Source organism: Andrena cerasifolii, chromosome 3, assembly GCF_050908995.1.
Source record: "Andrena cerasifolii isolate SP2316 chromosome 3, iyAndCera1_principal, whole genome shotgun sequence".
Taxonomy (NCBI): domain Eukaryota; kingdom Metazoa; phylum Arthropoda; class Insecta; order Hymenoptera; family Andrenidae; genus Andrena; species Andrena cerasifolii.
The window spans coordinates 13,133-149,274 of record NC_135120.1 but is presented as its reverse complement, the minus strand read 5'-3'; the positions used below and the strand labels follow the sequence as shown (position 1 = coordinate 149,274).

The 136,142-nt window shown below is 40.4% G+C and overlaps 1 protein-coding gene and 10 long non-coding RNA genes across 16 annotated transcripts; 5 read left to right on the top strand and 6 right to left on the bottom strand.

Annotated features, from left to right (window-relative positions):
- The first annotated feature begins 16,079 nt into the window (after positions 1-16,079).
- On the top strand, positions 16,080-17,443 carry LOC143366785 (uncharacterized). Of its 2 annotated transcripts, XR_013084814.1 has the most exons (4): positions 16,080-16,717; positions 16,777-17,052; positions 17,173-17,332; positions 17,413-17,443. It is a non-coding gene; the product is annotated as an uncharacterized LOC143366785 (long non-coding RNA). The 2 variants fall into 2 exon arrangements; XR_013084813.1 differs by having other exon boundaries at positions 16,080-17,052.
- Positions 17,444-22,019: 4,576 nt separating this feature from the next.
- LOC143366803 (uncharacterized) lies at positions 22,020-25,535 on the bottom strand. The gene is made up of 3 exons (XR_013084823.1): positions 25,499-25,535; positions 22,219-22,413; positions 22,020-22,116 (listed from the first exon to the last, which is right to left on the bottom strand). It is a non-coding gene; the product is annotated as an uncharacterized LOC143366803 (long non-coding RNA).
- Positions 25,536-55,412: 29,877 nt separating this feature from the next.
- Positions 55,413-55,898, bottom strand: LOC143366857 (uncharacterized). The gene is made up of 2 exons (XR_013084836.1): positions 55,609-55,898; positions 55,413-55,506 (listed from the first exon to the last, which is right to left on the bottom strand). It is a non-coding gene; the product is annotated as an uncharacterized LOC143366857 (long non-coding RNA).
- A 17,709-nt stretch (positions 55,899-73,607) lies between these two features.
- On the bottom strand, positions 73,608-74,383 carry LOC143367239 (uncharacterized). The gene is made up of 3 exons (XR_013085003.1): positions 74,190-74,383; positions 73,974-74,022; positions 73,608-73,901 (listed from the first exon to the last, which is right to left on the bottom strand). It is a non-coding gene; the product is annotated as an uncharacterized LOC143367239 (long non-coding RNA).
- Positions 74,384-77,379: 2,996 nt separating this feature from the next.
- LOC143367085 (uncharacterized) lies at positions 77,380-79,121 on the bottom strand. Of its 3 annotated transcripts, none has more exons than XR_013084943.1 (4): positions 79,056-79,121; positions 78,615-78,748; positions 78,053-78,115; positions 77,380-77,967 (listed from the first exon to the last, which is right to left on the bottom strand). It is a non-coding gene; the product is annotated as an uncharacterized LOC143367085 (long non-coding RNA). The 3 variants fall into 3 exon arrangements; XR_013084942.1 differs by having other exon boundaries at positions 78,981-79,085; XR_013084941.1 differs by lacking the exon at positions 79,056-79,121 and having other exon boundaries at positions 78,615-78,923.
- Positions 79,122-79,335: 214 nt separating this feature from the next.
- On the top strand, positions 79,336-81,107 carry LOC143367087 (uncharacterized). Of its 2 annotated transcripts, XR_013084947.1 has the most exons (5): positions 79,336-79,513; positions 79,677-79,856; positions 80,055-80,195; positions 80,448-80,567; positions 80,686-81,107. It is a non-coding gene; the product is annotated as an uncharacterized LOC143367087 (long non-coding RNA). The 2 variants fall into 2 exon arrangements; XR_013084946.1 differs by lacking the exon at positions 79,336-79,513 and having other exon boundaries at positions 79,535-79,856.
- A 652-nt stretch (positions 81,108-81,759) lies between these two features.
- LOC143367238 (uncharacterized) lies at positions 81,760-83,311 on the bottom strand. Its single transcript, XM_076808864.1, has 2 exons — positions 83,295-83,311; positions 81,760-83,233 (listed from the first exon to the last, which is right to left on the bottom strand). The coding sequence occupies exons 1-2, from the start codon at positions 83,309-83,311 to the stop codon at positions 81,760-81,762; spliced, it is 1,491 nt and encodes a 496-aa protein (XP_076664979.1).
- A 5,324-nt stretch (positions 83,312-88,635) lies between these two features.
- Positions 88,636-90,401, top strand: LOC143367086 (uncharacterized). Of its 2 annotated transcripts, XR_013084945.1 has the most exons (5): positions 88,636-88,756; positions 88,920-89,099; positions 89,298-89,438; positions 89,691-89,810; positions 89,929-90,401. It is a non-coding gene; the product is annotated as an uncharacterized LOC143367086 (long non-coding RNA). The 2 variants fall into 2 exon arrangements; XR_013084944.1 differs by lacking the exon at positions 88,636-88,756 and having other exon boundaries at positions 88,778-89,099.
- A 7,858-nt stretch (positions 90,402-98,259) lies between these two features.
- Positions 98,260-98,985, bottom strand: LOC143366903 (uncharacterized). The gene is made up of 2 exons (XR_013084850.1): positions 98,861-98,985; positions 98,260-98,490 (listed from the first exon to the last, which is right to left on the bottom strand). It is a non-coding gene; the product is annotated as an uncharacterized LOC143366903 (long non-coding RNA).
- Positions 98,986-103,352: 4,367 nt separating this feature from the next.
- LOC143366866 (uncharacterized) lies at positions 103,353-104,432 on the top strand. Its single transcript, XR_013084838.1, has 2 exons — positions 103,353-103,587; positions 103,847-104,432. It is a non-coding gene; the product is annotated as an uncharacterized LOC143366866 (long non-coding RNA).
- Positions 104,433-117,473: 13,041 nt separating this feature from the next.
- On the top strand, positions 117,474-122,437 carry LOC143367082 (uncharacterized). Its single transcript, XR_013084939.1, has 3 exons — positions 117,474-117,543; positions 122,026-122,074; positions 122,147-122,437. It is a non-coding gene; the product is annotated as an uncharacterized LOC143367082 (long non-coding RNA).
- Positions 122,438-136,142: the final 13,705 nt, after the last annotated feature.

The following is a 136,142-nucleotide window of genomic DNA, read 5'->3' as shown; positions in this document are numbered from 1 at the left end:
ATTGTTATCGTTGCGCGATCGTATTAAAATCAATTCGTGACGCGCATTAATAACCATGCGTTTGTAGTCCTCGCAAAATTCCAACAAATATTTGAGCGGGATGCAAAAATTGAAATGATTTTTCACTATTAGCTCATCGTGCCGTTTCAAGCCCCATCCCGCATTCTCCATATTTTTGTCATCATCAGATGTCATCGATACATAATTTTTTAGTGTACTAGTTACTGCAACGTTTCTGTTGCGATCAATCTCCACACCATTCAGTTCGTATCGAATCTCATCAAATATGAATGCCATGCAATTATTTCCCAACATCACCGTTGATGCATCATTCGGCTTATTTATCGTCAATTTCCCCTCCAGATAGAGGAAACTTTCACATGGTAATGTGTATAAATCCTGTTGCTATATAGGTATTCTTATCTCATCGCTGTGTCCAAACGTTGTGTTGACATATGGGTTGTATGTATGAGTCTCAAGCTTGACGATGCAATCACCAAACGTCGGCTCCGCGCCAATGCTTAAAATGTCGGTCATTTTTCAACTTAATTGTGCACAATGAATCCCAGCGATTTAAAAAATGCAATGTTCGCAGCACTGAGCCTCTTCTTTTTAGCGTAATCAAAGCTGTTGTTGTTGTTGTTGTAAACAATTTCACTTGGAAGAAACGTGTTTCTGAAGTCGTTCAACACAAGCATCTCTTTCGTTCGCACCATATGTATTATCATCGACGTCGTCGTCGTACGTGCAGTCTGATGGTAATCTCTTCACTTCGAAAATCGAGCAACCGTCCGTTTTGATCCACAACGCGCCAATGGCGTCTAATTCGTATGAACCTTGGGGAATCGTAATGTACTCATGGCTGGTGTCGACGCTGTTGTTAGTCCATAGTTTGTGGTGAAGTAGAATTTATCGTTGTTCGAGTCGATGTTGGGATTGTATGGTAAGTTTCAAAGGTTGTTAGGCCAAGCTCGTAATCATCGTCGCTCAAATCTATGGGCGGAAAGTAGCTTACCGCGAGGGTGCTACTCTTGCCGGTTAGAGTGAATGTTAACGACATATTCCAAGCTGTACAACTGGACTCGTACTGAATCAAAGTGGAGAGTAGTCAATCCTTAAATTTGCGGCCAATCGTTTGTAGAAAGCGTAGACATAGTTGGCCACAATTGCTCTGATTGTACTCCTGATAAGGCGCGCGATTGTATTCGATTTTCACGACATCTTTATTCAGGTATTGTGTCAAATCCTTAGGTGGCCGAAGATTGCCAAAGCTGTCGAAATATACAGCTCGACGCCCCCTCTTCGCATACGCCATCCAATTGGGCCCTTTACACGGACGTTCTTGCGCGCCACTTTTGCGTGTCAGACGCCAGCGCGGCACGCATTTGGCGTGGCGCGCCGGAACGTCGGAAGGAGCGCGCTCCTTCTCGCGGGCCAGAAGATCGTACCCGTCGCTACTTAGAGACAGCGAGTTCGGGCTCCAATTTATACGTCGACTCCACATGCTTTTTCCAGGAACCAGCGCAGTCTTGTATTGTGTACTACCTGTTCCAAGTATATTATTGATCTGCGAAACGATCGGCAAGACACGATCGCGAAAAATATACGAATTCCTCGATATACCTGGCTTATAGAGGATATCATAAATGCCGTTACTGTGGGGCACACTGTAACATCTGTTTTTACGAAGCTACATTTGGTTTACCTGAAGGTGCTATAAATTATGGAAATGGTTTATTACTCAGTTATAACGACTGTATTGCGATCTGCATTCTTCTTGCAGACAAAAAGTTTCCACCTCATCGGACATTCTTGCTCGCATCTTGTGCGTGGCTAGAAGTGTGGCGCTTCGGAATTCCACGTTCTTGCGTGTGCGTAGAACCGTTGTCAGGCGTGTCGCGTCCAAAAGTGTGGCGCGCAAGAATTTTCGCCGCACGTAACCCTCGACTCAAGTGGCAACGCTACCGATGAGCCGTGCCTCGGTGGGTTTCAAGGACTTCGACCCTCGAGCCCAGGGGGGCCGTACAATGTTGCCCCCTAAGAAGTAACGAATCAAAAATTCTACATTTTTCATCGGATCTTGGCGAAAGTGGTGTGAATCGTTTCCTTATGTTTTCCCGATGAAAATGGTCCAAAAATGACACAAATCGGATCGTAGTTAAGGAATTTTCATAATAAATTGATTTCCAAAACTTCGTTAAAAATAGCTCGGTTTACATGAAATTTGGTATAATTTTCATTTGAAAAACATAAGAAATGCATCAGTATTACTTACATATCGATATAATAAAGAATAAAGATTACAGATTTTCTAAAACAGGTATGAATCCTCAATCGCAGTCGATTTGTGTTTTTTTCCTTCTCTTTTCGACTGCGATCGTCAGAGTCTGGTAGGTATGGAGGGGGTCGTGGCAGCAAGGCGTAGGGGCCCCCGGTGGCTCGCTGTTAGTCAACCCTGGTTTACAACTACCTAAGTAGTTAATTGCTTGTTTTAGAAGGTTTCGTCGGGAAGCATTTGTCTGCCAGATGTCGAAAAGGGAAAATCGACATCGTGCCGTTTTTCAACGATTTCGAATTTCTTTGGTCTGAGTTAATCCGTATATTGCTCGATCGACGGGTCCCCCATAAACCTGCGGGACAATACGGTTATAAACCGCGACACTGGGCGAGACTCTGACTGATCAATCTGGCTAGTTTTGGTAAGCAGATATCTACTTTTACACCTCTACTTTATCGAGAGGGGGAGGATGGTCTCTCCTACACCGTCGAACTTGCAGAGGGAAGGTCCCTCCTCTCCAAGGAAAATTTGACCAATCAGCAATGTTCTTTGCTCGTTCTAGTCATCGTTCGGACCACCGAATCCGAGCAGCCCTCATAAAACAAAGTTTTCACAATTATTTTGATTACCCTACGGATCACAGAGCCTACATTGATCTAATCATGCTTTCTGATAAGTTACACTCTCGTCGGTCTCCAGGATGAGCCAGGAATCCATTGATGTCACTTCAATATCGATACGATAAGAGAGTGCGTTTAAGAAATCTACTCCTTTTATAATTTATATTGCTTGTATAAAAGTAGTCTGATTTCCATGATATTTGTGATAATTTCAATAGTGAGAACGCCAGAAATCCATTAGTGTTATTTTCATATCGATACGATGACGAATAATGAATCTCTTAATACGCTGTAATGAATATTTCACCCTAGACTGTGGGTCGCCGACCTCGATTCGCTGCGGTCGGCCGGAGATTCATACCTGTTTCAGAAAAACTGTATTCTTTATTCTTTATTTTATCGATATAGAATTGATACCGATGCATTTCTTATGTTTTTCAAATGAAAATTATACCCATGTAAATCGAACTATTTTTAACGCAGCTAGCGAGTACTTTGGGTATCGAACTGCTTAAACTCATGAGAATAGACTCGTATCACCCCCATCACTAATCAAAACTCCTCGCGGAGACAGGCCATGGGAAGAAAAGTGGTAATCTGCTGTCCGCGAGTGGTTCCACCTGCATCGTCCTCCCTTAAAACTGAAGACGGTTCCCTTATATCTCGTGTACAAACCCGCGTTAGAATATCATAACAAAAGCGCGCTCGACATACGCGGTGCGAGGGAAGGTAACCCGTAGGAAGGAGATTATATTAGGATTAGGAATGTCACCTCCCTATGGTCCACCTTTTCTTGCACCCAATACGTCCCGGGTAATTTTGTTTTGATATGCGAGCGCGTGTATATATATATATATATATACTCGAGCGATAAGGGATCCGCGTGTAATTTGAAAAGAGGATGGCGCAGCCGAGACCACGCAGAAACTACCCCTTCGGGTCCCGGGTGCCTCCGCGAAGTATTTTGACGCTCATCGCGAGTAATCGCGTGTGACTTTTTAGTATCTACAACAGCGCGGGGGCGGAGCTGTATATGTAGGTCAATTGTTTATAAAAATATATTAGCAGTGGATTGCTGATGAACCCGGCGGATTGATTGCAAGGTGTGCAGTGTAACCACACGTATTTCCACATACTTATAATGAAACTCTATTTAGTTTATTAATGGCTGAAAAAAATTCTATTTACCCTCCTCCCACGACTACATATTTATCTCCTTTAACCATGACTGTTGAGACTTGGGATATTTAAGTTTATTCCCTGCGCCTGGCGAACACCTGGATCGGCAATTCCAACTGCCATAATCCTGGGTCTCTCCGCCATGCCTTCACTGATGGGGCTTGTAATTTTTATTGCTGGCCTAGACCTTACGAATTCCAGGGGAATGGTCCCCAGCACCTTCTGTCATACATTGACCAATTAGATTTTGGCATAACCACCTCCGCCGGAAACTTCAGCTACGGAGGGAGGAACCAATGTTTACGTTTTAAGGGAAAACACGGAGCAGAGGCAGAATCAAACGAAAAGTCAAAGTGTTCGGACATTAGATAGTGACTTGTGAGTGTACCGTGCCATTTCAAAAATACAAATCATCACACATAGGAAAATGGCAGATTCCTGGAGCAAAAAATTGACAGGCGAATTCATTGATTTATATAGGGAAATGCCTTGCCTGTGGAAATTGAAAACGAAACCGTACTTTAATAGGAATTTAAAAACTCACTCGTACAAAAGGCTCGTCGACTTGGTGAAACCACACTTCCCGGAAGCCGATAAGGATTTCATTCAGAACAGAATACAAAGTCTTCGTGGAGGTTTCCGGAAAGAAATGCATAAGGTGGCGGCGTCCAAACGTTCCGGCAAGGGGACGGAAGATATATATGTGCCTACCTTATGGTACTACGAAAAAATGTTATTTACGTTAGACCAGGAGAATCCAAGCACAAGTGTCTCGAATATTGACGAAGATCCAGGACCATCTTTCCTGGAGGAATCTTCCGAGGTCGACGCAAACAACATATCAACACCTAATTTAGAAGATGCAGAGACGTCGATAATTGAAAAGGACCCCGCTGTAAATGAAACCCAGCCTGATGATCGAGTAAGTTTATTTTATTATTATTACTACAATAATACAGGCCAAAAGTACTAACTACGTAGAAAAATCATTTGAATGTAGGACTGAAAGAAAAGAAGAAACAAAATTTCTAATGAATAATATTTTATTGACAATTTTGCAATGGGCACAAGAAAAGGAATGTAAACATTTATGAAATTATAGTTTATTTTCTATTATACCGATTTCACACTCTTAGATTGACTATGTGTTTGAATTGTGCAGAGTTGTGCAGAATTAAAATTGATTACTCCATAAATTATAATTACAAAGTAATTCAATTACATCATATTGAAACAGTAATAATAACGCATGCGCAGATTGATTTAATGTGCAAGGTGTTAAAAAAGGAATGTTCATTGGTTTGGTGGGTGAATGTACAGCTGTGGACTGGTAGAGATTTGTAAACAAATTTTGCTACGTATGTGTTTATTACATTGGAAATTAATGTTTCAACGATTCGATTATGTAGAGTTGCACGTAGAGCAGCGGTGCCCCGATGGGCTGTCCAAGACGACGATCATTCATCGCGTTTGCCAAAGCTCGCGTGGAAGGAGTTGCTCGAAACGAATGACGTTGCGCATTATATAAACGACATGATTTTTTTTTAAATCTACAAGGCATAATTTGCTAAGTGGTGTGTTTCGTCTTTAAAAAAAAATGCAATTAGTCGGAATAGCAAAAAAAAAAAATAGTAAAAGTTGTTTTTTAAAGTTTTTTTCAGTTACAATAAATTATTTCCCGAAATCAACGATTTTCGACTTTATTCTGTGATCTTTAAGCGTTTATAGCTCCGAGCAACGTTAATCGATTTTAATGAAATTTTCAGCATGTATACAACTGACTTCAATCTACAAACGGGTATTTTGAATTTTCATTACAGACTCAAAAAAAAGTTCAAAAAACAACCTTTACTATTTTTTTTTTTTTGCTATTCCGACTAATTGCATTTTTTTTTAAAACGATGAAACACACCACTTATCAAACTAAGCCTTCTACATTCTCAAAAAACTCATGCCGTTTGGACTAATTCTAAAAAAGTTATGCGATTTTAATAGTTGTAAACTTTCTTTCGTCCGCCAGTGTATATGGCGTGTCTGTAGAGAAAAACTGTGCTGTTTTGTCAAGAATATGCTCCCACTTGCTTGCGGAACAGTATCGGACGTCACACGCGATCTTTAATAGACGTGGATGTGAAGGATAATTATACTTCCGGATAAATTTGTGTTGTAACGAATGTCTTGTAATTTATTGAAATTCAGACTCCTGGTCTTCCAGTCTGTTCGAGTTCTCGTTCGTATCTACCGTTGCGTATCGATTTCACTCAAAACTACGCCGCTAGTCCAAATCCGATTGGTTCGTTTTTCTTAACGTACGCGTGAAATGTCGGTAGTAGGAGAGAGCCTTCGCACGCAGGCTAACAAGCTTCATAAGAAATCGCGCAAGAACAGCCGGTAGCCGCAACACTCTTGTCCTCTGAACTAATCTTCTCGGAATACACAGCACTACCTGGTGCTCGAAGCAAATCGATTCGCTTGCGCCGCAACATGCCGCCGCCTTGAACGGTTGCGTTCAAAAAGAGAAAAGACAATAAGGAAAACGAAGTTGGCGAAAGCTCCTAAAGAACCGCCTTTCGAAACTTATGACTAATCATTCTATATATTAAGCTTATGACATATTAAATTATAGTGAACGTATGTACAATGATAATGTTTGGCTATTAGAAGGTGCTTGAATGTTGGAATATTACCTTAACAGGGCTAGAGTCCTAACGCCTTGATTTAACATTATCGGCTTGGTCTAAACTAACTTATAATTCATTAAACAAGCATAACGGCACTTGGCCCTAATATGAACTAAGTGTAGGAGTAATAACAATAGTACATAGCGTAAAACGTCTTATAAGTATTAAACACCAATTACACAACGCCTGGTTGCTCCGAGCTTTGGTCTATCGGTAGTGGGCAGATATTTTTTACACTTCTTTTGTAAGTGCCATGGATCGTTTTAACAGTAACTACTCTAATTATATTGTCGTTACCAGGATACACCTCTAGGATACGGCCGAGGCACCAACGCATAGGTGGCAGGTTCTCTTCCTTGAGTAACACCAAGGTGCCTACTTTTAAATACGCCTTGGGGTTGTTCCGCCATTTGCTTCGAAGATTTAGCTCGTTAAGATATTCCTTACACCATCTAGACCAAAAATGTTGTTTAACCCTTTGGATGTGTTGCCAAACGGACAATCGATTAACGGCAACGCTGGTCAAATCAGACTCAGGTAGGCTTGTGAATGTCTCACCAATGAGGTAATGAGCCGGAGTGAGGGCTGTAAGATCGTTCGGGTCGGTGGACAAGGGAGTTAGTGGTCTGGAGTTTAGTATGGCTTCAATTTCAATGACGTAAGTGTTGAGCTCCTCGTAAGTAAACAATGTATCGCCTACTGTACGGTTCAAGTGGTGTTTAAAACTCTTTACCGCTGCTTCCCACAACCCTCCAAAATGCGGCGATCTTGGAGGGGAGAAATGCCAGGAAATACCCTTCGCAGATAACTCTCCGGTCACCAGTTCGTTGTGCCTAGTCGATGAGACTAAGGATTGCAGGTCCTCCAGAACATTTTTAGCGCCTACGAAATTAGTAGCGTTATCTGAGTAGATCGTGTGTGCGTACCCTCGCCGAGCAAAAAATCTTTTCAAACTAGCCAAAAATGCCTCGGTAGAAAGGTCGCTAACGATTTCTAAGTGTATCGCCTTTGTGGCAAAACAGACAAAGACGGCGACATAAACCTTCAGCTTCCTTGTATTCCGATATTTCTTTTCTTTGATGAAAAAGGGGCCGCAGTAGTCTACACCGACTACTTGAAACGGCCTTATTGAGGTTATGCGATCTTTAGGCAAATTGCCCATAAGATAATCCGGTGCATCTCTGGGATTTGTTCTAAAGCATCGGATACACCTACGTACAACTGCCCTGGTCATATTTTTGCCATCTATAGGCCAATACCTTTGTCTTACTGCGTAAAAGGTTCCGAGTACACCCGCATGCATATGCCTATTGTGCTCGTATTGAATTATGAGACGCGTGACATGCTCTGATCGCGGAAGAAGAATAGGGTATTTTTGGGAATACGGAATATTTGAATTCTTTAATCGACCGCCCACGCGAATAATTTTATCCCGATCTATAAAGGGCGTCAGGCTAAAGATTCTGCTTTCCTTGCGCACGAATCCCTGTTCCCCCAAATCCTGGACTTCTTGAGTGAAATGTTTGTTTTGTATACATCGGATTATGATTTTGTTGGCTCTCTGGATTTCAGTGGTTGCCAGTGGGCCAGTATTCCTTTCTAGCTGCAACGCATTTTTGTAAAATCGAATGCAATATGCTACTACCCGTTCAAGATAACTTATCGAGGAATACCTTTCGAAGAACGTAAATATATCGTTACATCCTACCAAAGTCATTACCGCTCGTCGTTCTGGAATATCAATGTTAACTATAGGTATCATTGGCCAGGCTGCAGGTGCCTGAGTCAGCCAGACAGGACCTTCGATCCATAACCGGTTCTGCAGAAAATCTTCCGGTAATTGTCCGCGAGATATACAATCCGCAGGATTATTAGCGGAAGTTACATGATTCCAATCCCAACAGTTCGTACGTTTTTGGATTTTCGACACTCGATTCGCCACAAACGTTTTCAAGGTATGTGGTGGTGCACGAATCCAGTGCAACACTATGGTCGAGTCGGACCAAAAGTGGACTGAATTGATCGAAAGCTTCATTGCGTTAGAAACTGCCTGATACAAGTTGCTAAGTAGATCAGCGGCGCATAATTCTAACCTGGGCAATGATATGGTCTTGAGTGGCGCTACTCTTGATTTGGCTGCAACTAGACGTATCACAACCTTATTCTGATCATCCACGGATCTCATATAGATGCAAGCCCCATACGCTACTTCACTCGCATCGCAGAAACCGTGAATTTGTATATCCACTGGCTTCCTTATCAAAAGGTTACGGAACAACGAAAAATTATTTAATAGTGGAAGTTGCTCCTGATAGGTTTTCCATGCGGAGGCTAGGTTCGACGGAATGACCTCGTCCCAACCAATACTCGATTTCCATAACTGTTGCATTATTAGCTTTGCCTTAATTATAACCGGGCCCAGTAATCCTAAGGGATCGAAAAGTTTTGCTATTCTAGACAGGATGTTTCTTTTCGTTGCGCGCACCTCCGAATTATCTACCTTTACTTCATAACAAATGATATCCCCGCGCGAACGCCAAGCGATTCCCAGGGTTTTTTTAATGCTATCCGAATCTAAGTATAAATATTCTTCGGATCTATGTTCCATTAAATGTTCAATCAACGTTGGTTCATTCGAAGCCCACTGCCTCAAATTAAAACCTCCTGCCCGAAGGGCATCTATTAATTGGTTTCGAAGCATTAAGGCGTCCTCTAATGTGGACGTTCCGGTTAATAAGTCGTCCATATAAAAATCGGTTTTAATGGCCTCAGCAGCTACCGGAAAGGCATTAGCCTCATCACTGGCCAATTGGTGTAAACATCGAACTGCTAAAAAGGGAGCCGCTGCTGTGCCATAAGTCACCGTATCTAATCGATAGCTTCTTATTGCCTCTGATGGGTCCCTGCGCCATAATATTTTATGATATATTGCATCCTTCGGATCTACTGTTATCTGGCGGAACATTTTTTCCACATCAGCAGTTAAAACGTAAGTATGAGATCTAAATCGCGTTATTAGAGAAAAAATGTCTTCTTGAATAGTCGGACCTACCATAAGACAATCGTTTAGGCTAATTCCGCTATTGGTTTTGGCCGATCCGTCAAAAACTACTCGGAGCCTAGATGTTAGACTGCCTGTTTTTATTACGGCATGGTGGGGTAGATAGCACCCTTCGTGAACCTGATCCGAATCGGTTATGTCGGTCATATGCCCTAATTTTTCATATTCTTCTAGAAATGACGAGTACTGAGAATATAAATCGGAATTATTTTGGAGTTTGCGTTCCAATGAGTAAAGTCTAGTTAGAGCCGTCCCATAGGAACTGCCCAATCGTTTCGCCTTATCGTTAAAGGGTAACCTAACCACGTAGCGACCCGTACTAGTTCGACGCGTGGTGTCTTGAAATAATTTCTCACACTCTTCTTCTTCCCTTGAGAACACCCTTTTACCAGGACACTCTTCTAGTTCCCAAAATTTTGTTAAAATAGAATCTAGCTGAGTTGTGGCGAGAAAACACTTCGTTCCTCCATTCGAGTTTAGGTTTATTCCTACCCTTCCTGAAACGATCCAACCTAAAAGGGTTTCTTGTAATATCGTAGTTTCGTTCGATAATCTAATTTGTCCTGCACCTAGCAGTTTGTAGTATAGATACTCTCCAAATAATGCATCGATATTTGCTGATTTATTGAATTCTGGATCGGCTAGAGCTACATTCGAAGGGATGTTTAGTAAATTGCTATTAACCGTTTGTGCAGGTAATCGACTAGTGATGGTAGGCAACATGAGGAATTCCGCCTCGCATGAAAAACTAGTGACTCTAGAAATAATACGCGACTGCGCGTAATAATGACTGCAGTTTCTAATCTGACCTACACCTAATATTGGCAGATTAATTTCAATCCTTTGTAATTGTAACTTGTTAGCCATCCCTTCTGTAATAAAATTACGTTGGGAGCCGGGATCCAAAAGCACCCTGCACTCGTGGGGTCTGCCCAGCCTGTCTAGAATTTTCACGCGTGCGGTAGACAATAAAATTTCCGAATTTCCCACTGAGATACAGGATAACGAAGGAGCTGAATTCTTAGGTGGCTCCGTATTTGGAATTACCTTAACTGCTGATACAGTATCGGGAAAATGTAATAACGTATGGTGTTTACCCTTGCATTGTCTACAAGTGCCGGCACGGCACTGAGCCGTTTTGTGGTTATCTCGCAAACAATTAATACAACGGTTAAGAGCCTTGACCGATTTAAGTCGTTCACGCGGGCATAAGCTTAATAATTGATTGCATTGATTCAGATAATGGTTTTGGTGGCACAAGGCACAAGATACGGTCGTACTCGTACTAACAAAGGCACTGGATCTATGGCTTGACTTGGTACGTTTATCTGCTTGCCCTTTAGGCTGTGGGTCGCGAGATTGACTTACTAACTGAACCGGTTCGTCATCTCGTGAGTATTTGTTCATAAATGCTAACAAATCGGCAAATTTTGGCTGATCGCCATCCTCAATTGTGCGTTCCCAGGCAGTTCGAGTCACCTTGTCTAACTTTGCCGATACTATATAAATAAGCATCTCTTCCCAATCAACGGGTTGCTGAAGTGACCTCAGCGATTTTACATGCATTTCCGCTCCCTCTGCTAGGGCTTGCAATGAGGATGGGGAATCCTTAATTATCTGCGGTAGCTCAAACAAAGCGCGTATATGGCTTTGGATTATCTTTCTCGGTTTGTTAAAACGCTTCTGAACCAATTCCCAGGCGACTAAATAGTTCTCATCGGTAGCTGCCAATACGTCAGTCACCGCCGCTGCACTACCCGTTAGATAAGATTTCAATAAATGGAATTTATGGACAGTTTTTATCGTAGTGCTTTCATGAACTAGTGACCGGAATGTATCAAAAAAGCTCTGCCACTGGGCGTAATTGCCGTCAAATGGCTGAATCTGAATTTTCGGTATTATGGACTGCGAAGAAGTTGTAGATAGAGTAGTATCTTGGATAGTAGTCTCCGCGGTAATAACTGCAGGATGTTTTAAATTATAAAGTGCTCTATCAATAAAATCTCCACATTCAAAACATAATGTTTCGAATTCTATACGTTCCTGTTCTTGTTGACCGCTATCATCTGCTTGTTCTATTTCTTCCTGAACCGCGGTATATTTCTCGATATATTCTTCGAGAATACGCTGTCGTCTTTCTAAGGCTGGTATATCTAAATCGTCCGTTTGCCTGACATAACTATTTAAACGCGACACTTGACCTTTAACGGTGGCACGCCTCTTGACGAGGGCTTTGAGATCGGTAGCCATACTAAAATATGAAATTGAAGCACGGCAAGAAAGACGGACAGCGGTAAGGAAGGATGGTCAGACACAGCTACCTGGTCGATGATTTGGATGACTGATGCGGATCTCGAACTGCGATCCTCGTAGTCGAACGTAGCAGGTTGTCCAGATGCTGCGATGCGAAGATCTAGCTGCAGGAGGCTGACACGTGACTCCTCTGCTACTGCCTTGGAAACATCCAAGGGATCCGTCTGCGACTCCTTGGTGGGTTGATGTTGTTATCAGCTCCTCCCAAGCGTCCAATTAACGATTCTGGATACTGCAGCTCCGTAGGTTGGTTGATTTAGGCACAGCTCAAAAGGCCACTCCGGAAGGATTGTTTGAATTGGACCACGGCATCAGCCGCCGGAATCCGGCTCGAAGGACCAAAATGTTTTGTCAAGAATATGCTCCCACTTGCTTGCGGAACAGTATCGGACGTCACACGCGATCTTTAATAGACGTGGATGTGAAGGATAATTATACTTCCGGATAAATTTGTGTTGTAACGAATGTCTTGTAATTTATTGAAATTCAGACTCCTGGTCTTCCAGTCTGTTCGAGTTCTCGTTCGTATCTACCGTTGCGTATCGATTTCACTCAAAACTACGCCGCTAGTCCAAATCCGATTGGTTCGTTTTTCTTAACGTACGCGTGAAATGTCGGTAGTAGGAGAGAGCCTTCGCACGCAGGCTAACAAGCTTCATAAGAAATCGCGCAAGAACAGCCGGTAGCCGCAACACTCTTGTCCTCTGAACTAATCTTCTCGGAATACACAGCACTACCTGGTGCTCGAAGCAAATCGATTCGCTTGCGCCGCAACATGTGCCATCCCTCGGTTCTATCATATCTATTATAACATATATATTTTACTTATTCGTTTTCTTATATAAATAGTTGATTCTAAGTTAAATTGGTGGTGGGTTATTGTAATTAATAAGTGTATTATAATAAATAGAACAGACACTATGGTACACGACGCAGAGAAACTTTTCCAACGCCTCTAATAAAGCATTATTGTTATTCTATGTATACGTATTATTAATTTGTAATCCTTACCTTTAAGAACTCTATCCGTAGGACCTGATACAGTGCTTTGCAAGTGTCGGGAATTATCTTGGATAATGAAGGAGCTGACATCCCCGTACTAAATTTTAAGTCTTCGTAAGAACGTCCAGTTGCCAAAAATCGTAAAGTGGCGATAAGACGTTGTTCTGCAGTGATGCTCTGCCTCATGACTGTGTCCTGTTTCGTTATTCTGTTTGCAACTAATTTCAAGAGTTCATCAAACGCTTGAGAATCCATCCTCAAATAATTTTTGTAATCATCTCGGTGATCCTCTCTCAGTTCACGAACAAGGGCTTGATCGTTAGAATTTGCGCGGTATTGTTTTACCCAAAGGCGCTTCCTTCTTCTGTCTCTTCTCCGCTCTGCTTCTGTTAGATATACAGCAGCAGCAGCAGCAGCAGCAATAGCCAAGTTCCGACGGCGATTATCGTTTATCGCCAACATCACACAGTTTTTGTAACAACTGTCACACTTGGCTGCCAACACGCCGAACAGAAATTTGATTACTGCCGGAACCTCCACACACCACGCAGAACTGTGGGTAGTAATGTTCTTTTTTCACGCACGTCATTGATTCTTCAGGTGGCTCGGTGTAACGAACACACGTAAGCCAACCCAATTTATTAATTAACAGTTAAAAGCAACAATTAAAAGCAACAATTAAAAGTAGCAATTAACAAGAACAATTAACAAGAACAATTAACAGTACCAATTAATGGTAAGAATTAACGGTAAAAATTAATAGTAACAAGTAATAGTAACACTTAACAGTAACAATTAATAGTAACAAATAACAGTAAAAAATTAAATAATGCGTGCGCGATATGTGAAGTCTGAAAGCCGGTTCGAGAACAAGTGACCGTTTCGTAAATTTTTCGTCGGTTAAAACGGAACGACTAGACAGAGTTAGAGATAGCGAACAAGAAAGATAGTGACAGGCCAAAAACGGGGATGAAAGGGGCAAAATAGAGAAAAACGTAGACAGGGTGAAGAGAAAGGTGGGATAAGAAAAGTGTCCTTCGGTTCGCAAACGCCTGGCCGCCAAATGTTTCTGACGATGAGCAGGCCTGTGCGAACCCTTGAAACTAGGTATGTATGTAGATGGAAGAAGAAACGGCAGAAAGTAATAAAGAGGTACATACAGGGTATCAGCGGGAACAGTAAACAGTTGGATATTTCCTAACATATTCGAGATAGAAAAACAATGTTTATATGGGATTGCATGTTTCGATAGGGCAAATTTAATAGGCCAGTCCTGTTTTTTAAATGTGCGGAAATTAACCACCCGCATAATAGTTGTCAGTCAAATCAGTTTTGACCCTTTCTTAAATCGCGTTCACTTCTTACTAGAGATGCGTAGAAAGTGTATTGAAATTCACGGAACGTAGTATCCGCGTTCCCGTGTACTGAAATTCACGGGTACACGTGTATCGAAATATACGTTCCATGTGTATTAAGATATCCATATTTAAATTTTTAACTAAATATCCGACTGTTTAGATTTTACGCTAATATTTTGCGATAGGTAGGTACAGACATAATTTACTAGGTTGCAGATGAAAATCAATAACATCATGCTTATGGTTAATAAAGTTTATTCTATTTGTAACACTATAACTCCGGATATAACCACTATTTTTGTATACATTTTTTTTTCATATTCCCTAAAGATGGACAAATGAAGCCACAAAGCTGGAAGTAAATATATTTAATTCTTTGGTTTTAAAAAATTCGCGTTCACTTGCTACCGCTTGTAGCGGCTCGCAGAGTCTTGGCTGCCAGGCGCGACGCAAGCTTCAGGGTTTCCGCACTGTCGTAAAGTACACGCGCCACGCCGAATCCTTGGTTTCAAGTGCCGCTTTCCTTTTCTAACTACCTTTTCTGTCTCTTATGTAAACTTTTCTGGAGTCGAGGTTTGCGCGCCACACTTTTGGACGCGACACGCCTGACAACGGTTCTACGCGCACGCAACAACGTGGAATTCCGAAGCGCCACACTTCTAGCCACGCACAAGATGCGAGCAAGAACGTCCGATGAGGTGGAAACTTTTCGTCTGCAAGAAGAATGCAGATCGCAATACAGTCGTTATAACTGAGTAATAAACCATTTCCATAATTTATAGCACCTTCAGGTAAACCAAATGTAGCTTCGTAAAAACAGATGTTTCAGTGTGCCCCACAGTAACGGCATTTATGATATCCTCTATAGGCCAGGTATATCGAGGAATTCGTATATTTTTCGCGATCGTGTCTTGCCGATCGTTTCGCAGATCAATAATATACTTGGAACAGGTAGTACACAATACAAGACTGCGCTGGTTCCTGGAAAAAGCATGTGGAGTCGACGTATAAATTGGAGCCCGAACTCGCTGTCTCTAAGTAGCGACGGGTACGATGTTCTGGCCCGCGAGAATGAGCGCGCTCCTTCCGACGTTCCGGCGCGCCACGCCAAATGCGTGCCGTGCTGGCGTCTGACGCGCAAAAGTGGCACGCAAGAACATCCGTGTAAAGGGCCCAAATGAGTCCCCGGTCCCTCGACATTGTCCAAATTCACGATACCGCTCTCTTTTCGACGTACTCCTCCAGCAGGTAGTGCATTGCGCATAAAAACACCTCTAAAGAATGGAATACGCATACGTTTTGCCAACTCCTCCAATTGTGCGTCAGTAGTTACACCCACAGGCATTTTTATTGTCTTTTTGGCGTTTTTTATTTCGTTTCGATATTCCCTGTTCGCGCTTGTATGGTGCGAGATAAATCGAGCAAGATTTTCTCGAAACCGCGTGCTCTCCCCCTTCCATCGATCGCCGATGAGATAGGATCGATGCTCCACATGAACAAGGGGCGGGGGGATAGAACATTGCGTCACCACGCCTGAGTTAACTCGGGCTCGGGAGATGGCGCAATAAGTACTATTTCTCGAACATTTCCCGCCCGCCATTCATCGTTCGATGAATGAATGTACTATAGGCGTAACGTGGATTGGCTGAGACGCTATGGCGTGATCGCTCGCGGCTCGCGGCGCCGCCGCCCGGCCCATGTGGAGATCCCTCATCGATTTAGATCCGGTTGTGAGTTAGTGCTGTGTATTTGAAGCGGAATTCGTCGATTCGGCAGCCTGAACATGAGGTAAGTAGATTAATTTAACGATTGGTCTGACAAATTCCGATCGCGCGGTCTTTATGTGGTCAACACGTGTCAATCCATCCGGCCCGGGGATCAATCGCGTGATTCGTGCGAGTGGCCACTTGTTGGGTGGTAAAAGCTCGTTTTTTAATATACAAAGATCCCCAACTCGTGGTTGGGGGTGAGGTCGCGTCCATTTATTGCGGGCTTGGAGTGATTGTAAATACTCGCGCGACCAGCTACGCCAAAACTGCAGCCTCATTTGCTGCAGTAGATGCCATCGAGACAAGCGTGACCTGGGGACGTCTTCCACTGGTGGATCGGGAACGGCGAGAAGTGCGTCACCGATCAAGAAATGCCCTGGTGTGAGGGCCGTGACATCTCCCGGCTCGTCGCTCAGCGGTTGCAGCGGTCGTGAATTCAAGCACGCCTCAACTTGAGTAAGTAGAGTCGTCATTTCCTCAAAAGTGAGGTGTTGATCACCTACGACCCTTTGCAGATGATGCTTGGTGGACTTGACGGCCGCTTCCCAAATTCCCCCGAAGTGCGGGACAGCAGCTGGGTTAAACCGCCAGGTGATGCCGTCATTGAGTAGATGGGCCTGCATAACCTCACTTTTGCTGCGGAGGTGTTCCAGGCTCTGGAGCTTCCGTACTGCACCCACAAAATTGGTGCCTCGATCACTGTGGATGGTAGAACAGAGACCCCGCCTCGAGGTAAAGCGCCGCAATGCCGCGAGGAAGGCTTCTGTGCTATAATCAGATACAACGTCTAAGTGAACAGCACGAGTCGTTAAACAGAGGAATACCGCAACATAACCCTTATGTGTCCGCTGGCCCCTGCCTCGAGAAGCCAACAGGGTAAACAGCCAAGCATAATCCAGGCCCACTTGCAGGAAGGGCCGCGCTGGGGTGACTCGATACGCTGGTAGATTTCCCATCAGCTGCTGGCCGGGCGCAGCCCGCCAACGTAGACAGGTGACGCAGCGGTGAATGTGAGCCTTGACTCTCTGTCGACCGCCCAGGATCCAATACCTTTGGCGTAAGGCAACCAAGGTGAGTTGTGTCCCTCCATGTAGAGGTCGCCGATGAGCTTCATCGATCAGCAATTCCGTGAAATGGCCCTTTTTTGGTAGGATGATGGGATGCTTCTCCCAGGATGGCAGGTGTGACGGGTAACCACTGGGGTAGCGTGATCCTCCGCTACCCGGACACGGAACTCGTCCTCGCGCACGTTCCAATGGACGCCCAAAGCCGTGTGGAGTGTGCCTTCCTCCCAGTTGACGGCTGATGGGACCTCTTCGCCTGGGAGCTCCTTCAATAAGGTGGGTGCGTTAGATACCCACTTCCTTAAGTTAAAGCTGCACGCCCTGCAGAGCAGGCGCAGCTCCTCTTGAATCTCGCGTGCCTCCTCTTCTCCGTCGGCTCCAGTAAGCATGTCGTCCATGTAGACATCCTTTTCCAGGATCGTAGCAGCCCGTGGAAACCTGGAGCGTTCATCCTGAGCCAGTTGTCGCAGCGTGCGAATGGCCAGGTAGGGGGCACAAGTCAGGCCGTAAGTAACAGTATTCAGCTCGTAATAGCTGATTGCTTCGTCTTCTCGTCGTCGCCAAAGCAGCCTTTGAAAACGGCGGTCATTAGGGTGCACGATAATTTGGCGAAACAAACTTTGGTGATTTCAACTTAGCAACCAACAAGTCGTGGTCGATAGTATCAAACGCTTTAGAAAAATCAAGGGACGTAATTAAAGCTACCCTCCACGAATCAATAGCCCGCAGAATAGTATTCGTAATATAGAGGAGGGCAGTAGTCGTACTATAACCACGTCTGAATCCGGACTGTAAAGGTGGAATTGCATGAATTGATTTTAAATACCACAGTATCTGCTGGTAACATAATTTCTCGAAGAGTTTAGAAAGAAAAGGGGGCTGCGATATAGGGCGAAGAGAGTTAAGCGTAGTCGGATCAGCAGGTTTGGGAATAGGAGTGATAATGGTATGTCTCCAGCAAGAAGGAAAGGAACCAGTGGTTATAGAAAAATTAAAGATATGAAGTAACGGATCGAGGTAAGAGGGAGTACAAGATAACAGTAGCTGTCCAGACAAATCGAAGGGGTTAGAGGAAGTAAACTTAATATTCTTAAGGATAGAATATATATCTCCAAGATTGAAAGGAACGAAGGAAAAACTGGCAGAAAATTCAACGGGTTTATCAAGATAGTTGTTTATTACGTAGTAGGAATAGAATCAACAAAGTGATCGTTAATAGCATTAGGATCCGAAAAGGTACTAGGGAGATTATTATTTCGCCGCGGGCGATAATTGCCAGCACGAGAGAGAACATTCCAAAATTTCCTTAGCGAACTATATGAGGACGAAAGATGGTTAAAAAGCGCACGCTTCTCGGCTCTAAGGGCATTAGCACAAATATTACGGAATTCTTTATACCTTCTCCAGCGGGAAGGATTCGCAGATATCACTCTTAACATAAACCGCGACATCGCCACCACGTTGTTTAAGCGAAGATTTGCGATCTGACCTAAAAAATGAATAGTTAGGAATAGTAAGCGCAGATGACGGAATAGCATCCGAAAGCCAGGTTTCGGAAAGAGCCAAAACATCAAAACAATGGCTATCAAGTAAACCAATAATATCAGACAAATGCGCAACAAGTGACCGAATATTAAGATGAGCTATCAAGCTACCTAACGCTTCAGTTTTGCTATGATTCCACGTTGTTAGTCCTGTAGGATATACTTCTTAGTTGACTTATATATTCTTGCACCATGTGCAAGAATAGCAGTCCTACTCAGGGGGGCCAAGCTTCCCTTTTACGAAAGTTGAAGCAGAGTTTGTAGCGCCTCCTACCAATGAGGTGCGTACTAAACTGTGAATGTGTGAATTGGTGTGAATCGGGACGTATGTGTATGTGTATACGTGTAATGCACCGTTTACTTTAAAACCTGTCCACGGATCGTCGCGCCAGCAACACGTATGCAGCAGATAGAAGGATAAACATTAAAATTGAATATTTCTTCTTTTTTTAGGAAAAGAAAATATATTCAATTTCTTTGTATATCCTTCTATCTGCTGCATACGCGTCACTGACGCGACAATCCATGGTCAGACGGCCTTAGAAAGGGTAAACCAGGGAAAGTGAGGACACTTCCTCGTGTCTGCGCCAAACATTTCTAAATGACGACGGTCGTCATGGTAACATTTCACCAACGTCGAAAGGTTGTGTGTCGTGCTCACTGATACACGTAGGTATGTGTGTGTGATGTACCTAGCGCCTCCTACCAATGCGGTGCTAACTAAACGGGAAAACTTCAGCCAAACAAAGACGGCTTGGTCCCCCTGGCCCTACTCTGCTTATTATCTATAATACGCCACACGGGTAAAATAACTTAAGGGGGTAGACACGGGTAATGCAGTGCGCTGTATATCGACATAATCTGGCCCGAAACATGGGTTTAGTTGAATACGCTTTTTGTCCTTATATGAGCGAATTTTGGGCCGAGCGAGGTCTTATTCGAAAGAGGAAGGTTCAGTGCAGCGCGCTCTCGTCATGGCTCGACGAGATTGTGTTGATATCTAATAATCTGAGTGTTCAAAGTAGTGCAAAAGTCGACAAAATACACCCGCATGAATCCAAGTATTTTTAGGTCACTAAAAGAGTTTTGTGACTCAAACGATGACCAGAGCGCGCTGCACCGAACCTTCCTCTTTCGAATGAGGCCTCACCCAGCTCAAAATCTGCTCATATAAGGACGAAAAGCGTATTATCGTGTCTGCACTCCCAAATACGAATTCCGCCATATTGGCGATAATACAGAGAAAGTCACGTTACAAATTTAGTTCAGCTAGTGGATACGAGATGGCGCCTACTTGGGAGGACTGCTAACGTCGAATCATAGCAAAACTGAAGCGATAGCTGGATATACGAGCCACAATAAAAGCATGATGGAGTCAATGTATGCATTTTCGGACGATTGTAGGTTAGGTTATATTCATTTTAGGCATACATTGACGTAGGAACTGCTGGGAATTGTATACATTTATTAAATTAATGCTTTTACCGTTACATATACATCACTTGAAATCGCTGTCGTATTTATGTCATAGTAATTCAGGCAGTTAGAACAACAACGGACTAACCTACTTCAAACAAAAATTTTTCCTATTGTACATCGATGGCTTAATGCACACATATTGTATGTCCCCTTTTAGCGTTTTTCACAGGATCAATCATTCAATGATACTTTATAATTAAATAAATACTTTTTGCATTATTGTATTATCTTATGTGTGCACTAGGCCATCGATATGATTAGTAGAGCCTATTGGAATACGTTATTGCTATTAACTCACTTTCGAAAAAAATGTGGGTGAGTCCGTTGTTGCTCTCACTGCCTCAATTATATGGCAAAATACCAGAGATGGACATTACTTTAGTGCGCAGACAATTTTCCCGGCGGAAAACAATTATTTATTGCGATTAGTTAACTGAAAACTGGTGCCAATACATGCACTGGATTGTTCTGTTTCCTAAAAAAGCCAGTGGAAATATCATTTTCTAAATGTGACGTATACGTTACACTGGGCATGTACGGAGTATAATGTGGCTCAATATTTAAAATACAAAATTTGATGAATGTATACTATAATGTATAAGGGATGTTATAAGTATAAATGAATAAAACACGACTAAATCTTTTCTAAACATTTCTAAACGATATACTCGTGTTTTATTCATTTATACTTATAACATCTCTTACAAATGAAAAAAAGAATACATATTTTTGTTAAAGAATTTTTATTTGAAGCGCTATGATTGAATTAATTTAATCGTGGTTAATTCAATTATCGGCCACGAATAATTTTCTCGTATTTATTCGTACTTTCTCGACTAAATATATGATTCGCAACTAAAGTACGAATAAATACGATAAAATTAATCATGGCCGACATGAATGAAAATTCGAATAAAAAAATGACGACTTTGTGACCGTCTCCGGTTGGCGAGACGGTTACCGGTGGGACGGAGAAGGTAAGGCCAGGTTCGATCAGAGGCGTGGTTCTAATAAATAAGAATTGTTTATTTTTAGCTATACAATTCCGAGTCGCGGGTTCTCGATTCGGCTCGATCGCGTCGACGTTAGTTCACGCGGCGGCGCTTGCGACGAGCTGGGGGACGGAGGATGTGGAGGTAGTGAATGTTCTGCCCTGACGGTCTATAAGGCGAGTCGTGCGGGAGTCGTACAAGAAAATTCCGATGTGCAATAGGGCTCTGGCCTATTGGGCGCGGAGACACCTTATTGGCAAGGTAGGGCGCAAGATTCCTACCGGCCTATTTCGGAAAGGAGGCTGGTAATCGGCACCGTGTGACTATGGTCGACACGTGCACACCTCACGGATACAAAAAGAGCGTCTTGGATGTACGGTCCGGCGGTGTTTACACACTACTATGTACTGTACAAGAGCTGTCCACATTGCTCGCCGTGGCCTTTATATTGACAGACCGTACATCTTCGCTCGCGAGACGATTCACGGTTTCGCGGCCGCCTAGCGGTCGCGGTCGGAACTCGGCTTAACCGATCTGCACCGCATGCTCGAACGGCGCGTGACGTGGCTTCGTCACAACTTCATTTATTAATTATAAAAATTATAATTTATTATATTTCCTCCTTCTCTGCCTCCTCTACCTCTTCTTCCTCCTCTACCTCCTCTTCTTCCACTCCCTCCTTTTCCTCGACTTCCTCCTCTCCCTCCTCGCCCTCCTCTTCCATCTTTTCCTCCTCCACAAATTTATTTTCTTAAATTTTTTTTAAGTTGGCTGTACTGTAATATGAACAATAAACATAAATCTTATGTTAATTACTGCAATAATGACTAGACGTTTTCACACTTTCATGAAAATGTAAGAAATGGTTATCTACATACCTTCTGTCTGTATTCCACCGCTCTCTCCATCCATACAGTTGCCGAGGATGGCGTCGGCGAACTCCGTCTCGAGGACGGAGTCCGTTCCTTTCGCGGACTCCGTTGTCGGAACTGAGGCTCCCTGCTGGGTGGACTCCGTCCTCGAGACGGAGTCCCTTCCTCTTCTGCATTCTGAATACTTGCTTTGTCAGACATCTAAAAACGAGTCGAAGAAACATTGAAATTATTGAACGTAAGAAAATGCAATAGAAGAATCAGAGTTGGGCAAAAAGTAAACTAATTACAAATTACAAATTACGATTAAAATGTAATTGTGTAATTGGTTACACAATCGTGTAATATTGTGTAATTGATTACACAATTACATTTTAATCGTAATTTGTAATTTATAATTATATTACATTTTGCCCAATTCTGAGAAGAGTACACGATTATCAAGTTGGTACATTTGTGTACAATATAGGCTTCCTTTAGCCAAGATTTAGCGCAGGTGGAGAATCTTCAGATTTCTAAATACTGGAATTTCCAAGTTCGAAAGCTTTGAAATTCAAACATTTCCAATACTTGTAATTGTGAGGATATCAAGTTTCAAAATATCTGTATTTTCAAATGTGCAACATTTGTGGTTTTAAAATTTCCAATTTTTTCACTTCTAATATTTAGAAACTGTTTTCATCATTTGTCTTCATTTTCAACTAAAGGAAGACATTTCGCGGGTAAATTATAACATAACTTTCTTAGTCTACGTCAGAGATGGGCATTATCTACATAAAAAATTATTTAAATAACGTGTCGAATAAAAGATACTTTATCTTTATGCGTTATTCGAATCTTCGAATAACACGGTTTACGTATATTCGTTATTCGCAGCTTTGAATAACACGATTTATCTTCATTCGAAACATCACGGATAAATAAATTTATTCGAAGTGAATTTATTCGACGGGTGAAAGATAATTTTTTTATTCGAATTGAATTTAGTCGAAAGATAATTTCTGTCTTTGAGGATCTTTTATTCGAACTGTCGAATAAGATTTTCATCTTTGTCTGTAGTTTGTTCGACTTTTATTGGAAGACTTCGAATAACTGTTGACGCGCGATCTCGCCTCGAGCTGAGGTCCTCAGCCTGAGGACTTGAGCTATTCGGCGGCGGCTTTTGATTTTGATTCGAGCCTCGGCTGGAGAGCCATACAATCTTGCTTGCGGTAGATTATATTTATATTAATAGGATGTATGTAACACTTTCACATTTTCTATCGTATCGGCATGAACGTTTCAGTAACATAGGTACTGTTGAGATTTTTTAGATGGAACTGAATTTAAACACGATATAAATCGGATTATGTTTAGCATTATTACATTAGAAATGTTGCATTCATATTTAATTATTTATAGTTCTAGAAATAATCCAATTTATACCGTGTTTGAACTCTTTTCAATCGAATGGATCTCGCAAGTTTATTAACAATCCATAAATTCTAAAAGTCGGAAAAGTCTTCGTCGGAAAAATTTCGAATACTATAAAAAAGTTAGGGTTTTGGAAGTTTGATGGACATTAATTTATTTATTGGTTAACTTTAGATAGATTGTGAAAATGCAAATAAACGGGAACACAAAATCACAATATCTTTTGTAAAACAAAATTTGATTATTATTCTTGTAATTATTATCATAACAAATTCTATTCAGTTTAATATACCCATATTACCCATGCTAACTGTATGCGGATTTTCGTAAATGTAAAATCGTACTATCGGTCTATTTATATTTTCGTGGAAACAAATGTAAAACACATCGTCATCTTTACATAATTTGTTTAATTTTAACTAATAAATCAGTTAATATCTGAAATATACTCCAAACCCTTGCTTCGTTTTGCGTTTTTGCTTTAAATGTTTTAAATTTTGCAAATGTACGAAGACTTTCGTAATTGACTGTATACTGTACGTATACCGTCACATTCAATTCAATTTGATGTGGCCAATTTTATAGTGTCCGTATTTCTGAAAACTTGTCCGTAAATAAGACCAGTAGGACTATATCCACATTTTTTTTTCAAATTTTTCAGTAACGCCGTGCTACTATGAAATTGTAGTTGTTCAGAACAATTGCAAAATCAATGGTCAAAAATTTGTCTTCTTTAACTGAAATAATTTGTATTATGTAAGAGACGCGGCATCGCCGCGTGGTGATCACCGACGGGTCCGTACGACACGGCATTGTTGGACGTGCGGCGTTGCGTTTTCGACGAAATCGCGTGACAAAAGTACGCGGATCACGCGGTCGCGACCCAGCGTCGAAGATCGGACGATGGGCGAGATCGCGCGTCAAAAGTTATTCGAAGTCTTTGAATAAAAGTTGAACAAACTACGGACAAAGATGAAAACCTTATTCGACAGTTCGAATAAAAGATCCTCGAAGACAGAAATTATCTTTCGAATAAAAAAATTATCTTTCACCCGTCGAATAAAATCACTTCGAATTTATTTATCCGTGATGTTTCGAATGAAGATAAATCGTGTTATTGAAAGCTGCGAATAACGAATAAACATAAAGTATCTTTTATTCGAGTATATCTAGATATTATCTTTGCCCATCTCTGGTCTACATGAGAATGAATACACGAATCTCTGAGCGTGAAGCTGCATATCGACATTGCGAGGCTGCCGCGCGAGGCATGCTTCGCGGAGTGAAGAGTCTGGAGACTACCTCCAGCATGATCACTTTGCGTGGGAGGCGCGTGCGACAGTCTCGCGCTACCTCCAGCATGATATTTGCGTCGCCCGAGCCATGCGATTTTTGATCATGGGGCTGCGAGGCACCTTTGAGCACGTCGAAAAATCGACTGCTGATGCCTCGTAAAATAAACATGGTCGAGGTAGTCTCTAGACTGTCCACTCCGTGGGGTGTGTCATACGAGGCAGCCTCGCAATGGCGATACGCAGCTTGAGAAACACGCGGACACTCAAACAATCACAGTTCACACGATAGATTTTACACAAAGAATTACAACAATACTATGACGGTAATGAAACTTCACCCGGACTTTGTCTAAATACAGTCTTGGGTTGGAAGTAAAATGTAGAAGTGTGTCAGTTAGTATGAAAATGGCGTCAGTCGAAAAAGAAAGAAATTGAACTTCACGTTTATTATGTATCATGTTGATATAATACGTAAAAAATAAGTAAAATGTAAATGAAAACTTTGAATTTAGACCACTTTCATAATAACAGGCACGTATAGTGAAAAGGGCAGGCGTAGGAAGCGTGAAGGTACTTACGATCTTTACTGGTCGACAGTTACGCGTGCTTCTGACGATCGAGGCTTTGTTGGCCTCGAGGGCCAGCGTTGCCAGAAAACAATTGCTGGCGCTATTCACGCACACATTACCACCACTCCTGTAGGTGATCCTACTACACAACTTGCGATTCTTTCCTGAAACCGCTGGGCTGGACCCAAACTGTCCTTCTCACTCGTTCAATATTTTGTATTTCACTTGCACCAAGGACCGAGCGACACATCTCGGCCCGCGTAAAAGTTCAAATGCGCAAAGGTGATACGTCAAAAGTATATGCACCGGATAATCCAAAATTCTTTCTTGGGTACATTTCTGCAATACAAAAGTATTCCCGGAAGTACATACTCTATGTAAATGCATCAGCATACACCAATCCTAATGGGAAAGAGAGGAATAGAACGCATATACCCGTCCTTTTCACACTATCTTTTGTTCTCCTTTTCAGCATCTGTAACTAATGCAGCGACAATGCTAGCTGATCAGTTTTCTGCCGCTTGCACTACGGTGAAGACGCAGAAAGCAATCGGGGTTTCATTTACTGCGCAGATATTGATACATATGGAATATTCATAATTTGTGAATTGTTCCAGTCCTGCGTGGTTCGTTATCGTAGTGTTGATAAGTGTGATCATTCCGTAGCCATGGAATCAAAGAAGGAAGCCGCAGATGCAAGAAATAAACGCTATTTGGAGGATGGTACAAAAAGGAAGCAGCCCAAGTTATTTGCAAAGCGTTTGTCGAAAAATAGAAAGTATCGAGAAAGGTAAGTTACGTGTTATGGTACAGATTAGTATGAAGTTACAGTTTGTGATGTAGTAGTAGCAGCACGGTATTTTGCTGTATATAATACAGTATTATTCATATTCTTCAATTACGTATACTATCTTTGGCACTTTACGTACACATATTCTATGCTACGCGCACCGCAACACATGCCATTATTTCACCCCGCTTGCACCACTCGTTCCCATTCGTACGTTCATCATTGTATAATTAATTAATAATTCGATTTATACCGTGTTTGGATTCATTTTTATGTGAAAACTGTGAGCAGTACGTTCCTGAAACTTTCGAGCCGATGAGACGGAATGTAGAAATTTTAAATTTCGTTATATATGTTATACAAACTATATGCGTTTTGTTATTATAAAACGTTCAAACTACATATACGCGTTTCGTTAGATATGCTTCCTTTATAATGCAGTTGTGATTATTTCAATCGTTGTACGTAGTTTTCAATGGATAAAAAATGTAATTCCGATTTTATTTCTGTGATGTAGAAGATAATGTTTAAAATTAGCAACAGTCATCGATGCTTACCAATTCGATGTTGAGCATATGTAGTTACTTGTTGAATACGAAATATGTACACATTGCTTCTTCTTTTGTGGGTTTTTGACCGCAATATGTTCGTCCATATGTGTACCTTTAGCGAAATTGTCTCATTGAAAAGCCCAGTCTTCAGGTGAAGTTAGACGGCGAGTCGGCTCGGCTCGCCCGGCCCGGGCGAGTCGGCTTCAGTATAAGCTATATATCAAAAGTGCTCAATTGTATCGCGAATTGTTAGTATTTTGAATAATGGATTGCAGAGGTACAAATCAAGTTCAAACATGAGTATTTTAATTTCCAACGAACAGAATTAAAATATAATCATAAAAATGATGGAATTTTTCAATAACTTTCGTTGGAAAAGCTCTAGATATCCAGGAACCTCGTCGAACCTGAAAAGTTGTGTGCTATTTGTTCTATTTGCCTTATAGAGTACATATTCAAAAGTAATAGCGGCAAATATTTGCAACTCTCCACAATTTTTAAACATACAGTATTTCCTCGTTAGCGGCTCGTTGGTCGCGACCGGCGTTGAGTCGGTATCGTGAACAGAACCCTAATTCCGAGTGTTCGTTTCTCTCTTCTTTCTGGCCGTAGGGGGGAGCGAGGTGGAACACTGCGTGCGCGGCGAGCGTGCGCGATGGTCGCAAGCGCGTATCGTGGGCACCAAAACAGCTTCGCAAAATCTTGACGCAGACCCGGCTCAAGTCTTTCTTGCGCCCTAGGCGAACTTGTCAAATTGCGCCCTTTATTATAATACATTTATTTGAGTTTATTGATGACCTTACTTTGAATTTTTATTCGTAGTTTAAAACAGTTACAGTGCATTTTGTAATATTTTATTTTAAACAATACCAGCAATGAAAATACCATTATGCACCTCTTGTCGACTTTCCGCCCTAGGCAGTGGCCTAATTTTGCTTATAGGGACAAGCCAAGCTTACAGGCAGAGATCAGTATGTACAAAGCCAAAGAAAGTACATATATAACGCGTCTTAGACTAAATAAATCATTTATACTTTTGAAAAATAAAATTCTAATATTTTCGATTTTATGTACATATTTGTAATAACTAGGTCAAATTTCCTAAACGAAAGGAAGGCCAATTTCGACGTCCTTCGTACAATTATGTATGTGCTGCGGCTGCGTATGAATTGTTGCTTGGTTGCTGATATATACAATTGTGCGAACGTCGTCGAGATTGGCTTTCCTTTCATTTAGGAAATTTGGCATAGTTGTTACAAATATGTACATAAAATAGAAAATATTAGAATTTCATTTTTCAAAAGTATAAATGATTTATTTAGTCTAAGACGCCGTTATATATGTACTTTCTTTGGCTATGTACATAATGATCTCTGCCTGTAAGCTTAGCTTGTCCCTATAAGCAAAATATAGGCCACTGCCTAGGGCGTAATGTCGACAAGAGGTGCATAATGGTATTATCATCGCTGGTATTGTTGATACAAATATACGAAATATACTTTAAATTAAAATATTACAAATTGCACTGCAACTGTTTTAAACTGCGAATAAAAATTCAGAGTAAGGTCATCAATAAACTCAAATAAATGTATTATAATAAAGGGCGCAATTTGACCAGTTCGCCTAGGGCGCAAGGAAGACTTGAGCCGGGTCTGCGTCAAGATTTTGCGAAGCTGTTTCGTGCCCACGATACGCGCTTGCGACCATCCCGCACGCCCGTCGCACACACAAAGGACAGATTGTCAGGCATCCGAAAGACGGAGCGAGACAAAACATCAACGCGTCGTCTGTCTCGTACCATCCTCGTTCGCTTTCAGTGCCTCTCGCTCGCTCTCGTTCCATCTCGCTCTCGCTTTCGCCGGACAAGAGTGAGACAAAAGTGGTGCGGATAGCGAAAAGTCGGTATCGTGTACACAAAATCGAGGCGCTAACGAGGAAATACTGTAATTGAAATAATTCTATCGCCAAAAAAGATGATGTTAGAAGCTAAAATGTGTAATTCATTCTAAATAACGTGGTTATAAATAATTTTTCTCTACAAAACACAGTTCATATTCGCTTTCTGCATTCTGAGAAACCCCTAGTTTTTTAATTAATATTTTAGCAGATTGCCTGTTTAGCGCTCATCTTTTATTTGACGATTTATTCCAATAAATTCTTATTCGAAAAAACTTTCATTCGTTTTTCTCGAATAACTTCATTTTATACGTAACTTTTATCCACGCGAAATCGGGCACATTTTGGAGTAATATTTCCGATATGGCTCAAATTTGAATATGTTGTAGTCTTTAGGGATGTATACACATATGTCGAAGGATTTTTGAAATTTTTGAGAAATGTAGATTTTACAGCTGTTTGAAGGTAAGTGCTTCCTTTTTTCAATAAATTATAACTATAGTAGTAGTAAACGGGTGGAGATCAGATTTATGGTGATTTGTAAAGAAGACATTGAAGTTTTAAGAAAAAATTATTTCTGTTTTAAAAAAATAAAATTTAGACCGTTTTTGTGCAATTATTATAAACGAATGCAGTTTTTTAACATCGGGCGCGATTTGAAAAATCTTAAAAAAATCAGACTATAGATATATTCTTCCCCTTCATGGTCTAATTGTCAAAAATATGGACATTTTAAAATTGGCCTTGTAAAAATTATCGAAACTTTACGCTGCGTCAAATCACACCGGCTCGACTGGCTGAGCCGTGCGGTACTCGCAGCGGCCAAGCGGGTATATCTGCTATTCTTATACAGTGTTCTCGAATATGGTAAGTGTTTGAAAAAAATTGACGAAGGAAAACTTTTACTGTTTTTTATACACAACATAATACGGTAACTCAAATTTTGGTGGTCGTAATATTTTCCTTGATACAAAGGTGACCCTCAGTTTTTTAAATAGAATGCTATATATTTGATTATTCAATATGAAAGCGACTGTCAAGACAAATTCAACCATATGATATACTATGACCTTCAAGGCTACACATGGTTTGGAATGAAATAAATATATCGAACTAGCTTTTTATCTAGTAGATTGAATTTCTTCTTTCATTCCTAACCATGTGTAGTCTTGAAGGTCATAGTATATCATATGGTTGAATTTGTCTTGACAGTCGCTTTCATACTGGATAATCAAATATATAGCATTCCATTTAAAAAACTGAGGGTCACCTTCGTTTCAAGGAAAATATTGCGAACACCCAAAATTGAGTTACAGTATTATGTGGTGTATAAAAAACAGTAAAACTTTTGCTTCTTCAATTTTTTTCAAATACTTACCATATTCGTGGACACTGTATAAGAATAGCAGATATAGCCGCTTGGCCGGTGTGATTTGACGCAGCGTAAACTTTCGGCAATTTTTACAGGGCCAATTTTAAAATGTTGAAAATCGGTGAGAGACAACACCGATACAAACGAGGTTCACAATTAAAAGTATTTTATTTTTGGTTCTTTTTTATAAATTGTTTACCAACATATTTGTGAGGATTTTCTGATTAAAATGACACCAAACACGATATGGTTTGGATAATTATATAAATATAAACGATTCGTATTCATGATAAGTAAAAGTTGTCCGATTTATGTTGTTTTTGGTATCATTTTAATTAGGAGATTCTGACAAACATGTTGGTAGAAGTTTCATGAAAATGAAACCAAAAATACAAATCTTAAATTTTGATTGCGTTAGTATTAACTCACATGTACACGGGTATCGTTCCGAGGCTTTCGCTTACATCGAGATTTTACTGTATATCTTCTTTTACTATGCTTTGATTTTCTTTTCTGCAGTATGTTTTTCTTATTTCTATGTATGTACCACGTGTTAGTGATTATTAACTCTTTACATGCAGACAACGATTGAAGAACACAGCGTGCCTCATGGTGATTCAGGATACCGTGGCGGAAGCAGGTATCTCGTACGGAACACATCCAAGCACATCTGCTGCGGATGAAAATTTTGAAGATTCTCCAATTATCGAAGGAATTGTAGAAGAAGTACATTTCGATACGGACGAGATATTATAGAATAAATAAATTTCAATCCGGACGAAGAGGAAATTGTAGAAGATGTGCATTTCGAGTTGAACGAAGAAAGAATTGTGCAAGAAATAGATTTCGACAGAGACAGCGATGAGATACAATCCGTAAGAGACATCAACGAAGAAACGACTCAAGATGTTGGAAGCGATGCCGATTACTGGGTGGTAGAAAATGCAAAACCAGAACAGCCGGAAAATCCAATTTCAGAAGGAATAGACTTCGTTGATTTTCCGTATGTTTTCGAACAAATAAAAAATCTTGGAAAACATTTCACTATTGGCTGTGGCATCGAACATTTTGAAATAATTAGATGTCAACGGAATGGACTAGAAAATGTGTATTATGTAGAGTGCAAAATGTGCAAATACACAGAGCACATATCCTGTCTTCGGAAGAGTGATGCCACTATGGATATCAACCGCGCCGCTGTTTCCGCAACAATGATGACGGGCGGCGGATATAATCAACTGGAGGACATACTGACTGCCGTGAACGTATCCTGTATGACGAAAAGGACCTACGAGAAATGTCAGAATGACCTAATCGATGCCCTCGAAGTGGCCGCACAACGCGAAATGGAAGATGCAGGAAAAGAGGAGAAAGAATTAGCTATATCAAGAGGCGACGTACATGCAGAATCCAATCTACCGTTTATCCCAGTTGTCGCGGATGGCAGCTGGATGAAAAGGTCCTACCGCGGAGGAGATTACAATTCTCTCTCTGGCGTAGGAACCATCGTGGGATACCACACGAAGAAAGTGTTGTACATCAGCGTGAAGAATAAATTCTGCATGACTTGCCAAATAACAGGTACGAAGAAGGAAGAACCGCGCGAGCATCGTTGCTTCAAGAACTGGAGCCGCAATCAGAGTTCAACTGGCATGGAGAGTGTTGCTATTGTCGAAGGCTTCAATTGCAGCATAGATATGCACGGCCTAATATACACTACATTAGTTGCCGATGGCGATAGCAGTGTGTACAAAAAGATATTGGCCAGTGAAAATCGTCAAAGTAAAGTGTCCTGAATCGGCCAAGGATTTAACACGTGCTGAAGCAATAAAGCAACTTGGTAATATACGGCGTATTTTCAAGGGTAATGAAATGAATCAAAATCATCATTACTATTATCAAGTGCAAGGACAATTGCACATAACGAAAAGGCAACGGCCTATTTTTGTTTATGGACGCCGAAAGGAATGAAGGTTACAACAGTAACGAGAGATGATCGATTCTGGGCAACAGAGATGGAAGACAAACTGAGCAAGTTCTATGAGGACTGCATGTTGCCAGAAATTATAGATAGCAGATACAATTGACAACAGCCGATTAGAGAACCTCCGTACACACAAAAAGGAGGAGCAGCTACGAGTACACAAGAAAGTACATAAAACGATGGATGAAAACATCGCCATAGCACCGGCGAGTGCATCCAGCGCATATGAAGAGCTGTCGAATAAGTAATGTTCCAAAATGTAAGGAAGAAAGTATGTAGAAGATACATATGGAGAGTGAATAGGACCGTCTATGACGGGGGTGGTGGTGGGCCTTTTCACACTCTTCTAATAATAAATACCTATAGCTATTCTTTCATATCAAGTGGAAATGACATGTATAAAAGCATAAGTATGACATATACTTTTGTTATGCAGATAATTGGATTAATTGGAAATCATCATGAATGTTTCTCTCATATATGAATTGGTTTTAGATATTTCCACCAACCAATATCAACATTGAAAATCATGCTGTATGAAGCGAGGAAAGGAAGGCTGTCTTCTCCGCAAGCATAAAGATAAGTAAATAACATACATACATTTACATTTTTACTGTATTCAGATTACAACTCGTTCTAACTTTATATCACAGGTTCTATGACAACTAACTGGAATCGAAAGGGGTCAGTGCCATTCCACGAAAATATTTATGAGAAATAGGACACAATAATAAGGGTTTCTTCAGTAAGTGTGAGTATCAGTTTTTACATTCAAGTGGTATAAACACAAAAATTATTTTTATTAAATTTATTTCTTTTTGCAGATCAACACATACACTGGGCTGAGGAATATCGTTGCAACTACCACAAATGCAGGGTGGAAGAGGTACCCCTTCCATGACGCCGATCGGGCTAGAGAAAAGGTGCAGCAGCAGATTTTCTGTCAGCTGGTGGAGCAGAGTTTCTGTCCTTGAAGTGACAGAAAATATAACCTATATGCTTTACCCGATTTCCTAAAGATACTGTTGTGGCGTAATGATAATGTTTCGAAAGGATGATGAAAAGTTCACAAAAGTAGCGTAATAGAACGAAATAGCCGCTAAACATTTATTGTCATATAGCATATACATAGGTTATATTTCCTGTCACTTCGAGGAGGGACCACATAATAATCACGCGTTGGATTCAACGTCAAACACAATTTTATATATGTTTGTTCATAACTGCTTTCTGCATAGGATGTGTATTTCATGTTCTGTTTCAGTATTTTGCTAATTAAAAAATGTCTATTCTAACAAACTTCATTTTCTGGGGACATGCCCTCGTGTATTTTTCCTTTTCACTTGTAATTCCTTACTGCCATCGTAGAATATTCTAGCATAAGCACATTTCAAGTAAATGTAGAATGAATTTTCTACGTTTGCGGTACCAGCAGACTTTCTGTTTAAATTTTTACAAGTTCAACGCAACAGCTGACAATTTCTTTCCACATTCAAAATAAAATATGGAAATAGCAAACAGCTCCCTCTCGCGTGCACAGGTAGCCGCGTGTCTATGGGTATTACCATTTCTGTGCACAAAAAACCTGCTGTAAGACCGACCTGCCGAATCGGCCAGGTCACGTGACGTGTCTACCCCCTTAACACCAGTTGAGCAACAATAACTATATTCAAGGTTTGTACTATGTGTCCGCACATGGCGTATGTGGTGACACAAAATGGCAATGGACTTGCCCGACATAGAGCCAAAAGACCAATGGCCGCCGCTTGCCTCTCTTCCGGGAGAGAGCTCGAGCTCCTCCGTCGCTCTTCGTGCGTCGTCGGCGGACCACGGACAACCCAAGTGGGAGAGGGAACACACTCCCTACAGTCCTACCGAGTAGGCGCCATCTCGCATCCACTACCTAAACTAAATTTGTCAAGTGACTTGCTCTGTATTTTCGTCAAAATGGCGGAACTCGTATTTGTGAATGCAGTCACGGGAATACGTTTTTCGTCCTTATATGAACAGATGTTGGGCTGGGTGAGGTCTCATTCGAAAGATGATGGTTCAATGCAGCCCGTTCTGGTCATCGTTTGAGTCACAAAACTCTTTTAGTGACTTACAAATACTTGAAATCTACGAGTGTATTTTGTCGATTTTTTCTCTACTTTGGACACTCATATTATTAGATATCAACACAATCTCGTTCAACCATGACCAGAGCGGGCTGCATTGAACGTTCCTCCCTTCACCCAGCCCAAAATCTGCCCATATAAGGACGAAAAACATATTCCCCCAAACCCATGTTTCGGGCCAGATTATGTCGGTATACAGGGCGCTGCATTATCCGTGTCTACCCCCTTAAACGGTTGTATTCAGCTACGATCCTCTGTTTGCTTCTTGTCTGTTTACGGAAAAGAAAAAAAGCAGCTGCGTTCGGGTCGCTTGTCGCATCGCGATTTTCGTAAGTACACAATTTATATCGCGAAATGATTCGTTACGTACGAATAGAAAAGAAATAAATTAAGCATTAAAGGCGTTCTCAAACAGAAAATGATCTCTTTCGGCAGCATAAAAGATTGCAATGGAAAAGTGTATAATTTAGAGAAAGAAAATTATTGTGACATTGTATTACATTAGAAGAAATTAAACGATTTAATTAGAATGCGTTTTTTTTATTAAAACATAATTACAAATAACTTTGGTTTTTTTATATTAATATTTCAAGGCTTTTGTTTGGCTTGTTTGGAAAACGAATTACAGAATTTGGAACTTAGTTGTATGGGGTGCCACGACCCTGATTATGGTCACCATGGCCACCATGGCCGCCACGGCCACGGTACTGGCCCATGGCCAAGCCTACCAATGTTTTGGCCTGGTGCCGTAGGCTATTGACCCGTGCCCAATGTTCCTGTTGTGCCCTGACCCTCCGGCCACTCCTTTTGTGTCGGAGGGTTTCAAATCCTCCTGTAATTAGTAAAAAATAAATTTATTTGTAAAATGTTTTTAAAATAAAAGACCTTTCGAACATTTAAATATATGCCAGGGGTGGCGAACCTATGACACGCGTGCCAGTAAATATTTTTGGCCATTTTATTCGTCAAATGAATGAATGTTCAAATCTGGTTAATTCTTATGAAAATATGTCGTAATTTTTTAACTTGTTTCAATTTTCTATTAATTTTACCCATATGAAAAATTGCCCGGCACGTCAGTAATTCGATTATTTATAAATTTTTGGCACGCGCAGAAAAAAAGGTTCGCCTCCCTTGATATAGGTTAAAGTGAAGAATTTTTATATTGTTAAAAGATATCTAATTAAAGTATTAATTAAAGTATTAATTAAAGTATTAATAAAGAATTAATACCGTTTGCTGTGGCCGGCCTCTCCACATCTAACTGTGGTGGATGTAAGCTATCGACACACGCGCGAAAATTTAACCTTACCTCTTGGGGTTGTAAGGCCCAAGAGACTCCGTGGTACGCGGTGCTGAAGGCTTTATCATTCGCCAAACTAATATTGAATGATTGTTTATTCCGTAACGACAAGAGAACTTGCTGATCCGTATGATGACCAAGCAAGTTTACGAATGTTTATCGATGGTCTTAATCACGAATGCTTGATTAAACCAATCGAACTAGTCCGTATGATGACTAGAATATAAGTAGTTAGACTCTAAGTCTGGTCACGACTGCCTTTGACTAAATCACTGGAATCGACCGTCGGATTATCAGTGTTTTTAGAGGGCTGAATGTATTCGTTCAAGCGATGATTGAACTGTGTCGTCTCTCGTCCTTCAATGTCGAAGGTAGATAAGACCTCAGAATTTGGGGAGGTGCTACATTACTGATTGGCTAATTTTTCCTCTAAGAGGAGGAACCTTCCTTTCGTGATGTCGGCGATGGAGGAGGAAGCCTCTCCTTCTTGGTGACGTAGCAGAGGAAAAACCAGACATTTGGCTAGCAAGCCTGGCTACGTTGCTTGGTCGGAGCGTTAGACAGGGTCACGGTTTATGGCCGTATTGTTCCGCGAGTCAACGGTGAACGACGGTATATACCGGTCCGAGGTTACCGTATACCCCCGCTGACAGAGCAATTTAACGGATTATCTTAGGCGAGAGTAGTCGAAATTGTCAGAAAAAAGCGGCACGATGTCGATTGCCTCTTAGTCATCTGGCAGGCAAATGGTTCCCAACGAACGTTTTCGAGAACAAATATTTGCCCACCGTAAACGACGTTGAGTTTTCGCCTCGCCCTTAGCCTGCTTTTATCCCGTAAGACGGAACAGTGGACAAGTGGGCAGAGGTGGTGGCGTCGCCGTAATTTTGACTGATGACACGGTAGCTGATTGGCTGCCGCCATGATGACATTGTCATTTGTATCCGGAAAAATAAATTTGAATAAATGTGATGACTATTTTGCGGAACACGCACGTATGGAACTTGGGATTCTTCCTCTCTTTATGTTATGCACAATCCAACCAATTATAATAAAGCGAACACAGATTTAATGGTCGTAATAAATGGAAGCCGTTAGACTTAAGCGTTTACAAAGAGTATCTAAATAAGCGTAATACGCGTTTAAAGCGTGATAAGCGTTAGTTAGCGTTTTAAGCACAAAGAAGCACAAAGCTGTCGTTATCGAACGCCGAACTTCGACCGTTCGCGAACTAAAAGGTACCGAGCGAGAAGGCTAACAAGTTATATTAGACACACACACCAAAATAAAGCAATTCGCAGCACGACGTTCGCGAGAGAGAACCTAACGACGACAAGCGATTCAGCGAACCAGAGCGGCCCCCCTTCCATCGATCGCCGATCAAAGGAAGAAGGAGGTTCGATGCCTCACAGGAGCCTGGGCGCCACGCTGGGAAGAATCGCGCTTGAACGATTGAATGCAGGAGATGGCAATACTGGTATGATTTTCTGAACAAAATGTATATATCAATTTTTATTATTTAATGTTTCTGTAAGTGTATCTTTAATAAAAAAAACTTACCATTAAGAAGGGCGTTTTCCTCTGCTTCCTATGAAAATTAAAAAACATTTATTTAGCCGAAAAGATCAAGAGTTGATAAAAGCGGTGTATGATAGAAGAAAGTCATACGTAAACTATCAGTGAAAGTACACAACTGTATAGCAAGTAATACCACAAGAAGATATTAGACACGTAGAAGCATATTCTAACTTATAACGCCAACGATTAGAAATATCAAACATACCTGAGTTGAACGTAAACGGAGGTAAACTACATCATTATGAAAGTCTTTGATAGGATGCACACTCGTTAGTTTTATTCGTGAGATTTATTTGTCACGTTTATTCGTGGGAATGCTCATTCGTTAGGCACCGAGCAGGCAATTAACAAAAAACGATTCGTAAAGCCACGTAATAACTAAAATAAAATAGGAAAAATGTTTTCTCATTTAAGTATGTCAGTTTTAGCTGAACGGAAGCGAAACATATGCATATTCGCAGCGCAGACATGATCCGACACATGCGGACACGTTCGGATACGTTACGTATCCGAAAAAGTATTCTTCGCGAGAATGTCCGATGGCCGGGCCGATATACAAATTGCATTGTAGAATACTTTTCTGATTGATGCTGAACGGATTTGTTCCGTGTCTGTGCGGAAAATGTAAATCAACCTAATCTTACGAATCACGAATTTCTCACGCATAAAACTAATGAATAAAAATAAATTCTCACGAAAAAAAAAATAACGAATAAAGATAGCCGGGTTAGAGTATATGAATATTTACGATAACTATGCTTTGAGTTTATATGAATAGTATTTTTATTACTTACATTTACGTATTGGGTACTCATCGTTGATGCGTCCGTTCTTGCGTCTGGTCGATCGAAGAAGAACCGCAAAGAGCTGAAGCTGGCCCAGATGCCAGGAAAACATTCGAAGAGTACTTTTAAGTTAATATCGATCTATCAATATTCTTCATTACGTTTTTTGTAGAGCAGGGCCGGCGCGAGAATGGTTGGTGCCCTTATGCAAGACAATTTTCGGCGCCCCCAAATTTTGGCACCTGTTTTCTATTTAATATGTTTGTCTTTACGAGGTACAATAAAAAACAGAATTACATTTACATTTTGTTTATGTGGGTGTTTGATTCCTTTATTATTAAGTGTGCGATATAGTTTTTTAGCACCCCCTTCGGTTGGCGCCGTTATGCGGCGTATAACTTGCATAATGGGTACCGTCGTCCCTGGCGTTAAGTAACATTACGTTTTCTTTCATTTATAATATAAAGCTAAGTTATAAAAAGGCTTTTTCACTTTTAAATTTACAGTATGTAAATTTAAAGTAACGCTTGTTTGTACTTCTATGTTGGATCCTCATAAAAAACATAAAAAAAAAGTACAAAAATTGAGCCAAGTACCTGAAAAAGTCGAGGACGAAAAAGTGTATTATTTGTACTTCTACGTTAGATTTAACTGTATATAAGATAGCTGTATATAATATCCGGACCGAATAAATAAGGCTGACGACGTAACCCATACAGCACACTTTCGTTGCAGCAAAGTTACAGAATGGTTGCAGTGCAAGATTGCAATGTTGCACGCAACGTTGCCGCAAGGGTGCAGTAATAATTCTATGTCCGCCTCCTGCAACGTTTCGGGCAGTAGGGCCAAAAATATAAATAACGGTGTATATGTGTGCAGAATCATAGAAGTATAAAGCTCGTATTTCTTTTTCTCAAAGAAAATTTTCTTTTCCCCCAAGGGGATTCGAACCGGTGACCTGTAGCGTCGTAGGTGAACACTTTACCGCCGCAGCTACAACCACTGATTGATAAGAATGCTAACGTATTCGAACTTATACTCCTACCATGCAAAACTTTAAACTCAAATTATTCAAAAACGAAGACTCATTTTACCAAACTCCATTAGGGTTTTGTAACACTAGTAGGTATGTACTACAACTTCCACCATGTGTCATTTTATGCATTAAAATATACAGGGTGATTCACCTAACATTTAAACTTAAAATATCTCCGTTGTTTGTAATGATACGAGAAAATGTCTCAGGAAAAGAAATGATTGCTAGACAAAAAGGACAACATATTATACATGGCTGAATTTGTATTTTTATTGGCTGTAACGTTACAGTAATGAAAATACGTCATTCCATTAAAAAAAAAAATCGATGATCTTGAAATTTCGGGAAATATAACCTTGAGACAAAAATCGTCTCTGTCAGAATAATTGTCTCTCTGAAGCAAACATTGTTATTGTTACGAGCCGAGGCTGAGGGCAATGAGATTGGCGGCTGCGAGGCCGAGGATTGAATTTGTTTGTTGGAGTTTGTTAGTAGCGGACGAACCGGGGTCTGGTATCCCCGGGAGCCGCTATAAGGAGGTTGGATGTCGTGGACGAACCGGGGTCTGGTATCCCCGGGAGCCACTAGGAAGGTAAAGTTTCACGGACGAACCGGGGTCTGGTATCCCCGGGAGCCGCTAGGATGGTGGATATCGTGGACGAACCGGGGTCTGGTATCCCCGGGAGCCACTAGGAATGTTAGTTTAGCCTCGTAACTTTATAATGTGATACCCCTTGAGCGGTAAAGAGGTATCTTTGTGGGTTGGTCTCAAAGAGGAAATTCGGATGGTGATTGAAGAGAACACTGAATTTATAATTACTAATTATATTCTGTATATAATAGCAGTCTTTTACAAATGTTTACGTGTTTTTGTCGCGGTACGTAGGTCCACCTCTCGGTTTTAACGCACTGAGAAATGCGGGGGTCTCAAAGAGCTTAATAGTTACAACACCTATCAGCGACTCTACGTACTGTATGGTTTAAGTTGAAATAATACTCGAAGGAGAATGTTACTCGATCTCGCAAGCCTCTTTCGTCTACGCGTACTAGACTGGAAATGAGCCCCCGAGCATTGATCCGTGGCCCTTTTTATATCGTGAAATTCAGCTAAAAAGTAGTGGGGATATGAATACCTTCTTTGAATATTAGGTTTTCCGGGAAAACTCGGTTGCATCCCACCACTGCAGGAAACTGTGACCCCGCCGGGTCACGCGCATTCCGGACACCCGAAAGGGTTTAAAAGTTCAAAGATAGGGCTGCGTACGTAACATTATCCTTAGACATTTTCTCGTATGATTACAAACAACGGAAATATTTTAAGTTCAAATGGTAGTTGCAGCAATATTGCTGTAACATTGTGGAAACGTTACCAAACGTTGCCGTAACGTTGCAGAAATATTGTAGGAATGTTACCGTGCAATATTGCACTGCAACATGGATGCAACTACGCAGCAATAATTCTATGTCCGCCCCGTGCAATGTTGCATGGCAATGTCGCAGCAACGTTACATCCACATTGCGCTGCAACCATGCAACAATGCAAGGTTACTGCAACCATCCTGGAGCGTTGCCGCCACGAAGTGTGCTGTATGGGAACCAAAAAGCGTGGGTAATGAAGATCTCACCCGACGCGACGCGGGCGGAACGAGACCGGCGGCACATGTTCTTGGTACGTGGAGAGCTCGCTTTGACCGACGCACAGTGAGGTTTTTGGCCTCAAAAGCTGGCCAAAATTCTAGATACTTTAAAATTTGTTCAAACTTGGTATATAAGGGTTTTTGGGATCGCTGATTTTGAATCTGATGTCAAAACTTCAAAATTCAAAATGACAGCTCCAATATAGCGTCAATAATTGCAGAAAATTGGCCAAAATTATTTTTTGTTGTTCAATGAAAAACAGAAATACTTTATTGATCTCAAAAAATATAGTTGTGTTACAATAAAACAATTCGAGATCAATCATATGATGATGTCCACGGCTCCTCGTCGGAAGACACCTCAGCTACGTCCTCTTCATCGTGGGAATATGAATCTTGCGTGTCCAAGGGCCTGTCCGAGTCACCAAGAAGCATTTCTATGGTTCCTTTGAGGAAGGGATTACTTTTTTTCGTGGTATCGGTCTCATACCTGTTAACACGGGATCTGAGCTAAGCAGTAATCTATTGAGTACGTCGAAATTACATTTCCTCGAAAACTTCCTCGCGTAATTTTGTCTCAATAAACGGAAGTGTTTATTACGCGCTTCAGCAGCCTCCTCAGACAGTTGGCCGATTGGTAGTAAGGCCTTTTCAATAACTGTTGGACCGTGAATGAGTATCTTGTGAACAGTAGGAGTCATTGAATACCAGGGATATAATTGAATGTATAGTTTTGCGATATCCATGGTATATGAACTAAACTTTTCTATATTAATTTTGAAACCACTAGATATTGTCTTCAAAATTACTCTGAAGCGGTAGATTAGTTGCGAGACAACACCTGTGATTTCCGCTGCTAACTCCGAATCTATGAAGAATCTTCTGCTAGAATTTCCATCGTTTGTGTTCCCAAACCCAGGTTTAGGAACATCGACAATTAATCCCATTATTTCTCTAAAGGCTTTTTGTATATTGAGTTTTCGTTCATTGGCAATTGCTTTGTGACTCTCAGATCTCAGTTGCCATTTTTTGACGGGCAACTTGTACGAAAGATGTAACAAAGTTTCAAATAGTCTTATTCTCGCATGTAACATTGATGAGCCAAATTTTGATGTTTCTGGGTTAATTTCCTTCGTTTTAGACAAGTCATTAAAATTCTTAGACGTTGCTCCTCAGATGTAGCATTTCATGGTAGACGTTGTCTCTGTAGCAGCACTACAAATTTTGCCATCAATCATTGTAAATAACATCACGTGCTTAACAGTAAGGTTTTTACCTGCTACAGAAACTCTACTTTTTTGCAATGATCTAATTTTATCTTCAATGTATTGTATTTCTTTTGTGATCAGGTCAGTGGATTCTTTAATAAATTGAATGCGAATAGGTCTGCAGTATCGCGGCGATGATGGTGTTGGATTCTGCCAAAGAAGTTTTTTATTATCTGAACCATAACTCAGTTGTACTGGCACACACGAGCTTTGAAATATGTTTGCGTCAGAGTCCGAGACATTTTCAAATCTTCGTTTGAACTGTGCCTGTTGCGACCCATCGCATCCCCATTTATACACGAGTGTTAATGTACTCATATCTTCTTCACAATCAGTAAGCATTTCAACAACTTCTCGGAGATGTAATAAAAGTCTAGATGCGGTATGGTCTAGTAAATCCTGCAAATTGATTTCTGCAGAACTTGCTGTTACACTATATGCATCGGAATTCGGATAGCAATTTGTTTTTTCCTTTTGAAAGACAGTATAGCAAGGATAAAACTTTTTGTTGCCATTTCGTATGATTTCATACTGTTTTCTAGATAATCCAGCTTCGACAAACGTAGACAAAGCTTGTACAGGTGTCATTTGAACTGGTATTTCTTCTAGGTTACTAGAATATGCTTTCCTGTATTTTGTTGCTCATTTAGGAGATTTAATAATATCTTTTATAATACGTGAAGCATCTGTTTTTCCTTCAGCTCGCAACTTCATTTGTGTAACAAAGGTTAACTCTTCTGTATCTATAGTCCTACGAAGTTCTTCAGTCTTGCGTCTTCTGCTTCGTTCACTTGAATCCTCGAATGTTTTAATTGGCCGACCGCGACCTAATGGCGTTATTACTGTAGGTAATATTTCAAATGTACCTTCTAGCCAAGTATCATTATTTTTCAAAAATATATTTTCTTTATAATGTGATTTTATCCACCTCTGCTTGATCTCAGTTTTTATGTGAGATATTTTATGCTTTAAGTTTTTTTTATCTTCTTCCGAATAATTATCGCAATTCAGTAGACAATTTTCAGCATAATCCATTTTCTGCTTAAAATCATTCTCATCACATCGTTGCATGATGTTATAAAATTGCCGTCGAGTAATAATTTTAACTCCTGATGACCCTATAAGAAGGGAAAATCCCATTTATGAATATTATAAACGAAACTCCTAAACAATTTTTATAAAATATCATTTTATTCCGAAAATGAATGTACTGTCGCATACCACAATCCCTCCCGTATACCGTCATAAAAAAAATAGAACTCGGACATTCCCGGAAATATAACAAAATCGGTCTTATTACGTGGAAATTGAAAGAAAAATCAAGTAGATTTCGAACGAATAATTGGAAACTATTAATATATACTTAAAATATGTCGCACATACCTGCTTCTGTATAATCCATTCTTCACCACTTTCCAATGTTTCGTGAAAACAAAGAATTGACTTATGGCCAGCTTTTTTATTCAAATACCCTTCTGCAGCACTTATATGTGAACTAAACTAATTAACTTAATGGACGCAGGATAAATATATAACACACACTAAATATAAACTATACAAAATGAAACTTAAACTGAATAAATTGAAAGAAAAACTAGAATATAACATATAAGTACGTAAGAAATGTTTTGAATATTTTGCTGTGTAGTCTCTGGTGGCACAGCTTCGACTGAATGCAGCCACAAAGTAGAGGACTTAGTCAAAGCTTTATCTACAGCATAGCATAAACATCTCATATGTCTATAATCTAAACAGTTCCTTTGAAGAGTTTCTTAGCACGGAGGCCCGGCGAACGCGACCGTACAGGCGTACGTGAAACGCTGGAACTCTCGATTGTCATTTCTAGCTAAATTAGCTATAAAACTACCATCCGGACGAATCCGGAACCAATTTTTTTTGCATTGTGATCACAAATCTTTATCAAATGTAATGACACCAAGAAAAGCATCCGGACACACCCGGAAGTATAACAAAATCGTTAATGAATTCTTATAATCGTAAAGAAAATTTACTGAACTCTCGATTATCTTCAAACGTTAATAACTATACAAATATATATGATGAAAAACTAAAACTTGTTCGAAAGTGCAGTATATACTTACCTGAAAAGCTTCCATAATGGAAGAATTCACACACTTTCCTTACAACATGTAAACATCACTAATAAGCTAACGATGTTTCAGAGGATAGTTAAGAAAGAAATGCGTGCTCTAAAATCTCCTAACTTTCGATGAAGCCCGTTGCTTCATGAGTGCACAAATGAAAAAAACAATATTGCTACATTGTTCCTCACATATTCAACTGCCACGGGCAGCAAAAATTTTACGACTTACACGAAATTTTTTAAATCGACTTTTGGCCAGCTTTTATGGCCAAATACCCCACTGTGCGACGGTCACGTGGGCATAGGGTCGCGCGAAATACAAAACGAAGCGTGCGACCGGAGCTCACTTTATTTCGTATATCGGCAGAGACACGTATGTCCCAGCGTTCGAAAATTCTTCTTCATTTTCTAACATGTTAGTGTGCTTCATTATTATTAATTAAGCTGTACGCATAATGAAACAAATATATTTTCAACGAATAGATTATTGTTTCATTACACGTGTATACAGATGTATGTGCAGGCAAATAATAGACTGCGCCGATTTGTGCTAACCTATTTCTTTATTGAAATGTGTATCTTTGTAGTATCAAGTCCCTTGGAAGGGCATTCTATTCTCCTTAGTAGGAGAAACACATGTAAAAATATTATATTTGGTAAGTGACCTTTACATTTATATATATGATAATACGTATGCTATTAGTGTTTATTTCAAATTTCTCGGTTTTTATAGGTGGGAATATTCGAAAAATAAGTAAAGTACACTCGAGCAGCTGGTGTGCGCTATTCTTCGCGCCTTATTATACAGGGTGTCCCACTAAGGAATGGACAGCGCGATATCTCTTAAAGTATTGTCGATAAAAATATAAAAAAAATAGGGAATTGCATGGTTCGAGGGGACCCATTTATTAGCGCGAACGAATTTTGTTTTCGATTATTATTTTAAAAGATACGATGGTCAAGTTCGGTTTTTCAAATGGAACTATTTTTTTTTGAAGACCTGAGTTGATAGTGCGTTCCAAGACAAATTCAATAAGCTTTAATGTATACACTTTATTTCTACTGGTTTTTAAGATATTGCGCTTGCAAATTTACTGATTTTCACTGCAAGAAACCCCTCTGGAATGGCAAAAACCGGGGGCGGCCTTACTGGCGCTACGGGTGGCACTGCCTGTTGAAATGGATACTTACCTGCCAAAGGTCTACGCCAGAAATGGCAGGCCCAAAGGCTGGACAATTCTTTTCCGTCAGAAATGCTACTTAGGTAGGTACATCTGCGGTGTCGAGAAGCGCATCGTTACTTTTATTTCGCACTTGCTTCTACGCTCGGATGGCCGGTTCTTTTGGGAGGGATGCAAGTTGGATTGGTTCTGATACAATCTGCTCCCTATGGTTGAAATTTAGTCTAGCAACTTTCACTCCTCCTAACCTAACCAATCCAACTTGCATCCCTCGATACCGCAGATGTACCTACCTAAGTAGCATTTCTGACGGAAAAGAATTGTCCAGCCTTTGGGCCTGCCAATTCTGGCGTAGACCTTTGGCAGGTAAGTATCCATTTCAACAGGCAGTGCCACCCGTGGCGCCAGTAAGACCGCCCCCGGTTTTTGCCATTTCAGAGGGGTTTCTTGCAGTGAAAATCAGTAAATTTGCAAGCGCAATATCTTAAAAACCAGTGGAAATAAAGTGTATACATTAAAGCTTATTCAATTTGTCTTGGAACGCACTATCAACTCAGGTCTTCAAAAAAAATAGTTCCATTTGAGAAACCGAACTTGACCATCGTATCTTTTAAAATAATAATCGGAAACAAAATTCGTTCGCGCTAATAAATGGGCCCCCTCGAACCATGCAATTCCCTATTTTTTTTATATTTTTATCGACAATACTTTAAGAGATATCGCGCTGTCCACTCCTTAGTGGGACACCCTGTATATGCTGCACTCCGTCTCCGTAAGAAATTATGGAGAACGCAGGTAGCCAATACAACATATGATATATTTTCCACCTTCATATTAATTGCTGTATTCAATACTCGAAATCGCGAGGCTAATATGCCAAATGTATTTTCCACTACGTTCCTAGCTCGGGATAATCTATAATTAAATATTCTTTTATCATGATCCAATTCCCTTTGAGCATAAGGCTTTAAGAAGTTATTAGTTAAAGGAAACGCTTCATCGCCTACAAAGACGAAGTTTAAATTGTTCATTGTTTCATTATTCTCCGGCAAATTTAACTGCCCGTTATTTAAACGCCTCATAAATTCAGTGTGTTCGAGAACACCACCATCTGATACCCTTCCATTTTTGCCGACATCGACAAAAATAAACTCGTAATTTGAATCGACTAACGCCATTAGTACGATGCTGTAATAATTTTTATAATTGTAATACAAGGCCCCGGAATCCGGTGGTGGAACAATTCTGATGTGTTTTCCATCCATAGCACCTCCGCAGTTGACGAAATCCCATTTGTCATGAAACCCTTCGGCTATTTTTTTCCACTCGTCCTTGTTATTCGGAAACTATGACAAAAATAAACAAAATTTAATTTCCTTGTTATTTCTTATGTTATTAAATTATATGTGTTTTTTTGTACGAAGGACGAAGAAGTGGAATCGCAACCGGGTCCAAGCAGCCGTAAACGGCCGGCTGGCCAAATTTCTCGCTGCGGCAAAAAAAAAGAAGCGATGATGCCGTCATGCAAGTTTTAGAAACTTGCGCCGTCGCGCTGAAGAATCCCACTATCAGCCGGATAGAAATATCCGAGTATGAAGCTACGGGAATCAAAATTGCCAAGCAATTACAAAGGATGGACCCGGAGCAGGCAATTTATGCCGACAATATCATAGCAACTGCGTTGAGAAGAGGGTTGTTAAAAACACTAAAACCCCACACAGATGTCTGCGATAATGAATGTAGGCTCTATGCTGGGCCGAGCCGGGAACACCCGAACGAACGTCAGCAACAGTAATTGTAATGGTATACAGGACAAAATTATGTGGCCACCCTTTAAAATCGTATAACTTGTTCAAAATTGGTCCAAACGACTTGAGTTTTTTTAGAAGCTAGATGGATTAGTTTGCTAAGTAACGTGTTTCGTCGTTTTGAAAAATGTTGCGATTGGTCGGAATTGCAAAAAAAAAGTAGGAAAGATCATTTTCAAAACGACGAAACTCGTCACTTAGCAAATTAATCCTTCTAGTTTCTCAAAAAAAAATCAAGTCGTTCGGATCAATTTTAAACAAGTTATACGATTTTAAAGGGTGTCCACATAATTTTGTCCCCCACTGTAATAGGAGTTATAATAATAATAATATGAGTTTTATAAATACGAGCGCGAATTATCATTTCATTAATAAATTATTACCCTTACCTTTAAGAACTCTGTCCTTAGTGCATAATACAGTGCTTTGCATGTCTCAGGAATTATTTTGCATAACGCTGGAGCTGATATTCCTGTCGTAAATTTCAAATCTTCATAGGAACGCCCAGTTGCCAAAAATCTCAATGTAGCGATAAGGCGTTGTTCTGCGGGGATACTTTTTCTCATAATGGTGTCCATTTTCTTGATTCGGTTTTGAACTAAACCCAGTAGATCATCAAACGCCTTACAATCCATCCTCAAGTAATTCCGATAATCGTCCGGATAATTTTCTCGCAGTTCTCGAAGAAGAGGCTGATCATTGCAGTCTCCGCGGTATTTTTTCACCCAAACCTGGCGGTTTCTTCTTCTGCTTCTTCTTCGGTCTGCTACTGTTAACTGGACAGCAGCAGCAGCAACAACAACAACAGCCAAGTTCCGGTCATTGTTTACCGCAAACATGACAAAACTTTTGATGCACTTTTTTAAACCGCGTTCTTCACACAGGCTTGCACTTGAAGTGGTTTGGTGTAACGATAATAACCACAATTCAAGGAAGTTAAACCAGAAATAACAATTAACAATAACAATTAATAGTAACAATTAAAAATAACAATTAAAAGTTACAATTAACAATACCAAGTAACGGTAATAATTAATGGTAACAACTAAAAGTAACAATTAACAGAAGTAATTAAAAGTAACAATTAACAGTAATAAATTAACAGTAAATATGGAAAAACAGTAAAAATGCGTGCGCGGTACGTGTTGTCTGATAACCGGTTCGAGACCAAGTGTACGCTCCGTGAATTTTCGCCGGTTAAAAAGGAAAGACTAGACAGAGTTAGAGATAGTGAATAAAAAAAGATAGAAGAAAGATGAAGTAGGAAAAAGCAGAAAAAACATAGAGAGGGTGAAAAGAAAGCTGTCCCCCGGTTCGCAAAGGCCTGGTCGCCAAATGTTCCTGACGCTGACCAGGCCTGTGCGAACCCTTCATTCCAGGTAAATGGAAGCAGAAACGGAAGGAACGGGTAGGTAGTTATAAAGGAGTAAAAGTGAAAGTTAGAAATAGCTGAAGAGACAGAAAAAATAAATATGGCAAAGACGTAGTTTAGTATGAAAGTTGTACTTTTGTGTATCCATCACTCTATTCGGATAGCTAATGGACGAAGTTTGTAACCATGCAAACAAATATGTTGTGTTTATACTCGAGCGATAAGGGATCCGTTTGTAATTTGAAGGAAGGACGGCGCAGGCGGGACCCCGCGTGCGCAAACGTACTGGCGTTTCTGGCGATATCAGGTGTTTCTGAAAATATACTAGCAGTGGCTTGCTGTTGTCGAGGTCAAGAACCGTTTACGGAAACCAAACGCTGCGCAAATAATTTTTTACCCTTTCTTAAGGAGTCACTCTACCTTGACGGCCTGAACAGGAGCGCGATATTTGGGATTATTTTCAGAGAAACCCACAAATTATATTAATTGAAAACTTTATGCCTATATTTGTACATATTTTGGCAGCATTTAAAAAAAATTTAAGCAGAGGCTTGGCTGTTTTTTCCTTTTCGTATAATATTTAAATAGGTACAAAAATTAGTCCATTAGTACGTTTATTACGATTACTTTCCTTATATTTATTTTCTTTTTATTAGGTTCTTTGCTCGTTCTGGTCATCGTTCGGACCACGGAATGCCTACTCCTTTTATAATTTGTATTGTTTGTGTAAAAGTAGTCCGATTTGCATGATATTTGTGATCATTTTAATTGGGAGAACGCCAGGAATCCATTAGTGTTGCTTTCATATCGATACGACGAAGAGTAAAGAATTTCTCAATACGTTGTAATGAATATTTCACCCTCGACTGTGGGTCGCCGACCTCGATTCGCTGCGGTCGGCCAAGGATTCATACCTGTTTCAGAAAAACTGTATACTTTATTCTTTATCGTATCGATATGGAAGTGATACCGATGGATTCTTTACGTTTTTCAAATGAAAATTATACCAAATTTCATGTAAATCGGACTATTTTTAACGAAGTTATGGAAATCAATTTATTATGAAGATTCCTTAATTACAATCCGATTTGTGTCGTTTTTTGGACCATTTTCATCGGGAAAACATAAGGAAACGATCCACGTCACTTTCGCCAAGATCCGGTGCGAAATGTAGAATTTTTTATTCGCCACGTCTTAGGGGGCAACATGGTACGGCCCCCCTGGTCTCGAGGGTCGAAGTCCTCGAAACCCATCGAGGCACGGCTTATCGACGGCGTTGCGTTTGGAGTCTTGGCTGCCAGGATCGGCTGCCAGGCTCGTCGCGCGCCTCAGACTCGTCCGCACTGTCGGAAATCCTGAGGCGCGCAACGAGCCTGGTTCCAAGTATCGTTTTTTCCTTTTCTAACTACCTTTTCTGTCTCTTATGAAAACTCTTCTGGATTCGAGGTTTGCGCGCGGGCAGGAGCGTGGTGCTTTCTGGCGCGCGGGCAGGACTGTGATGCTTTCTTGCTGCGCGCCACGCAAGAGCGTGGGTGAAAAATTTGACCTGCATCACGAGCAATCAGAAGACTACCCCCCTTCTTCAAAACATCTTGCATATTACATCTCTTCATCATTTATCTTAGACATAACATCACTTGCATACCTATATGTATTTATTGTCTATCAATATTAGTTTTTATATTAAAACAAGCAGTGACATGGTAATTATTGCCGTTGATAGTAATATTTATGATCGTCACAACAGTGAATGTGTTAACTGCAATTTCATTTGCCATCGCATTGCCGGGGAAACATTTGGACATTTTTTAATGTACCCTTGTAAAATTTTACACTCGTTATAACTGAGTCATAAACCATTTCTAGAATTTATAGCACCTTCAGGTCAACCAAATTTAGCTTCGTAAAAACAGATGTTTCAGTGTACCCTACAGTAACAGCATTTATGATATCCTTTATAGGCCAGGTATATCGAGGAATTTGTATACTTTTCGCGAACGTATATCGCGATCGTGTCTTGTCGATCGTTTCGCAGATCGATAATATACATCGAACAGGTAGAACACAATACACCACTGCGGTGGATCGTGTACAAAGCATGTGGAGTCGACGTAGAAATGGGAGCCCGAACTCGCTATCTCTAAGTAGTGACGGGTACGACCTTCTGGCCCGCGCGAAGGAGCGCCACGATCCGGCCTCACGTACTTTTGCGGGCCGCGCGGCGTGTGGCGCGCCGGCCCGCGGGCCGGACCGCGCGCAAGACCGTCCGTGTAAAGGGCCCTATTGTTGGCTCATCCTGTTGACTCCGCTAAGCTGTTTTTGAAGACGGACGCCTCTGAATTTGCTGTAGGTGCGGCATTGGAACAGTCTTGCGGCGGTGATGTACAATCACTTGCGTTTTTCTCGAAGAAAATTAGCGTTACTGAAAGAAAATATAGTACTTATGATAGAGAATTGTTAGCTATTTTTTAAAGCGTTAAGTATTTTAAGGATTTAATTCAAGGTCGTGAAATTGTTATTTTTTCGGATCACAAACCACTTATGTATGCTTTTAAACAAACTTTAAATAAGGCTTCACCTCGTCAGGCCAGACAGTTAGATTTTATCGCTCAGTTTTCAACCGATATCCGTCATATTTCGGGTGAACAAAACATCGTGGCCGATGCTCTCTCCAGAATCGAAGCGATTAATTTACCAGTCATTATCTCCACTGATGAGTTGGCCTCTGAACAGAGTTCTGACGAAGAGTTGAAAGAAATCCTCAAAGGTCATTCACTTTTAGAACTTCGAGAATTTAATTTATCAGGAACCAAATTTCCTTTATTTTGCGATGTGCGTTATGGTAGGATTAGACCATATATTCCTAAGTCTTTGAGACGAAAAATTTTTGACGTGGTGCATGGTTTGTCACATCCTAGTGGTAGGGCTACCAAGCACCAAGTCCAAGAGAAATTTGTATGGCCAGGAATGTGCAAGGAAATTAACTATTGGGCTAGGACATGCTTGCAATGTCAGCGTAGCAAAATCCAAAGACATACTAAGCTAAGTCCAGAAAAGATCATGGTGCTCAATCAAAGATTTTATCAGGTTCATTTAGACATTATTGGCCCATTACCTGAAGTCAAAGGTAAGAGATATTGCCTTACCTTGATTGATAGGTTTAGTAGATGGCCTGAAGCAGTTCCTATTAAGGATATTACTGCTGATACTGTGGTTTCTGCCCTTTTAAATGTTTGGGTATCAAGGTTCGGTGTTCCCGTGATCATCACTACGGATCAAGGTCGTCAGTTTGAAGGTGAATTATTTAAAAGCCTTGCTAATTTCTTGGGTTGTGCTAAAACTCGTACAACAGCTTACCATCCTCAGTCCAATGGTATTATTGAATGGTGGCACCGATCCTTGAAATCCGCTATTATGTGCGTTGGTTCTGGAACTGATTGGGTGGATAAGTTACCTTTGGTACTGTTAGGCCTTCGCACTTGTTTTAAAGAAGACATTAAATGTTCCGCCGCTGAGATGCTATTTGGATCTTCCTTGCGCATTCCTGGCGAATTTTTCGAAGATGTAGATTTTTCTGTGGAACCGCAGATGTTGATTCACGAAATTAGAAATAGAGTTAGATCCTTGCGAGCGCAACCCACTAGCAATCATAATAAGCGTATACCTTTTGCTCATAAAGATTTAGAAGTCGCATCTCATGTGTTTGTCAGAGATAATAAAGTTCGACGCCCTTTACAACCACCTTATACTGGACCATTCGAAATTGTTGAGAGGTTAAATGAGCGGGTGTACACTATCATGCTTGATGGCAAAAAGATTAATATTTCCGTAGACAGACTCAAACCTGCTTTCATTGCTACTTCGGATCTTGTTCAACCGCCGCAAACCACCAAAAAACCTTGTATTATTAAAACTACTGTACCGTTGCGTGTCTACCCTGGCGCGAAGAAAAAAGTTTCATTTGCAGAACTACCGTTCTGTTCTAGGGGGGAGTAGTTGTGGGGTTTCGTGTTTGTGTTGTGGTATGCCTGTTTGCGCGCGACTTTATAATTTATCGAATGAATGAAGAATGAATGAAGTGAGTTATAAATGTTTATAATTAATTGTTCTTCTGTTTATTAGTTGCTAAGGTTTTTGTTACATTTTCTGTATAAATTCAAAAAATATTCTGTTCCCCGACCTAACGGACGTTTTCCTTAATTCCTCGATTATTCACGTTGTCTATCTAATCGGATATCCCCCACAACTGCTAACGTCGAATCATAGCAAAACTGAAGCGATAGCTGGATATACGAGCCACAATAAAAGCATGATGGAGTAAATGTATGCATTTTCGGACGATTGTAGGTTAGATTATATTCATTTTAGGCATACATTGACATAGGAACTGCTGGGAATTGTATACATTTACTAAATTAACGCTTTTACCGTTACATATACATCACTTGAAATCGCTGTCGTATTTATGTCATAGGAATTGAGGCAGTTGGAACAAGAACGGACTAACCTACTTCAAACAAAAAATTTTCCTATTGTACATCAATGGCTTAATGCACACATATTGTATGTCCACTTTTAGCGTTTTTCACAGGATCAATCATTCAATGATACTTTATAATTAAATAAATACTTTTTGCATTATTGTATTATCTTATGTGTGCACTAAGCCATCGATATGATTAGTAAAGCCTATTGCAATACGTTATTGCTATTAACTCACTTTCGAAAAAAATGTGGGTGAGTCCGTTGTTGCTCTCACTGCCTCAATTATATGGCAAAATACCAGAGATGGACATTACTTTAGTGCGCAGACAATTTTCCCGGCGGAAAACAATTATTTATTGCGATTAGTTAACTGAAAACTGGTGCCAATACATGCACTTGATTGTTCTATTTCCTAAAAAAGCCAGTGGAAATATCATTTTCTAAATGTGACGTATACGTTACACTGGGCATGTACGGAGTATAATGTGGCTCAATATTTAAAATACAAAATTTGATGAATGTTTACTATAATGTATAAGGGATGTTATAAGTATAAATGAATAAAACACGACTATATCTTTTCTAAACATTTCTAAACGATATACTCGTGTTTTATTCATTTATACTTATAACATCTCTTACAAATGAAAAAAAGAATACATATTTTTGTTATAGAATTTTTATTTGAAGTGCTATAATTGAATTAATTTAATCGTGGTTAATTCAATTATCGGCCATGAATAATTTTCTCGTATTTATTCGTACTTTCTCGACTGAATATATGATTCGCAACTAAAGTACGAATAAATACGAGAAAATTATTCATGTCCGACATGAATGAAAATTCGAATAAAAAAATGATGACTTTGTGACCGTCTCCGGTTGGCGAGACGGTTACCGGTGGGACGGAGAAGGTAAGGCCAGGTTCGATCAGAGGCGTGGTTCTAATAAATAAGAATTGTTTATTTTTAGCTATACAATTCCGAGTCGCGGGTTCTCGATTCGGCTCGATCGCGTCGACGTTAGTTCACGCGGCGGCGCTTGCGACGAGCTGGGGGACGGAGGATGTGGAGGTAGTGAACGTTCTGCCCTGACGGTCTATAAGGCGAGTCGTGCGGGAGTCGTACAAGAAAATTCCGATGTGCAATAGGGCTCTGGCCTATTGGGCGCGGAGACACCTTATTGGCAAGGTAGGGCGCAAGATTCCTCTCGGCCTATTTCGGAAAGGAGGCTGGTAATCGGCACCGTGTGAACTATGGTCGACACGTGCACACCTCACGGATACAAAAAGAGCGTCTTGGATGTACGGTCCGGCGGTGTTTACACACTACTATGTACTGTACAAGAGCTGTCCACATTGCTCGCCGTGGCCTTTATATTGACAGACCGTACATCTTCGCTCGCGAGACGATTCACGGTTTCGCGGCCGCCTAGCGGTCGCGGTCGGAACTCGGCTTAAGGGGGGAGCCTGGTGTAACTAAATGAAAATCGAGGCATTTTTCGGGAATTTTTTTTAAAGAAAGTATTTGATAGATCTTTCTGAAACTTTCAGGATATTGTATTAACAGATTAAGGTATATAACAAAAAAAAAATATTAAAAAAGAGCGGCAAATAACAAAGTTATGCCCAGTCCGTTGGCGACGCAATTATTGCACTGCGGGCAACGTAGCGTCTTTTAGTTTCATCTGAAACGAAAAATCGAACAATTTTCTTTTAGTTTATGAGTGTACGCACAGAATGAAGAAATTTGAAACTTAAAAGATGCAAAATGAACAAATGGCGGCCTCTTGAATAAAAAGTTCACTGTTTCCAACGAAATTTTGCCTTAAATGTCTAAAAAAAAGTTATATATTTAAATAATATCATTATACTAGTAACTTAGTATTATGAAGAAAATGTTCACAAATATCCGTGCACAAGGCCAAGTCGATTGGTTGAATATTTTTTGAGTTACATTGCCCGCAAAGTATAAAACTGTCGTTTCGAGAGAAACACATTTGAAGTTTTGTGGTAGCCTGGCGCTCCGTAGCAAAATCGGCTATATCCGCTTTAATTTTTCGAATTTCGTTTTGCTGCTTTGGGAGCATATTATCGTGATGTTTAACTATTGATTTATGCAAAAAAAATCGATTTCTTCGACCCCCTACACTAGACTCCACCCCTTAAATGTGTAAAAAAAGTTATTTATTTAAACAATATCATTATACCAATAACTTAGCTCTGTGAAGAAAATGTTCACAAATATCCGTGCACAAGGCCAAGTCGATTGGGTGAATATTTTTGGAGTAATATTGCCCGCAAAGTGTGAAACTGTCGTTTCGAGAAAAACACATTTCAAGTTTTGTGGTAGCCTAGCGCTCCGTAGCAAAACCGGCTATATCCGCTTTAATTTTTCGAATTTCGTTTTGCGGCTTTGGGAACATATTGTCGTGATGTTCAACTATTGATTTATGCAAAAAAAAATCGATTTCTTCGATCCGCTACACCAGGCTCCCCCCTTAACCGATCTGCAGCGCATGCTCGAACGGCGCGTGACGTGGCTTCGTCACAACTTCATTTATTAATTATAAAAATTATAATTTATTATATTTCCTCCTTCTCTGTCTCCTCTACCCCTTCTTCCTCCTCTACCTCCTCTTCCTCCACTCCCTCCTTTTCCTCGACTTCCTCCTCTCCCTCCTCGCCCTCCTCTTCCATCTTTTCCTCCTCCATAAATTTATTTTCTTAATTTTTTTTTAAGTTGGCTGTACTGTAATATGAACAATAAACATAAATCTTATGTTAATTACTGCAATAATGACTAGACGTTTTCACACTTTCATGAAAATGTAAGAAATGGTTATCTACATACCTTCTGTCTGTATTCCACCGCTCTCTCCATCCATAAAGTTGCCGAGGATGGCGTCGGCGAACTCCGTCTCGAGGACGGAGCGCGTTCCTTTCGCGGACTCCGTCGCGAGGACGGAGTCCGTTCCTTTCGCGGACTCCGTTGTCGGAACTGAGGCTCCCTGCTGGGTGGACTCCGTCCTCGAGACGGAGTCCTTTCCTCTTCTGCATTCTGAATACTTGCTTTGTCAGACATCTAAAAACGAGTCGAAGAAACATTGAAATTATTGAACGTAAGAAAATGCAATAGAAGAATCAGAGTTGGGCAAAAAGTAAACTAATTACAAATTACAAATTACGATTAAAATGTAATTGTGTAATTGGTTACACAATCGTGTAATATTGTGTAATTGATTACACAATTACATTTTAATCGTAATTTGTAATTTATAATTAGATTACATTTTGCCCAATTCTGAGAAGAGTACACGATTATCAAGTTGGTACATTTGTGTACAATATAGGCTTCCTTTAGCCAAGATTTAGCGCAGGTGGAGAATCTTCAGATTTCTAAATACTGGAATTTCCAAGTTCGAAAGCTTTGAAATTCAAACATTTCCAATACTTGTAATTGTGAGGATATCAAGTTTCAAAATATCTGTATTTTCAAATGTGCAACATTTGTGGTTTTAAAATTTCCAATTTTTTCACTTCTAATATTTAGAAACTGTTTTCATCATTTGTCTTCATTTTCAACTAAAGGAAGACATTTCGCGGGTAAATTATAACATAACTTTCTTAGTCTACGTCAGAGATGGGCATTATCTACATAAAAAATTATTTAAATAACGTGTCGAATAAAAGATACTTTATCTTTATGCGTTATTCGAATCTTCGAATAACACGGTTTACGTATATTCGTTATTCGCAGCTTTGAATAACACGATTTATCTTCATTCGAAACATCACGGATAAATAAATTTATTCGAAGTGAATTTATTCGACGGGTGAAAGATAATTTTTTTATTCGAATTGAATTTAGTCGAAAGATAATTTCTGTCTTTGAGGATCTTTTATTCGAACTGTCGAATAAGATTTTCATCTTTGTCTGTAGTTTGTTCGACTTTTATTGGAAGACTTCGAATAACTGTTGACGCGCGATCTCGCCTCGAGCTGAGGTCCTCAGCCTGAGGACTTGAGCTATTCGGCGGCGGCTTTTGATTTTGATTCGAGCCTCGGCTAGAGAGCCATACAATCTTGCTTGCGGTGGATTATATTTATATTAATAGGATGTATGTAACACTTTCACATTTTCTATCGTATCGGCATGAACGTTTCAGTAACATAGGTACTGTTGAGATTTTTTAGATGGAACTGAATTTAAACACGATATAAATCGGATTATGTTTAGCATTATTACATTAGAAATGTTACATTCATATTTAATTATTTATAGTTCTAGAAATAATCCAATTTATACCGTGTTTGAACTCTTTTCAATCGAATGGATCTCGCAAGTTTATTAACAATCCATAAATTCCAAAAGTCGGAAAAGTCTTCGTCGGAAAAATTTCGAATACTATAAAAAAGTTAGGGTTTTGGAAGTTTGATGGACATTAATTTATTTATTGGTTAACTTTAGATAGATTGTGAAAATGCAAATAAACGGGAACACAAAATCACAATATCTTTTGTAAAACAAAATTTGATTATTATTCTTGTAATTATTATCATAACAAATTCTATTCAGTTTAATATACCCATATTACCCATGCTAACTGTATGCGGATTTTCGTAAATGTAAAATCGTACTATCGGTCTATTTATATTTTCGTGGAAACAAATGTAAAACACATCGTCATCTTTACATAATTTGTTTAATTTTAACTAATAAATCAGTTAATATCTGAAATATACTCCAAACCCTTGCTTCTTTTTGCGTTTTTGCTTTAAATGTTTTAAATTTTGCAAGTGTACGAAGACTTTCGTGATTGACTGTATACTGTACGTATACCGTTACATTCAATTAAATTTGATGTGGCCAATTTTATAGTGTCCGTATTTCTGAAAACTTGTCCGTAAATAAGACCAATAGGACTATATCCACATTTTTTTTTTCAAATTTTTCAGTAACGCCGTGCTACTATGAAATTGTAGTTGTTCAGAACAATTGCAAAATCAATGGTCAAAAATTTGTCTTCTTTAACTGAAATAATTTGTATTATGTAAGAGACGCGGCATCGCCGCGTGGTGATCACCGACGGGTCCGTACGACACGGCATTGTTGGACGTGCGGCGTTGCGTTTTCGACGAAGTCGCGTGACAAAAGTACGCGGATCACGCGGTCGCGCCCCAGCGTCGAAGATCGGACGATGGGCGAGATCGCGCGTCAAAAGTTATTCGAAGTCTTTGAATAAAAGTCGAACAAACTACGGACAAAGATGAAAACCTTATTCGACAGTTCGAATAAAAGGTCCTCGAAGACAGAAATTATCTTTCGAATAAAAAAATTATCTTTCACCCGTCGAATAAAATCACTTCGAATTTATTCATCCGTGATGTTTCGAATGAAGATAAATCGTGTTATTGAAAGCTGCGAATAACGAATAAACGTAAAGTATCTTTTATTCGAGTATATCTAGATATTATCTTTGCCCATCTCTGGTCTACATGAGAATGAATACACGAATCTCTGAGCGTGAAGCTGCATATCGACATTGCGAGGCTGCCGCGCGAGGCACGCTTCGCGGAGTGGAGAGTCTGGAGACTACCTCCATCATGATCACTTTGCGTGGGAGGCGCGTGCGACAGTCTCGCGCTACCTCCAGCATGATATTTGCGTCGCCCGAGCCATGCGATTTTTGATCATGGGGCTGCGAGGCACCTTTGAGCACGTCGAAAAATCGACAGCAGATGCCTCGTAAAATAAACATGGTCGAGGTAGTCTCTAGACTGTCCACTCCGCGAGGTGTGTCATACGAGGCAGCCTCGCAATGGCGATACGCAGCTTGAGAAACACGCGGACACTCAAACAATCACAGTTCACACGATAGATTTTACACAAAGAATTACAACAATACTATGACGGTAATGAAACTTCACCCGGACTTTGTCTAAATACAGTCTTGGGTTGGAAGTAAAATGTAGAAGTGTGTCAGTTAGTATGAAAATGGCGTCAGTCGAAAAAGAAAGAAATTGAACTTCACGTTTATTATGTATCATGTTGATATAATACGTAAAAAATAAGTAAAATGTAAATGAAAACTTTGAATTTAGACCACTTTCATAATAACAGGCACGTATAGTGAAAAGGGCAGGCGTAGGAAGCGTGAAGGTACTTACGATCTTTACTGGTCGACAGTTACGCGTGCTTCTGACTATCGAGGCTTTGTTGGCCTCGAGGGCCAGCGTTGCCAGAAAACAATTGCTGGCGTGATTCACGCACACATTACCACCACTCCTGTAGGTGATCCTACTACACAACTTGCGATTCTTTCCTGAAACCGCTGGGCTGGACCCAAACTGTCCTTCTCACTCGTTCAATATTTTGTATTTCACTTGCACCAAGGACCGAGCGACACATCTCGGCCCGCGTAAAAGTTCAAATGCGCAAAGGTGATACGTCAAAAGTATATGCACCGGATAATCCAAAATTCTTTCTTGGGTACATTTCTGCAATCCAAAAGTATTCCCGGAAGTACATACTCTATGTAAATGCATCAGCATACACCAATCCTAATGGGAAAGAGAGGAATAGAACGCATATACCCGTCCTTTTCACACTATCTTTTATTCTCCTTTTCAGCATCTGTAACTAATGCAGCGACAATGCTAGCTGATCAGTTTTCTGCCGCTTGCACTACGGTGAAGACGCAGCAAGCAATCGGGGTTTCATTTACTGCGCAGATATTGATACATATGGAATATTCATAATTTGTGAATTGTTCCATTCCTGCGTGGTTCGTTATCGTAGTGTTGATAAGTGTGTGTGATCATTCCATAGCCATGGAATCAAAGAAGGAAGCCGCAGATGCAAGAAATAAACGGTATTTGGAGGATGGTACAAAAAGGAAGCAGCCCAAGTTATTTGCAAAGCGTTTGTCGAAAAATAGAAAGTATCGAGAAAGGTAAGTTACGTGTTATGGTACAGATTAGTATGAAGTTACAGTTTGTGATGTAGTAGTAGCAGCTCGGTATTTTGCTGTATACAGGGTGTCCCAGAATTGAGGGACATCCCGGAACATGCAATATCCTGATGCAAAAAGACATCGAAAAGTCCTTAACCGTTTTGGGATCTGAGGTTTCGTTTTCGAGATATTAAGAAAAAAGCCCGACCAATCAGAGCGCGAGCCTTCCGCTGGAGCTCCCGCGCTACCGTGGCCGCGCGCCGGGCCGCGCTGCGACTACGAACAAGCAAGGCGGCATGCATCGAAGGAAATTGCGTAGAATGACAATTGAAAAAGACGTAACAAAAAAACCTAACCTTTTGCCATGGTTTGTTTGCCATTTCAAGTGAATAATGAATAAAGGATAAATGGATGAAAATCATGTGTAACGTAAAAAGACGAATACACAGTTGTTTTTTTTTAGAAGAATCGAAAATAATAATTATTTGGAGTGAGAGGATAAGGAACACGTAAATTTCCTTTTTTAATAACGTACAAACGAAAAGGTATGCAACAGGGAACGAACGAAAAGTGATCGTAGTTGGTTATTATGATAAAAATCGATAGTTCAATAACGACCAACACTGTTGTTGATAATGAATAAGTCCGTTTAAAAACTGCGAAGAAAAATTTACGTACGGAAATTTGGAGAATTATCGCCGGAAATAAGCCACAGCCTGCGTTAAATTTAAAAAATAATAGTTGCCAATAATGTAACTAAAACTCACCCTTTCGGAAATTCACCTACAGCTTGAAAACCTGAGTCACTAGGTCACTGAACCGATCCTGGTCATCGACAGACGCGCCGAGTGCACAGCTGATCTCAGGTACACGACACCACCCGAAGTTAAGGATCGCAACGTCAAGTGCGTCCAGGTTAATGTACCGAATATTCACTTCACTGCACGCCTACTAACACTGATCACTTAATTTATTTTTCATGGAACGTGTTGTTCTTACGTTATAAAAATTTCTGGAAATGAATGAGAACTTGTGGTTCGGAGCCGTGGGTATTCCTGCGCAAATTCTCACACTGCAGCACTTGCGTCCCCGTTGTTCGGGGGGCACACTCAGAACCTCGAGTAATACTCTTGAGCAGAGAACATTTCTGCGACGCGATTGTTTGCTGACTGACAAGAATTTTTTTCCAAGCGACTTCTTCTACCCTCAAATAGTTTCTCTCGTTCCATTATGAGTTGACTTCCACCAGCCCAAGAGGCATCAGGTAAAAAGAAGCCAGCACATTTTCGAAACACACGTGCTTCGCAGAAGTGCAACGAACGGACTATCGTGCACTTTTACAAAAGTCTGCGTTCCGTCCTTTTACTGCCAATGTACCCATTGCTTGGAGGTAAGCAGCAGACACCACGTGTTTCGGTTCGAAAGGGTCCGAAGAGAAGAGAAACAGAAAGTCTTCGAGTTGCTATAAAGAAAAAATCCTGTTTCCCTTTTCCGATACCCTGAGTTCACGTCTGCTACGAGGCGGAACCAACTAAGCCATAAATTACCCAAAACTGCGCGTAGTCCCGCCTGCTTCGTCCTACCTTCAAATTAAAGACGTATCCCTTATCTCTCGAGTATAAACACGCGCTCGAATTTCGCTTCAAGTCCGATTGGCCCTAATCTAACCAATCTGCCTTGCATCCCTCCCAAACGGCCACTGTCCTGAAAAGGCCCTCTTCACAGCAATATCGCCTCCACAAGGCCCACCTCCTCTCGCACGGAATACGTCGACGCGTGCTTTTGTTTTGAAATTCGAGCGCGTGTTTAGACACGAGAGATAAGCAGGCCCGATTGGTTAGTTTGGGGCCAATCGAACTCCAAGCCCACCTTTTCTCGTACGGAATACGTCAACCCGTATTGTCCCTGAATTGCGCCCCGTCTCAGGTAAAGCAACCGCGCGCGATTACAGTCAGCTGACCCTACCGCTACCACCCCATATTTCCTCACTGAGGTCAAACAACAGGTCGACAGAAGAATTGCAGGAGAATTTTACTATCCCACTCTTGGCCAATGACACTGTTTTTATAATAATCATATTTGTAAGTTCCAGCTTGTCATTATCTTCATTATTTGTTGAAAAAGTGTCATTGCTCAATGGAAACCACGAGAAGGTGGTGGGCTCTTTCCATCAGGAGAGGATAAGGATGGGTCAGGAGGATGGCATGGATAACAGTCAAATGACGGGGTTAACGGTTCGAAGTAAGAAGGCCAGATCATAAATTTTGAACATCATTGACCGGCCATGTACCTTAATTCTTTCGATTGCCAGACTTCCCACGTTTCTGTATTACTTTTTCGACATTGTTTCTAACCTATCGTAAAAACTAACTGCGTTGATCGTCAACGTAGTCTAAAGAAGGTCGCGGTTTATGACCTTGTTCCCTGAGTCGACGGTCGAGAACAGTGCACCTCAGTCACCATGTTGTCCCACCCGATAATGAAGCAGTATACCGATTAACCCCTTAATAAACCAAAGGAGTTTTACGAACGAAACGAAGGGCGGAGAGGATAGAAACGAAACGCACTGTCAATAGCACCCCCGTGGTATGTTTCCAGACTTAGCCTCATAATATATTTTATGGAATGATCATAATGTTTTCGCCTAACCGACACCGTTCCTTCGCCTGTCTATCCCTTCCACAGCCAATCGCTTTATGTTTTCCAAATATTGAAATGACCAATAATGTACCTACCTTCGAGGACGTTGGGGGGCACGACTGCTAATACCTGACATGGGACAGTCAGAACTGTTTCTGGAGCGAAAGCGAACTGATTTTAACAGAGCTATCATCGTACATTTGGCAGACAATGTATACCAACGAAGAATATTACGATATGTTCGTGGTATTCGGGAGCTGTGACACCAACATCGTGGCTGCTGTACGCGCATACAATGAGAAGTATCCCAATCGGCGTCCTATAACCAGAAAAATAATGACGGGGTTGACATGGAATTTAAGAAGGAATGGTCAATTTCGTTCTGATAACAGTACTAGAGGAAGAACAAGAAGCAACGAGTCCGTGGAAAATGAGGAAGCAGTGATCGATTTCGTGGAAGAAAATCCAACTATAAGTGTGTGTGATATTGAAAGAAGATCAGGAATACCGAAATCGACGGCGCATCGAGTTTTACAAGAAGAAGGATTGTATCCATACCATCTGCGTCGTGTACAAGCACTACTGCCTCGCGACATGCCAGTTCGATTGGCGTTTTGTCAATGGCTCTTGAACGAGTATCAACAAAATCCAGACTTTTTAAAAAGGATTCTGTGGACAGACGAAAGTACATTCACGCGAGAAGGTATTTTTAACACAAGAAATTCGCATGTGTGGAGTTATGATAATCCACATGAAACCACCATCAGAAGTTTTCAAACTCAGTGGACCCTCAACGTTTGGGCTGGGATAATTGGTGATCAAATTTTGGGCCCTTTTTTTCTACCAGCAAGATTGACAGGCGAAGGGTATTGAAATTTTTTGGAGAACGAACTGCCAATTCTTTTAGAAGATGTTGCATTGAATGTGCGGCAGAACATGTGGTACCAGCAAGATGGAGCTGAACCACACTTTGCGAATATTGTGAAGGACTTTTTAAATATTTCCTACGCGGGTCGTTGGATAGGCCGTGCAGGTGCAATAGATTGGCCACCACGATCTCCAGATCAAACTCCCTTGGACTTCTTCCTCTGGGGGTATGTAAAACAAAAGGTCTACTCAATTCAAATTGATACCGTAGAAACATTACGACAACGGATAATCGCGGCATTTGAAGCTGTTAAAGAACAAGGGGTGTTAGAGAATGTTCGCAATTCCGCCATCAGAAGGCTTCAAAACTGCGTAGAGACAGGGGGAGACCTGTTTGAACATTTATTGTGAGTAGTGAAGTGCAACAGAGTGTACAATAATAATGCCAGTGAGTGAGTGAGTAAGTGAGTAGTGTAGTGCAACAGAGTGTACATTAATAATGCCAGTGAGTGAGTGAGTGAGTGAGTGATTCAGTGAGTGAGTGAGTGAGTGAGTGATTCAGTCAATGAGTGAGTGAGTGAGTGATTCAGTCAGTGAGTGAGTGAGTGCTTGTTTTTAGTGAAGTGAGTAACATACACTAAGATAATTCCACGGCAAATCGATCACTGCTTTCTCTCCATGACTCAAATTTTATTGAAATTGGGACACTTTCGACTACCTTCTTACTTCGAACCGTTAACCCCGTCATTTGACTGTTATCCATGCCATCCTCCTGACCCATCCTTATCCTCTCCTGATGGAAAGAGCCCACCACCTTCTCGTGGTTTCCATTGAGCAATGACACTTTTTCAACAAATAATGAAGATAATGACAAGCTGGAACTTACAAATATGATTATTATAAAAACAGTGTCATTGGCCAAGAGTGGGATAGTAAAATTCTCCTGCAATTCTTCTGTCGACCTGTTGTTTGACCTCAGTGAGGAAATATGGGGTGGTAGCGGTAGGGTCAGCTGACTGTAATCGCGCGCGGTTGCTTTACCTGAGACGGGGCGCAATTCAGGGACAATACGGGTTGACGTATTCCGTACGAGAAAAGGTGGGCTTGGAGTTCGATTGGCCCCAAACTAACCAATCGGGCCTGCTTATCTCTCGTGTCTAAACACGCGCTCGAATTTCAAAACAAAAGCACGCGTCGACGTATTCCGTGCGAGAGGAGGTGGGCCTTGTGGAGGCGATATTGCTGTGAAGAGGGCCTTTTCAGGACAGTGGCCGTTTGGGAGGGATGCAAGGCAGATTGGTTAGATTAGGGCCAATCGGACTTGAAGCGAAATTCGAGCGCGTGTTTATACTCGAGAGATAAGGGATACGTCTTTAATTTGAAGGTAGGACGAAGCAGGCGGGACTACGCGCAGTTTTGGGTAATTTATGGCTTAGTTGGTTCCGCCTCGTAGCAGACGTGAACTCAGGGTATCGGAAAAGGGAAACAGGATTTTTTCTTTATAGCAACTCGAAGACTTTCTGTTTCTCTTCTCTTCGGACCCTTTCGAACCGAAACACGTGGTGTCTGCTGCTTACCTCCAAGCAATGGGTACATTGGCAGTAAAAGGACGGAACGCAGACTTTTGTAAAAGTGCACGATAGTCCGTTCGTTGCACTTCTGCGAAGCACGTGTGTTTCGAAAATGTGCTGGCTTCTTTTTACCTGATGCCTCTTGGGCTGGTGGAAGTCAACTCATAATGGAACGAGAGAAACTATTTGAGGGTAGAAGAAGTCGCTTGGAAAAAAATTCTTGTCAGTCAGCAAACAATCGCGTCGCAGAAATGTTCTCTGCTCAAGAGTATTACTCGAGGTTCTGAGTGTGCCCCCCGAACAACGGGGACGCAAGTGCTGCAGTGTGAGAATTTGCGCAGGAATACCCACGGCTCCGAACCACAAGTTCTCATTCATTTCCAGAAATTTTTATAACGTAAGAACAACACGTTCCATGAAAAATAAATTAAGTGATCAGTGTTAGTAGGCGTGCAGTGAAGTGAATATTCGGTACATTAACCTGGACGCACTTGACGTTGCGATCCTTAACTTCGGGTGGTGTCGTGTACCTGCGATCAGCTGAGCAGTGGGCGCAACCCTACCATAAATCTTTTCGTCCACCGATGACCAGGATCGGCACAGTGACCTACTTAGTGACGCAGGATTCCGAAAAGGAAGGAAAGGAAGGAAAGTAATGCTCGTAGGCGTGAGTGTTATTTAATTTATTGGTGATTATTAGGTGTAGAAATAAATTCTGTTCGATTTTCGGGTTCAATAACACTTTGATTTGAAAAGTATGAAAACAACTCAACCATCGAAATAATTTCCATTATTGTTAATTACCTTTTGCCATTTTTCTGGTAGCTTACGAATATCACTGCGATAGAAATTCGGTTGCTTTATACTGATTATGTAAATCCAATCGGAAAGACTTTATTCATTCACCTAATATTATTTTTTAAATTTAGCTATGTTGGCCGTAATTAAACTACGGATTTTTACCTCAATAACGAATTACGATCACTTGTTGTACATTTTCTGTTACATTAACTTTTCGTTTATGCCTTACTTGAAAATGAAATTTACGTATTTCTTGTTCTCTCATTTCAAACAATTATTATTTAAGATTCTGCTTTAAAAAAAAAAAACTGTGTAACGCGGTTCCCTTCGATGCATGCCGACTTGCTTGTTCGTACCTTCGTAGTACAAGCGCTGCCGCCTACCGCGTAGCCAACGCTACAACGGGAGCTCCGGCGGAAGGCGCGCGCTCTGATTGGTCGGGGTTTTTTGTTAATATCTCGTTAACGAAGCTTTGGACAATATTTTCGCTAAGGAAAAAGTTGTTTCAAATCAGCCCCTGAGTTACCCCTTTCAAAGGAACTCCGACATTTTTGGGACACCCTGTATATCAAAAGTGCTCAATTGTATCGCGAATTGTTAGTATTTTGAATAATGGATTGCTTAGGTGCAAATCAAGTTCAAACATGAGTATTTTAATTTCCAACGAACAGAATTAAAATATAATCATAAAAACGATGGAATTTTTCAATAACTTTCGTTGGAAAAGCTCTAGATATCCAGGAACCTCATCGAACCTGAAAAGTGGTATGCCATTTGTTCTATTTGCCTTATAGAGTACATATTCAAAAGTAATAGCGGCAAATATTTGCAACTCTCCATAATTTTTAAACATAATTAAAATAATTCTATCGCCAAAAAAGATGATGTTAGGAGCTAAAATGTGTAATTCATTCTAAATAACGTGGTTATAAATAATTTTTCTCTACTAAACACAGTTCATATTCGCTTTCTGCATTCTGAGAAATCCCTAGTTTTTTAATTAATATTTTAGCAGATTGCCTGTTTAGCGCTCATCTTTTATTTGACGATTTATTCCAATAAATTCCTATTCGAAAAAACTTTCATTCGTTTTTCTCGAATAACTTCATTTTATTCGTAACTTTTATCCACGCGAAATCGGGCACATTTTGGAGTAATATTTCCGATATGGCTCAAATTTGAATATGTTGTAGTCTTTAGGGATGTATACACATATCTCGAAGGATTTTTGAAATTTTTGAAAAATGTTTTTATCAATAAATTATAACTATGGTAGTAGTACACGGGTGGAGATGAGATTTATGGTGATTTGTAGAGAAGACATTGAAGTTTTAAGAAAAAATTATTTCTGTTTTAAAAAAATAAAATTTGGTCCATTTTTGTGCAATTATTATAAACGAATGCAGTTTTTTAACATCGGGCGCGATTTTAAAAATCTGAAAAAAATTAGACTATAGGTATATTCTTCCCCTTCATGGTCTAATTGTCAAAAATATGGACATTTTAAAATTGACCCTGTAAAAATTGCCGAAAATTGACGCTGCGTCAAATCACACCGGCCAAGCGGCTATATCTGCTATTCTTATACAGTGCCCTCGAAACCATGTATAGTCTTGAAGGTCATAGTATATCATATGGTTGAATTTCTCTTGGCAGTCGCTTTCATATTGGATAATCAAATATATAGCATTCCATTTAAAAAACTGAGGGTCACCTTCGTTTCAAGGAAAATATTGCGAACACCCAAAATTTAGTTACCATATTATGTTGTGTATAAAAAACAGTAAGAGTTTTCCTTCTTCGATTTTTTTCAAATACTTACCATATTCAAGAACACTGTATAAGAATAGCAGATATACCCGCTTGGCCGCTGCGAGTACCGTACGGCTCAGCCAGTCAAGCCGGTGTGATTTGACGCAGCGTCAATTTTCGGCAATTTTTACAGGGTCAATTTTAAAATGTCCATATTTTTGACAATTAGACCATGAAGGGGAAGAATATATCTATAGTCTGATTTTTTCAGATTTTTAAAATCGCGCCCGATGTTAAAAAACTGCATTTGTTCATAATAATTGCACAAAAATGGACCAAATTTTATTTTTTAAAACAGAAATAATTTTTTTCTACAAATTACTGTAAACCTCATCTCCATCCGTTTACTACTTCCATAGTTATAATTTATTGAAAAAAAGTTAGCACTTATCTTCAAACAGCTGTAAAATCTACATTTTTCAAAATTTTCAAAAATCCTTCCAGATATGTTTATACATTTTTAAAGACTACAACATATTCAAATTTGAGACACATCCGAAATGTTACACCAAAAAGTTTCCTATTTCGCGTGGAATAACCCAGGATTGAAATGCGATAAGTATCCTTTTCACACGCGGTCAAGTGCACGCGTGCCTGCATACACATACAGCTGTGTATCACAGCGTAGACATGCTGCTGGTGAGTGCCTTTGCTTGCGTGTAGCGGAGAAGGTTGTGCAGATGTGTGCGTGTAAAAAGAAAACGGGTCAAAAGTGCATGTCCTTCGGATGCGTAGCGAGGGAATCACGTTGTCTAAGAGGAACATTTGTATCACGCTACGTCCCTCTTCGTATGACGAAAATATATTAGAATGATATTCACACTTCACAGTAATGCAATAACAATATTTTTGCATGAATATAGCATCGTAACATTTGCGATGTTTCTCTAATGATAAATGACACCAAACACGGTATAATTGGAATAACACATATTTAGTGGTAATATGTTTCGGCCGCAGAGAAGTATAGCGAATAAAAAAGTTGGAGGCAATCGGCAGTCCTTTTTTCCACTCGCTCTCTTCTCCTACGTTCGAGGCTATCGACAAACTTCTAAAAATATAAGAACCACAGTAACATCTCGATTAGGGTTCAAAATTGTGACTATGTATGATTGGTGTTAATTTATATCACCCCTAGTTGGAATGTTCCCTCTTGGAACCAGTGAAGCGTATAATATGGCTCGAGAGCCGATCGTATAACCCGATCCGAAATTGAAAATCGGTGAGAGACAACACCTATACAAACGAGGTTCACAATTAAAAGTATTTTATTTTTGGTTCTTTTTTTATAAATTGTTTACCAACATATTTGTGAGGATTTTGTGATTAAAATGACACCAAACACGATATGGTTTGGATAATTATATAAATATAAACGATTCGTATTCACGATAAGTGTTTAAAAGTTGTCCGATTTATGTTGTATTTGGTATCATTTTAATTAGAAGATTCTGACAAACATGTTGGTAGAAGTTTCATGAAAATGAAACCAAAAATACAAATCTTAAATTTTGATTGCGTTAGTATTAACTCACATGTACACGGGTTATCGTTCCGAGGCGTATGGTTTTCTTATTTTTATGTATGTACCACGTGTTACTGATTATTAACTCTTTACATGCAGACAACGATTGAAGAACACAGCGTGTCTCACGGTAATTCAGGATACCGTGGCGGAAGCAGGTATCTCGTACGGAACACATCCAAGCACATCTGCTGCGGATGAAAATTTTGAAGATTCTCCAATTATCGAAGTAATTGTAGAAGAAGTACATTTCGATACGGACGCAGAAAATATTATAGAAGAAATAAATTTCAATCCGGACGAAGAGGAAATTGTAGAAGATGTGTATTTCGAGTCGAACGAAGAAAGAATTATGCAAGAAATAGATTTCGACAGAGACAGCGATGAGATACAATCCGTAAGAGACATCAACGAAGAAACGACTCAAGATGTTGGAAGCGATGCCGATTACTGGGTGGTAGAAAATGCAGAACCAGAACAGCCGGAAAATCCAATTTCAGATGGAATAGACTTCGTTGATTTTCCGTATGTTTTTAAACAAATATAAAATCTTGGGAAACATTCCACTATTGGCTATGGCATCGAACATTTTGAAATAATTAGATGTCAACGGAATGGACTAGAAAATGTGTGTTATGTAGGGTGCAAAATGTGCAAATACACAGAGCACATATCCTGTCTTCGGAAGAGTGATGCCACTATGGATATCAACCGCGCCGCTGTTTCCGCAACAATGATGACGGGCGGCGGATATAATCAACTGGAGGACATACTGACTGCCGTGAACGTATCCTGTATGACGAAAAGGACCTACGAGAAATGTCAGAATGACCTAATCGATGCCCTCGAAGTGGCCGCACAACGCGAAATGGAAGATGCAGGAAAAGAGGAGAAAGAATTAGCTATATCAAGAGGCGACGTACATGCAGAATCCAATCTACCGTTTATCCCAGTTGTCGCGGATGGCAGCTGGATGAAAAGGTCCTACCGCGGAGGAGATTACAATTCTCTCTCTGGCGTAGGAACCATCGTGAGATACCACACGAAGAAAGTGTTGTACATCAGCGTGAAGAATAAATTCTGCATGACTTGCCAAATAACAGGTACGAAGAAGGAAGAACCGCGCGAACATCGTTGCTTCAAGAACTGGAGCCGCAATCAGAGTTCAACTGGCATGGAGAGTGTTGCTATTGTCGAAGGCTTCAATTGCAGCATAGATATGCACGGCCTAATATACACTATATAAGTTGCCGATGGCGATAGCAGTGTGTACAAAAAGATATTGGCCAGTGAAAATCGTCAAAGTAAAGTGTCCTGAATCGGCCAAGGATTTAACACGTGCTGAAGCAATAAAGCAACTTGGTAATATACGGCGTATTTTCAAGGGTAATGAAATGAATCAAAATCATCATTACTATTATCAAGTGCAAGGACAATTGCACATAACGAAAAGGCAACGGCCTATTTTTGTTTATGGACGCCGAAAGGAATGAAGGTTACAACAGTAACGAGAGATGATCGATTCTGGGCAACAGAGATGGAAGACAAACTGAGCAAGTTCTATGAGGACTGCATGTTGCCAGAAATTATAGATAGCAGATACAATTGACAACAGCCGATTAGAGAACCTCCGTACACACAAAAAGGAGGAGCAGCTACGAGTACACAAGAAAGTACATAAAACGATGGATGAAAACATCGCCATAGCACCGGCGAGTGCATCCAGCGCATATGAAGAGCTGTCGAATAAGTAATGTTCCAAAATGTAAGGAAGAAAGTATGTAGAAGATACATATGGAGAGTGAATAGGACCGTCTATGACGGGGGTGGTGGTGGGCCTTTTCACACTCTTCTAATAATAAATACCTATAGCTATTCTTTCATATCAAGTGGAAATGACATGTATAAAAGCATAAGTATGACATATACTTTTGTTATGCAGATAATTGGATTAATTGGAAATCATCATGAATGTTTCTCTCATATATGAATTGGTTTTAGATATTTCCACCAACCAATATCAACATTGAAAATCATGCTGTATGAAGCGAGGAAAGGAAGGCTGTCTTCTCCGCAAGCATAAAGATAAGTAAATAACATACATACATTTACATTTTTACTGTATTCAGATTACAACTCGTTCTAACTTTATATCACAGGTTCTATGACAACTAACTGGAATCGAAAGGGGTCAGTGCCATTCCACGAAAATATTTATGAGAAATAGGACACAATAATAAGGGTTTCTTCAGTAAGTGTGAGTATCAGTTTTTACATTCAAGTGGTATAAACACAAAAATTATTTTTATTAAATTTATTTCTTTTTGCAGATCAACACATACACTGGGCTGAGGAATATCGTTGCAACTACCACAAATGCAGGGTGGAAGAGGTACCCCTTCCATGACGCCGATCGGGCTAGAGAAAAGGTGCAGCAGCAGATTTTCTGTCAGCTGGTGGAGCAGAGTTTCTGTCCTTGAAGTGACAGAAAATATAACCTATATGCTTTACCCGATTTCCTAAAGATACTGTTGTGGCGTAATGATAATGTTTCGAAAGGATGATGAAAAGTTCACAAAAGTAGCGTAATAGAACGAAATAGCCGCTAAACATTTATTGTCATATAGCATATACATAGGTTATATTTCCTGTCACTTCGAGGAGGGACCACATAATAATCACGCGTTGGATTCAACGTCAAACACAATTTTATATATGTTTGTTCATAACTGCTTTCTGCATAGGATGTGTATTTCATGTTCTGTTTCAGTATTTTGTTAATTAAAAAATGTCTATTCTAACAAACTTCATTTTCTGGGGACATGCCCTCGTGTATTTTTCCTTTTCACTTGTAATTCCTTACTGCCATCGTTGAATATTATAGCATAAGCACATTTCAAGTAAATGTACAATGAATTTTCTACGTTTGCAGTACCAGCCGACTATCCGTTTAAATTGTTATAAGTACAACGCAACAGCTGAGAATTTCTTTCCTTATTCAGAATAAAATACGGAAATAGCAAACAGCTCTCTCTCTCGCGTGCACCAGGCAGCGGCGTATCTATGGGTAATACCATTTCAGTGAAGAAAAAACCTGCTGTAATACCGACCTGCCGAATCGGCCAGGTCACGTGACGTGTCTACCCCCTTAATATGGTTGAAAAACAATAATCCTTTATATTCTGAAATTGTACTGCCCGATATTCATGATCCCCATAAAAAACTTCAAAAAAGTAAAAAAATTACGCCAAGTACATGAAACAAATAAATCACAAAAAAAGAAGATAATAATATAAATCGCAAAAAAATAGAAGAAAATATACAACCAGAAAAAATAGAAGATAATAATATAAATCAGAAAAAAAAGAAAATATACAATGTAAAAAAAGATGTGAAATCAAAATGAGCTGCAAGTACATAAAGGTGCTTTCTAACTGCGCGTTCTAACGGTGCTTTAATTAACCAATCAAAAAGGATCCAATTTAAAAACATTGTCGTAAATTAATAGCTTTACAAAATTAATGATATACAAAAAATTTGCGCCAATTATAACAATGGCTATTTATAAAAAGAAAAAATGTATTATTAATTAATATTAAGCAGATATATTTTTATACAAAAAAATATTTTAGTACGAATAAATATTTTGTTCAAAATACTTGGCGCTGCGAAACCGAAATAAAAAAATAAATGTCTTAGTATTAATAATTTACAATAACATCCTTACAATCTAAAATACATAAACATATACATATACATATTACAAACGCAGTCAGATTTATTCTACATATATTTAACTCTAATATCATACGTAGCATATGCAAACGCACACATACACACATTCACGAACGCACGCACAAGAAAGAAAGAAAAAGATTAATGCAATTTATACATACATATGTATTCAGTTTAGCAACACCAATTCGGTGAGCAGCGCCAAGTATTTTGAATAAAATATTTATTCGTATTAAAATATTTATTTGTATAAAAATATATCTGCTTAATATTATTTAATAATACATTTTTTCTTTTTATAAATAGCCATTGTTATAATTGGCGCAAATTTATTTTATATCATTAATTTTGTAAAGCTATTAATTTACGACAATGTTTTTAAATTGGATCCTTTTTGATTGGTTAATTAAAGCACCGTTAGAAACCGCAGTTAGAAAGCACCTTTATGTACTTGCAGCTCATTTTGATTTCACATCTTCTTTACATTGTATATTTTCTTTTTTTTCTTCTGATTTATATTATTATCTTCTATTTTTTCTGGTTGTATATTTTCTTCTATTTTTTTTGCGATTTATATTATTATCTTTTTTTTTGTGATTTATTTGTTTCATGTTCTTGGCGTAATTTTGTTACTTTTTTTAAAGTATTTTTATAGGGTACCATCTATAGTAACCTATATCCACCCTGATAGCCATCTGCCTGCAGTCTGCCGGCAGATTGACAGCAGGGTCTGCCAGGAGAGCGCAGGATCTGCCGGCAGCTGCGATGCAGCCTACGTCCGCATTCAGCTACGGTTCTGCCGGTAGGATCTGCTTGTCAGGGTCTGCCGGCAGATCGACGGCAGATCGACGGCAGGTCCTGCTGCTCGCCTGACACATTCAACAGCGCCATCTGAAGGCCACAATTGCCAAAGAATTTCCTACGCGTGACGTCACATGGACCAACGTGCATCCCTACCCCACATGACCAACAAGCAGATTCTACAGCTTATTAAATAATTAATTCTACTTATTTCAAAAAGTATTTATTCTTTCTTTAATAATATACAGGATCAGTGATTACAATTGTTACAAAATAATATAAGCGCATATAAATCCAAAGAGGGACTTTCAACATTTAAATTTACAAATCCACGTCCCGTAACCACTGGTACCTAGTAGGGGCGATATCAGGAAATTTCATTCAGTATTTTCGACTTCTTTTTTTGTGTAGAATCATCATGTTCCGCGTTGTGTTAGCGCTGAAAACAAATACAATATTAGCATAAAATTAAACGTAACGTATGAATAAACAGAATACATGCGATACTTACTTCAGCTCCATCTCCACACAGTACACAGTCTAGGCGATCATACATGCTCCTGCGAACATTAAAATTTATAAGAAAATATGTCTTAAATTATTATCTACTAAACAAGACGCTGAACATTCGCACTTCGCGCATAACCCTACTTTTCTGTCTTCTAGATAATGCGAATCTCGATGTCCGCGACGTAGATAATTAGAAATTATTCAATTCCATAATTACGTTTGCCTTCTGGATACGCCGAGATGCTTTGTTTGGGTATTGATGGATGAGATTACTTGGAATATTCTTCGATTTTGCCGGCACTGACTGCCACCGACAGTGACTGCCACCTCAGACCTCGAAAACTGGAAGTGGCACCCGTTGCCCGTTGTGCTTGAAGACGTACGCTCAAAGAATATTCTAAGTAATCTCATCCATCAATATTCAAACAAATCATCTCGGCGTATCCAGAAGGCAAACGTAATTATGGAATTGAATAATTTCTAATTATCGACGTCGCGGACATCGAGATTCGCATTATCTAGAAGACAGAAAAGTAGGGTTATGCGCGAAGTGCGAATGTTCAGCGTCTTGTTTAGTAGATAATAATTTAAGACATATTTTCTTATAAATTTTAATGTTCGCAGGAGCATGTATGATCGCCTAGACTGTGTACTGTGTGGAGATGGAGCTGAAGTAAGTATCGCATGTATTCTGTTTATTCATACGTTACGTTTAATTTTATGCTAATATTGTATTTGTTTTCAGCGCTAACACAACGCGGAACATGGTGATTCTACACAAAAAAGAAGTCGAAAATACTGAATGAAATTTCCTGATACCGCCCCTACTAGGTACCAGTGGTTACAGGACGTGGATTTGTAAATGTAAATGTTGAAAGTCCCTCTTTGGATTTATATGCGCTTATATTATTTTGTAACAATTGTAATCACTGATCCTGTATATTATTAAAGAAAGAATAAATACTTTTTGAAATAAGTAGAATTAATTATTTAATAAGCTGTAGAATCTGCTTGTTGGTCATGTGGGGTAGGGATGCACGTTGGTCCATGTGACGTCACGCGGAGGAAATTCTTTGGCAATTGTGGCCTTCAGATGGCGCTGTTGGATGTGTCAGGCGAGCAGCAGGACCTGCCGTCGATCTGCCGTCGATCTGCCGGCAGACCCTGACAAGCAGACCCTGCCGGCAGAACCGTAGCTGAATGCGGACGTAGGCTACATCGCAGCTGCCGGCAGATCCTGCGCTCTCCTGGCAGACCCTGCTGTCAATCTGCCGGCAGATTGCAGGCAGATGGCTATCAGGGTTATGTAAATAATGTATTGTAGTAACAAATTGCATTGTATTTAAATTGCCAGATATTTGTATACCAGCAATTTAGAGTTTTTATGTAAAGCTTAATAATATAGAAATGAAGGGGGCGCACAGGCTTGGATGGATAGAAATGAAGGGGATGCACAGGTTTGGAGGCTGTCCGGAGAAGATTAGATAGATAGACAGAGCATTATGAGATACAAGCATTTTGTTTCGCACAAGTTTCTGGAAACTTGTTAAATAAGGTAAATCGCCAAAATTTGTCAAAAGACATAGAATTAAGCATTATTCAAAAAATAGATTATTTATGGTGAACTGCTTGCAACGTAGAGCACGTCACATTAGTGAAGAAAGTACGCGGAAAACACATCTCCCTTGATAGCTTCCCGGCTTAAAAATCAACAATTCAAAAAGCCCGCGGCAGAATGTGTCCGTATCTATTCGAAAAGCGGGCTCCTTAAAAAACAAAAGAGCAGCGGAGGAGCTCGCCTCATCGTTGCATATGTGAGGAAGCTCATTCTCGATCGTGACTGCCCACCGGCGACATGGCTAATAATGTAAGTATTAAAAAATATACTATTCACATATATAATCATACCAGAGTTATCGTAATTCATAATATAATCTAGCCCGGTTATCTGTATTCGCTAGTTTTATTCGTGAGATATTCGTGAGATTTATTTTTATTATTCGTTATTTTTATTCGTGATTCGTGAGATTTTTTCGTCACTTAAAATCTGATTACACGCGGCGTATGATAGATATGATAGAAAAAAGTCATAATGTTCAATTGCAAATTGGTAATAGGAAATTCGAATTATAAAAATAAAAATTACATTACATTACATTACAAAATATGTTTCTTCTCATTACTTCACGAGCCTTTCTATTATTATTCAATAAAAAAAACTGTAACGTATTATAACATTATTTTGTGAACGATTCACAATTGTACCTAGTAGTAAAACAAGGAGACATTGCAGACGTTAACTTATAACGCCAACGATTAGAAATATATCAAACATATCTCGTAAACGAACATGTAAAGTACAACATTTTGAAAGTGTTTGGTAGACACTTTGCCTATGTTAACTATCAGTGTAAGTAGACCGTAACTGTATAGCAAGTAATACAACAAGAAGATATTAGACACGTTGAAGCATATTCTATATAACTTGTAATGCCAGTGATTAGATGTATGAAACAATATAAAATATGCTTCTATGTATCCAATATGTTCTTGTTGTATTACTTGCTATACAGATACGGTCTACGCCCACTGACACTTAACGTAGGCAAAGTACCTACAAAAGACTTACAAAATGTTGTACTTTGCATGTTCGTTTACGTTCAACTCAGATATGTTTGATATATTTCTAATCGTTGGCGTTATAAGTTATATATAGAATATGCTTTAATGTGTGCAATATCTTCTTCTGTTACTACTAGTTACCAATGCGAATCATTCACAGAATAATGTTATAATACGTTACAGTTTTTTGTATTGAATAATAATAATGGAAAGGCTTGTGAAGTAATGAGAAGAAAGAAACATATTTTGTAATGTAATGTAATGTAATTTTTGTAATTTCACATCATACATCTCAGTTTTCATATTTTTATATTTCCTAATTCCTAATTTCCAATTTGCAATGGAACAATACGTACCCTTGCGCTACATGTATGACTTTCTTCTATCATACGCAGCTTTCATGAACTTTTGATCTTTTTTACTAATTAATTGTTTATTCATTTTTTTAGGAAAATGTAAGGGACGACGCCCTGTTGGAAGGTAAATAATACAAATTTATTTATATACCTACATTTAATCTAAAAATTTATTTTTCCAGTCATTTAATGATGAAATTAATTTATTGTTATTTAGACATTGATGCTGAATTATCTGAATTAAATATGGCGGAGCCGCCACTGCCCATGGCTCCACCACCACCACCACCACCACCAGCGAGCCCGGCCACGGCCGATAGTAGTAAGTACGTACACATTTTAACCCTCCGTTGTCACACTGGGTCAAATTGACCCTGCAATGTTTTAAAACACTTTTTGTCGGAAATCTTATTGCTTCAAATTTCTTTATTAAGCATGATGACACTTTAAATGTCAACTTTTAACGATGGGCATATATTCTACAATGTTCAAACTTTATCTCAGAATTTTTTATACTTAATTAAACAAATAGTTTTTAACTAACAACTGATTGAAAATTGGCAGGGTCAAATTGACCCAGTGTGACAACGACGTTCGAAAAAGTAGGTGTGACAACCGAGGGTTAAGAAGTTATATATTTTTAGAATACTTTTTTAAATACTAAATTTAAATACCAATAAATTTATTGTTGTTTATTACTACTAATTTCAGGACCGTACGTAGCTCGGCACCATAAAGGCGGTTGGAGGGTGAGCGCGCAAAAAGACAGATCGGCAGCGATCGAGATGACGAAAAATCAAGCCCTCACCCTCCGCAAAATCATTGCCGAGCAATATGGCCGGGGCCGAGGTGGCGGCCAATGATAAAAAAAAAATTAATTTTGTATTTTATTTAAATAAAAAAATAAATATTATATTAATTATTTTATAGATAAAATATGGTTATTTTATTTGCTCATGTAACAGGATTACTTTCTCTTTCAGCTGTTGAAATAATTCTCTTCGTCTGCATCGTTCACTGAAAAATAGGACACATTTATTAATTATTTATAAATTATCACACATGCTCATATGTTAAGATCATTGAATATGCAAAACCCTACCTAAAAATTTGTGCGTATATAGACTGACATAGATCACTCTGCATCATCTTCTGCTTCGATTATCTGTAAATATATATAAAGCCACATTTTAGTTATACAACTTAACGTAGAACTTACTTATGTAGAAATAGAGTGGCCTTCTGCTACAGTGAGTGTAGAGACTACATAATGTGTTCGAAGGAGGTGAGAGTGTATGGCAGAAAGTCTTGTTGCAGGAAATTTAAATGCTAATGGTAATAATTCAGCGAAAATGAACGAACAGATCCAATATTTTCAACGCACAATTTATTGGTGTTGGAATAAAATTAATTTAGTATGTTTAGTGGTGAATTGAAATATTATTAATGGGAATCTAAAAAATTAATGAATTAATGAATAGCCTGACAACTAGGTACTGTGGATTTTATTTTACAAAAGATTGAAAAGCATCAAGGGAGATGTGTTTTCAGCGTACTTTCTTCACTAATTTAACTTGCTCTACATTGCAAGCAGTTCACCATAAATAATCTATTTTCTGAATAATGCTTAATGCTATGTCTTTTGACAAAGTTTGGCGATTTACCTTATTTAACAAGTTTCCAGAAACTTGTGCGAAACAAGATGCTCTGTCTATCTATCTAATCTTCTCCGGACAACCTCCAAGCCTGTACATCCCCTTCATTTCTATCCATCCAAGCCTGTGCGTCCCCTTCATTTCTATAATATAATATAAGCTTTACATAAAAACTCTAAATTGCTGATATACAAATATCTGGCAATTTAAATACAATGCAATTTGTTACAACAATATATTATTTTGTACATGCATGGTACAAATTTCCAGAAACTTATGCGAAAGGAGATACTTCTCTATTGAACCTTCTCCGAACAACTACCATAAGTCTGCAACTCTACATAAGAAATCTATTAAAAAATTTTGGCGAGTTACCTTGTTAATTGAGACAATAATTCAGTCTCCTATGTGGTGTAAAAACTCGTGACGTTTCAAATTTGGACAACTTACCTTATTTGACACTTGCCAGATTATGATGGTTTGACACTTGGTAGGTTATAAAATTCAAAATAGTATACATGGGTATATATATGTACAATGACGGACGACGATCCCTGCCGAATGATTCCGAGAGTCGACGAATCGACGAACGAAACATGTGTTTGTTCATCGGTGTGCGTGTAACGCGTATACGTATTATGTTTGATGAAAAAATTCCTTGGAGAATCAGAATCAGAAGAAAAACCATATCGTAACTGACAGATCCATGAGACGATATTACAATATCTCTGTTATGCGAGGACCCATTTAATAAAAAATTGGTCTTATTCGAAAGCTTATATGCGGTTTACATAAGAAAAATGCCTTTAAATTTAGAAAATATTGCAGGCGTGATGAGATATTAAGGAAATAAGTTTCAGGTTAGGTTGGAATGGCTCCGCGACGAGTAAAGGTAGAGCACTAAAGAGGTGAGTATGCGCATCCGCCATTTTGGGTCCTGTGCAGAGGGAAAACAATATGAAGAGTCCGCTAAAACTAGCTGAAACGTATTTCAATTCGCGTAAAATATATTCATTAATTAATTGTTATTGTAATCAAAATAAAATGTGGTAATGAATTTGTGTGTTTTAGGTATATTTTTCAAGGTATAAAGGAATTAAAATGCCGTGCTGCACTGCTATTAATTGTAGTAAGATAACAGAAAAGAACGTTCGGCTTTTTAGGTTTCCAAAAGATAAACGTGGGGATAAATGGGTACAGAACAAGCGACGTGGAAATTGGAAACCGACTGATTGCTTTCGCTTATGCGAAGTATGTTTATTGTTATATACACCATGCATGAGATATACTGTTTATTATAATTACTATTAAGATCATAATTATTTTAACAAAAATTTAATAACAAAAACAATTGTTAATTGTTTTTGAATAATGTATATTAACATTATTTTCTCTACAAAAAGGTCTTCTAGTCAGAAAAATCTTTTAACAAGTTTGTTTCTTTTATAGAAACACTTTGAAGATTTGCAGTGCGAGAGCCACCGCGAAGATGGCTGAAAAAAATTGAAGTCGAATGCCATTCCCACATTATTTGATATTCCAAATCCACCTCCCATGATTACGCCACTTCCACGAAAATCAGTATACAAGGTAATGCTAAGTGAACAAATATAATTAAAGTGCCTCTAGAGCATTAGAGAAATTTTTATCAGCAATCTTCATGTTTTTACTTGCATCGCATTCTGAATTACTCCTCTTTAAAAATACAGTTCCACAAAGGTATAACCCAAAATTTATAAACGCTATTTTGCTTTTATACGATCACTATAAATTAAAAAAATACATGTAGAGTACATTTTCTACCACTGCTCGACATTTTTAATCAGATTTTTCACTTTCCAGAATCCTAATAATAGTATTGCCTCGTCCAATGCAAAACTAGTTAATAGTGTATCTAATCAAATACCTACCATTGAGCAAGTGCAAAATGTTGATGATACCCCAACTATTTTAGGGAATAAGGTAACGGAAGTTACTCATTAGCTTGGATTTAAGTCTTTGTTTTATAAGAGTATATATTTTGTATTGTATCAAACTTTTTCATTTTTCGTCTATTCATGATTTTTCATTTTTTTGGCAGGATGATGATATAATATCTAGATTAAAGCGTGAAAATGAAGTTTTGCGGAAGCAACTGGAAGCCGCAAAAGTTGGTACTTATAACACCTTAAAGCAAGAAAATCAAGAATTGCATACCAAAATAAATAAGATGAAAAAATTTTTAACTGATGAACAAATAAACATGTTGCAAGAGGGTCGCATACCACAATGGCCTAATGACAGTATTATTAAAGGTTTTAAATTCAGATTTGCTCTCTCTGTTAACGGTTATAAATTTCTTTGTAGTACTGGATATCCACTACCATCTTACAGTACTCTTATGCGAAGAATTCAAGATTTTAAATTAAATTTCGGAATTTTCTCGGTTGTCTTAGAGCTTCTATGTCACAAAGTTGAAAATATGGAAGCAACTGATAGATTTTGTATACTATCGAACGATATAATTTTATTATTTATTAATGTTATAATTATCTTGTAAAGGAGCAAGGGTGTTCAGTTAGAGAGTGATTTAAATATAATACGCTAACTGATTGTACGCGAGTGAAGGAAAATGTAATGATACGAGCGTTTCAGATGCAGCACAAGTCTCTATTGAGAGCGATCAGTGTAACAATACTATTTGTTTATGTTTCTAATAAAACCCCGAAGAAGTTGCAAAACGTCTGTTCACGTGCCTCACCCACGTCGATGCACAACTCCAAGTCCGTCGTTGCACAATTGTTATAAGTGTCTTGTAAAGGCGCAAGGGTGGTCCGTTAGAGAGTGGTCCTTCCAAGAAATCGCGATCGATTTCCTGGAAGGAAGAGCCTCCCCCTTCCATAGATCGCGAATCGATGGAAGGGGACATTTTCGGCTCTCCACAGGAGCGAGCAGGCCGTTGCCACCTGCCTAATTAGCGAGGCGAACTCAGAGATGGCGCCAAGATGCCAACTTTCGCGTACATTTCCTCCCCGGCATTCATCACCCGATGAATGATTGAAATCAGCAAAGGGTCGTTTGGCTAATCGATAGAAATGACCAACATACACGGCAGTGGCGCCGCTCAGCTCATGTGGAGGCGTCTGTCAACTCAGGTGAAGCTAGTGAAAGAGATTTAGTGCGCAGTGGAATCGTTACAATGTGTTGAAGGGTCAGTGTTAAGTTCAAGTGGAAGAAAAACTAATTTGCGGATGGGTCTCACAAATGTCGAACGAGCAGTTTTAACAGTCACGACGCGAGTACACCCATCCGAGCCTGGATGTAGGTCGGTGATCCTCGCAAGTGGCCATTGAGCTGGGGACGTCAACTCAGATTTTACTAGGCAAAGATCGCCGACTTTGGGCGAACGGTGTGGGGACAGCCATTTGTTGCGGGCCTGCAACGATTGAAGGTACTCGCTGGACCATCTCCTCCAGAAGTGTAGCCGCATTTGTTGCAAAAGATGCCATCGAGAGAGCCGGGATGATGGGACGTCTTCGATGGTGGGGTCGGGCAAGCTTAGCAGTGCTTCCCCGATAAGAAAATGGCCAGGCGTCAGAGTTGCGAGGTCTCCAGGGTCGTCGGTCATCTGTTGAAGTGGCCTAGAGTTCAGGCAGGCTTCGATCTGGTGCAGCAGGGTCGTCATCTCTTCGAAGGTGAGGTGTTGATCGCCTATCACCCTCCTGAGGTGATACTTGGTCGATTTAACGGCGGCTTCCCAAAGCCCGCCGAAGTGGGGGGCAGCAGGGGGGTTGAAACGCCACTCAGTGCCTTGTCTCAGTAGAGTGGAGTGGACGGCATCCTGACCCGAGTTGAGATGCTCCAACATCCCTTGGAGCTCCCGAGCAGCGCCGACGAAGGTAGTCCCTTGATCGCTCTGGATCACGGTGCAAAAGCCTCGACGGGATGTGAATCGCCGCAGTGCGGCAAGGAAGGCCTCCGTACTGTAATCGGAGACCAGCTCTAAGTGGACAGCACGAGTACTGAGGCAAACAAATAAAGCGATGTAGCCCTTATGCGTGCGTTGTCCTCGTCCCCGAGCCATCAGTAGAGTTAGTGGCCCAGCGTAGTCCACTCCTACATGCAGGAAAGGGCGGGTTGGCGTGACTCGGACTGCAGGTAAGTCACCCATCAGTTGTTGTCCAGTAGATGATCGCCAGCGAGCGCATGTGACGCAGCGATGCAGAATGGCTTTGACCCTTTGTCGCCCTTGGGGAATCCAGTAATGTTGGCGTAAAGTAGCTAAAGTAAGTTGTGTACCTCCATGTAAGGTGCGTTCGTGTGCATCATTCACTAACAGCTCGGTCAACCGGCTGTTTCGGGGTAACAAGAATTGATGTTTGGCATCTAGGGGAAGAGCAGCATGGCGGAGGCGTCCTCCAACTCTTAGTAAGCCCTGGTCATCCAGATACGGATTGAGTCGCAGCAAATTGCTGCGGTGGGATAGCGGCAGGCCTCGAGTTAGCTGCCGGATCTCGAGGGCGAATTCCCTCTGTTGCTCGAGTAGGAGCCAGTGAGTCCGGGCTGCGTTGACTTCAGCTGGCTTCAGGTGGGTCCCTCGAGCGCCAGCTGTTTTCCGGGGTAGCCACCGCAGGCACCAGGCGGTGATTCTAAGGAGTAAATTCAAGGATGAATAACGCATTAAAGGATTCTCATCCGTTGCAGGTTCACCCGATGCCGGATGGCATGTTGACCGAGCCTCCAATTCAGTGTTGGGTAGAGGCGAAGGCTTCTCTTGTGACCAATCTGCTGAAGAGGTTAGCCAGGCAGGTCCTGTCCACCACAGCGAGAATTCGGGCAACTGACTGGGCGGTAATCCTCGAGAAGCACAGTCCGCCGGATTGTCCTTGCTGGCTACGTGATGCCAGCGAGCTCCAGGTAGCGTTCGTTGGATTTCGGAAACTCGATTGGCCACGTAGGTCTTCCATCGAGTTGGATGTCCTTGAATCCACGCCAGAGTGATCGTGGAGTCGCTCCACAAGTGAATGGTGGTGTCGGTCAATCCCAGACTCCCGCAGGTAAGAGCCATTAGTTTGGTGAGCAAGGTAGCGGCACTCAGCTCAAGTCGTGGTATCGATACACGTTTCAAGGGTGCCACCTTCGTTTTTGCGGTAATCAGTTGAGTCCGAACGCAGCCGTCAGTGTCCACGACTCGGAGGTATATTGCTGCAGCATAGGCTCGCTCCGAAGCGTCAGCGAAACCATGGAGTTCCCGTTGTTGTGAGGCAGCTTGGACACCGAGCCAGCGAGGTGTAGTGATGCGGTTGAGATCAGGCAAGTCCTCTAGAAACGATCTCCAGTATCCAGCCTCAGCTGGCGGCAGAGGCGAGTCCCAATCTAAATGTTTTAACCAGAGGGACTGCATGAATATTTTAGCGTTCACTGTAACTGGGGAAACCAAGCCCAGTGGATCGAAAATTTTAGCAATAGTCGATAAAACCAAACGTCTTGTCACAGCGCCGTCCGCGGAGGGAGAATGAACGTGAACTCGGAAGCTGTCATCCGCCAAGCTCCAACGGACCCCTAGAGCAGTGTGAGTCTCCCCGGCTTGCCACTTGCACTCCGAAATTGCATCACCGGTAGGTAATTGTTCCATAAGCGCGGTTCGATTGGAGGCCCATTTCCTTAAGTTGAATCCTCCAGCTTGGCAAAGTTGTCGTAGCTCCGTTTGCAACTCGGCCGCTTCCTGTAGCGAGTCAGCTCCCGTCACGACGTCATCCATATATACGTCGTGTTGCAGTATAGCAGCAGCTCTTGGAAATCGAGCTTGCTCGTCCGAAGCGAGTTGTCGTAATGTCCGAATGGCGAGGTAGGGAGCACAGGCAAGTCCGTAGGTGACTGTATTTAGTTCGAAATCTTGAATGTCACTGTCGGTACTTTCCCTCCATAGGACTCTTTGGTAGCGACGGTCGTCAGGGTGAATCAGAATTTGACGGTACATTTTTTCGATGTCGGCTGTGAGGCAGACTCGATGGACGCGCCAGCGGAGGAGTAATTGTTGCAGACTAGGCAGCAGGTTCGGCCCTACCATTAATCCTTCGTTTAGCGACTGGCCTGAGGTAGTTAGAGACGATCCATTGAAGACCACTCGTAGTCGGGTGGTCGTGCTGCTTTCCTTCAGAACCCCGTGATGTGGCAGGTAATAATAGGGGCCTAGCAGATCACCCTGAACCTTAGACATATGAGTGAGTTGACTGTACTCACGCATGAATGTGTGGTAGGCTTCAGCAAAGGCGGGTTCCCTTTTGAATTTAGCTTCCATCCTCAGCAACATTCGCTTAGCACCTCGCCGAGATTCGCCGAGCTCCATTGTCCCACGAAGCGGTAGGCGAACCATGTAACGTCCGGAAGGTAGACGTCGGTGAGTTTCCTTGAAGTGTTCCTCGCAGTTCTGTTCCTCTATGGTGTAAGCGGGTGACACCATCACTTCTTCCTGTTCCCAGAAACGACGTATCAAGGGAAGTAGCTCCTCCTCGGAGGAACTTTGCAGTGTTGCAACTCTTTGGCTGGTGACAGTGTCGTTTGCGATGTCCGGTGAAGCAGGTCCGGACACTATCCAACCAAGCGTGGTTCTTTGCGCAACGGGCTCTCCGGTATGACCCCTTGCAATGCCTTCCAGTATTACGATAGCAAAGGCATCGGCACCTAACAGCAACTCTATAGGTCCCTCAGCCTCGAAGTTCGGGTCAGCTAGCGCAAGGTCTTTCAAATGCGCCCAAGTTGAAGATCGGCGATCAACTCGTGGCTGGTACGATGTGATGCGAGGCAACACCAAGGCGGTTATGACGTGCGACTCCGTGGCACCGAAGTGGGCGGCAAATGTCAACTGGATTTGACCACGGACTCGTTCTGTTCGCTGATTCCCGACACCGACGATTCGAATATTAGCTGGTTTACGAGGAAGACATAATTGCTGAGCCAGCTGCTCGGTGAGAAGAGAGACTTCGCTGCCTTGATCTACAAGTGCGCGCACTATCTTTGTACCACCGTCACGGCACTGTACTTTCACCTTTGCCGTCGCGAGAAGAACGGCAGGCAATTGGTTGGACGAGCAGTCAGATGTATGGGCCGTAACTTGGTTGTCGACGTTGGATTCAGCGCGATTTTCATGTATGCTGGTATGGTGCTTTCCATTGCATTTCTGGCACCGTTTTTCTGAACAGCACGCACTAACTTGATGCTTTCCCAAGCAGTTGTAGCATAGATTCGCAGATTGTAACACGGCTTTCCGCTCGGAAGGTGACTTTGACTTGTAGAGATTGCAGTAAAGAATAAAGTGAGTATCCTTGCAGAGGCTACACTGATCCGAAGATCGCTTCGCTTGCGTGACTTGGTGTATCTTCGTTGACCTTTGAGAGGTAGTTGGTTTCGAGGCTTTATTGTCTGATCCTTTTCGTGGTTCCTCTAACGCTTCTAGAGTATTGACTCTTCCCTCTAGAAATTTTTGCAATTCTTTAAAGGTAGGAGGCTGCTTAGTTTGACCGATTAGCGTTTCCCATTCCCGTCTGGACTGAGGATCTATCCTTTCAACTATTAGGTGGATGAGCCAGTCGCCGCTGGCATCGAAGGGCCTTTTCAAGGCAGCGAGGGCCTTGACTGAATCACAGATCGTGTAAAAGAACCGTTTCAGCTCCGATCCCGACTCGCGTTGTATGCGCGGTAAGTTAAAAATTGTAGTCATCTGAGCTTTGACCATTAGCCGAGGGTTGTCGTACCGATCTTGTAGTAATTCCCACGCCGCTTCAAAATTCTCCTCTCGTTCAGGCATGTTGCGAAGTAGCAGCTCTGCATCGCCTGTGAGAGAGCCACGCAGATAGTGGAGACGTTCTGCATCGGTCAGGGTTGCGTCGCGTATGACTAAAGAGCGGAATAGACCTTGGAATGAGGGCCAGTCTTTATGTTTGCCATCGAAGGTAGGTAGTGGAATTCGAGGAAGCGACGCTTTCGAACGGACGGCCGCAGCAGGGGAATCGGTCGATCGTTCGTCGGTCGCTAGTCGTTCCAAAGTGCGTGCGGCGATGCGCTCCATCTTTGTTATATCCTCAAGTTTATCCATTAGCAAGGCTTCCTGTGTACTGAATACTTCTTCCATAGCTGCAGGTGCTAAGTTCTTCTCTTTAAAATAATCATGGTTCGCGAAGGCTAAGTCTGATGCCGCCAAGGCTAACAGTTGTTCGTGCTGTAACTCGTATTTCGCCCAATTCTTTCGCAAAGTCTCTAATCGAGAAGCTACGTTGCCCTTTGTCATATTGTTAGCTCCTAGTTTCTTCAAATTCTCGAAGCATCGAGCAATTCGGCCGTGAAGGTCGCGTTGGATTGAAATGATGTGACTCATTGTTTTCAGGTGTGGAGGTCACGCGCGACGGTTGGACGACACTACCGAACTTTGAACACCGACGTACTTTCTCGAACTGTTTCACAGGCACTATCCGGCTCGAAGGACCAAAAATGTTATAATTATCTTGTAAAGGAGCAAGGGTGTTCAGTTAGAGAGTGATTTAAATATAATACGCTAACTGATTGTACGCGAGTGAAGGAAAATGTAATGATACGAGCGTTTCAGATGCAGCACAAGTCTCTATTCAGAGCGATCAGTGTAACAATACTATTTGTTTATGTTTCTAATAAAACCCCGAAGAAGTTGCAAAACGTCTGTTCACGTGCCTCACCCACGTCGATGCACAACTCCAAGTCCGTCGTTGCACAATTGTTATAAGTGTCTTGTAAAGGCGCAAGGGTGGTCCGTTAGAGAGTGGTCCTTCCAAGAAATCGCGATCGATTTCCTGGAAGGAAGAGCCTCCCCCTTCCATAGATCGCGAATCGATGGAAGGGGACATTTTCGGCTCTCCACAGGAGCGAGCAGGCCGTTGCCACCTGCCTAATTAGCGAGGCGAACTCAGAGATGGCGCCAAGATGCCAACTTTCGCGTACAAGATCCAATATTTTCAACGCACAATTTATTGGTGTTGGAATAAAATTAATTTAGTATGTTTAGTGGTGAATTGAAATATTATTAATGGGAATCTAAAAAATTAATGAATTAATGAATAGCCTGACAACTAGGTACTGTGGATTTTATTTTACAAAAGATTGAAAAGCATCAAGGGAGATGTGTTTTCAGCGTACTTTCTTCACTAATTTAACTTGCTCTACATTGCAAGCAGTTCACCATAAATAATCTATTTTCTGAATAATGCTTAATGCTATGTCTTTTGACAAAGTTTGGCGATTTACCTTATTTAACAAGTTTCCAGAAACTTGTGCGAAACAAGATGCTCTGTCTATCTATCTAATCTTCTCCGGACAACCTCCAAGCCTGTACATCCCCTTCATTTCTATCCATCCAAGCCTGTGCGTCCCCTTCATTTCTATAATATAATATAAGCTTTACATAAAAACTCTAAATTGCTGATATACAAATATCTGGCAATTTAAATACAATGCAATTTGTTACAACAATATATTATTTTGTACATGCATGGTACAAATTTCCAGAAACTTATGCGAAAGGAGATACTTCTCTATTGAACCTTCTCCGAACAACTACCATAAGTCTGCAACTCTACATAAGAAATCTATTAAAAAATTTTGGCGAGTTACCTTGTTAATTGAGACAATAATTCAGTCTCCTATGTGGTGTAAAAACTCGTGACGTTTCAAATTTGGACAACTTACCTTATTTGACACTTGCCAGATTATGATGGTTTGACACTTGGTAGGTTATAAAATTCAAAATAGTATACATGGGTATATATATGTACAATGACGGACGACGATCCCTGCCGAATGATTCCGAGAGTCGACGAATCGACGAACGAAACATGTGTTTGTTCATCGGTGTGCGTGTAACGCGTATACGTATTATGTTTGATGAAAAAATTCCTTGGAGAATCAGAATCAGAAGAAAAACCATATCGTAACTGACAGATCCATGAGACGATATTACAATATCTCTGTTATGCGAGGACCCATTTAATAAAAAATTGGTCTTATTCGAAAGCTTATATGCGGTTTACATAAGAAAAATGCCTTTAAATTTAGAAAATATTGCAGGCGTGATGAGATATTAAGGAAATAAGTTTCAGGTTAGGTTGGAATGGCTCCGCGACGAGTAAAGGTAGAGCACTAAAGAGGTGAGTATGCGCATCCGCCATTTTGGGTCCTGTGCAGAGGGAAAACAATATGAAGAGTCCGCTAAAACTAGCTGAAACGTATTTCAATTCGCGTAAAATATATTCATTAATTAATTGTTATTGTAATCAAAATAAAATGTGGTAATGAATTTGTGTGTTTTAGGTATATTTTTCAAGGTATAAAGGAATTAAAATGCCGTGCTGCACTGCTATTAATTGTAGTAAGATAACAGAAAAGAACGTTCGGCTTTTTAGGTTTCCAAAAGATAAACGTGGGGATAAATGGGTACAGAACAAGCGACGTGGAAATTGGAAACCGACTGATTGCTTTCGCTTATGCGAAGTATGTTTATTGTTATATACACCATGCATGAGATATACTGTTTATTATAATTACTATTAAGATCATAATTATTTTAACAAAAATTTAATAACAAAAACAATTGTTAATTGTTTTTGAATAATGTATATTAACATTATTTTCTCTACAAAAAGGTCTTCTAGTCAGAAAAATCTTTTAACAAGTTTGTTTCTTTTATAGAAACACTTTGAAGATTTGCAGTGCGAGAGCCACCGCGAAGATGGCTGAAAAAAATTGAAGTCGAATGCCATTCCCACATTATTTGATATTCCAAATCCACCTCCCATGATTACGCCACTTCCACGAAAATCAGTATACAAGGTAATGCTAAGTGAACAAATATAATTAAAGTGCCTCTAGAGCATTAGAGAAATTTTTATCAGCAATCTTCATGTTTTTACTTGCATCGCATTCTGAATTACTCCTCTTTAAAAGTACAGTTCCACAAAGGTATAACCCAAAATTTATAAACGCTATTTTGCTTTTATACGATCACTATAAATTAAAAAAATACATGTAGAGTACATTTTCTACCACTGCTCGACATTTTTAATCAGATTTTTCACTTTCCAGAATCCTAATAATAGTATTGCCTCGTCCAATGCAAAACTAGTTAATAGTGTATCTAATCAAATACCTACCATTGAGCAAGTGCAAAATGTTGATGATACCCCAACTATTTTAGGGAATAAGGTAACGGAAGTTACTCATTAGCTTGGATTTAAGTCTTTGTTTTATAAGAGTATATATTTTGTATTGTATCAAACTTTTTCATTTTTCGTCTGTTCATGATTTTTCATTTTTTTGGCAGGATGATGATATAATATCTAGATTAAAGCGTGAAAATGAAGTTTTGCGGAAGCAACTGGAAGCCGCAAAAGTTGGTACTTATAACACCTTAAAGCAAGAAAATCAAGAATTGCATACCAAAATAAATAAGATGAAAAAATTTTTAACTGATGAACAAATAAACATGTTGCAAGAGGGTCGCATACCACAATGGCCTAATGACAGTATTATTAAAGGTTTTAAATTCAGATTTGCTCTCTCTGTTAACGGTTATAAATTTCTTTGTAGTACTGGATATCCACTACCATCTTACAGTACTCTTATGCGAAGAATTCAAGATTTTAAATTAAATTTCGGAATTTTCTCGGTTGTCTTAGAGCTTCTATGTCACAAAGTTGAAAATATGGAAGCAACTGATAGATTTTGTATACTATCGAACGATGAAATGGCCATTAATGAGCAATATGACTACGACAAACTCACAGGAAAAATTGTGGGAAAGAAAATAAATACATACCACTGTTTGTTAAAATATTGTCAAATTCACTTTATAAACAGAATATGCGTTGTTGATATTGATACTTGGTAGCACGACACACTATTGGAGTATTTTATTCGATTTCAGTTTGTGCAGAACTGCCCTGATAACCATCTGTCTCCAATCTGACATCAGATTGGGAGCAGGGTCTGGCACGAGAGCGCAGAATCTGACGTCAGAACTGTTGCAGTCTGTGTCCGCATTTGGCTGCGTTCTGATGTGCAGAGCCTGAGATGCAGTGCCTGATGTCAGATGGACAGCGGATCGACAGCAGATCGACAGCAGATTTCGCCGTCTGCTAGGCAATTGCTTGGTAATTCTGGACCTCAGATGGCGCTGTTGCTGTGCCTATGTAGGACCACTCGCAGGGTGAAGTCCTAATAGAATATATATAATAAATATGACTGGATAATTAACACGCAGATTGAACTCAAACAAAACTGTATATTTCAGGCACGTCCGTTCGACGTGCTGGTCGGCAAGGCAAGAGACAAGATGGCCTCTTGCTCCTCGTCTCGATGAGACGACATCCCCACTCTCCACATCCCGGAGGAGTGGGGGAAAAACAGAGTGAGAGCGAAGACTCTCCCTATAGTACTCCCTCCCAAGACCTGAGGTCGATACTAAAACTAATACAGATTTTTCATTAAGTCTACTATTGCAATCGCCTAAATGACTTTGGTCTTGAAAAATCACAGTAACTTTTGCGAAATTCGCACGCGCGAACATGGTGCGCTTAATTTCGAATCGAGACTGAGCACGATTTCCCATGTTAAGGAACGCAGTACCGCAGAGTGCTACAAAAAAGAAAATAAATGAAATGTTGAATACATAAAAATTCCGCGCAGTACGGCACAAGAGTAACTTATGAGTAATATACTATAATACATTTCGCGCGCTTAAAAATACGCAGTCTTGCGGTAACTAAACCTAATCTTTGGACGTGGGCGCGAACGCCACACTCTTTCGCTGATACGTCTTAAGAACGGGCGGAGTACTCACGGACGTGGACGGATTGTCATCGACTATACCGATAGGAAGCGCAGGATCCGCAAGTTCGTCATGCACAAGATGTGCTGGTTTGAGCAACTCAACGGACACAGTTTTAGAAGTGCCATTCACTTCAATGTTATAAACACGATCAGTCACACGTTGTAATACTTTGTGCGGCCCTGTGTAAGGCCTTTCCAACGCCCTTCTCACCATGTTGCGCAGAAACACGTGTGAACACGCGTGTAGCTCTTTAAAAATGAACGCACGCTTTTTGTATTAATGTGTCACAGGCACTGGTCGCACCTGGCGCATGTGCACCCGAAACTCATTAACAAAAATGTTCGGATCTGGCACAAAATCATCCGGAAGAAAGAATTCTCCGGGCAGTCGCAAGGTCGTTCCAAACAGGAATTCGGCGGGCGATGCTCCAGTATCAGATCGCACGTGCGATCTAAGACCAAGAAGCACCGTCGAAAGTGTGCGAGGCCAGTTCGTGTCCGAATGACACATAATCGCTGCTTTGAATACACGATGCCAGCGTTCAATCAACCCATTTCATGCGGGATGATACGCAGTTGTGCGCACACGCTCGCAGCCGATCAGGGCCAGAAGGGCCGTGAACAACCTCGATTCGAATTGGGCGCCCTGATCCGAAGTCAAAATCTTCGGAGCGCCATATCACGAAACCCACGTCTCGAAAAATACCTCCGCGACCGATTGGGCGGAAATCTCTCGCAAAGGAACCGCCTCGACCCACCGCGAGAACCTGTCTATCATCGTCACACAGTACCTAAACCCGTCACAATCAGGCAATGGACCGACAATGTCGACGTGCACGTGATCGAAACGGCCGTCAGGAGCCACGAACCGCCCAGGCAACAATTTCACGTGACGCGATATCTTAGACCGCTGACAGTCCGTGCAGGTCCTGCACCACTTCGCAACGTCACGCTGCATGTTAGGCCACACGTAACGCTGCCGAATGATCCGATCCGTGACCCTCGCGCTCGGATGAGCCGGACGGTGAAATAAATTAAAAACCGTCTCGCGAAGACTCAATGGAATATAAGGACGAATCGACTCGCCAGAGATCTCACAAAAGACCGTCGAGTGACTCGGTCCCCACTGAATCGCCTTCATTTTCAGTGGAAAGTCAGGAGACTTACGGATCAATTCCAGCTGCTCGTCAGACTTCTGGAGCTCGGCGAGCTGAACAAGCTCAACCTCGACCGGCAAACGTAACGAGTCGACTCGAGAAAGCGCGTCCGCGACGACATTGTCGGGACCAGCCACATACTCCACCCGAGTGGAGAACTGCGCGATGAATGATAATTGACGCGCCTGCCTGGGGGATGCCTTATCGGCTTTCTGCATAAACGCGTAGATTAGTGGTTTGTGATCTGTAACTAAACCAAAATCCCGACCCTCAACAAACGGTCGGAAATACCTCACCGCCTCGTACATTGCCGTGAGCTCGCGGTCATACGTGCTGTATTTCCTCTGCGCAGAAGAAAACTTTTTTGAAAAGAACGCGAGTGGTTCCCAAACGCGCGAAGGAGACAACTGTTCCAAGGCTGCACCCATTGCGGAATCCGATGCGTCCGAAACCAAACGCACAACTGCGTCGTGGCGCGGGTGAACTAAAAGGGCAGCGTTGGCCAGGCCGTCCTTGACCTTGACAAACGCACTTTCTGCCTCGACCGTCCACACGATCTCCCGTTTGTCATTCTTGCGAGAATCGCAAAGATAAGCGTTTAAAGGTGCTTGAACACTCGCCGAGTGCGGTAAATTCCTCCGGTAGAAGTTCACCATACCGAGAAAACGGCGTAATTCCACTATCGTCGTAGGTTTGGGGAACTTCGCGATCGCATCAACCTTCCGAACCGTGGGACGAATTCCCTTATTGTCAACCGTGTGACCTAGGAAATCTAATTCGGGAACGCCGAACACACACTTATCGACGTTGAGACGCAGGTGAAACTTCTTAAGCCTCTGAAACACCTCCCGCAGGTGGGCAGCATGTTCCTCTCGAGAGGATGACGCTATCAAAATATCATCTATGTACACGAACGCGAAATCTAAATCGCCCAGCGCACGATTAATGTATCGCTGGAACGACTGACCCGCATTGCGAAGACCGTAAGTCATATAACAATACTCAAACAACCCGAAGGGCGTGCAGACTGCGGTCTTTGGGACATCCTCGGGAGCCATAGGTATCTGATTGTAGGCCCTGTGGAGATCAAGGGACGAAAATATACTCTTACCCTGCAGATTGCCAGTGCAATCATGAAGGTGCGGAGTTGGATATTCATCCGGCGTAGTAATCGCGTTCACCTTACGATAATCTCCACAGATCCTCCAAGACCCGTCCTTCTTACGGACCATATGGACGGGACTTGCCCAAGGACTACTCGAGGGACGACAAATGCCAGCCGCGACCAGCGCTCTGAATTCGGCTTTAGCCGCTTTAAGTTTTTCCGGGGTTAGGCGCCGCGGGCGCTCAGAAACGGGCGGCCCCGTCGTTATCATATAATGAAGAACATCCCGCTCCCCAGGAGGAGACAATCGAGACGCACCCGTGATCTCAGGAAATTCCGAGAGAAGCTCGGAAAAGTTCGCAACCGGATTAATCGAGCTTACCGAACGAGTCGGAACGGCTCTCGCGACTGCCAGAGTGTACATTTTGGTGGCCGTGTCGACTAGCCTACGCTGTTTTAGATCGACAAGTAGGCCATAATGCTTTAACAAATCAGCACCGATAATTGGATACGGCACCGCCGCGATACAGAAATTCCAACGGAATGCACGGCGCAACCCCAAGTCCAGTTCCCTGAGTGACTCGCCGAATGTGTCGATCCTGGTGTCGTTCGCGGCGAAGAGCTTTCGCTCGGAAGGCTTAATATGGAATTTCGGGTTCGCTGGAAGCAGTGAAATGTCTGCCCCAGTGTCGATCAGAAATGACTGACCAGTCACGCGATCACGGACATGGAGACGATTCTCAGAACCCAATCCCTCACTGAACGTCTCCGCGCAGGAAGGACGAATTAGTTTTTTTGTTTCCAAACTACGTACTGCGAACACCATTCCCGACACCATAACGGGTTTTGGGGAAACTTTCTATGCGCGTAGCAAAGTCCGGATTTGTCGCGCTTTTGCGAGTCACTCCGGCCCCTACTGGAAGAACGCGGTCGAACCCGCGCTCGAGAACGCGCACGACCGGACGACGACGACGCCGTCAACCGCTCGACCTGTTTGGTCAACGTCGCTACGCAGGATGCGAGGCGAGACACCTCGTCCTCCAATCCCGACGACAAGTTTTTAATAGATGACGCCGCGCAAACATTAACGGAACCCGCGTTGTCCGCGATCTTATCCGCGACCTCCGCGAGCCGCTCCAAATCCTCAGACCCCGTCGCGACGAGGATTGCCCGATGGTTTGCAGGTAACTGATCCAGAAATATAGACCTTATCACTGCGTCATCGCATTGACCGTTATTAAGGTTACGCAAACGACTTAACACGAGAGACGGCTTGCCGTCCGTGAGTACTTGCCCTTTTAATAATTTGCGCAGGTTACTTTCCGCGGAACCGGCAAACGTCGCAATGATCCGCGACTTGATTCGCTGATAAATATCTGCAGGCGGTGGAGAGGTTAAAATAATGTCTTTCACGCTCCCGACGATTTCAGCGTCGAGACCAGCAAGCACTACATCCGCCATAGTACCCTCCACGGTAATTCGCGCATTCCGCAGAGTCGCCTCGACCTGCACAAACCATAAAATCGGATCCGAACGGAAAAATGCCGGAATTTTCGGGTTCCGGTACGCGTCGATACGCACCGCACCACTCGACACTTGCTCCACGGTCTGAGCGGTCTCGGATCGCGAACCGAGACGCGAAGCCTCGAACGCCGCCAGGCGTTGTTGCAAGTCCCAGACCTGAGCTGTTAACTCAGAAACGTCCGCCGTTGGCTCCTGGTGAATGCTATTATCGCTGGCCATGACGCACCGAGAACTCGCGGAACGCGACACAAAACCGACGCGACACGCAACAATACCACGTGATCAGAAGGTTATGGAACCCTCAGTTCGCCCGACGCGTTAACGCGAGATCATGAGAATCGACCTTTCAGCCGCAAACTATGGTCAAATACGCCACGCTCGCTTCCGCGAACGCTTCAAAAAGAATACGCGCGAAATAAAGATGGCGGAACTTCCGCGAACGCCCCACAACGGATACGCGCGAAACAAAATGGCGGTACTTCCGCGGACGCTTCACAACGAATACGCGCGAAACAAAATGGCGGACTTCCGCAACGTGGACCGAAACTTCGTCCCCAAACAAATACCTCGAAACACCCGTTTCATGAGTGCACGATTCGACACTGAGCTCCCCTGAGTCTCGCTGATGCAAGATGCGCAGGCTGGAACCCAAGGCACCGGTGACGTTGCCTCACACAATCGATGATTTCACCAACCGATGAAAAGGACGCCGGTGACGCTGCCTTCACGCAATCGGAACCCAGAAGTTGATGATTTCACCAAACTGATGAAAAAGGCGCCGGTGACGTTGCCTTCACGCAATCGGAACCCAGAAGTTGATGATTTCACCAAACTGATGAAAAAGGCGCCGGTGCCGTTGGCTTCACGCAATCACAACCCAGACGCTGGTGATTTCGCCAAACTCATGAAAAAGGACGCTGACGAACCAGCAACGCCGTCCAGCCTGCCGGACTCCTCACAGGAACGGCACGACAAAGAAACGTCCACGTGGGCGCCGTGATTGCGATCCGTCGACCACTCGACATGCCACTTCAGGCGAATCCTACTGGACCAAGTCGATCCGCGGCGATGATGCCTTTAGCTCGCCTTTTCGACTCAGCGCACCAGTTGACCAAGCTTTAGGCAACCGACGCACAAAGCAAATAATGCTCTCGTGCAGAAAAACACAAACCTGCCGACCATGCGTTGTATCACCGCAACAAAATTACACTCAGTCGGGGTCACCACTGTAGGACCACTCGCAGGGTGAAGTCCTAATAGAATATATATAATAAATATGACTGGATAATTAACACGCAGATTGAACTCAAACAAAACTGTATATTTCAGGTACGTCCGTTCGACGTGCTGGTCGGCAAGGCAAGAGACAAGATGGCCTCTTGCTCCTCGTCTCGATGAGACGACATCCCCACTCTCCACATCCCGGAGGAGTGGGGGAAAAACAGAGTGAGAGCGAAGACTCTCCCTATACCTAGCAGACGGCGAAATCTGCTGTCGATCTGCTGTCCATCTGACATCAGGCACTGCACCTCAGGCTCTGCACATCAGAACGCAGCCAAATGCGGACACAGACTGCTGCAGTTCTGACGTCAGATTCTGCTGCCAGATCTGGCTATCAGGGTGATAAATCAAAGAAGAAATCTTTCAACACTTTTTCTTGTGGATTTTACTACAGGATCTATCGTAGCTACCGTATTTCAATACGTTTCAGCTAGTTTTAGCGGACTCTTCATATTGTTTTCCCTCTGCACAGGACCCGAAATGGCGGATGCGCATACTCACCTCTTTAGTGCTCTAGTAAAGGTACACGGTGCGCGACAGTCGACATATACAGGGTGTCTTTCCTGTACTTGGCGTCGAGACGCTACCGCGTCTCTAGATATATGAAATGTATTACATACATATTATTTGCCATGATAATTACTTTAATATCTGGGTTCAATACGTTCGTGCGTAATAGACACCTGGTTCCTTTTGTCTGCTAATGATCATGCAGAGGGCCAATCTGCATCCTCCTCTAACGATTTTCTTACAGGGGACACTAGATAGCAAATAATAACAGAGGTGGATTATGTACTTCGCCCACACTTAACCCGGGAGTAGGCGCATGTCGATCTTTTCGACCGACGATTTCATATGTTTTGAAACATGATCCATAGCGTTCGACTGTTTACTTTTTCCGTAGAGCTATTCCTCTTTGAAGGAGTTCTTGACTTATTTATGTAACGGAGCGACACTTAGTGCATTCGTGTAGGTTTTAAATCATACATTTTTACGCGTCGGTCTTTTCGACCATAGCGCGCCTACTAACGTTAGTCTCATTTCGTTAATCTCATTTCGTTTGTCGCATACGATATTCGAATTCTTATTGATTGAGAACATTGAAGACGAGATCAGTGATTCCGCAGAAGATTCCGATTATGTTATACAATCCGATCACGATACAGATTCGGAAATTCATTCTGCGGATATAGAGATATCAGATGTAGAGGAGGCGTGTAGTTTGAGTGATGGAAACGTAAGTATTTATTCTTTATTCTCAAGATACAGTTTCTAATCCGAGGAAAATATAAATATTTAATACGTTTATGAAACCATAAATTTATAAGTATATTTTTTAAAAACAAATATAAATATAAAATATATTAGATAATTGCTATTATTGAAAATTAAAAATCAAGTGATAAATTCAAATTGATAAATAGACAATGTAATTTTATATTTTGCATTCGCACAAATTTTTATGTAACATTTTATTTTTAAAATCAATTGCAATGCATCATTTGTATAAAAATAAATTTTCCAGAACTCATAATATTATAATACGATTAATCATTTTATCATAAAAAATGAAGATTATTTACGTATAACGATTCTGAAGTAAGTAAAATACAATGTTATGCATTATTTATAATATTTTAGTCATTTTATTAAGTTATTTCTGATTACATTATCATCGGTCGAAATGACCGACGTACGCCTGCTAACGTAAGTTATTTGGCGCGCCTACTCTCGGGTTAATGTGTACATTTGTAAACAAATTATGTAGTATTAATCCTTACTGCCAAAAGCAAAACAGACCGTCATACATGCTTAAGAAATGAAACTTATCTTTTTTCCGAGATTGGTGACCAGGCCGTTTCTTTGCAGATCCTTTGACGTTGATCCTGTCCTTTTCCACTTGAATGCTGCGATGGTCAAGCGCCCGTAAATCTTCCCAGCGGCCTGAAAATCTTGAATCCTTGTAGCCCTGATTGCAGTTCGAATCCTGTAAAAAAACAATTTTTTTTTCATTTAGTCAGCAATATATTGTTATGATTTCGGCTCGGCATAGCAGAAGTTTAATGAGAAAGTACAACAGAAGCAACAGAACATTCACAAGAACAGGGTAACAGATATAACTGTATACAATCACTAACGCGCGAGAAATATGTAAGTGTCGATGCGTCTGCACGTAATGGCGGCTGGCTATCGAATGACAGCTTGACAGGCGATCGATCCGATCGCCTTCTTCTCGCTGTCCTCTTGTTCCTGTCACGAGCACCAGCAGGCCCTGGATTCCAAACAAAGGGTGCTCGCAACAATATACATACTTGAGAGCATCTTGTAAATGAATCAAAGTCTATTTCACAGCTTACCTTCGATGATTTCATCTCTTTTTATTCCGCAGGAAATGATTTCGTGAATTTAAGATCGTGTCTTGTATGAATTCTGACTCGTCTTGGGCGTGCATTTGCAAGTCGTCAAATAGTTCCTGCAAATGTCTTATTCGCCCTTCCGCTGAAACCTCATGATTCAAGTTTTCCTGTTGGATATCTTGTTCTTGTTCAGTTTCTGCTACCGGCTCTTCTTCTGTTTTTTCTACTGGCTCTTCTTCTTTTTCTGCTTTTTCTTCTTCTTCATCATCTTCTTCTAACATTTCTTCTTGCTGTGTTTCCTTCTGTTTCTCATTGTCTTCCTCCGTTTCCTCTGCGGATAAAGTTTCTGTGTCCTCGCACGCGTTTATATATTCTACAAGTCTTTGTTCAGAAGGTTGTTCTTCCATTACTTCGCCAAGCATAGCTTCCAGTTAAGCTTCTAACGCATCAGTAGGCTCCTCTTCCGTGTCTGGTGTGACCGGAGGGATGATCCCCATAATTTTTTTCCAGGCATTCGCAACATTTATGGGTTCGACATCTCCCCACGCTTCGTAGACGAAGTTTATGCAATCCTTTAAATCGTACTTCCGGTGAAATTTCTGTATTCCACCGGGGTATTCGAGGATTCGCCTTAACATTTTGTGGCGGAACGATCTTTTCATCTTTGCGATAATGCCTTGATCCATGAGCTATACAGGGTGTCCCACTAAGGAGTGGACAGCGCGATATCTCTTAAAGTATTGTCGATAAAAATATAAAAAAAATAGGGAATTGCATGGTTCGAGGGGGCCCATTTATTAGCGCGAACGAATTTTGTTTTCGATTATTATTTTAAAAGATACGATGGTCAAGTTCGGTTTTTCAAATGGAACTATTTTTTTTTGAAGACCTGAATTGATAGTGCGTTCCAAGACAAATTCAATAAGCTTTAATGTATACACTTTATTTCCACTGGTTTTTAAGATATTGCGCTTGCAAATTTACTGATTTTCACTGCAAGAAACCCCTCTGGAATGGCAAAAACCGGGGGCGGTCTTACTGGCGCCACGGGTGGCACTGCCTGTTGAAATGGATACTTACCTGCCAAAGGTCTACGCCAGAAATGGCAGGCCCAAAGGCTGGACAATTCTTTTCCGTCAGAAATGCTACTTAGGTAGGTACATCTGCGGTATCGAGAAGCGCATCGTTACTTTTATTTCGCACTTGCTTCTACGCTCGGATGGCCGGTTCTTTTGGGAGGGATGCAAGTTGGATTGGTTAGGTTAGGAGGAGTGAAAGTTGCTAGACTAAATTTCAACCATAGGGAGCAGATTGTATCAGAACCAATCCAACTTGCATCCCAATCCAACTTGCATCCCTCCCAAAAGAACCGGCCATCCGAGCGTAGAAGCAAGTGCGAAATAAAAGTAACGATGCGCTTCTCGATACACACACACACACACGCACACGCACACGCACACGCACACGCACACGCACACGCACACGCACACGCACACGCACACGCACACGCACACGCACACGCGCGCACACACACACACACACACACACACACACACACACACACACACACACACACACACACACACACACACACACACACACACAATGTAATAAACACTTACACCTATTCTTGAAGACCCTTTTATAATAAAAACATTTATTTTTCTTAAAAATGCGGAAAATTGTAACTTAACCTAATTTAAATAACCTACCATATAACCTAAATAGCATAAAAGTAGTATAAGAAACATTGTTGCGTAGAACGAAGTTGCAAACATAGAAATTTTTATAAAAACCCGTCAGAGGGCACCACTCTATCTGCAATTTACCGATCATCGAAAATCATTTTGGAAAAATGACACTAGCGCCAACTGTAACCACCCGTTCAAACTCGCGCTTGCGCCTTACTTCATACACTACAAAAATGTCCAAGCGATCAGGTACGCGACACTTCAAGGAGTTAAAAATAAGAAAAGAATTAGATAGGATATTTTCGGAGATGATACCGATCCCTCCAATAATTACACCACTCCCGGGATCTCCTCGACAAATGGTAACGTACCAATAAAAATTCCGTCTCCTTTTCCAAATTAACAAATCTATTAAAACCTCAAGACACCACCTCACACTCCACCGGACACGCTCCCGACAACTCCGGAATTCCCGAAAACTCCAGATTTTCAATTTCCGAGGACCCCAGAATTCAAAATCCTGGAGGTGCCCCCACAAAGATGGCCAGCCCTCATCAAAATTAATATCCCGGACTCTGATTGGGAAGCGCGGCCTTACCGAAGACGGACCCAAGAAAACGAATCTGGCGTCTCTTGGGACTCTTTGGCACAGAGGCGGCACATCCTTACAGGCCCATGACAAGGGAAGAGAAGAAAAATAAATAAAAATGTACATATTAATAAATAACCATACATATATACATAAGATACGAATATTCCATTGCGTTCCCCACCTCCATTCCAATCTCTCGAGGACGAGAGATCCCCCAGGGGGGGAGGTGTAACGTCCCACGCGGATCCGAACCGATAATTGCCGACCGCCGGTAAAGTAAACCGATCTTCATTATCGCGAAATCGTCCTACGTTACCATACAAAATTATTTTATACATGAATTATAATTAATTAATGATTCAAATGAATACTAAAGAAACAAATGTTATAGAGATGTTAGGAATAATTTAATGTAAATACTGACAAAAGCGCAAGGTAAAATATAATGTATTAAGCGAGTAAAAAGCAAAATAATAAATAGCGACTAACTGCGCATGCGCCAGCCATCAAATTTCGGGTATAAAAGGAGGCGCACGATGCGCAACGCGAGCATTCCAGGGCATTCCAAAGCATTCAGGGCATTTAAGGTTCCGATTCGAATACGCTTTCTTAACTGACGAATACTTAAACCTAGAGGCAGCATAAGTTTCAACCAGTGAGATTCAGTTCGCTCCGGAGACGGTAGCGGCGGATCTTCAGTGTATAAAAGTTACTGGTGCTCCTTTTTAGTCTTTGTATTTTGAAGTTATAGAACCTCGCTTTCAGAAAGGCATCGAGCTCGCCCCGGAGACGGTAGCGGCCGACGTTCTTGGTAAAAGCAAGGTCTCGAAGAGCATAAAATAAAAACTCTGTCAAAAGAAACGAGCTCGCTCCGGAGACGGTAGCGGCCGTTCTTACTACAGACATTGCCAAGAGTCATCGAGTTCGCTCCGGAAACGGTAGCGGTCGAACTCTGCAATATATACATATACTTTAATAAATATTCCCGTAGCATTAATTAGCATAAATATAAAAAACTATAGAAAACCCAAAAACAGAATATATAATCGTAGACTGTAAGCAATATTAAATAATTGTTATTAGAATAAGTATTGTCAAATAAAGTCATTGTTAAGTTTAAGTCGTGGATTTTAATCCTTAGTTATAATAACGAACTCCCACCTATCCTATACTCGAGGGGACGCCGCTCTCCTCTCGAGGACCTACTAGCTTCAGTTGTTCTCAGACAGCCGAACGTTACAGAGACATGGTCGCTCAGTGTGCCTATGGGTAGATGGGAATGGGGAATTAGCTTCCAGACGCGACCGCGTCTGTTGATGTACAAGCTCAACCTAACAGTCGGGATTGCGGAGTTTTTGCGATTGCATTTGCTGTCTCGTTATTATTGAATATATTAACAGACAAAGTAACATACAAACATGCGTTGATGCGTCAACATTTGATCCAAATGTTTCAATTTAATCGTATAGAACATTTTCCATGCATTCAGGATCAACGATTAACACGATGTGCGCACGAATATGAATCTGCAATTGATAGTACAATTAATAAAAATCCTTCTTGTGGAAATGATCCTCTATTTAAAATTGGTCAAAGTGACATTGCAAACGAAAAAGATGAAATATCCTGAGTTCAAAATGTACCACTTAATGATGACGAAGTTACTACACAAACAAAACAATAATTCAGACAGATCCACCATTCGTTTCGAAGTCCAAAGTCACCAATGTATACGTACCATGTAATAGGACAGAATACAAGCCTAATTATTATAAAAGACATAAAGAGGAAATTAGTTTAAAAAGAAAAGCTGTTTATAAAGCAAAGAAAGGGAAGTGTAAGATGAAAAAGGCAAAGATTGTAAAAAAAGGGAGAAACTCATAAAACTTTACAATTATGAATATTATAACGCACAAAAAGAAGGTATAATAAAACACAAATAAAGATGTGAAATGCGAAAAGCGAAAAAATTATTATGAACTATATATAGAAGGTATAATCAAAAAGGCAAAAGTGCAGTATGCCGCAAATAAAGAAGGTATAATCAAAAAGGCAAAAATGCATTATGCCGCAAATAAAGAAGGTATAATCAAAAAGGCAAAAGTGCATTATGCCGCAAATAAAGAAGTGAAACAACAAAATTATTATCAGCTAAATAAAGAAGTTATCTCCAAAAAGCGGAATGTATATTTTGATGAAAAACGTAGGGGAGAGTAGCCTATATTGGACCGGCTCCTTAATTGGACCATTCGTGAATCTCGATAAACAAATATATTTGCAGTGGTTCTTTCAGCTACACTGATTTAGGAAGTCGAGATGACACATACGAGAGCAGCGAGACGGTTATTCATTTGTTTGTCGTACAGCGTCGTCGAAATAGAGAAATACGCGGTACGCGATCATTATTTTTCGTGCTATTTCAAGTGGATTTCTTTCTACATCTTGTAAGTACCATAATTTTAAATAATACTAGTCTAAAGTGTGCTGTCTTAGCTACAAATTCATGTCCTTACTTTCCCATATTCGTATAAGTATAACCATAAAAACATATCTTTTTGATATAACCTGCAAGTTGCCTAATATTGGACCACCACTAGTTGCTTAAATTGGACCGGTCCATTCTAGGATACCATCTACGTTATGGTAGCGAATAGTTAAAAGCATACTAAGAAGTTTTTTTTAAGTTTGTATTTCCTTTTTTAGATATTTAAAATGACAACAAGGCGAAAGTACGGGAAATGGAATGAAGACGAACTACAAAAGGCCATTATAGCTTACGAAAACGGTGATTATGGTTTAAATGAGTGTAGTAGGGTGTATGGAGTGCCAAAAGCCACACTCAAGCGACATTCCGCGAAAAGAAACTCATATGCGAATGGTATAGAGGCTCTGGGGAAGCCACCCACGTTCTCTTTAAATCTGGAGAAGATTTTATCGGACCACATTCTAACATTAGAAGAATGCTTTTTTGGATTAACAATTAAAGATGTGCGAAAACTCGCATTTTATCGAGCGGAAAAATATAACCTTCCCCATGCATTCAATACGGAGAAAAAGATGGCAGGGAAAAAATGGTTTTACGCATTTATACGGCGAAATCCTCGACTACCTATTCGACAACCAGAGGCTACTTCACTTGCAAGAGTAAAAGGATTCAATAAAAAGAATGTGCAACACTTTTTTGATTTATTAGAAAGCAGTATTACAAAATTTAACCTTACACCAGACAGGATTTTTAACGTAGATGAATCTGGGTTTTCTACTGTGCAGAAAAGGACACAAAAAGGAAGCATCAAGTAGGCGTTGTTGCAAGTGGCGAACGAGGGGTAAACACCACAATGGTCTGTGCAGTAAGAGCTGCAGGTGTTTACATACCACCAATGATAATTTTTAAGGCAAAAAAGTGGAACGAAGCATATGAGATTGGTGCTCCTACAGGAAGCATTATTAAAATATCAGATACAGGCTACATTAATACTGAACTGTTTGTAATATGGCTGAAACATTTTAAGAATTACACAAATTGCAATAAAAATAAAAAAAATTCTTCTGTTGTTGGATGGGCACACCACGCATAGTAAAAACCTAGAAGCTCTGACTTTTGGAGCAGAAAACGGTATTGAATTGCTACAGTTACCCGGACATACAACCCACCGTTTGCAGCCTCTGGACGTAGCGTTTTTCGGTCCATTACAAACGTATTTCATTCAAGCACAAGAAAAGTACCTGAACAGGTATAAAGGCCATGAGATTAGGCAAATTAACATTCCATCTCTCTTAACTGATGCGTACGGAAAAGCAGCTACTATTGCTAATGCTGAGAATGCTTTCCGTGCTACAGGAATTTGGCCATTTAATCGACATATTTTTCAAGAACACTACTTTGCTCCTGCTACTGCACTACTTTCGACTGACACTCCCCAGCCATCTTCTTCTGTAACTGAAACTCGAGGAGCATCCATATCTTTGGAAACAGAATCTGACTCAGAAAACAGTGATGACAGCAAAGATGAAAATTTTAAACCATCTGCTAAGTGTTTCAAAAAGACTTTACTACAGATTTCCCCTTTACCAAAACTAGCACCTGATCCGCAGCCGACGCTGTCACGAAGAAGCCAGCGGGGAGCACGAAAGGCAGCTCTATTAACTGCTGACTCCTACAGACTGACTCTTCGACACTCTCAACAAAAACGAATGAAGAAAACGCAACGATTACCCCACTCCACAGACAAAAAGATTAATGTTAGAGATAAAAGCTGGTATTGCTTCTTATGTAGCAAAAACAGTGAAGAAGACATGATACGATGTCTTCAATTTCGCACCTGGGTTCATACACGTTGTGCAAATGTGAAACCCACCAAAACAGCGTACTATTGTACTACGTGCACCGTAAGATACTTGTTTCTTCCTGTTTCTATTTTTATTCAATGCCCTGACCAGTGTTTTTTAGATTGTCCAACATAAGAAACCGGTGGTCCAACTTACGAAACCAGTTGCCTGAAATGGACCGAAGTCATTAGTTTAGTTTTTTTGATATATTATTTTAATCAATTATTTTATTAATACACTAAATACATGATAAAATCTACATGAAATGTAGATCATTTTCCCGTTTCTGTTTACTTCCTGCAATGTGTTATGCCCGTGTAGGAGAGAAAAATTAAAAAGTGGTCCAAAATAGGCAACCTTCTCCTAAAATAGATGATTATAATAAAGTACCAAAACGTCGTGTTGCTCTGAAAATAATAAAAACGTATCGTTATATTGCTGTAACAAATAACAATATAGCAACCAAAAATAACAAAGAAATTATATTAGAAAACTTTAAAAAATTATTAGCATGCCGGCCGGAGAAGCAAGTAGATTGGAAGCTGAGCGTATAATAAAATGATGTTTTCATATTAGGCGCAGCAGAATGTTTAGAAGTTGATAACAGGATTAATGCTTTGTGTGGACATTCCGAACATACATCTTCTTCAGAATCTTATTTTGCGGAAAGTTCGTACAATACTTTCAGCGATTCTAAATCAATCATACTGAATTCGGAAGGGAAAGCTATAAACGTTCTACTAGTATTGCAATCGAAGAAGATAAAAGTATGGCATAAACCCTAAACTATGTAAGTCCATTTTTTTAGCCATTGAGATTTTGGCACCTCACTTTCCGGATTTACGAAATTTGAAGAGAATGATATACAGAATAGCGAGCGTTTATAAAAACCTACATAATTTAGACAAAACACTTAGACGAATAACACTGGAAGCGCATAAAAAAGCTGAAGCGTTATACAAAAATAATACTGAAATAAGCTTGAACGAAGAAGAGATCACATCACGATATTATTTAGCATTTAGAGCTTTCACAAAGCGGTGTATGGACACACCACGCATCCCGTGCGTTTAATGCGAGAAACTCTATTTTCAAAGAGATGTTCGTAAGCTTCATATTTCTAAGAGAACATATAAGGGAAATGTAATGCAAACATTGTTAAATCATATTGCATACAAAGTTGGTGATATGCATTTTATTTGCCGATATTGTCACGATAAAATTCGCAACGATTCCGTACCACCAAAATGTATTTTAAATAAGCTTGATGTACGTTCAGTTCCAGAAATAGCAGTGTTGAACGATTACGAACGAATTCTCATTCAAAGAGCTAAACCGTTTCAAACGATTGTGAGAATGGATACTGTAACGTTCTCTAACGTGGCGTTGCCGTTAAATATAGGAGATTCCACGAATGGAGCGGTTACCCGAGGAATTGTGGAATTTGGTTCGGCTGGCGTGCGATAAAGAAATGAATTTCAAGATACCAGAGTCCTGCCTTTAACAGTAAATAACAAAATAGTTTATTCAAAGGGGTTTGACACGAGGTAAAGAATGAACATATAATACTACACGTAGTCCTGTGATCTTGACGAAAAATTAATAGAACTAAAGGTAATTACGTAACGACCACAGACGAGGTATAGAATAGACCTATCAAGCAATGTATTTTTGTGTCGCCGGTTTGGGGGGTCCTAGGACCCCCTTACCATTTTAGTGTCGCATGCAACGTTACCGGTGAAGTCTCAAAACAGATTGTAACGCTACGCGTGGTAGGAACTAGAATTAAGCACGAGTAAAACTAGGTTATGTTTTGAGAGTCAAAGCCCGCGATTTACAAATGTCTCTGTTAAAGTAACAATTTAAAAATCGTCTTATGAACATATTCCGTTCAACAGAAGAGAACGGGGGAAAAAAATAAAACGATATCACATTCGTCTTTTAACCTTGCTGTCCTATTCCGGTTTATTTAACGCAAAACAAATTCCATTCCCTTGCAATAACGTAATTTGTAAAAACAGGACTTTAATGTTTTTTAAGAGCACCTGTTGCTGAACCCCACTCATGTATCATGTGTTTCCGCATACCTTAATGATGCTCTATACGATATAATACAGACATTTAACAATAAAAATAATAATAATAATATCCTTCTACTGTACTATATTATTTAAAAGGAACATATCGAACCCATACACCCCGATTTTGCTGCAATTTTGCAAGTCTGTAGAGTAGCCAAAAATATTCCATGCATATTTTTTTAAAAAGGAATTCATTCTCCTCCATAGCTATTAGAACAATTGAGGGCTCGGATACAATAAGGAGACTAGCGCTCGAAATTGGGAAAAATTATTGTCCAAACGCTAAGAAAGATTGGAAAATTAAGTTTTGTTAAACTGGATTTTAAAAAATATAGTGTTGTAAAGCTCGTCACGGCACACATTTTTTCTATTTACAGTATTTTTATCGAATTATTAGTATTCGAGACAAAAATTATAAACAAACAAAATTTATTCGACTAAAATCATTATTTCTTTAAACATAAATTGCGATAACTTGAGTAAATATTAACGGATCGTTATGAGATTTCAAACATAAAACTCAGAAAACTCTAGCGGAGCCGTAAAATGTATGCACAAAACCCTTATGTTAAAAAATGTAATAATATTTAATTAAAAAGTAATACTGGACATAATCCATGTTTTTCAACGTTCGCCGTTAAAAAGTATCGAGGCAATTTTGAGGTACATATAACTTGCAGCGACAAAGTTTTTCCTTAATATACAAGGAAGATTTTCACCAATTTTTCAACTGATGAATAAATAATGGTAGAAGATATGACGATATATATATTTCTCGCACGGCGCCAACTGTCACCGCGAGTGATAAAACTGCTAAATAGCGCATTATACGCGACTGTTGACTGTTGGCAGCGCGAAGAGATTTATATATATCGTCATATCATCTACAATTATTTATTAATCAGTGTGAAAATTGGTGAAAATCTTCCTTGTATATTAAGGAAAAACTTTGTCGCTGCAAGTTATATGTACCTCAAAATTACCAGGATGGGCAAAAAATTATTATAAATCAAAATTTAACCTACGAAACTCAATTTTTTTAAATCGGCGCCAGATTTACACAGTGCAAATGATGAGGCGCCGATATAAAAAAATTAAGTGTCGTAGATTAAATAAGGAACAAAATTACTTTTTACTTTTTAGCGCATTTCATATTTTTTTGAAGTCGGCTTTAATTATGATTTTCCATTTTTTGGAACGATGCGCCAGTATTGTGACTTTTACACGCTGGTGGCGAAAAATCTCTCCGTACAAGGGTATAGTGCCGCGGTCAACCCTGTCTTAGCTGAAAATTTTGAAATTGAGACGGGTACGAGACCAGTCGACATTGTTTGCAAACCTCAATACAGTGATCTGTGGTATGAGTGGTAAACCGATCATAAAAGCGGAGCGCGCGGCTCGCTTACCTGGGCCGGGAAATTCCCAATAGCTCTTTGCCACGTTCATTTGAAAGAGACCATCCGAAAATTTTCGAAGCTCGGGGCTCACCGCTGTCCAGCGGACGCTGACAGCCAGGGGTGTGCGGGTACCCGACGTTTCGGGCTCGGGACGGGCCGGAAACTTTCGGGCAAGATCGGGCGGAATCCCGTTACTTTCGTATTGCTCGAGAACCCGAAGTTTTCAGGATCCCGAGACTCGTTTCGGGCTGCAAGCATAGCCGCCATGAGCGGGCAATTTGATTTCAGATCGGCTCGGCAAAACTCGGACGCGATCGGATTCCTTCAGTGTAGGATCTGTATTCATATTCAGAAAGTTAAAATTGGATGGCTACGATATTCTGACCTTTCTCTTGAAATCGGTTGAACGGTAACGCGTACCTTTTTTTACGACCCTGATGGGTTCTTAGGTAAAAGCTTTCGAACGACGCGGCTCGGAGGTCATAAACGCTAGACTAGTGGCATAAGGACAAAGTCAGCAATAGGCCATTCAGTAATAACTATGCCAATTTCATAGACGTATCACTAATGGATTACTAGTGTTTTTCTGATAAAAATAACACCAAACATGATATAATTCTGATTATTTTTAATGACTGTAATAGAAAGTACTTGGAGTAAAGTAATTGAGGAAAGTAATGAACAGTACTTGAATTCTACGTGAACTGACATCACGGGCGTCTGTAGACTTTTTTCCACGGGGTGGGGTAACTTTGAAATGACGGTGGTGAAAATTATAGTAATGAAAAAACAAGTAGCCCGCTTGCTTTTTTGAACTCATTTTGTATTGCCAATTTAATTAAAAATTTAAATCCGCAATTGTCGGATTTAATATTATTCACTTCCAGAATTTTAGAATTCTAAATTTCGAATTATTTACTTTTTTAGTATAAACTTAATAGAGACAAGTTCTTAAAAATAGGCGATTTTTTTCTCAAAAGTCAAGGGGGACAACTACCCCTTTTGCACCCCGCTCCGGACGCCCATGACTGACACGAAACTGATATGTGTACCCAGATCTTAACGTAAGCGCTACCTACGCTCGTGTATTTACGTCGTAGATGTTTTTTTTTATAATTTTTAAATAGTTAATTTTCAGTAGTTAATAAGGACAGAGCCAATCAATTTGTAACGACACGTAGGGATTTAGGGGCCTCGGGTCCAAAAGACTACGAATATAAATTTTACAAAAACGTTTAAATTCATAATTTTCAATGACTTTTACGTGTCGTAGGATGGGCACCGTCTAATTAGACACGCGCGAAGTGCAGAAATTTGCGGGAATGTCAGTAGCAGCGTCAATTTTTAATATTTTTCCGTGTACGACATGTGAAAATATTAATTAAATGTTCCACTACACGAAAAATACTAACAATCAATTTCATCTTGCAATTTATAGCTTGTATAAGCTCTCAAAAAGTGCCATATTTCAGCGCTATATAGGCTCCTGATCCCCGAAATAGGTTTTCAGAAAGAAATCCGGCGTGAGTCGTTGACAAACCGAGCCAAAGCATAGCTTAGCGAAAGCTCGCCCTCTATGTTAAACTCTGACTCTAAGCAAGTCACACGTATACAAGCACGCACACATATTTAAGTATTTCAACACATTTCAGAGTAGTTCTTGAGTTGGCCGCTGTTCATGAACAGAGGTCGCTAAATTCAGTCCTCAAATTATGGGTCGGTAACACAGATTGGGTGGCGACACGAAGTCCCATAAGGTGATAGGTCTATTCAATACCTCGTCTGTGGTAACGACGCATCGGTCGGTAATAAGGAATATACTTTCGATTTCTATTTTGACCCTAAGTCGGTAATAAGGAATATCGTTTTGGTCCCGGTTTCGACGCTAAGTCGGTAATAAAAAATATCGTTTTTGATTTCGGTTTCTACGCTAGTTCGGTAATTAAGAAAATCGTTTTTGATTTCGGTTTAGAATAGTATAACTGAGGCATAATTAATATTAAAGATATAGCATAAAGGTACGATACTAAATCGTAAATTGAACATAAAATCTCGGCACTAACAAGGAGAGGTTCCCAGGTGTCCGCCTCCGTTTGCTTTGAATTTTGGATATGTTTTAGAGCAGGCATGGGATTTAAGGGGGTAGACACGTCACGTAACCTGGCCGATTTGGCAGGTCGGTATTACAGCAGGTTTTTTCTTCACTGAAATGGTATTACCCATAGATACGCCGCTGCCTGGTGCACGCGAGAGAGAGCTGTTTGCTATTTCCGTATTTTATTCTGAATAAGGAAAGAAATTCTCAGCTGTTGCGTTGTACTTATAAAAATTTAAACGGATAGTCGGCTGGTACTGCAAACGTAGAAAATTCATTGTACATTTTAATTACTTAAAATGTGCTTATGCTACAATATTCTACGTTAGCAGTAAGGAATTATAAGTGAAAAGGAAAAATAGATGAGGAGATGTCCCCAGAAAATGAAGTTTGTTAGTTTAGACATTTTTTTATTAGCAAAGTACCGAAACAATATCAAATACACTTATTACACGTCATATGCAAAAAGCAGTTATGAACAAACATTATATACAAAATTTGTTGGATGTTGAATTGGACTAGTGAAAATGCGCAGGCTGGATGCGCGTGATTATTATATGGTTGGCTCCTCAAAGGGACAGAACATATAACCTATACGCTATACCCGATTTCCTAAAGATACTGTTGCGGCGTAATAATGTTTTGGAAGCATGATAAAAGGTTCACAAATGTAGTGTAAAATAACGAAATAGCCCCTAAACATTTATTGTCATATAGCATATACATAGGTTATATTTTCTGTCACTTTGAGGAGCCAACCATATAATAATCACGCGCATTCAGCCTGCGCATTTTCAGTAGTCCGGTCGGCGTCATGGAAGGGGTACCTCCTCCACCCTGCATTTGTGGTAGTTGAAATGATACTTCTGAGGCCAGTGAAATGCATGGGTCATTCCATGTGAAATCGGATACTTTTCGGAGTAACATTTCAGATTTAGATGAAATTTGGATATGCTGTAGTCTTTACGGATATATAAGCACATCTCGGCGGATTTTACAAAATGTAAAAAATTGTGGATCTTACAGCTCTTTGAAATATAATGTTAACTTTTTTCAAAAAATTATGACTGTTGAACTAACAAACTGATCAAAATGAGCCTTTGGGTACTTACAATGAAGACGTAAGAGTACCTAATAAAAATTATTTCACGAAAAAAAAACAAATTTTGCAATTGTTCTAAACAAATGCCATGATTTAATAGCGGGCACTATTTAACAATTTGAAAAAATACGGGTATAGTCCTATTTGTCCCTTTTACGGACCCGTTTTCAGAAATACGGACACTTTAACATTGGCCAAATGAAAATTAATTGAATGTGACGCTGTGTCGCCCAGCACCGGCTCGACAAATTCAACCATATGGTATACAATGACTTTCAAGGCCACGCAAGGTTAGGAAGTAAAGAAATAGATAGTTCCATATTGTAGTACGCACGGCTCAGTCACACGAGCCGGTGCTGAGCGACGCAGCGTCACATTCAATTAATTTGCATGCGACCAATTTTAAAGTCTCCACGTCTCTAAAAATGTGTCCGCAAAGAGCACAAGTAGCCCTATATCCTCATTTTTTTAAATTTTTAATAGTGTCCTGGTAGTATAAAATTGCATTTGTTGAGAACAATTGCAAAATAAATGGTCTAAAATTTGTTTTTTTTTTAAGTGTCGTAATTGTTATTTCGGTACTCTTATTTCCCCACTGTAAGCACCCAAAATCTCATTCTTATCTGTTTCTTAGTTCAACAGTTATAATTTAATGAAAAAAAAGTAAATTTCCACAATTGTGAAAATTTTTAAAAACCTATGACATACGTTTATATATCACTAAAGACTACAACATATACCAGTTTCACCAAAATCCTAAATGGTAATTCGTAAGTAATAAAAGATTAAAAAGGAGAGAGTGTTACACGTATACAGTAAATTCTGTCGCATCGAACTTCGGTTCGAAATTTAATTTGTACGACGTAAGTAGGTATAGGTATTCAGCGAACAGTATTCTCCAATACTCGCGATGGCTCGCGGTTACTTTGTCGCTGCCGATGGGTCGTAAAAGAGAAGGATAGAACGGGGGTCATAGCAGCCGAGAAATAAAGCCAGCGCCTCGGTCTGCTAACACAGATACACAGCGTTGCCAGCAACATTATGCAAAACCACTTACTTAGCGGAAGGGGAACACCTACAGGAGTGGTGGTAACGTATGCGTGAAGACGTTGCTGACGCACACATTACCACCACTCCTGTGGGTGTTCCTCTCCGCTAAATAAGTGGTCCTGCATAATGTTGCTGGCAACCCTGCAGATACACAACAATTTTTCAATATCAATAAGGGTTTAACTTTTTTACTTTTAGTTTTTTCTGCATAAACATTTTTTTTCAAATATTCATAACATTTTCCTAATCATAATGAGAGCAAACGTGATACAATGTCGAATTTTCTTTTCTTTCTGCTGAAATTCCTTTACACTGTGCCCTGGATTTCACCAGCCGATTGTGTTGTAATTTAAACTTCACGCTCTAAACAAAAATGTTTTCCTATTTTCAATATATAGGTATTTGCTGAGTGAAATTAGAATAAGTCACATCTATTATTTTATGTTATTTTATTTTTTTTTAATCCTGTCTGCATTTTAAATATTATCTAAGGACTATTTAACTTAGGAGATAGGACCGTAAAGGTTTACAAAAAAGGTCAGGGAGTCAAATGTTGACTGATTTGAAGACTTATTCTTATTATATGTTCTATACAATAGTCGGAAGAATAAAAAATAATAATAGTATGAGCAAAATTTCAAATAATTACTGTAACATCCATATTCTGAAAATATGATATCAGTAAATCAATACTTCCAGTATAAGTAAAAAAGTTTCAATCTCCCTTTTTTTATTTCCAATAATGTGGCCATATAATTATAACATAAATACGACAGCGATTTTAAGTGATGTATGTGTTACTGTAGAAGCGTTAATTTAGTAAATGTATACATTTCCCAGCAGTTCGTAGTCAATGTATGCCTAAAATGCATATAACCTAACCTCTAATCGTACGAAAATGCATACATTGACTCCATCATGCTTTTATTGTGGCTCGTATATCCAGCTATCGCTTCAGTTTTGCTATGAATCCACGTTGGCAGTCCTCCCGAGTAGGCGCCATCTCGTATCTACTACCTCAACTAAATTTGTCACGTGACTTGCTCTGTATTATCGCCAATATGGCGGAACTCTGATTTGGGAATGCAGTCACGATTTTTCGTTTTTCGTTCTTATATGAGCAGATTTTGGCCTGGGAGAAGTCTCATTCGAAAGAAGAAGATTCAATGCGGAGCGCTCTGCTCACCGTTTGAGTCACAAAACTCTTTTAGTGACCTAAAAATGCTTGGATTCTGCGGTTATATTTTGTCGACTTTTCCTTTACTTTGAACACTCAGATTATTAGATATCAACACAATCTCGTCGAACCATGGCGAGAGCGGGCTGCATTGAACCTTCATCTTTCGAATGAGACCTCGCCCAGCCCAAAATTCGCTCATATAAGGACAAACAACGTATGCCCCCAAACCCATGTTTCGGGCCAGATTGTGTCGGTATACAGCGAACTGCATTACCCGTGTCTACCCCCTTATTTATAATTTCTTTGCCCACTGGTGTCGCATCACGTACATCTTGTTCACAGTGCCCACTCCAAGAGACTTCTTCCAACCAGGTTTTGAAATGAGCTGCAATATTAAATTAAAATCCGTCGTAACTACACATATATGTATAGTTAATTTTCAATTATCAATAAAAATTATCTTTAATTAAGATAATTTCAAAATATACATTACGAGATGTGAGTTTTCCAGATTTTGATGCCGTCACGTACACGTTCATTGGCTTAAATAATGTTTTTTGAACTATTAATCCAAATTCTCCATTTGCTTCTTGCAAGACCATAAAGAGGGGCGACAACAATCTTCCACCCGCAGTTATTGTTGGTTGTATTGTATAGCTATGTGTCGTTGAAAATACAGATTGTACAACACATTCTACTTTTTTTGTGCCTTGCACTGTTAAGGTTCGTCCAGAATGTATTTCTAACTGAAATACACTCTGGTCTGAATTATATATATACTGTCAGGTCCGATTCTGACACTCAAAGGCTTTACTTCCTTAACAAAGTCTGTAGCTCTGACTTTTAATACTTCATCGTCTTCTATTGTTGCTCGTGTAACAAATTTGGTTATTTTCCCTGAAACAATGCGATGAGCTTTTTTTAAAATTATTTACCCATTTTCTAGAAGCTTTAAAAATCATGTTATCATTACCCTGCTCCTTATATGCCTTCAAAGCCCATCGTCGAATATCTCTGTCATGTAAAATATAACCGGCATGAATAGCTTCCCTCAAATTTTGTATTACATACTCGGAAATTTGTGCTAATCTTTCTCGTTTGGTTCCTGCTGTTTTAATTTGATGAGCCCATCGCCGTAATTGTCGTTCAGAAGAAACATATTTAAAATTATGTTAAACTGTATTAAGCTTACGCTTTTTTCCTCCGCCATTCCAAAATGCAACTGCTCTCCGCTTATAGTCAACATCAACATCTTTATCACGTTGAGAACAAACTCCTGTATATGTTTCGTCAGACCAATTTTCATCATTATCATTTTCATCAACAGCTTCAACTTCACACTCTTTAAACTGATCCATAAAGTCCAATGAAAACTTTTCCGAAACTTCGACTAAATTAAATTCAAATATGCTATCAAGCAACATCTTTTGTATAGATTCTTTTAATTGTACTTCCCCCCTTGTTATAGGAGTTTCCATCAAGTACATACTTTGAAATGTTACTAATAATAAATTGATCACGTTCAGCGGATTAATAATCATTTTTAATCGCGAAAACTGTAGTTACAAATTCTGTGAACACGTGAAGCACTCGGATGTGACTGAAGAACAAACCAATTTTCGAGAAACAACGTACTGCAATCTTGCAAAAAATATCGCGTATCTCGATATAAGTGCTATTTTTAGCGTTATAACAATAGCGTGGGAAAAAAATTCAAATCAAATGCAGCTGAATATATATGTTCCGTACGAAAGAAAACCGCTGCCAATTCATTGGCACTTTGTTTCCACAACTTTTTTTTAATTTTTCCAATATTTTAATATTAACTTATTGAACTCCCATTGAGGATATTTGTAATTATAATGACAATTTAGAGCTCCATCTTTATAAAGTACTATTTACCTGAATTTCCTTTGTATTCGTTCAAAGCTTACGCGCCTTTTAAATATCTTATATAAGCCCGACGTAGCTGACTAACTAGGGGTTGTTCACCCCTCATTGTAAGTAGCAATGGGAGGCCACTGATGTGTCATCATAAAATAATTTGTGTCTATGGTTTTTTAAGTTTTTTTTATGACATTTTTGACCCCTGATAGCCATCTGCCTGCAGTCTGCCGGCAGATTGACAGCAGGGTCTGCCAGGAGAGCGCAGGATCTGCCGGCAGCTGCGATGCAGCCTACGTCCGCATTCAGCTACGGTTCTGCCGGCAGGGTCTGCTTGTCAGGGTCTGCCGGCAGATCGACGGCAGATCGACGGCAGGTCCTGCTGCTCGCCTGACACATCCAACAGCGCCATCTGAAGGCCACAATTGCCAAAGAATTTCCTACGCGTGACGTCACATGGACCAACGTGCATCCCTACCCCACATGACCAACAAGCAGATTCTACAGCTTATTAAATAATTAATTCTACTTATTTCAAAAAGTATTTATTCTTTCTTTAATAATATACAGGATCAGTGATTACAATTGTTACAAAATAATATAAGCGCATATAAATCCAAAGAGGGACTTTCAACATTTACATTTACAAATCCACGTCCCGTAACCACTGGTACCTAGTAGGGGCGGTATCAGGAAATTTCATTCAGTATTTTCGACTTCTTTTTTGTGCAGAATCACCATGTTCCGCGTTGTGTTAGCGCTGAAAACAAATACAATATTAGCATAAAATTAAACGTAACGTATGAATAAACAGAATACATGCGATACTTACTTCAGCTCCATCTCCACACAGTACACAGTCTAGGCGATTATACATGCTCCTGCGAACATTAAAATTTATAAGAAAATATGTCTTAAATTATTATCTAGTAAACAAGACGCTAAACATTCGCACTTCGCGCATAACCCTACTTTTCTATCTTGCAGATAATGCGAATCTTGATTTCCGCGACGTAGATAATTAGAAATTATTCAATTCCATAATTACGTTTGCCTTCTGGATACGCCGAGATGATTTGTTTGGATATTGATGGATGAGATTACTTAGAATATTCTTTGAGCGTACGTCTTCAAGCACAACGGGCAACGGGTGCCACTTCCAGTTTTCGAGGTCTGAGGTGGCAGTCACTGGCGGTGGCAGTCAGTGCCGGCATAATCGAAGAATATTCCAAGTAATTTCATCCATCAATATCCAGACAAAGCATCTCGTCGTATCCAGAAGGTAAACGTAATTATGGAATTGAATACTTTCTAATTATCTACGTCGCGGAAATCAAGATTCGCATTATCTGTGTTCGCACGGCACACGCGTGAAAATTATAGAATTTTGCTTTCGAGGTTGTAAGGCTCGATTCACCGGTTGGTACGCGTATAAGCCGGACGATGTATCACCCGCCAAATTAATATTGGGTGACTGTTTAAATTATTACGTGTCGATTCTGATCTGAACGATGATCTGAGAAGTTAGCTCTACTTGTGCTGATGTGTCCGAATGCTGACCTCATCAAAAACACCGAACCGTACTGTTCCCGAGCTCGTTGACTTCTGGTCTTGTCCACCTTTTCGATGTCAAAGGTGGACAAGACATCTGATTTTTGGGAGGCGCCAAAATGCCTGATTGGCTCAGCCTTGCTTGAAGAGGAGGAACCTTCCTTCCAAGATTTCGGTGATGGAGGAGGAATCCTCTCCTTCTTCGTGACGTAGCGCAGGGAAAACCGGACATCTGGCTAACAAACCTCGCTGGGTTGATCGGCCGGAGCCTCTCGCCGGGGTCGCGGTTTATGATCGTATTGTCCCGCGAGTCAGCGGTGGTCGACGGTATGTACCGTTTTGAAGTTACCGTACACCACCCGCTGACAGAGCAATCAACGGATTTTCCCAGAGCGAGGACGGTCGAAGTGTCCAAAAAAATAGCACGATGCCGAATTGCCACCTATTAAACATCTGGCAGGCAAATGCTCCCCAAGACTTCGACGGTAAGCAATTGCCTAGGAATAAGGGTCGCTGCATTTCTGCCTCGCTCTGAGCCCCCCTTTGTTCCCGTAAGACGGAACATGCTCCCCCCGTTGAGAGACCCGTCGATCAAATACATATACCATAATTGGATGAAAATATGATACTTAAAGCTACGATGCTTATTAAATTAAAAGTCTTTGTTTATGCGACGAGTTCTGTTTCGTTGTGGACCGGAAGCGGCGCGAGTTGCTTCACGTTGCGACGGTAAACACCGCGGAATGTCCGAACGGTAACAGTCCGTACGATGTCGTCTTTCCCGGGATGAACCTTCTCGATACAGCCGAGATGCCACTGTAGGGGTGGAAGCTGGTCATCCCTAATGACCACGATGGTGCCTTCCTTGATCGTATGGGAACCCTTAGTCCACTTATGGCGCACGTTCAAGTGGTTGATATATTCCTTATGCCACCTGGACCAGAAGTCCTGTTTCACCTTCTGGATGTGTTGCCAATTTGACAACCGGTTGGTCGCTGTTGCCTTGAAATCGGTCTCCGGTAGACTCGTTAAAGAATTACCAATTAAGAAGTGACCAGGGGTTAAGGCTATAGGATCATTGGAATCACAGGAAAGAGGTGTTAGAGGACGAGAGTTTAAAATCGCCTCGACTTCAATAACGAACGTATTGAACTGTTCGAACGTGAACAGTTCTTCACCAACAACGCGTTTTACATGGTGCTTGAAAGATTTTACCGCAGCCTCCCAAAGTCCGCCAAAATGAGGCGATAGAGCTGGCATGAAGTGCCACGATATTCCTTTGTCCGCCAGGAAATGTTGTACCCTTTCGTTTTTCAGGAGGTCTTCGTGAATTTCGCGCAATTCATTATTTGCGCCGATGAAATTCGAACCGTTGTCCGAATACATGTTACGGCACATCCCTCGACGGGCGATTAGCCGTTTTAACGCCGCGATGAATGCTTCTTCTGGTTAAACGGTAGCGCGACGAGATAGCGTCCTGATTCGTCCCGTTGGACGTGGGCGGTGAAGTGATCTTCGCAGTCGCGTTCCTCGGATGATAGGTATCGCTGCTGTGGCCCTTCTTGGATGTCCCAAAATTTCGAAAGATCGAAATTGACGCTGGTTGCAAACGTTTTGCGTTGTATGCGCGGCGACGTTGACAACACGCTCCCCCCGATGATCCATCCTAGCTGTGATCTTTGCAGGATAAGACTCTAGTCAGGATTCATTTTGTGCGTCTAAATGAAGCCTAGTGTTGTGTGTCTTATTGCATACGCGACATTTTCCGGCCTGACACTCATCGGTTTTGTGATCCGAACGTAAACAATTCATGCAAAGTCTTGCCTTACGCGCGGCTTCGATGCGTTTTTCGATCGACAATTCGAGAAATTGTGTACATTGATACGCGGCGTGAGAATCCGCGTGACAAATCTTGCAATTCGGGTATCGGTTTGTGGCAAATGTTTGTCGCGTCTTCCGCGGAGATGGCGGCGACTTCGGTGCTCTAGCGGGTTTCGCGCGATGGGTGTTTGACGTATCGTTTCGGCGTTGTGCTACTGAATCCGTCCGGTGTTCATCTGGTAAGTCCCGACCTGCATTCCCGCGCGATGTGGAGTATTCTTCGCACTGATGCGCGGCGATGTGCAAATGTTTAAACACGGTCGCAATCTTCGGAACCTCCATGTCTGATAATGTCCGTTCCCATGCCTTTCGAGCGTCCTCCGCCATACTGGACACAGCGATACTAAGTAAAAGATCGTTCGCGATGTCCTCCCACGATCTCCCGAGTGCTTGCAGCGACCGAATGTGCAGCTGCATGTGATTGGCCAAATCACGGTTCGATTCCGATGAATCGTTTGGCATTGCGGGTGTGTCGACGAGAAGCGAGGCGTGACGCAAAACGAGAGCGCGTTTGTTGTCATAGATTTCTAAGAGGTGATCCCATGCAGCCTCATAGTTATCGTCGGTGATGGTGTAAGCCTCGATCGCAGATTCTGCCTTCCCGGACAGTGAAGCGCGTAAATAATTCAGCTTTTGAATGTTGCTGAGACCGGGTATTGCATGGATCGTCGTTTTGAAACCATCCCTGAACGTGACCCATTTTTCGATTCGACCGTCGAACTTTTGGAGGTCGATCTTGGGTAATTTCACCGAAAGTGGAAACGATGATGCGGCTGACGGCGCGGGCGAATCTCGTGATACGTTTTCGATGTTCGGTGGCGGAATAAGATTTACGGACGCTACAAAACTATTCATTAAGACTACTGCTGTCGCCAATGTGTCGTCAAACTGTTCTGTTATTTCCTCACGTTCGGCTTCCGCTTGATCGAAGTCTTCAATGAGGGCCAGTTCGTCTTGAATGCCATTGAAGGTTCCGAACTGATTACGAAGCCGTTCGATGCGTTCGCGAAGCTTGACACGATTCTTCTCACAATCTTGATACGAATCGAGGTACTTGTTGAAGTGAGTGATTTGCGATTTGAACGATCGCCGTTTCATCTTCAAATCGTTAATACGCGCGTTGATGTCTTCTTGCGACATTTTAGGCGAAGTGGAATGGATACGATAGGAATTAACGGAAGGATAGATCACGTGTGCTTAACTAAATGGTAATTCCTCAATAACGAGCTTACCGTAACCAAAGTCCTTGTGCTGGTGGAGTCGTCTCTGGACCGGATGACGCCGTTGACGAATGCGTTGTCCACCTCAAGGCTGGCTGTTCAGCTTCCACGATGTTGACGTCTTTCCGTTTCGAATTAATTCTCCTGCCCGTGGTAGAATTTCGGAATACACTTGAAGGAAGTTTAGAAGTCTTTGCACACTGCACTTCCACGGTCGTGGATCCGGCTCGAAGGACCAAAATGTTCGCACGGCACACGCGTGAAAATTATAGAATTTTGCTTTCGAGGTTGTAAGGCTCGATTCACCGGTTGGTACGCGTATAAGCCGGACGATGTATCACCCGCCAAATTAATATTGGGTGACTGTTTAAATTATTACGTGTCGATTCTGATCTGAACGATGATCTGAGAAGTTAGCTCTACTTGTGCTGATGTGTCCGAATGCTGACCTCATCAAAAACACCGAACCGTACTGTTCCCGAGCTCGTTGACTTCTGGTCTTGTCCACCTTTTCGATGTCAAAGGTGGACAAGACATCTGATTTTTGGGAGGCGCCAAAATGCCTGATTGGCTCAGCCTTGCTTGAAGAGGAGGAACCTTCCTTCCAAGATTTCGGTGATGGAGGAGGAATCCTCTCCTTCTTCGTGACGTAGCGCAGGGAAAACCGGACATCTGGCTAACAAACCTCGCTGGGTTGATCGGCCGGAGCCTCTCGCCGGGGTCGCGGTTTATGATCGTATTGTCCCGCGAGTCAGCGGTGGTCGACGGTATGTACCGTTTTGAAGTTACCGTACACCACCCGCTGACAGAGCAATCAACGGATTTTCCCAGAGCGAGGACGGTCGAAGTGTCCAAAAAAATAGCACGATGCCGAATTGCCACCTATTAAACATCTGGCAGGCAAATGCTCCCCAAGACTTCGACGGTAAGCAATTGCCTAGGAATAAGGGTCGCTGCATTTCTGCCTCGCTCTGAGCCCCCCTTTGTTCCCGTAAGACGGAACAATCTGCAAGATAGAAAAGTAGGGTTATGCGCGAAGTGCGAATGTTTAGCGTCTTGTTTACTAGATAATAATTTAAGACATATTTTCTTATAAATTTTAATGTTCGCAGGAGCATGCATGATCGCCTAGACTGTGTACTGTGTGGAGATGGAGCTGAAGTAAGTATCGCATGTATTCTGTTTATTCATACGTTACGTTTAATTTTATGCTAATATTGTATTTGTTTTCAGCGCTAACACAACGCGGAACATGGTGATTCTACACAAAAAAGAAGTCGAAAATACTGAATGAAATTTCCTGATATCGCCCCTACTAGGTACCAGTGGTTACGGGACGTGGATTTGTAAATGTAAATGTTGAAAGTCCCTCTTTGGATTTATATGCGCTTATATTATTTTGTAACAATTGTAATCACTGATCCTGTATATTATTAAAGAAAGAATAAATACTTTTTGAAATAAGTAGAATTAATTATTTAATAAGCTGTAGAATCTGCTTGTTGGTCATGTGGGGTAGGGATGCACGTTGGTCCATGTGACGTCACGCGTAGGAAATTCTTTGGCAATTGTGGCCTTCAGATGGCGCTGTTGGATGTGTCAGGCGAGCAGCAGGACCTGCCGTCGATCTGTCGTCGATCTGCCGGCAGACCCTGACAAGCAGACCCTGCCGGCAGAACCGTAGCTGAATGCGGACGTAGGCTGCATCGCAGCTGCCGGCAGATCCTGCTGCCTGATCTGGTTATCAGGGACACTTTTCAAGTCTCTCAAATACGTATTTAAACGATTGCGGGTAATTTACCCTCCAATAAGGGTGGCTGACGACACGAACATCATCCATACAGTAAATTATGACGCAAATAAAATTTATATGAAGTTTTACTCAACACAATTTTGTACCCCGTATGAACTTTGCAGGGGTGGGTTCACTCCCTAAACATTCAAGCAGGCCAAAATAAAGAAACACGTATACCTTATTTTTCGGTCCTCTAAAACATATCCAAAATTCAAAGCAATCAGAGGCAGACACCTGAGAACCTCTCCTTGTAAGTCGGTAATATACAGGGTGGGAGTCTCGCTCGAGAGGGCGAACGTGCTAGTCTCCTAACCTCTATCGGTCTCTACAAGCATAGTCATTTTTGCCATTATTCAGCATATTACCTCCGACACAGTGAGTACCCGTAGGTGGGGACCTATGAACCTTTACCTCTGGACTGCTACTATCTACAACCAAATACCTGCAGCTAAGTAACATTTATAATATCGCAGGAGCGTCGCCCGAGAAGGCATCATGGCGTCGCTCCCGTCAACCTCACAATCCTCCCGCAAAGGACAAAAACGATTGGGTTCTAATGAAAAGAAAGGGACGAGCTCACAGCCGCTCATCACCTCTACCGAAATAGAGTTTCAAAAATTCCTAAAAGAATTAGGTGCCCGTTCGAAGTGCCCGAGTACTTCTAACCTCAATATTAAGAGGAAGAGGTTAGTGGCTGCGAACGGCCATGCAGCCTGCACGAAAGGCGCCCCCCCTCCCCTCACTCGAAGATCAGGGTGAGGAAACATGGCTCCTGCCTAAAAGGCCTGTCAGCCCACAGATTATTGAAAAGCGGGGCGAGTCACACGTATCGACCCCCCATTCAAAATCAGTATGCCCTGTTATCCACGGAGGATATAAACGACGGAGGCAGATTGTCATCGGATTCAGGATGTTTAATGGACACCTCCAGCCCTATCACTCACAGTAACAACACGTTGAACGCAACAAAAGAAGCAACAGAGAATCAACCCCTACCTGTAAAGGGTCAGTCTAAACCACCACCCATATACTGTGTTGGTGTATCAATAAAAAATTTACTACAAGCGGTCAATGATGAGATACCTCCGAATGGCATCACGGTAAAGGATATAGGTAGTGACACCACATCAATTAACGTCACAACGATGGAATTCTACACCAAAATGAAGGTGATCCTTGAAAATCTTAACACTAAATTTTACTCCTATACTCCTACTCACTTAAAACATAAGCTACTGGTGCTCAAAGGCATCCAGAGAGATTTCGATGAGCAAGATATCACAGCAGAAATTGATGGTTTAAAACTACTTGACACAAAAATAACCAAAATATCAAAAATTAAGCTAGGTCGGCACAATAACGCATCAACGCACTTTCTGGTGCAACTGTCCCCAGACAGCACACCAAGCGCCCTCACAAAATTGAACAGATTAGCATGTCAACGAATACGCTGGGAACCCTTCAGGAAGAGCAAAGTATTTCAATGCAGAAATTGCCAGAGAGTCGGTCACTCCAGTGCAAACTGTAGACTCGGCTACAGATGTATGAAATGCTTGAATAACCACGGACCCGGGGAATGCATGGTGGTAAAAGATGCAAGTATATCGCAAGCAGCGTGCGTCAATTGCGGAGAACCCGGTCATCCTGCAAGCTATAGAGGCTGCAGATACCTTAAAGTCGCGCAGAATCTGCAAGCTTCTAAGAAATCACAAGTTAAATCCAATACATCCCAAAAAATTAACATGATTAGCAAACGGGTAACCACTGGATTATCCTTCTCGCAAACCGCACAAAATATTGTACACAGGCCATTCATGGACCAAACATCTACCCAGCACGCAGATCCGGTTGTATTGGGTGAGCGTAATTTCCCACTCCTCCCCCCGTCACACTAACTACCTTAAAAAAATGACATTGTTAACGCAATCTCCTCCCAATTAGCTGACGTTAAAAGGCAGATAAGTAGCAACACCTCGAAAATCGAACATCTATATATGTCTATGAATTTGCAATGGCCTTAAATATAGCGAATCTAAAAATCATTGCCTTAAACGTCAATTCCATCATCAGGCACTCACGTAGAGCCAACCTAAAAGAGTTTATGAGGACTAATAACCCAGATATATTGCTACTCAGCGAAACAAAGCTAAGTAAGAAATACAGAATGGCTCTTGACGGTTACAATATTGTTTGTAACGATCGTCCCGCTGACAAGAAGGGAGGGGGTACTGCGGTGTTAATAAAAAATTTCTTTAAATATGAGGATATTCTGTACAGAAACTCTGCTGCCAACCCAATTTTAGAAGCAACCATTATCAAAATTAAATGCACTCACAAAATCCTATATGTCATCAGCATATATGCCACCCCTAACTCAGATTCATCAATTATAAGAGAGCTGAACGAGCTTCCGGACCGGATTAATGCAAGCGACCACAACTTCTTTATCATTGCGGGGGACCTGAACGCCTGTAGAAAACAGTGGGGGGACACAACAACCAACACCAGAGGGGGGTACATAATGAACTGGGAAGCCTCGCATTCAATCACGTACAAATTCAAAATAATAACGCCCGCAGATCCCACTTTCCCCGCAGCAAACTCTTTTCTCGACATCTACATAGCCGACGCACGACTCAATTTTGCAAACACGTCGAACGACAAATTAAAAACATGCCGCTACGACATCGATCACAGGGCTATAATCGCTGAAGTATCGTTAAACAAGGATTTAGATATCCCCCTCAACAACACCGCTCCTACACCACATTATCTATTTAAAAAATGTAACTGGAAGAAGTTTAAACACAGGATCAAGAGCAGCTACTCTACTTCAATACAGGAGGATAGGAATCTTACAAACAGCGAAATTGATGAGAACCTACTTGCACTAGAATGCTGCATCCGTTCAGTATTAGTCAATTGTACCCCAAAATTTAAGAGTAGAGACTACACAGATATATACACCAGCAATAAAATAAAGAAACTCATTAAATATAAGTCTTACATAGTCTCGCAAATTCATAAGTCTTACAAACTCGGATGCACTACTCCACAAAACTCCTTCCTAAAAGATCTTCTAAAAACCATCAGAAGCTCAATAGATGCAGAAATGAAACAGAACATCAGCAAATACTGGGAGAGCAGAGAGAAAGATGTTAATCACCAGAGAACAGACAATTTCTTCCCCAAAATTAATAAACTCTTCCGCAGTAAACCGATCAATATAATAGACACTATACAAATAGATATTCGGAACCAAAACTGGATTGATGAGCTTAAAATACCCACCGACCACATCATAAAGGATGGAGACCACATCACGGTGGCCGGCCCGGTAAATATTGCGAATGTTATGGGTAAACATTACCAAGCAATCAACACCCCCGCACTCAGAGACGTTAACAATATGCTACATAACCTAATAGAGGCAGACAACTCAAAGCTTAAAGAAGAACTGTCTCACTTCAAAACCCATCATAGACACCTCACAGATTTCTCGGCAGATAACAAAGCAACATCTCCATTATGTCCTGAAGAAGGCTTCAATATTTTTACCAATGTAGAAGAGGTTGCGAAGACGATCAAGAAAATCAAGGGGAAAACCTCCACCGGAATCGACAGGATCCCCAACATTGCGTTAAAAAACCTTCGTGAGCAAATCATAGTTCACTACACAATTCTCTTCAACAATATCATCAACAACATACACTATCCCGGAAAATGGACTACCGCAATTGTCATACCCATCCTAAAGAAGGACAAAGGCCCTGAGAAACCAGCAAGCTATAGACCTATAAGCTTACTACCCAATATTAGCAAGATATTCGAAACAGTACAGTGATAACCATCTGTCTCCAATCTGACATCAGATTGGGAGCAGGGTCTGGCACGAGAGCGCAGAATGTGACGTCAGAACTACAGCAGTCTGTGTCCGCATTTGGCTGTGTTCTGATGTGCAGAGCCTGAGGTGCAATGCCTGATGTCAGATGGACAGCAGATCGACAACAAGTTCGTTTTTTAAATGGAACTATTTTCTTTTTAAGAGATCAGTTGTTAGTGCGTTCCAAGACAAATTCAATAAGCATTAATGTATACACTTTATTTCCACTGGTTTTTGAGATATTCCGCTTGCAAATTTACTGATTTTCACTGGAAGAAAACCCGCTGAAATAGTAAGGACCGGGGGCGGTCTTGCTGTTGCCACGGGTGGCCTTGCCTGTTGAAACAAATACCTACCTGCCAAAGGTCTGGGTTAGGAATGGCAAGCCCAAAGGCTGGACAATTCTTTTCCGTCAGAAATGTTATTTACTAATGTTAATATTTCAAAACGTCATAACATTTACTCAATTTCCTCATTCAGACTCAATAGTCTTTTATTTCGCACTTGCTTCTACGCTCGGATGGCCGGTTCTTTTGGGAGAAATGCAAGTTCGATTGGTTAGGTTAGGAGATATGAAAGTTGCTAGACTAAATTTCAACCATAGGGAGCAGATTGTATCAGAAGCAATCGGATTTGCATCCCTCACAAAAGAACCGGCCATCCGAGCGTAGAAACAAGTGCGAAATAAAAGTAACGGTGCGCTTCTCGATACCGCCAGATGTACCTACCTAAGTAGCATTTCTTCCTGTTAATTGTACCTTCATTGGGCCTAAACTAAGAAGTCAATTTCGGAGTAAAGATCATCAATAATCTCAAATAAATGTATGTATTATAACAAAGGGCACAATCTGCTCTACTTTGCCAAATTGCGCACTTTGTTGTAATACATTTATATGAGATTATTGATGATCTTTATTCTGAAATTTTCTTCGTAATTTAAAGTTACAGTACAATTTGTAGTCATTCATTTAAATGTTTATTTATATGGAATGTCAATACGTAATGAATAGGAGCCAAACGCTTGGTAACAGTCCTCGCGACGGCGGGATTTTTTTCGCGTAACGGCCAGCGTTCTGACGTTGTTTTAACAACTCGCGATCGTCCGTTCGCGCGCTCCGATGACACCTAGTTCACACACAGTTCGCGATCGACTTCTATCGAGTAGGTAAGGTGATCGTGACAAATGTTTTTTTCAAGAAATTGAAAAGTGTTTTGTAAGTGTAGTGAAAGTGTAGTGAAGGTGTTTGAAAAGTGTAGTGGAAGTGTTTGAAAAATGTAGTGAAAGAAATGGCGTGCAATCGTGGAAAAAAACTTACCGCGCTTTCAATACAGCAGAAGCTGGATATAGTGCAGCAACTTGATAATGGTCAATCGGTTAGTGCACTTGCAATGACATATTGTGTTCATCCTACGACCGTTCGCAGCATTCGGCGAAAAAAATTGGCGTTATACCGACTTGACAGTAAGGGTGTCCACGTCCGAAGAATGAAGAGAGTGCGGAAACCGAAATACGAAGAATTGGAAAATCGTCTTCGTACGTGGTTTTTAGAACGAAGAGTGTTAGGGGACACTATCAGCGACCTGTTGCTGAAAAAGGAAGTACCGATGAGGCGGCTGTTGAAGAATTTGCAGCATCCTTTATACGTAAAATACGCGAAGAGGACATCCAGTTAGAAAACATGTATAATATGGACGAAACTGGTCTGGCGTGGAAGGCTGCACCCACGAAAACTTTGGTCCATGGCAAAGAAGCAAGGATCTCAGGAAAGAAGGTGAAGAAAGACCATGTAACCGTGGGTTTATGCGCTAACGCAACAGGAACCCACAAGCTGACCCCCCTCTTCGTATATAAATATAAAAACCCAAGGGCACTGAAGCATGTAAGAAATCAGTTACCAGTGATATTTAAATCGCAGAAAAGCGCCTGGGTGGATCGAAGTGTATTTGCAGATTGGTATGAAAACCATTTTAAGCCCGCCGTGAGGAAACGGCAATTAAAGAGTGGGGGAAGTGGTAAAATATTTTTATTGTTGGACAACTTTGGAGGACATCAGATAGAACCGTCCAAATGCAAGACCAATAATTTCGAGATCATGTTCTTGCCACCTAATACCACTTCTATTCTACAGGGTGTCCCACTAAGGAGTGGACAGCGCGATATCTCTTAAAGTATTGTCGATAAAAATATAAAAAAATAGGGAATTGCATGGTTCGAGGGGGCCCATTTATTAGCGCGAACGAATTTTGTTTTCGATTATTATTTTAAAAGATACGATGGTCAAGTTCGGTTTTTCAAATGGAACTATTTTTTTTGAAGACCTGAGTTGATAGTGCGTTCCAAGACAAATTCAATAAGCTTTAATGTATACACTTTATTTCCACTGGTTTTTAAGATATTGCGCTTGCAAATTTACTGATTTTCACTGCAAGAAACCCCTCTGGAATGGCAAAAACCGGGGGCGGTCTTACTGGCGCCACGGGTGGCACTGCCTGTTGAAATGGATACTTACCTGCCAAAGGTCTACGCCAGAAATGGCAGGCCCAAAGGCTGGACAATTCTTTTCCGTCAGAAATGCTACTTAGGTAGGTATCGTTACTTTTATTTCGCATTTGCTTCTACGCTCGGATGGCCGGTTCTTTTGGGAGGGATGCAAGTTGGATTGGTTCTGATACAATCTGCTCCCTATGGTTGAAACTTAGTCTAGCAACTTTCACTCCTCCTAACCTAACCAATCCAACTTGCATCCCTCCCAAAAGAACCGGCCATCCGAGCGTAGAAGCAAGTGCGAAATAAAAGTAACGATGCGCTTCTCGACACCGCAGATGTACCTACCTAAGTAGCATTTCTGACGGAAAAGAATTGTCCAGCCTTTGGGCCTGCCATTTCTGGCGTAGACCTTTGGCAGGTAAGTATCCATTTCAACAGGCAGTGCCACCCGTAGCGTCAGTAAGGCCGCCCCCGGTTTTTGCCATTCCAGAGGGGTTTCTTGCAGTGAAAATCAGTAAATTTGCAAGCGCAATATCTTAAAAACCAGTGGAAATAAAGTGTATACATTAAAGCTTATTGAATTTGTCTTGGAACGCACTATCAACTCAGGTCTTCAAAAAAAATAGTTCCATTTGAAAAACCGAACTTGACCATCGTATCTTTTAAAATAATAATCGAAAACAAAATTCGTTCGCGCTAATAAATGGGCCCCCTCGAACCATGCAATTCCCTATTTTTTTATATTTTTATCGACAATACTTTAAGAGATATCGCGCTGTCCACTCCTTAGTGGGACACCCTGTATAACGAAACCAACGGAGCGTCACATATGTGACACACACACCCACACACCCACCCACCCACCCACACACACACACACACACACGCACGCACGCACGCACGCACGCACGCACGCACGCACGCACGCACACTCACACGCACACGCACACGCACACGCACACGCACACACACACACACACACACACATCATGAGCCGAACGTCAGTGTATAATAATTTATTTTTTATGAGAAATTGTATCAGATGGTGTCGGAATATAAAATATAAATATAAAATATAAATATAAAAAATTTAAAAATATAAAAAAATATAAAATAAAAAGAATATAAATATAAAATAAAAATATAAAAATATAAAATAAAAAGGAAAGAATATAAATCAACAGAATTAGGTGACGAGGAGGATGATGGGCGAATGAACTGGTACAAATCATAAAATTAAAAGAATATAAATTAACACTGATATAAAAATATAAAAATATGAAATAAAAAAAGAATATAAATATAAATATATATATAAGTATAAGTATAAGTATAAGTATAAGTATAAGTATAAGTATAAGTATAAATATAAATATAAATATAAATATAAATATAAATGTAAATGTAAATGTAAATGTAAATGTAAACGTAAACGTAAACGTAAACGTAAACGTAAACGTAAACGTAAACGTAAACGTAAACGTAAACGTAAACGTAAACGTAAACGTAAACGTAAACGTAAACGTAAACGTAAACGTAAACGTAAACGTAAACGTAAACGTAAACGTAAACGTAAACGTAAACGTAAACGTAAACGTAAACGTAAACGTAAACGTAAACGTAAACGTAAACGTAAACGTAAACGTAAACGTAAACGTAAACGTAAACGTAAACGTAAACGTAAACGTAAACGTAAACGTAAACGTAAACGTAAACGTAAACGTAAACGTAAACGTAAACGTAAACGTAAACGTAAACGTAAACGTAAACGTAAACGTAAACGTAAACGTAAACGTAAACGTAAACGTAAACGTAAACGTAAACGTAAACGTAAACGTAAACGTAAACGTAAACGTAAACGTAAACGTAAACGTAAACGTAAACGTAAACGTAAACGTAAACGTAAACGTAAACGTAAACGTAAACGTAAACGTAAACGTAAACGTAAACGTAAACGTAAACGTAAACGTAAACGTAAACGTAAACGTAAACGTAAACGTAAACGTAAACGTAAACGTAAACGTAAACGTAAACGTAAACGTAAACGTAAACGTAAACGTAAACGTAAACGTAAACGTAAACGTAAACGTAAACGTAAACGTAAACGTAAACGTAAACGTAAACGTAAACGTAAACGTAAACGTAAACGTAAACGTAAACGTAAACGTAAACGTAAACGTAAACGTAAACGTAAACGTAAACGTAAACGTAAACGTAAACGTAAACGTAAACGTAAACGTAAACGTAAACGTAAACGTAAACGTAAACGTAAACGTAAACGTAAACGTAAACGTAAACGTAAACGTAAACGTAAACGTAAACGTAAACGTAAACGTAAACGTAAACGTAAACGTAAACGTAAACGTAAACGTAAACGTAAACGTAAACGTAAACGTAAACGTAAACGTAAACGTAAACGTAAACGTAAACGTAAACGTAAACGTAAACGTAAACGTAAACGTAAACGTAAACGTAAACGTAAACGTAAACGTAAACGTAAACGTAAACGTAAACGTAAACGTAAACGTAAACGTAAACGTAAACGTAAACGTAAACGTAAACGTAAACGTAAACGTAAACGTAAACGTAAACGTAAACGTAAACGTAAACGTAAACGTAAACGTAAACGTAAACGTAAACGTAAACGTAAACGTAAACGTAAACGTAAACGTAAACGTAAACGTAAACGTAAACGTAAACGTAAACGTAAACGTAAACGTAAACGTAAACGTAAACGTAAACGTAAACGTAAACGTAAACGTAAACGTAAACGTAAACGTAAACGTAAACGTAAACGTAAACGTAAACGTAAACGTAAACGTAAACGTAAACGTAAACGTAAACGTAAACGTAAACGTAAACGTAAACGTAAACGTAAACGTAAACGTAAACGTAAACGTAAACGTAAACGTAAACGTAAACGTAAACGTAAACGTAAACGTAAACGTAAACGTAAACGTAAACGTAAACGTAAACGTAAACGTAAACGTAAACGTAAACGTAAACGTAAACGTAAACGTAAACGTAAACGTAAACGTAAACGTAAACGTAAACGTAAACGTAAACGTAAACGTAAACGTAAACGTAAACGTAAACGTAAACGTAAACGTAAACGTAAACGTAAACGTAAACGTAAACGTAAACGTAAACGTAAACGTAAACGTAAACGTAAACGTAAACGTAAACGTAAACGTAAACGTAAACGTAAACGTAAACGTAAACGTAAACGTAAACGTAAACGTAAACGTAAACGTAAACGTAAACGTAAACGTAAACGTAAACGTAAACGTAAACGTAAACGTAAACGTAAACGTAAACGTAAACGTAAACGTAAACGTAAACGTAAACGTAAACGTAAACGTAAACGTAAACGTAAACGTAAACGTAAACGTAAACGTAAACGTAAACGTAAACGTAAACGTAAACGTAAACGTAAACGTAAACGTAAACGTAAACGTAAACGTAAACGTAAACGTAAACGTAAACGTAAACGTAAACGTAAACGTAAACGTAAACGTAAACGTAAACGTAAACGTAAACGTAAACGTAAACGTAAACGTAAACGTAAACGTAAACGTAAACGTAAACGTAAACGTAAACGTAAACGTAAACGTAAACGTAAACGTAAACGTAAACGTAAACGTAAACGTAAACGTAAACGTAAACGTAAACGTAAACGTAAACGTAAACGTAAACGTAAACGTAAACGTAAACGTAAACGTAAACGTAAACGTAAACGTAAACGTAAACGTAAACGTAAACGTAAACGTAAACGTAAACGTAAACGTAAACGTAAACGTAAACGTAAACGTAAACGTAAACGTAAACGTAAACGTAAACGTAAACGTAAACGTAAACGTAAACGTAAACGTAAACGTAAACGTAAACGTAAACGTAAACGTAAACGTAAACGTAAACGTAAACGTAAACGTAAACGTAAACGTAAACGTAAACGTAAACGTAAACGTAAACGTAAACGTAAACGTAAACGTAAACGTAAACGTAAACGTAAACGTAAACGTAAACGTAAACGTAAACGTAAACGTAAACGTAAACGTAAACGTAAACGTAAACGTAAACGTAAACGTAAACGTAAACGTAAACGTAAACGTAAACGTAAACGTAAACGTAAACGTAAACGTAAACGTAAACGTAAACGTAAACGTAAACGTAAACGTAAACGTAAACGTAAACGTAAACGTAAACGTAAACGTAAACGTAAACGTAAACGTAAACGTAAACGTAAACGTAAACGTAAACGTAAACGTAAACGTAAACGTAAACGTAAACGTAAACGTAAACGTAAACGTAAACGTAAACGTAAACGTAAACGTAAACGTAAACGTAAACGTAAACGTAAACGTAAACGTAAACGTAAACGTAAACGTAAACGTAAACGTAAACGTAAACGTAAACGTAAACGTAAACGTAAACGTAAACGTAAACGTAAACGTAAACGTAAACGTAAACGTAAACGTAAACGTAAACGTAAACGTAAACGTAAACGTAAACGTAAACGTAAACGTAAACGTAAACGTAAACGTAAACGTAAACGTAAACGTAAACGTAAACGTAAACGTAAACGTAAACGTAAACGTAAACGTAAACGTAAACGTAAACGTAAACGTAAACGTAAACGTAAACGTAAACGTAAACGTAAACGTAAACGTAAACGTAAACGTAAACGTAAACGTAAACGTAAACGTAAACGTAAACGTAAACGTAAACGTAAACGTAAACGTAAACGTAAACGTAAACGTAAACGTAAACGTAAACGTAAACGTAAACGTAAACGTAAACGTAAACGTAAACGTAAACGTAAACGTAAACGTAAACGTAAACGTAAACGTAAACGTAAACGTAAACGTAAACGTAAACGTAAACGTAAACGTAAACGTAAACGTAAACGTAAACGTAAACGTAAACGTAAACGTAAACGTAAACGTAAACGTAAACGTAAACGTAAACGTAAACGTAAACGTAAACGTAAACGTAAACGTAAACGTAAACGTAAACGTAAACGTAAACGTAAACGTAAACGTAAACGTAAACGTAAACGTAAACGTAAACGTAAACGTAAACGTAAACGTAAACGTAAACGTAAACGTAAACGTAAACGTAAACGTAAACGTAAACGTAAACGTAAACGTAAACGTAAACGTAAACGTAAACGTAAACGTAAACGTAAACGTAAACGTAAACGTAAACGTAAACGTAAACGTAAACGTAAACGTAAACGTAAACGTAAACGTAAACGTAAACGTAAACGTAAACGTAAACGTAAACGTAAACGTAAACGTAAACGTAAACGTAAACGTAAACGTAAACGTAAACGTAAACGTAAACGTAAACGTAAACGTAAACGTAAACGTAAACGTAAACGTAAACGTAAACGTAAACGTAAACGTAAACGTAAACGTAAACGTAAACGTAAACGTAAACGTAAACGTAAACGTAAACGTAAACGTAAACGTAAACGTAAACGTAAACGTAAACGTAAACGTAAACGTAAACGTAAACGTAAACGTAAACGTAAACGTAAACGTAAACGTAAACGTAAACGTAAACGTAAACGTAAACGTAAACGTAAACGTAAACGTAAACGTAAACGTAAACGTAAACGTAAACGTAAACGTAAACGTAAACGTAAACGTAAACGTAAACGTAAACGTAAACGTAAACGTAAACGTAAACGTAAACGTAAACGTAAACGTAAACGTAAACGTAAACGTAAACGTAAACGTAAACGTAAACGTAAACGTAAACGTAAACGTAAACGTAAACGTAAACGTAAACGTAAACGTAAACGTAAACGTAAACGTAAACGTAAACGTAAACGTAAACGTAAACGTAAACGTAAACGTAAACGTAAACGTAAACGTAAACGTAAACGTAAACGTAAACGTAAACGTAAACGTAAACGTAAACGTAAACGTAAACGTAAACGTAAACGTAAACGTAAACGTAAACGTAAACGTAAACGTAAACGTAAACGTAAACGTAAACGTAAACGTAAACGTAAACGTAAACGTAAACGTAAACGTAAACGTAAACGTAAACGTAAACGTAAACGTAAACGTAAACGTAAACGTAAACGTAAACGTAAACGTAAACGTAAACGTAAACGTAAACGTAAACGTAAACGTAAACGTAAACGTAAACGTAAACGTAAACGTAAACGTAAACGTAAACGTAAACGTAAACGTAAACGTAAACGTAAACGTAAACGTAAACGTAAACGTAAACGTAAACGTAAACGTAAACGTAAACGTAAACGTAAACGTAAACGTAAACGTAAACGTAAACGTAAACGTAAACGTAAACGTAAACGTAAACGTAAACGTAAACGTAAACGTAAACGTAAACGTAAACGTAAACGTAAACGTAAACGTAAACGTAAACGTAAACGTAAACGTAAACGTAAACGTAAACGTAAACGTAAACGTAAACGTAAACGTAAACGTAAACGTAAACGTAAACGTAAACGTAAACGTAAACGTAAACGTAAACGTAAACGTAAACGTAAACGTAAACGTAAACGTAAACGTAAACGTAAACGTAAACGTAAACGTAAACGTAAACGTAAACGTAAACGTAAACGTAAACGTAAACGTAAACGTAAACGTAAACGTAAACGTAAACGTAAACGTAAACGTAAACGTAAACGTAAACGTAAACGTAAACGTAAACGTAAACGTAAACGTAAACGTAAACGTAAACGTAAACGTAAACGTAAACGTAAACGTAAACGTAAACGTAAACGTAAACGTAAACGTAAACGTAAACGTAAACGTAAACGTAAACGTAAACGTAAACGTAAAAATATAAAATGTAAACGTAAACGTAAACGTAAACGTAAAAATATAAAATGTAAACGTAAACGTAAACGTAAACGTAAACGTAAACGTAAACGTAAAAATATAAAATGTAAACGTAAACGTAAACGTAAACGTAAACGTAAACGTAAACGTAAACGTAAACGTAAACGTAAACGTAAACGTAAACGTAAACGTAAACGTAAACGTAAACGTAAACGTAAACGTAAACGTAAACGTAAACGTAA